Consider the following 144,179-nt stretch of genomic DNA (forward strand, 5'->3'; position numbering starts at 1 on the left):
CGGATATGGGCCTCGTTCGTGAAGAAGAACAGCTCCGGGACACTCTAGTCGCAGGGGTCCGCTCGAGGTACATGAGACAGTGACTGCTCGAGTCAGGTAAGAAAAACCTGGCTTGCCATGTCGAGCTGGCCAAATTGCTGGAACAGGCCAAGCTCGAGAACGACGACCTCAAAGCCAGCGAGTTCGCCCACCCAGGTGAGCCCTTCCAAGGAACGGCTGCTCCCACTACCCCTGCCCTAATCGCTGCCGCTTCCAGAACTAGGAAGTGCTTTTTTTCTGCAGCAAGAATCAGCATCCTCGATTTTGCTGCCCAGCTAAAGACTCAGTGTGTTCCAGCTGTGACAAGAAAGGATATTGGATGAGGGAAAGCCCAGGGAAGTCCACAGCCTGCACTGCTCCCGGATCCGATTCCAGCCCAAAGCTGTCTGTCCTGAATTCACCCAAATCCAGTTGCTGCGCTACACGCCGACAGAGGGTGGCAGTGGCAGTGAGGAAATGGCATGAAAAGGTTAGTGGCCATCTTTCCGCGACCCCAATTCAAATTCAGCGCTATTATCTTTGGAGGAAAAAGGAGGGCAGCAATCTTGCTGCGCCACGAGGTTGAGGCCATTTTACCCACAGAGGGAAACCCAGGATGGTGGGGGCCACTCGAGTGAGGAGTATGGAATCTCCAGGGTCCTGGGCTCGATGGTCTTAGATCAGGACAGACCTCACCAGGTCAGAAACTCCTTAGTGATGGTGAAGGTAAATGGACAATCCACTAAATGCCGAATCAACACAGGCTCTACTGAAAGCTGAGGGATCCACCAGGCGTAATATGAGAAAAAGCCCAGGCATCTCTGCAGGACTGTGCAGGAATACAACCTGAAGATGTATCTTTCCAGTCATTGCATATTTCTCGTGTCTCATTCGTATTCTACGCGTGTTCAACAACATTGTACAGTACACCTGTCATTTGGAGGGTGGCGGGGGGGGGGGGTGGGGGAGTTCTGTAAATTTCACTTGTATATTCTTGATGAATTGTTGTTGGGTCTGGACTTCCTGTGTCACCTTAAAAGCGTGATCTTGGAAGATTCTGTTCCCCTACTCCCTGTAATGGTTTGGAATGGAGGGCCCCTAAAATCAGAACCCACATGCAGCCTCTCCACACTGAATATCAACCCCCCTCCTCTCTTCCCAAATCTCTCCCCAAACTGCAAGCCCATTGCTGCCAAGAGCAGGAGATACAGTGCAGCAGACCGAGATTTCATAAAGTCTGAGACACAACGTCTGCTTGATGAAGGTATCATCGAACCAAGCACCAGCCCGTGGAGAGCGCAAGTGGTTGTGGTGAATGGGGAAAACAAGTCCAGGCCAGTAATTGACTATAGCCAAATTATTAATTGGTACACACTCCTGGCTGCATACCCCATCCCTCGAATTTCGGGCATGGTGAATGATATCGCGTAGCATCAAGGCTATTTGACCATTGACCTGAAAGCTGCCTATCACCAGCTGCCAATCTGTTCTGAGGACCATCCATATACGACATTTGAGGCTAACAGTCCTTTTCAGTATTACTAATGGGGATTCTATCTTCCAGAGGCAGATGGACAGAAGTGGATGAGTATGGGTTGAAGGCTATCTTCTCCTACCTCGATAATATCATCATCAGTGGCCATACCTTGGAAGACCATGACACCAACATCTCTCCATGTGGTGAAAGCCCTGAAACTCACATAACTCTACCAAGAGTGTCTTCAGGACTATATGTCTGGCTGTCCTTGGCAATGTGGTGGAGAATGGCATCATTGGCCCTGACCCCGATAGAATGCACCCCCTTTTAGAGTTCCCCATCCCCAGGAGATGCCTGGGGTTTTTCTCATATTACGCCCAGTGGATCCCTCAACACGCTGATAAGGTTCACCCTCTCTTAAAAACCACTAATTTCCCTCTCTCGGCTGAAGCCCAAACAGCTTTTAACTACCTCCGGAGCCACTTTGCGAAAGCCGTCATGCATGCAGTGGACGAGAATGTACCTTTCCAAGTGGAAAATGACGCTTCGGACATAGCCCTGGCAGCTGCCCTCAACCAGGTGGGCAGGCCGATTGAATTTATTCATGGACATTACAAGGCCACGAGCTCTGGAACCCATTGGTGGAAAAGGAGGCTCAGGCCATCGTAGATACTGGAGGCATTGCCTGGCTGGTAGAAGATTTACACTCCTCATTGACCAGCGCTCGGTCACATTCATGTTCAATAATGCCAAGAGGGATGAAATCAAGAATGACAGGGGGACGTGATGTGATGCCGTAGGATGAAGACGTGGAAAATGCTTCTCCTGGCAGAATTAATTAATACCGAATTTAATTTTTTTTAAACTTAATTGCTTTTAAATCAGCTTCTAAGAGGTGTCAGAAAATGGCTACAAAAGAAATCTAAACCTCAAACTTCAAAAAAATCCCAACTACCACTGAAGTAACTTTGTTGGAGGATCCAGGGCCTACCTTGAAGATTCAGTCTCCGACTTTAGTTCCTCTCCAGCCACGGTCAACGAAGACTTCCTGGATGAGAATCCAAGCTCCTGTGCTGCCCTCCCGGGTAACTGGGGAAAGCAGCGCTGGAGGACGGAAGAAATCTGCTGAGATGGCGGGACTTTGTGCATGCACGGGACTTTGCACATGTGCGCTGTTGAAGCGAATGCTGCGGGGATCGAGAACCCAACCTCAGCGGTGGTGGCTGGACATATGCAGGCTAAACACAAAGCCCGATCAGAATTTGAACCTTTGACAGAGGAAGAAGAAGAATTGGAGGGAGAGGAAGAAAGCTTTGTGCAGCAATCTCAAGGAGAAGAAACTGAAGAAGATGCAGGAGATTAGGATATTCAAGGTAAAATGGGTGCATATTATGTTACCCCAACTCCTCTTTGAAAAATCTTTTGAAAAAATGGATTTAATCAGCCAAAAAATGGATGCTAAATTTGCTGATGTTAAAGCTGACTTAACAAATCAATTGGGATTGATCAAAGAAGAAATAACTGCATTAAAAACAGATGTGGAAAAATGTAATAAATCTGTGGATTAAAGTTAAAATATAAGTTCAGAAAATTGAAGAAGATTTTCATGACTGCCATATAGATGTGGAACAATGCAAGCATATAGTTCATAAGACTTAAAATTATTTTACAGCATGGGAAGTTGAGAAGAAGGGTCTATTGCAAAAAGTTGATATGTTGGAGAATCAAGATTATGTGAAAATTATTAGTTTGCCTGAAGATTTTAAAGGCAAAAATCCAGTGAAATTTTTTTAAAAGTGGCTACCTGAAATATTGAGACCAGAGAAATTTCCAAAATGGCCTGGAACTTGATAGGGCAAATAGAGCTTTAAGGAAAAAACTGTATCCAGGGAAACCACCACGCTCTGTATTGATTAAATGTCTACGTTATCAGGACAGAGAAATAGTTTTAAAACTGGCAGTTCAAAGGGCAAGGGAACAACGAGGCCCTTTGGTAATTCAGAATAATAGAGTATTTTTTAATGCTAATTTGAATAATGAAATTGCTAAAAGAAGAAAAGAATTTAAGCCAGCTAAATCTGTTTTGTGGAACAAGGGTTATAAATATGCATTTCGCTACCCAGCAGTCCTTAAAGTCTTTTATGGACAATATCAATCTCAATTTTTTACTAATGAATTTGAAGCTTTACCTAACATCAAACAAAATAATGGTTCTTCTTCTGTATTTCAAAAAGAAGGAGATCAAAAAAAGATGAGGGAAGAGATTTCATCTGGGGAGCTACCGACTGAGGTTCAAGTTGAAATCGATGAAGATCAAGTTAACTGAGACCTTGAAGAAGCATGCCATACCTGATTGACTAAAGTTTAATTATCATATTCTGTTTGGGGGGAGGGCGGATATCTTTTTATTTCCACTTTTCACTTCTGAGGTTTCGTACCACTAATGGCGAGGGCAACTTCTCGTTAATAAGGGAGTTAGCGCTGACCTAATTACCCCCTCCATAAATCTTCGTCCGCGAAGCCAAGCCAAAGAAAAAAAAAAGAAAAATTGGCACTTCTGTGGTTTTTTTTTAATTATTTGGGGGGTGGGGGGGGGGGGGGTGGTTCTTGCTTTCTTTCTTGGAGATGTTAAGTTTTGAAGTTTGGCTGTGGAATTGGGGTATCCCAGAGTGGAGAGGAGAGTTCTATATTTAAAACATTTTTTTAATATGTCAAAACAAAGTTTGAGTTAGGTAACGTTTAATGTGAATGGGCTCAATTATCTAATTAAAAGGAAGTGAGTTTTGGCCCATATTAAAAGATTGAAAGCAGATATTGCTTTTTTACAAGAAACTCACCTAACAGAGAAAGAGCATCAAAAGTTGAAAAGGTTAGGTTTTAGCTTCATCATTTAATTCTAAATCTCAAGGTGTAGCTATTTTAATTAATAAAAATTTACTGTTTAAATTACGGTCAGTAGTTACTGACTCTTTTGGTAGATTTTTATTAGTGAATTGTCAGATTTATTCAGAATCTTAGGTCTTTATGAATATTTATGCTTCTAATGTTGATTATGAAAAATTTATTTCAGATGCTTTTCTTAATGTGGCACAAACAGATGGAAATATATTAATTGGTGAAGATTTTAATTGCTGTCGAGACCCTATTTTAGATAGATCTACGAAATCTTTGGTTAAGACTAAAATGGCTAAAAAATTATTGATACTGATGGAAGAATTGAATTTGGTTGAATTTGGAGACCATTGAACCCTAGAGAAAGATATTATTCATTTTATTCTTATTGATTTGATTCATATTCTAGAACTGATTTTTTCTTACTTTCGGCTCATTTGCAAGGAAGGATTGAAAATAACAATATAAACCTAGAATTATATCTGTTCATTCACCGTTACTGATGTCATGTTTAAATTTGGATAAAATTGAAGCTGTTTATAGATGGAGATTTAATCCATCTTTGTTAAGAAATGTAGAATTTTGTGATTTTATACAGAATCAAATACAGATATATCTAGAGACTAATCTTAATTCAGTTGACAATAAATTTGTTATATGGGATCCATTAAAAGCTTACTTGAGAGTACTGATAATAAGTTTTTCAACTAAGTATTCACAGGAAGTAGCTAAATTAGAGAAAGAAATTGCAAATTTGGGGAAAAAACTTACAAAAAATACAAAAAAAATCAGAGAAAGAATGGTTTGAATTAAGGAATAAGAAAATGCATTATAACTCAATTCAGACTTATAGGATCGAAAGATTGATTGATAGAACTAAACAAAAATATAATGAGTTGGGAGAAAGGGCACACAAAGTGTTGGTTTGGCAATTGAAAGCAGAGCAAGCATCTAGGATTATCACTGTTGTTAAAATAGACTTGAGAATTACTTATAAATCACAAGATATAAATAATTCTTTCAGAGAATACTATACTGAATTAAATTAATTTGAATCAATGAATAATGAAGATAAGATTGATGATTTCTTGCATAAGCTTCAATTGCCATCTTTGAATTATCAAGTGTGGTAAGATTCCTCATTTATGTTGGAAGAAGTTATTAAAGCTTTGAATTCTATGCAAAATGGGAAATCTCCTGGAGAAGATGGACTTATGTTTGAATTTTATATAAAAAAATTAAAAAATTATTAATGCCTTTATTAATGGAAGTATTGAAACAAGCCACTGTAACATGCTCCTTTCCTGAATCTTTTTTAATAGTGATACCTAAGAAAGATAAAGACTTACTAAAGCTGGAATCTTATAGAGAAACATTATTATTAAATGTTGATTACAAAGTTATAGCTAAAGTTTTGGCAAACCTTAATTGGTTAATTCAGATCAATCTGGATTTATCTAAATCCCAGAGGTACCAGTCTCCTGGCAGGGGCATTTGCTAGGGCTTTAAACTAGTAAGGTTGGGGACAAGGGTTCATGTTAGGGAGGATAGCAAGAACAGAGTCTTTAGGCAAAAATAAAAGGCCTTTTCACACAATCTGGAGGTGAACAGCAGCAGGTAATAAATAGTGGCCATAGTAAGAATTGTAGAGAGGGTGAGAGGCAGAAAGTTAAATGTGGAAGATCTCTGAGATGCATTTACTTAAATGCAAAGAGTGTGGTAAGCCAGGTGGATGAACTAATGGTATGGATTGACACGTGGCGTTATAATGTGATAGCAATTTGTGAGACATGTTTGAAGGAAGGCTGTGACTGGCAGTTAATTATTCCAGGATTTAGCTGCTTTAGACATTACAGAATTGGAGGAGTATGAGGGAGAGGTGTAGTGCTACTTGTCAGGGAAGATATTACAGCGGTGCTGAGGCAAGATAGACTGGAAGATTCATCGCACGAGGCTCTGTGGGATAAACTAAAAAATAAGAAAGGTGAGGCTACAAATATAGGGGTATATTATAGGTCACCAAAAGAGGATAGGGAACTGGAAGAGCAAATCTACAGGGAAATAGTTGAGATGTGCAGTAGAAATAGAGTTGTGATAGTTGGGGATTTCAATTTTCCTAACATTGATTGGGAAACACAATCAGTGAGAGGGTAGGATGGCTTAGACTTTGTACAATGTGTTCAGGATTGTTTTTTACAGCAGTATGTTGAGGTGCCTACTAGAGGGGAGGCAGTGTTAGATCTATTGTTAGGGAACGGAATAGGGCAGGAGACGGAAGTGTGAGTTGGTGAGAACTTTGGATCCAGTGACCATGGGTCCATTAGCTTCAACTTAAATATGGAAAGGGATAGGTTAGGTCCGAGGTTGAAGGTCTTCGAGGGGGGAGGGGGAAGGCCAGATTTTAAGAAATGAGAAGGGATTTGCAGAAAATTGTATAGGCTGATCTTTTTTCTGGAAAGGATGTAGAGGAGATTTGGAAGGTATTTAAAGAAGAGATATTGAGAGAACAGGATCATTACATGCCAATCAGATCAAAAGGCAAGGCTAAAAGTTCAAGGGAACCGTGGTTTTCTTGAAAAATAAGGAAGTTGGTTCGGGATAAGAGGGGACCATATGCTAAATTTAAGAAGCAAAAAATAGATATGATTATTACATGATTGCACAAAAAACCTTAAGAAGGAAATTAGAAAGGCAAAAAGAAGGTTTGAGGTGTTAATAGCTGATAAGGGAAAAGTGAATCCTAATGGTTTTTACAGATATGTGAATAGTAAAAGGAGGGTTAAAGATAGAATAGGACTGCTGGAAAATGGGAGCGGTGAACAGTGTAAGGAACCGTATCAGATGGGAGAGATATTAAACGATTTTTTTTCTCATCTGTGTTCACGAAGGAAAAGGACATTGGACTATGTGAGATAAGTGAGGCAAATGGCTTAGTTATGGAAAAGATAGGAATTAGTGAAGAGAGGATTTTGGAGTTTCTAGGGTCAGTAAAAGTGAATAAGTCTCTTGGTCCTGATGGAATTTTCCCCAGGACATTAAGGGAGGTCAGGGAGTAAATAGTGGAGACACTGTCAGTGATTTTTCAATGATCACTGGAGGAGGGTGTGGTGCCATGGGATTGGAGGGTTGCTAATGTAGTTCCATTGTTTAAAAAAGACGCGAGGTGTCGGCCAAGTAATTATATGTGATTATATTAGATGGTGATCTCCTTTTACTTTCTTTGAAGGTGGGGAAGGAAGGAGGGAGGGTAATAGTAGGGTAGCTGGTGGGTGGGAGGGTTGTTTTTTATATATAAATAACTAATCACACTATATCTTTATCAATATGTAGTAATTAATGTTATGTTATGTGATTTTAAATTTTAAATAAAATATTTTTTTTTAAAATGACAAAATTGCTAATGGAGGATTGAGCTCTCCACCTACAATTATGACATCGTCTATCGGCCAGGAGCCCTTAATGACCCTCCAGATGCCTTATCCAGAGGAAGCTGTGCCTCTGCACACACCAGCCAACTGCGGTCTCTGTATAATGAGCTCTGCCATCCAGGGGTCACCCGTATGGCTCATTTTGTCAAGGCGTGCAATCTGCCCTACTCCATGGAAGATGTCAGGGAAATGACCAGGTCTTGCCAGGTCAGTGCGGAGTCCAAGTCGCACTTGTACAGCCCTGCAAATGCACATCTGATCAATTAATCCAGGCCCTTCAAACGGCTCAGTGTCAATTTTAAGGGACCGTGAACAGGAACACCTTCTTTCTCTCTATCATTGACGAGTACTCCCACTTCCCGTTTATCATTCCATGCCCAGACAAGTCCACCTTGTCAGTTATGAAGGCCCTTGACTCCATTTTCACCCTGTTCTGGTATTCCAGCTATATTCATAGCGACCGGGGCTCATCCTTTATGAGTGATGAGCTACCTCAGTACCTGCTGGCGAGGGGCATAGCTTCCAACAGGACTACTAGCTACAACCCCTGGGGGAAAGGGCAAGTTGAAAGGGAGAATGCCATGGTGTGTAAGGCTGTCAAACTGGCCCGAAAGTCAAAAGGCCTTCCAGACTCACGCTGTCAGAAAGACCTCCGTATGGTGCTCCACTCCTTTCAGTTGCTACTATGTACTGTGACCAATGCTAATCCTCATGAGCTCCTATTCACTTTCCAATGAAGGTCGGCATTGGGAACTACAGTCCAAACCTGGTTCAGTCCTACTTAGGAAGCACGTGAGGAGAAGCAAGACCAATCTCTGGAAGAGAGGGTAAAACTGCTCCATGAAAATCCCACATATGCCTATGTGGAGTAAACGTATGGCAGGGAGGACACCGTCCCCATCAGGGACCTGGCACCACCAGAACAGAGGGTCCGTTGCCTCAGGTGCCCTGTAAGCCATGGAGCTTAATCTTACTGCCCCAAGTCAGGTCCTCGGGGGATCAGGTTCAGGAGGGAAGAGCACCCCACTCCATTGTTGAGCCGGAGACCCAGCCCGCCTCTTCTCCCTCACAAGGGGACCAGGAGACTCAAGGCGTTCCACCAGGATCTCCAAATCTTCGGACCGCTTAAATTTGTAAATCACTGTATTTTTTTTTACCGCTTGTTCTGAACCCATTTTCTCTGTCTTCATTCACACATCCTAAATTCTACAGGAAGGGGAAAATGCAGTGATCTGGGATTCACTGATGTTGTGCTGATGGCTGGTCCCACCTCCCGGCTCCACCTCCATCTGCCCACATATAATCCTAGTTTCCATCCTAAACCCAGAACCCTTCTGAAGACCATTAGTTATAAGCCAATAAAAGTGTTTGTTCTCCCTCCAGTTGTAAGAGCTTTTATTCACGGGTGTCAGGGGTGTTTTTTTTCCCACAGAGAGTGGTGGGTGCCTGGAATCCATTGGTGGGGATGGTGGTGGAGGCTGGTACAATGGGGCATTTAAAAGTCTCTTAGACAGGCACAAGGATGCACGAATGTTGATGTGAGGTAGGGATGGTTTAGAACAGTGGTCTCAACCTTTTTCTTTCCACTCACATATAACTTCAAGTATTCCCTATGTTTGACTGGTTTAATGTGTCTTAGATTTTGTACTTTAAATGAATGGGGGGGGGGATGTAGGGAGGGTGGGATGGGAGGGGGGGGGGAGAAAATGACACTGTATATATTTGAAAAGGAAAATGTATGTATCTTGGTCAGTGTGGTTTATGGTGTGAAAAATAAAAAAAATTTAAAAAAAAGTATTCCCTATGCCATAGATGCTCTGTGATTAGTAAGGGATTGCTTAAGGTGGGATGTGGGAAGAAAGAAAAAGTTTGAAAACCACTGTTTTAATTGTCCCTAATTGACTTGTTATGTGCACAGTTTCATAACTGCAAAGGAAATGGGCCAATGACAATTTTTCTCAAGCAAAATATTTCAGTTATTGGATCTAGAGCAGTGGTTCTTAACCTTCCTTTCCCACTCACATACCACCTTAAGCAATCCCTCAGTAAACACAGAACACCAATGGCATAGGGATTACTTAAAGTGGTATAAGAGTGGAAAGAAAAAGGTTGAGAACCATTAGTTATTGAGTCAGTTTACATAGGAAGGCACAAAATCAAGGGCTGAAGGGCCTGTTTCGTGCTGTAATGTTCTATGTTCTATCTTATTTTGTCTCTATATTGGCCCTTTGGACCAGTCGCTCCCTACGTCTACCATACCTCACATTCCCTTCATCACTTCAGAAGTTCCAGTTCCCTGAACTCACCATCTCATTTTCACCATGGATATCCATTTTCTCTATGCTCCATCCCCTGAACCCAAGACCATAAGACATAGGAGCCACTCAGCCCCACTGCCCGGCCTTCTCCCCATAACCTTTGATGCCCTGGTACATGAAGAACCTAGGTCTTAAATACACCCCAACATCCAGAACCAGGCCTCCACAACCTCAACAAATTCCACAAATTCACCACCTCTGGTTTAAGAAATTTCTTCACATCTCTGTTCTTAGCAGACATCCTTCCATCCTGAATTTCTTCCCTCTTGTCCTAGACTCTCCCACCATGGGAAACAAACTTTCCATATCTACTTTTCAACATTTAAAATATTTCAATAAGACCCTCCCCTCATTCTTCATCAAATGTTCCTCATATGATAACCCTTTCATCCTCATGAATATTCTCTGAACCCTCTCCAACATCAGAATATAGAACACTTAGCACAGTACAGGCCTTCGGCCCTCGATGTTGTACTGACCCATATACTCCATAAAAAAAAGTACTAAACACATCCTTTCTTAAATGAAGAGCCCAAAACTGCTCCCAATATTCCAAGTGAGGTCTCACAAGAGCCTGACAAAGCCTCAACATCACATCCCTGCTCATATATTGCATTTCCCTTCTCCACCACCAACTCAACTTGCAAGTTTACCTTCAGGTTACCCTGCATGAGGACTCCCAGGTCCCCTTTGCATCTGGGAATTTTCAATTTCCCATTTAGAAAATAGTCTGCCTATTTATTTTTTTCTACCAAAGTGCATGACCGTACACATTCAGACGTTGTATTTCATTTCCCACTTCTCTGCTCATTCTCCTAATCTGTCTCAGTCCTACAGCCTCCCTGTTTCCTCACACGACCTGTTCCTCCACCTACCTTCATATCATTCACAAACTTGGCCACAAAGCTATTCATTCCTAATTGAAATAATTGATATTCAAGGTAAAAAGAAGTGGCCCCTAACACTGACCCCTGACAGTGAACACCACCAGCCAACCAGAATATGATCCCTCTATTCCGACTCTGCTTCCTGACAAACAGCCAATACTCTGCCTTCACTGGTATATTTCCTGATATACCAGGGCTCTTATCTTATTAAGTAGCCTTATACATTGCACCTTGTTAAAGGCCTTCTGAAAATCCACATGCTCAACATCCCCTTTATCTAACCTGCTTGTCACTTCCTCATAAACATTCCAATGGCTTTGTCAAGCAAGATTTTCCATTAAAGAAATCATGAGGGTTTTGACCTATCTTGTTATGTGGCTCCAACTCCGTTATCTTATCCTTGACAATCGACTCTAACTTCTTCCTAACCACCGACGTCAGGCTAACCGGTCTCTAATGTTCTTTCCACTGCCTCCCTCCCTCTTTTAATAAAGGAGGCGACATTTTCATTTTTCCAGTCCTCCGGGACCAAGCCAGAATCTATTGGTTCCTGAAAGATCATTACCAATGCCTCCACAAGCTCTACAGTGACTTCTTTCAGGTCCCAAGGGTGCCATCCATCTGATCTGGGAGACTTATCCATCCTTAGAGTTTTCAGCTTCCTCAGCATCTTCTCTCTTGTTTAACCAGTGGTTCTCAACCTTTTTCTTCCCTTTCACACACCATCTTAAGCAATCCCTTATTACTAATTACCGATGGCAGAAACTGATATATGAATGGAAAGAATAGGAATGAGAAACGCTGGCAGCGCGGTAACAGGCCCTTCTGGACCACGGACCAGAAATACCTAAATTAACCTACAACCCCACGTGCACTTTGAACGATGGGAGGAAACCAGAATATATGGAGGAATCCCACACAGATGTGGAGAGAATGTAGAAACTCCTTACAGAGAGTGCCGGATTGAAACGCTGTAACAGCGTTGAACTAATGATTACACTAACTGTGCCACCCTCTACACTAACTGTGCCACCCTCTACACTAACTGTGCCACACTCTACAGTAACTGTGCCACACTCTACAGTAACTGTGCCACCCTCTACACTGTGTCACCCTCTACAGTAACTGGGCCAAACTACAGTAACTGTGCCACCCTCTACACTAACTGTGCCACCCTCTACACTGTGCCACCCTCTACACTAACTGTGTCACCCTCTACACCAACTGTGTCACACTCTACAGTAACTGTGCCACCCTCTACACCAACTGTGTCACACTCTACAGTAACTGTGTCACACTCTACACTAACTGTGTCACCCTCTACGCTAACTGTGTCACCCGCTACAGTAAATGTGCCACCCTCTACACCAACTGTGCCACCCTCTACACTAACTGTGCCACCCTCTACAGTAACTGTGCCACCCTCTACACCAACTGTGTCACACTCTACAGTAACTGTGTCACACTCTACACTAACTGTGTCACCCTCTACGCTAACTGTGTCACCCGCTACAGTAAATGTGCCACCCTCTACACCAACTGTGCCACCCTCTACACTAACTGTGCCACCCTCTACAGTAACTGTGCCATCCTCTACACTGTGTCACCCTCTACAGTAACTGTGCCACCCTCTACACCAACTGTGTCACACTCTACAGTAACTGTGTCACACTCTACACCAACTGTGCCACCCTCTACACTAACTGTGCCACACTCTACAGTAACTGTGCCATCCTCTACACTGTGTCAACCTCTATACTAACTGTGTCACACTCTACAGTAACATTGGCCATCTTCTACAGTAACTGTACCAAATTACAGTAACTGTGCCACCCTCTACACTGTGTCACTCTCTACAGTAACTGGGCCAAACTACAGTAACTGGGCCAAACTACAGTAACTGTGCCACCCTCTACAGTAACTGGGCCACCCTCTACACTGTGCCACCCTCTACACTAACTGTGTCACCCTCTACACCAACTGTGTCACACTCTACAGTAACTGTGCCACCCTCTACACTAACTGTGCCACCCTCTACAGTAACTGTGCCATCCTCTACACTGTGTCACCCTCTACAGTAACTGTGCCACCCTCTACACCAACTGTGTCACACTCCACAGTAACTGTGTCACACTCTACACTAACTGTGTCACCCTCTACGCTAACTGTGTCACCCGCTACAGTAAATGTGCCACCCTCTACACCAACTGTGCCACCCTCTACACTAACTGTGCCACCCTCTACAGTAACTGTGCCATCCTCTACACTGTGTCACCCTCTACAGTAACTGTGCCACCCTCTACACCAACTGTGTCACACTCTACAGTAACTGTGTCACACTCTACACCAACTGTGCCACCCTCTACACTAACTGTGCCACACTCTACAGTAACTGTGCCATCCTCTACACTGTGTCAACCTCTATACTAACTGTGTCACACTCTACAGTAACATTGGCCATCTTCTACAGTAACTGTACCAAATTACAGTAACTGTGCCACCCTCTACACTGTGTCACCCTCTACAGTAACTGGGCCAAACTACAGTAACTGGGCCAAACTACAGTAACTGTGCCACCCTCTACAGTAACTGTGCCACCCTCTACACTGTGCCACCCTCTACACTAACTGTGCCACCCTCTACAATGACTGAACTCACTGCCCTTCCCTGATACCCTTCTCTTTCACAGAGATGCGAAATAATTATTCCTTCCTCGGCCATCTGATTGCCTCCCATTATTATTTCTCCAGCGTCGATATCTCGTCCTTTATCTACCTTCACCTTTCCTCTTTTCTATTTGAAGAAGCTTTTTTTGTGTGCGTGTCTGTCTGATAGCCCTTCCTTTCTTTCTGAGCAGATTCCAGATCCAGTTCACCCCGAGTCGCCGTCCGCCTGTGGGAGGGTCCGGCGCGGAGGTGCAGTACAACTCCAGACTTGCAGCCAAGTAAAATGCGCTCAAGTCAATGGGCTCGCAGGAAACCCCCCGCCCACAAAGGAGGCTTGTGATATCGGCAGGTCACAGGCGCAACGCCACACAGCGAAGCGGATGCTCCGGGAGGAGTAGCGAGGACACGGGGCTGGGCGCATCGGACGGCGGGCAAACATGAAGCGCTGGAGGGAGTATTGCTGGCTGCTCCTCTTGCTGCTAGTCGTTGGGGGAGTGGTGATGGTGATATTCCTGACGCGGAGAGCGCCCTGTACCGGTCCGGCTTTCTACAAGCATGGCGCTGTGGCCGCCGATTCCCAGAAGTGCTCCGAGATCGGCAGGTAAGCGGTGGCACGAGGAAATGAGGGTTTACCGGGGGGTGATGGGTGGACCGGAGCGGCGGGGGAGAGGGGGGAGAGTGCAAGCGGTGATCGGGGTGGGCGCCGCTGGGAAGCACGATCCCACGCTCACTAACGAGCACAGAGCAAGAAAACACATTCACTTCATTCATAGCGCGATCCCCGACTCACCCACTCGCACTGATCGCGATCCCCGACTCACCCACTCGCACTGATCGCGAACCCCGACTCACCCACTCGCACTGATCGCGATCCCCGACTCACCCACTCGCACTGATCGCGAACCCCGACTCACCCACTCGCACTGATCGCGAACCCCGACTCACCCACTCGCACTGATCGCGAACCCCGACTCACCCACTCGCACTGATCGCGATCCCCGACTCACCCACACGCACTGATCGCGAACCCCGACTCACCCACTCGCACTGATCGCGAACCCCGACTCACCCACACGCACTGATCGCGATCCCCGACTCACCCACTCGCACTGATCGCGAACCCCGACTCACCCACTCGCACTGATCGCGAACCCCGACTCACCCACTCGCACTGATCGCGAACCCCGACTCACCCACTCGCACTGATCGCGAACCCCGACTCACCCACTCGCACTGATCGCGAACCCCGACTCACCCACTCGCACTGATCGCGAACCCCGACTCACCCACTCGCACTGATCGCGAACCCCGACTCACCCACTCGCACTGATCGCGAACCCCGACTCACCCACTCGCACTGATCGCGAACCCCGACTCACCCACTCGCACTGATCGCGAACCCCGACTCACCCACTCGCACTGATCGCGAACCCCGACTCACCCACTCGCACTGATCGCGAACCCCGACTCACCCACTCGCACTGATCGCGAACCCCGACTCACCCACTCGCACTGATCGCGAACCCCGACTCACCCACTCGCACTGATCGCGAACCCCGACTCACCCACTCGCACTGATCGCGAACCCCGACTCACCCACTCGCACTGATCGCGAACCCCGACTCACCCACTCGCACTGATCGCGAACCCCGACTCACCCACTCGCACTGATCGCGAACCCCGACTCACCCACTCGCACTGATCGCGAACCCCGACTCACCCACTCGCACTGATCGCGAACCCCGACTCACCCACTCGCACTGATCGCGAACCCCGACTCACCCACTCGCACTGATCGCGAACCCCGACTCACCCACTCGCACTGATCGCGAACCCCGACTCACCCACTCGCACTGATCGCGAACCCCGACTCACCCACTCGCACTGATCGCGAACCCCGACTCACCCACTCGCACTGATCGCGAACCCCGACTCACCCACTCGCACTGATCGCGAACCCCGACTCACCCACTCGCACTGATCGCGAACCCCGACTCACCCACTCGCACTGATCGCGAACCCCGACTCACCCACTCGCACTGATCGCGAACCCCGACTCACCCACTCGCACTGATCGCGAACCCCGACTCACCCACTCGCACTGATCGCGAACCCCGACTCACCCACTCGCACTGATCGCGAACCCCGACTCACCCACTCGCACTGATCGCGAACCCCGACTCACCCACTCGCACTGATCGCGAACCCCGACTCACCCACTCGCACTGATCGCGAACCCCGACTCACCCACTCGCACTGATCGCGAACCCCGACTCACCCACTCGCACTGATCGCGAACCCCGACTCACCCACTCGCACTGATCGCGAACCCCGACTCACCCACTCGCACTGATCGCGAACCCCGACTCACCCACTCGCACTGATCGCGAACCCCGACTCACCCACTCGCACTGATCGCGAACCCCGACTCACCCACTCGCACTGATCGCGAACCCCGACTCACCCACTCGCACTGATCGCGAACCCCGACTCACCCACTCGCACTGATCGCGAACCCCGACTCACCCACTCGCACTGATCGCGAACCCCGACTCACCCACTCGCACTGATCGCGAACCCCGACTCACCCACTCGCACTGATCGCGAACCCCGACTCACCCACTCGCACTGATCGCGAACCCCGACTCACCCACTCGCACTGATCGCGAACCCCGACTCACCCACTCGCACTGATCGCGAACCCCGACTCACCCACTCGCACTGATCGCGAACCCCGACTCACCCACTCGCACTGATCGCGAACCCCGACTCACCCACTCGCACTGATCGCGAACCCCGACTCACCCACTCGCACTGATCGCGAACCCCGACTCACCCACTCGCACTGATCGCGAACCCCGACTCACCCACTCGCACTGATCGCGAACCCCGACTCACCCACTCGCACTGATCGCGAACCCCGACTCACCCACTCGCACTGATCGCGAACCCCGACTCACCCACTCGCACTGATCGCGAACCCCGACTCACCCACTCGCACTGATCGCGAACCCCGACTCACCCACTCGCACTGATCGCGAACCCCGACTCACCCACTCGCACTGATCGCGAACCCCGACTCACCCACTCGCACTGATCGCGAACCCCGACTCACCCACTCGCACTGATCGCGAACCCCGACTCACCCACTCGCACTGATCGCGAACCCCGACTCACCGACTCGCACTGATCGCGAACCCCGACTCACCGACACGCACTGATCGCGAACCCCGACTCACCCACTCGCACTGATCGCGAACCCCGACTCACCCACTCGCACTGATCGCGAACCCCGACTCACCCACTCGCACTGATCGCGAACCCCGACTCACCCACTCGCACTGATCGCGAACCCCGACTCACCCACACGCACTGATCGCGAACCCCGACTCACCCACTCGCACTGATCGCGATCCCCGACTCACCCACTCGCACTGATCGCGAACCCCGACTCACCCACACGCACTGATCGCGAACCCCGACTCACCCACTCACACTGATCGCGAACCCCGACTCACCCACTCGCACAGAGCGCGATCCCCGACTCACCTACTCGCACTGATCGCGATCCGCGACTCACCCACTCCTGCAGAGCGCGACCCCAGACTCACCCACTCCTGCAGAGCAAGATCCCCTACTCAGTAACTAGTACAGAGCACCACGATCCACACCCAGTAGAACTCCCTCAGCAAAAACATACACTTGACATATTTCCTAAATTTCCTCCCCTCACTTTGTACAGATGTTCTCTGGTGTTTGTAATTTTCACCCTGGGGAAAAAGGCACTGATTGTCAACTCTATCCATGCTTTTCACAATCGTGTAGACCTCCAGTTAGTCACCACTCATCCTTCTCTCCCAAAAGAACAGCCCCAGTTCTGCTAACCTTGCCTCATTAGACTTATTTTACAATCCAGGCAACATGCTGGTAAATCTCCTCTGCACCCTCTCCATAAGCTGCCGCATATTTCCACTAGTGAGGCAACCAGAACTGAACACAATATTCAATGTGTGGTCTAACCAGAGATCTGTTGAGCTGCAACATTACCTGATGACTCTTGATCTTAATCCCCTGTTAATGAAGGTCAGCATATCATAAGCTTTCTTAATTGTCCTACCAACCTACACAGCAACCTTGAGAGATCTATGGACTTGTTCCCCAAGTTCATTCTTTTCCTCCACACTGTTAGGAATCCAGTCATTAACCATTCACCTTCCAAAATGCATCACTTCACACTGATCTGGATTGAATTCCATCTGCCACTTCTCTGCCTAAACAAGGCACTAGAACATTGCTCACTATAACACACCAGGATACTGCAATCTTGATCACTATTACACACCAGGACATTGAAATATTTCTCACTATTACTCACCAGGACACTGGAAGCTTGCTTCATCACTATTTCATACTAGGCCACCAGAACATTGATCACGATTACATACCAAGATACTGGAACTTTGCTCACGATTACACACCAGGATACTGGAATCTTGCTCACGATTGCACACCAGAATACAGGAATCATACTCACTATCACACACACAGCAACACTGGAATCTTGTTCTCTATTTCACATCAGAACACTGGAACCCTCCTCACTATTGCACACCAGAACACTACTCACTATTATGAATGAAAATGCTGAAACATTGCTTATTATTACACACAAGAGCACTGGAATATTGCTCACTATTACAAATCAGAACACTGGAAGTTTGGCTCTCAATTACATACCAAGACACTGGAAAATTGCTCACTATTACACAACAGAACACTGGATCTCGCTCATGCTTACATACCAGAACACTGGAACCATGCTCACTATTATGTGCCAGAACATGGGAACGTTGCTCACTATTACACACCAGAAGACTGGAACTTTGCTCACAATGACATACTGCAATCCTGGAATGTTGCTCACTATTACATACCAAAAAACTGGAATTTTGCTCACGATTCCACTCCAGAACACTGCAACCTTGCTCACCATTACACACTTGAACACTAGAACCTTGCTCACTATTACACTCTAGAACCTTACTCACTATTATACCCAAGGATAACTTATCTAAAAATTCTTCCATTAAAATTGAATCCTTAAGGGATTCTGATTTATAAAGGTTGGAATAAAACTCTCAAAAGGCTTCATTCATCTCTACATGTAGTAATAACCCCATAATCTTAATGAATTTAGCAGTATAATCTTTCAATTGGCTAGGAGCTTTCCTGCTTTATCACTGTGGATGTACGGTGAATGGTTGGGCCCTGAGGAGTGCAGTAGAACAGCAGGATCTGGGAAAATAGATACATAATTTCTTGAACATGGTGTCGCAGGTGGATAGCTTTGAAGTTATACTGATCTTCATAAATCAAAGTATAGAGTACAGGAGTTGGGATGGTATGTTCAAGTTGTATAAGACATTGATGAAGCCAAATTTAGAGCATTGCGTGCCATTTTGTTGTCATTTAACTGCAGGAAAGATATCAATAAGATTGAAAGAGTGCAGATAAGATTTACTAGGATGTTGCCGGGACTTCAGGAACTGAGTTACAGGGGAAGCTTCAACAGGTTAGGACATTATTCCGTGGAGCGTAGAAAAATTAGAGGAGATTTGATGGAGGTATTTAAAATTGAGGGGGATAGACAGAGTAAATGTAAATAGGCTTTATCTAGTGAGGGAAGGTGAGAAACAAATCAGAGGGTGAAACGGGCAACTTCACCACACAGAGAATGGTGGGAGTGTGGAACGAGCTTCCAGCTGAAGTGATAAATGCAGGCTCAATTTTAACATTTAAGAAGAATTTGGACAGGGCCATGGATGGGAGAGGTGTATGGAGGGATGTGGGCTGGATGCAGGTCAGACGGACAAAGAAAAAAAATGGTTCAGCCCAGACTAGAGGGCCCAAGGTGGCCTGTTTCTCTGCTGTAATGTTCTATACTTCTATGATACAGAGGTGGGTGAAGCAGCAGGTAGTGTTGAAGAAACTGGTGGCACGGTTAGTGCAATGCTGTAACAGCGCCAGCGAATTGGACCAGGGTTCAAATCCCACACTGGCTGTAAGGAGTTTGTACTTTCTCCTCGTGCCTGCGTGGGTTTTCCCCAGGGGCTCCAGTTTCCTCACATGATAGGCCTTTCACATCCTGTAGGTCAATCGAATGTAATTGGGTGGCATGGGTTGAAAAGGCCTGTTACTGTGCTGCATGTCTAAATTTTTTTTAAAACGGGGAGGCTTCAGAAGGACTGAGACAGATAAGGAGAATGGGGAGAGAAGTGGCAAATGATATACAGTGTTGGAAAGTGCACGGTCATTATTAGAAATAATAAACAGCAGACTATTTTCTAAATGGGGAGAAAGTTGAAAATACCCAGATGCAAAGGGGACCTGGGAGTCCTTGTGCAGGATACACTGAAGGGTAACTTGCAGGTTGAATCGGTGGTGAAGAAGGCAAATGTTGAGGCACTGGTGAGGCCTCGCTTGGAGATTGTGAGCAGTTTTAGGCTCATCATTTAAGAAAGGGAGTGCTGCTGTTTGAGAGGGTCCAGAGGAGGTTCACAAGGGGGATTTCATTAATGAAAGGCTTATCATATGAGGAATTTTTGACAGCACTTGGCCTGTATTCGTTGGATTTTAAGATAATGAAGGGTGATGTCATTGAAACATTTTGAATGTTGAAAGATGTGTGCAGATATAGAAAGATTGTTTCCCATGGTGGGGGAGTCTTGGTTAAGAAGCCACACTTCAGGATTGAAGGGTTTTTGGTTAGAACAGAGATGTGGAGGAAAATCTTTAGCCAGGTGGTGGTGAATTTATGGAATTTGTTGACACAGGTGGTTTGGAACCCAAATCATTGCATGTATTTAAGGCAGAGATTAATAGGTTATTGATTAGCCAGGGCATTAAAGGTTATGGGGAGAATGTCGAGCAGTGGGGCTGTGGAAAAATGGATCAGCTCACGATTGAATGGTAGGGCGGACCCAATGGGCTGAATAGCTTATTTCTGCTCCTGTCTTATGGTCTGGTGACCTTAACACCCATACAATGTCACCTGAACACCCACATGATCCAGTGCCCTACCATGCAAACATGAGCAAGGTTCAAACCTCACTTCCACTGTCATACAATATCATCGTGAGCAATGTGGGGGGAGGGGAGTCGATCTGCTCATTTAGTGCAGTGGGGATGAGGGGAGGAGAGGAGGGGGGATGGGATGGGAAGAGGGAGGGGAGGGGAGGGAGGAAGGAGGGGAGTTGATCTTCTCATTTATGGTACAGTGGAGAGGAGGGGGAAGATGCAGGAAACCGGGGCGCTGGAGCTGGAGTGGAAATGAGAATGAACGTGGAGGGTATGTGGTCAGGAGCGTTGAAAAGGGTCTTTGCAGTGACCAGGGCAGAGCAGGCAGTGGTGGAGGTCATGTTGGGAGGTGGCAAACAATGGATGCCACAACAGTATAGATAAGTTGACTTCCTTTGATTTCTTCTGAAGGGCAATCAGTTCTCTCTGAATCTTTTACCGTTAGGAAATTAACTGCTAACTTTTAATGAAGCCTCAAATTTCACGTATTTCCATTTACTATGGATGTCCTTCCAAAATGAAACACCTCACAGTTCTCTGTATTAAACGCCATCCGCCAACTTGGCCTTCATTCCATTCGCCAAATCATTACTATATGCAACACAAAGAGCACTGGCCCCAGCCCAGACCCGGGGGAACACCACCAGCCACTGGCAGCCAACATGAATATGGTCCCTGTATTGTGACTCTCTGCCTGCTGCCAGTGCTCTACCCATGCCATTATGTTGATGTGTAAGATGATGGGAGGTGTGGATAGGGTAGATAGCCAGCACCTTTTACCCAGGGTGACAGTGACAAACACCAGAGGACCTCTGCTTTGATGGGCTATAGGGCCTGAACCCAGTGTACACAAGGGTGTATGTGGCCCGAGTAAGGAGCTCACCTGTCCAAAGCATGCCGGCTGCTTGTAAACGGATTGGTTCCGCTATACTGGAGAGAGCTCGGTATCGTCTGCTGTTGGATCACCACAGGTCTCTGCTGTTTGCCTTGCAGAGATATCCTGCAGCAGGGAGGCACCGCAGTGGATGCTGCGATTGCCGCACTGCTCTGCAGCTCCATGATCAACCCCCAGAGCATGGGCATCGGTGGAGGGGCCATCTTCACCATTTACCAGGCGAAGACAGGTGAGTTGCCCCAGCTCCATCCCAGCACGGGCTCCTGGGGGGGGGGGCCTTAGTCACCCTCACTTCCCCTCAGGTTGTCGGGGTGGACCTGCTGCCAATGCATCTGCCTTGACTGGTGCATTCCCAAAGGGGTAACTGCCAGGGGGAGGGGGTGAAGGTGTGGGTTTGTCCTTGCTCTGTGCTGGTCCAGACTCGATGGGCAGAGTGGCCAGCCCAATGTTCAGTAAACAGTGCTCTTCCTCCTCACTGTACAGCCCTCCCCTGTACAGTAAAGATTGTCCACTGTATAATGAACACCACCCTCCCCACTGTGCAGTGAATACAGCCCTCCCCACTGTACAGTGAATACTCCCCTCCCTGCTGTACAGCAAACAGTGACCACCACCCTCCCTCATTGTACAGTGAACATGGCCCTCCCCACTGCACAGTGTACACTGCCCTCCCCACTATACAGTGAACACAGCTATCCCCATTGAACAGTGAACATGGCTATCCCTGCTGTACAGTGAATACAGCCCTCCTCACTGTACAGTGAACACAGCCCTCCCCACTATACAGTGAATAAGCCCCTCCCCACTGTACAGAGAATATTGCTCAATATATAATGAACACTGCCTTCCTATTGTACAGTGAATATGGCTCTCCCACTGTACAATGAACATTAACCACTGTACAATGAACATGGCACTCCCCGCTGTACAGTGAACACTCTCTGTGTGGTGTCGATTTCTCCTGTGTTACCCTCTCCATCTCCCTCCAGGCAACGTTACAGTAATTAATGCAAGAGAGGTCACCCCGAAGCGTCTGCCGAATGGTTTTTTCTCCCACTGCTCCAATTTTCAGAACAGAAGTAAGTTCACTCTTTGACTGGGAGATTGGGCGGGTGGGCAAGTAGGAGCGAGGTGGAGCCAGTGGGAGGGGAGGACAGGAGAGGAGAGGAGGGCGGGGGAGGGAGGTGGTTTGTGGAGTTGGGGAAGCAGTGATGCTGTGGCAGGGGGAGTGAGGGTGTCTCGGAGGGATGGGAGGAGGCGAGTGAGTCTAGGTTTCGATCTAGGCTGAAGGGGAGGAGGGTCAGAGAAAAAGCGAAGTGACCGATCTCATGAGGTAACCTCTCCTGCAAATGGCGGGGGGTGTGGGCTGGAAAACTTGATTAACAAGAGATGGGTGACTGAGCGATGGCAGCAAGTGGGAGAGGTGTGGGTGGGGGAGAGTTGAGCTGCTCATTTGCAGTGCAGTGGGGAGGAGGGAGGGGAGGGGAGTCGATCTGCTCATTTACGGGGCAGTGGGGAGGATGAGGGGAGGAGAGGAGGGGGGACGGGATGGGAAGAGGGAGGGGAGGGGAGGGAGGAAGGAGGGGAGTTGATCTTCTCATTTATGGTGCAGTGGAGAGGAGGGGGAGGGGAGTCGATCTGCTCATTTATGGTGTAGTGGGGAGGGGGAGGAAGGTGCAGGAAACCGGGGCGCTGGAGCTGGAGTGGAAATGAGAATGAACGTGGAGGGTATGTGGTCAGGAGCGTTGAAAAGGGTTTCTGCAGTGACCAGGGCAGAGCAGGCAGTGGTGGAGGTCATGTTGGGAGGTGGCAAACAATGGATGCCACAACAGTATAGATTTCATCTGCACCCAGACTGGCATTCAAGGTGAGGGTATCATGGAGGGCTACTGGAATTTAATTCAGAGATACTGCATGGTAATCAGCCCTTCTCAATGGAGGCCCTACGACCACACCACCCGGAGACCATGGCACGTTTAAGGTGGGCCACGGACTGAAATCATATTTTTTTAATGCATTCAGTAATAGAGAAGTATGGAAGAAACCGACTAAACTTGACTGCTTCACAGGGAAGGGGGTCTGTCAATTTTGAGCAGAGTCCTAAGGGGAACCATAGCCAAAAAAAATAAGTTGAGAGTGGCTGCTGTATTAAGACCCTTCCGCCCCACGAGCCCACACTGCCCAAATACACCATGAGACCAATCAAGCTCCAACCCCTGCACACCTTTGGAACGATGGGTGGGAGCGGAGGGCCCATAGGAAATCCCATGCAGACACGGGGAGGGCGGGCAAACTCCTTATGGACAGGGCCGGATTGAACCCCGGTTGCTAGTGCTGTGATGGTGTGCCACCCTGAAAGGTGCCTTATCAGTGGTGGCGTGGCATTAATTCAGGACCTCATCAGGAAGCCCTCCGGAGCCAGTGGAGATCACCTGGCGAGTGAACCTTTCCCTCTGTTAAGATCCGGTCGTGTTTCAAACGTGAACAAGGGCAATTGAAAATGAAACGCAGATGCTGAGATTGTAGTAAAAGCACAGATGCTGGAGGAACTCAGCAGATCTCGCAGTTTCTCGAGGAGGTAGAGATCTATACCTGACATTCTGGGCCTGAGCCATTCTTCAGGGTATGAGTAGAAAGCAGAAAGGTGGACGAGGGAAGAATGGGCAGGGGGTGGAGTCCAGACCAACAGGCAGAAGGCTTTAATTGTGTATGAATGGGAGGGAGGTAGAGAAGGACAATGAGAATTGACTGGAGCTTGAGTAGAGGAGACAGAAGGAAAAGGGGAGGGATGGTAGAGCGATTGAGGAAATGAGACGTAAGGAAAGATTGGGGGAAGGACCAATGGAAACCAGAGGTTGATGTTAATGCCATCAGGTTGGAGGGTGCCCAGACGGATTATGTGTTGCCTCTCCGATTTCCGGGTGGTCTCAGTCTGGTAGAGCATGAGACCACGGACAGACATGTCGGCAAGGGAATGGGGCGGGGAATTGAAATTGCTGGCCATGGGGAGATCCACGCTATTGCAGCAGACAGAGCCGAGCTGCTCAACGAAGCGATCTTCTAGTCCAATGTAGAGGAGGCCACAGCGGGTGCACTGGATGCAGTAGATGATCCTTGCAGGTTCACAAGTAAAGTGTTGCTTCACCTGGCAGTATGGTAGTGAGGGAAAAGGTGTGGGAGCAAGTGGAAAATTGCCTGCAGTCACAGGGGTTAGTGCCAAGGGGATGATTGGTGAAAAAAGCAGTGGACAAGGGAGTCACAGAGGGAGCGGTCCTTGCAGAGAGGGGAGGAGATGAAGTCTAGTAGTGGGATCACTTAGGAGGTGGTGGAAATGGCGAAGGAGATGTGTTGGTCATGGAGGCTGGTGGAGTAGTAGGTGAAGACAAGGGGAACCCTGTCCTTGTTGCACCTGGGGGGGTGGAGGGGGCTAGGGCAGATGCATGGGAGGTAGATGATATGCGGGTGAGGGTCAAATTGATGGTGGTAGAGGGGGAGCCATGGTTTTTGAAGAAGGGGGACATCTCGGGTGATTCGGCCTTGAAGACCTCATCCTGGGTGTGGATGTGATGGAGACAGAGGAACTGAGAGAAAGGAATGGAATCCTCACAGGGGACAGGGTGGGAAGAGGTGTAGTCGAGGTCACTGGGGGAGCTGGTGGGTTTGTAGTGGTGGAATGGCAGCACTACAACTCCCAGAAGGCATCAAACTGGCCATGTGATGTCAGTGCGTGATGATGTCAGTGCGTGATTCTGGCTTTGAAAAGGTTGCGCGGGTGATGAAGAGTAAATCCGTTTGATTCACTCTAGAAATGCCTTGTGTGATTCTGCAATTCCAGTGGCCACAGGCTTAAAGAAGACGTCTGTTGCCAGTTTGTCTCCTGTGATGGAGACAGAGAAATCGAGGAAAGGGAAAGTGCTGCTGGAGAGGCCAAGGTGCAAAAGTGGCTAAAGTTGATGAGCTCATTGCAGGAGCATGAGGCAGCACAAAAGTCGTTATCGACTGTGTGTGGGGTGGAAGGGGTCCTCAATGCCTTCCTGGCGAGTGAGGAGATGTTGAGTGTCCATGATAGGTCACTAGTTAAATGAACTCCAAGGAACTTGGTGCTCTCCACTCTCTCCACCACAGAGTTGTTTCTGTGTAGTAGAGGGTGGTCGTCCCTGGTCCTCCTGAAGTCCCCGATCATCTCCCTCATCTTGTCCATGTTGTTACGCTCGCACCACATCACAAGACTTTCCACCTTTTCTCTGCAGGGCAACTCATCATTGTTGTTGATGAGGCATCTGCAAACTGTTGGTGCTGGATCTGGTGATTCAGACGTGGGTCAGGAGTGGGCTGAGCACATGGAACATTACAGTTCCTTCAGCTAACAATGTTGTGCTTCCTTATGTAAACCCATTCCACAATCTACCTTAACACCCATAACCCTCTATTTTCCTTACATCCCTGTGCCTGTCTAAGACTCTTTTAAATGTCCCCATGTACCAGCCTCCACCACCAATACCTTCCAGGCATCCACCACTCTAACATCTGACATCTTCACTTACTTTAACCTGATGTCCTCTGCTTTTTGTAAAAACAAAATGGCGGTGCAGACCCAGGGAGAGTGTGGAGCAGAGAAACAGCGCTCTCTGATGGGTTCCACTGCCCAGTCTGATTACCGATGTACACCAGCCTGTTATAGGAGTTGGATGCAAAATCCTGCAACCTGAGTCTGTACAAAAGATGGTTGCACCTGTGCTCGGCAGTGGCCGCGAGGAGGGGGTTTCAGACTGGGGGGAGGAGTGGACTGGCACAGGTCAAGAGGAGAATAACACCCCACTAAGAAGGAGAAGCAGAGGGGACGACCCAAGGATGGATAACAACGGTGGCGGACCAGCGAGGGGCTCTGCGGCTAAAGGACCCACACAGGCGGCCAACTGCTGGCAACTTGTGGGAAGGAAACCACGCAGGCTGCGGGCCATTGATGTACCTGAAAGTGCTTTAAGACAGCCAGCTGCACCTCTGTTGTCATTCGGATCAGGTCCCAGCCATGGGGACTGGTGGTACGTTCTCTCCCTCCGCAGCAGTGAGGACAAATGAGGTCTCCGCTCACGTTGTCTCCCTCCCTCACAGCACCATGGGAGACCACCACCCATCAGGGGCTGCCATGCTATGGGAAACCAGCTGCCCACCATCCTCTAACGGGCCTTGGCGGAAGGGTTAGTGAAACACTGACTCGATCTGCAAAGCCACGTCCCTTGATTGAGCCAAAAATACCCCATCAGGCAACGGGTCAGAGAGTGGATGGCGTGGGAAGAATGAAGGAAGGGGGCATTAGTTCGGAATGTCAAACTGGGAAGCAGAACTTCTCTGGCTATATTTATGTGGCATTGGTGCCGGGATGCGAGAGGACACTGGAAGCTTCCAGATTCTGTCAGTGGGGTGCATTTGGAGCTGATGGCTTGGACTGAAGGCTGTGTGGCTGCCAAGGCTGCGGGAGCACCGCAGGTGAAGCCATGGACTCTCTTGAGAGGGACTCTTTTTTACTTCTATTTCTCTGACAGTAATGGGCACTGGGCAATTTCTGCTGAGAGCAAATCTTCACCTGCCTTGCAGTCAAGTGAAGGAAATTCTGTGCATTTTCTGTTTTATGTCATGACAATAAAAGTAATCTTGAAAGATTTACATATTTTGGCGGCATGATTAACTCAATGCTACTACAGCGCCAGTGATCCAGGTTTGAATCTGGTGGTGGCTGTAAGGAGTTTGTACGTTCTTCCCTTCCCGTGTCTGCATGGGGTTCCTTTGGGGAATCTGGTTTCCTCCCAAACTCCAAAATGCACGGGAGTTGTCGGTCAATTGTGTTATTTGTGCTGTATGTGTAAATTTTAAAAATCGTACTTTTTACCTCGATGTCTATGTGATTATCATGTGCTGCATGTTGCACATGTGTGCACATGGTTCGGAGATATGCCATTTCTTCTGGTTGTGTCTGTGGAGTCGGATAAAAGTAAACCTGAGCTTATGTTGGAGCTGAGGTGAATGGTTACCAACACCCAGGGGGCGAGGGAGGTTGTGGGCACATTCAGCGCACTAACCATCTGTCAATCCTGTCTCCTGCGCTCGAGGATGGGTCCAGGATCTGATGCTTGTTTTGGGTCTTCTCAATGACTCCAGGGGCTCAGTGGATTGGTGTCCCAGGGGAAATTCAAGGTTACTGGACAGCACACCAGAGGTTCGGGAGATTACCCTGGAGGTCCCTGTTTGAACCATCAATAAAGCTGGCGAGAGAAGGATTCAAACTCCCGACTGTTTTAGAGATGTTTCTCACCCACACCTCCATCAAAAAAATGATGATTAACTCTTCACTGCGGTAAGTGAAATCTGTCGGTGAGCACGTCCAACTCACAAGATCTCAAGAAAAAGGAACAGAAGCAGACCATTCAGCCCATCGAGTCTGCTTCGTAAATCCACCCTGAGCTGAACTGTTTTCACATCTAGTTCCAAATTCTGGCCTTTTCCCCGGATCCCTTGATACCCTGACTAATAAGATACCTATTAAAACTCCTCCTTAAACTCCCCCAATGATCAGGCCTCTAGAGATGTATGTGGCAATTAATTTCACAAAACCACGATCCTCTGGCTAAAAAAATTTCTCCTCATCTCTGTTTTAAATGGATACTTTCAGATTCTAAGACCGTGCCCTCTAGTCCTGGATTCAGTCATCAAGGGAAACATCCAATTCACATGTACTCTGTACAATCCTTTCAGCATTCAAAATGTTTCTATAAGATCCCCCTCATTCTTCTACACTCCAATGAAAGCAGTCCAAGAGCCACTAAGTGTTACTTGAGGATTATTTGAGGATATAATGGGTGCGGTGGATAGAGGGGAACAGGTTAATGTTGTATATTTGGATTTCCAGAAAGTGTTTGATAAGGTGCTGCGCAAGAGACTTCTCAGTAAGTTACAGGAAAGTGGAGTCCGGGGAAGTATATTGGCCTGGATTGAAAATTGGTTGTCTGACAGGAGGCAGAGAGTCGGGATAAGTGGGAGTTTTTCAGGTTGGCAGAGAGTGGTAAGTGGGGTGCTGCAGGGGTCAGTGTTAGGCCCACAACTGTTCATCATTTACATTGATGACTTGGAGGAGGGGACAAAATGTGGTGTAGCCAAGTTTGCGGATGACACCAAATTGAATGGAAGATCAAATTGTAATAAGGATGTGGAGAGTCTGCAGAGGGATATAGTTAAGCTGGATGAGTGGGCAAAGGTCTGGCAGATGGAGTACAATGTTAGTAAGTGTGAGGTTATCCACTTTGGCAAGAAAAATAAAAGAGCTGAATATTATTTAAAGGGTGAAAAACTACAGCATGCTGTAGTGCAGAGGGACTTGGGAGTGCTTGTGCATGAATCGCAAAAAGTTAGGTTGCAGGTGCAGCAGGTTATTAAGAAGCCAAATGGAATGTTGGCCATCATCGCTAGAGGAATTGAATTCAGGAGTAGGGAGGTAATGTTGCAACTGTATAAGGTACTGGTGAGACCGTACCTGGAGTACTGTGTCCAGTTCTGGTCTCCATATTTGAGGAAGGATATACTGGCTTTGGAGACGGTCCAGAGGAGGTTTACTAGGTTGATCCCTGGGATGAAGGGGTTAACTTGTGATGAAAGATTAAATCATCTAGGATTGTATTCGCTCGAGTTCAGAAGAATGAGAGGAGATCTTATAGAAACATATAGGATTATGAAGGGTATGGATAGGATAGATGTAGGAAGGTTTTTTGAGCTGGCCGGGGAAACTAAAACGAGAGGACACAGTCTCAAGATTCGGGGGAGTAGATTTGGGACAGAGATGAGGAAAAATAGTTTTTCCCAGAGATTAATGAATGCTTGGAATTCTCTAACCAGGGAAGTGGTTGAGGCTGCCTCATTAAACATATTTAAAATTCGGTTAGATAAATTTTTACATGATAGAGGAATTAGGGGATATGGGGAGAAGGCAGGTAGGTGGAGTTAGGTCATAAATTAGATCAGCCATAATCATATTGAATGGTGGAGCTGGCTCGATGGGCCATTTTTGGCCTACTCCTGTTCCTACTTCCTACTTTCCTATGTAAATATCACAATTGGTTCATGAGACATACCAAGATATACATCAAAATTCTGCAGGGCAAATATTATAGACAACAGTTATTTTTATATAGTGGAATGGTTCCTATGATGAACATTGAATCTTTTGAAAATGAGGCATCTGGATTTCATTAAGTTTTTGTAATAAAACTGCACCTGCTGCTCCCTCACTGGCATCCACTGCAAAAGAAAATGCTCTGTCAAAATCAGGAGATTTTAATACAGGGCAATGGCATAGCATCTCCTTTAAATTTTCCAAAGCTGTCTGACATACTTTAGTCCACACAAATTTTTCCCCTTTCTTCAAAAGATTGGTTAAAGGAAGAGCAAGCTCAGCAAAATGTCTGCAAACTTTCCTGTAGTATCCTGCCATTCCTAAAATCCTTCTCACTGCTTCTTGCCATTGGGAGTAGGAAATTCAGAAATTGCATTCACCTTAGCTTGAATAGGTACAACTTTGGCCTGACCAATTACATGACCTATGTATGTTACAGTAACATTTGAAAATTGACTTTTTGCTAAATTAACAATTAAGTTTGCTTTGGATAATCTTGCAAACAATATGTCCAATTCCCTTAAATGTTCTTCCCATGTGTCATTTTTTTGTGACCAAGTCATCAATATAAGCATTTGTATGTGTCAACCCTTGGATTATGGAATTAATCATCCTTTGGAATGTTACAAGGGCAATTTTCATGCCAAAAGGCAACACATTATACTCATATAAACCAGATGGAGTTACAAAATCCAAAATATTCTTGCCTTTCAGTTAGAGGCACATTCCATTAACCCTTCAACAAATCCAAATTAGTAAGAAATTTAGCTTTGCCAATTTTATCAATACAGTACAGTCATGTATTCTCAGAATAGGATAAGCATCTGTTTTAGTAACTGAATTAACCTTCCTGTAATCTATACAGAACTTAACAGTTACATCTGGTTTCAGTACCAAAATACAAGGAGAGATCCAATCTGAGTTTGAAGGTCTAATAATATCATTTTTCAACATATATTCCACCTTCTGATCCATGATTTTATTCTTCTGAATGTTTATTCTATATGGGTGCTGTTTTATGGGACTTGCTTCTCCCATGTCCACATCGTGATAAATCACTGATGTCCTTTTTGGCACAAGAGGAAACAAATTTGTATATTTCAAAATGAATTCTTTCAACTGCATCTGTTCTTGTGACTTAAGATGGGCTAACATTTTGTCAAAATTTTCCAAACTTGCTGAATTAGACAGGTGCACAAGAACCATGATTTGTTTAAGGTTACCCTCACAAGATTCTGTTTCCATAATCTTATGATCCTTAACTTCCTCAACCCTGTGAACAACTAGCACCTCTGATACAGATTGTTCTTCCCTACCCTTATCCTCATAATAAGGTTTCAACATTCAGTTTTGATTTAACTATGTACCGTTCAGAAAATTTAGCTCTCATCATATTCTCAGACTGAAACCTTGTTATAGCAAATGCAGGATATATCCCACAATCCTCCTCAACATCATCCTTACTAGGCTGATTTTTTAATCTCAAAGCTGACCCAACTTTATTCTCTGCCAAATCATTACCTAATAAAAATGAGGCTCCTTACATGGATAACTTTTAAATAACTCCTACTACAACAGGCCCTTTAACTAATTCTGAATTCAGCGCTATGTTGTGAAGAAATATTGACTCTACCTCATCTCCAACACCTCTAATCAAAATTGTCTCCCCTGTGTCAGTCTTTTGATCAAGATTTAAAACACCTTCCAACAACAGTGACTGTGCATCTCCAGTGCCTCTAAGAATTTTAACGGGAATCTGTGATTCTCTCTCCTTTACTGAAATCAAGCCTTCTGACACAAAACGTTTGAAAACATCCATGACACCCTTACCAGGTTTGGAACATCTGCTCTCCTTAAATTCAACTGTCTGAATACATGCTTCTGTTAAAACCTCCTATTCTCATCTCTTTTTCAATACAAGGCAATTCACAATAGTATGACCAAATTTCTTACAAAAATGACATACAAATCCTGAAGTTCTGTCCTTTCCCATCTTACCTTCATCTTTTCTCTTAACATTCTCCCCAGACAATTTCAAGCTTACAAGTCTGCTCCACATTAACCATCTGAAAATGCTTTCTATTCTGAATTGCATTTCTGTGAATCAGGGCAAATTCATCCGCTAATTGAGCCGTTTGCTACCACGTTCACATGTCTCTCTCATCTAGGTGTAATTTAACCTCATTTGGAACACACCTTTTAAATTTCTCAATTAACATCAAATCTCTCAATCTGTCAAAATCATTATTTATTCTTTTTGAGGTGCACCAGTGGTCAAAACATACAGATTTTCCCAGAGCAAAATCCATATAAGATTGATTCCATGTTTTCACCAAACTCCTAAATTTTTGTCTATATGTTTCTGGAACCAACTCATAAGCTTTAAATACTGCTTGCTTAACAGTGTCATAATTTACCACTTGCTCTGTAGTCAAACTGGAGTATGTAATTTGTGCTTTTCCCTTCAATACACTTTGGAGCATAAGAGGCCACTTTTCTTTTGGCCATATCTGAAAATATGTAACTATATCTCCCTCACCAAAAGGAGACACTAGGTTTACCTCTTTACTAGCTAAAAACCTCTCTCCAGGAGTTATAGCCTCATTCTCTAACCTCCCTCCATAACAATTTTTAACTTCTCGAATTGAAACTGTCTGTCCCTTTCAATCTTTTCAAACTCATATTTCCTCCATTTTTCAGCTTCCTCTCCCTCATATTGTCTCTGTTTCTCAGCCTCCAACACCCTCCATTTCTCTCTTTCTCTTCCACCCTCAGTTTCTCCAACTCCAATTGCAACTCAACGGATCTGTCCTCTGGAAAATCATCTGTCTTTTTCAATAAATATTCCCTCACCTATATAATATTTCACTGTATTTGTATTTTACTCATCCAATGCTTGACTTCAATCAGCTTTAATGCCTTAGAAATAACCATCAGTTCCTCTTTTCTCTTGCTCTGCAGCTCTGCAGGTGATGGTTGTGACAAAAATGTATCCATTGCTACTGTTTTTCCACACACAAGCTTTAAATTAGCTTTAAAAAAATAATTAACTAATAAATCACAAAAACTCCAATTTTCAATCCAAAAGGATGAGCCCCCATAAAATGTTATGAGCCCAGAGGACCCAGCAGCAACATTAGGCAGCCAGTCCTCTCTTCTGCCATGAACCACAAGGGCTTTGGCCAGGCTTAACTAAGCAGTCACAGCCATTCTTCCAAATGGGGGTTTTCCACAAGCTTCTCAGCTTGTCCTGTTCTAGTCCCAGCTGCTGCTGTAAAACTGTAGAACTTAATTCTCTCTCTCTCTCTCTCTCTCACAGAAAGAAAGCCTGTTTTTCTCTCTCTGCTTGTAAAACCATATGACCCTCTTAGAACAGACATCCTGTGGCTCCAACACATTCTTTCATCTATTGCTTTTTTGTAAACAACAATCCATTAGTGAAATCTCTTGGGCACTCTCCAAAGCTTTTGCAAAGTCTCTTGGAGCTGGCCTGTCTTGCATGAGCAGAACAATAGTATTTTGAATAAGATCTGTTTTAAAGTGTTTGTATGTGACCTACACTAAAAAAACCTGTCCAAATTTATCTCTAATCTAAATCATCAATATGCATTGTAAAAAGAAACATCCCCAACACCGACCCCTGCAGAACACCACTAGTAACCGGCAACCAACCAGAACAGGATCTCTTTATTCCCACCCTTTGCTTTCTGTATCAGCCAATGCTCCACCCAGTCTAATACATTTCCTGTAATTCTATGGGCGCTCATCTTATTAAAGCAGCTTCTTATGTGGCACCTTATACATGACATCCACACCCTCTCCCTTGTCCATCCTATTTGAGATTTCTTCAAAAAATTCTAATAGGTTGGTCAGGCAGGATCTTCCCTTCATGAAGCCATGCTGGTGTGGACCTATCATGCCATGCACCTAGAGGTATTTCATAACCTCATCTCTGAGGATTGACTCCAATAAATTTCCAACTACTGACATCAGACTAATAGACCTATAATTTCTTTTTACCTGCCTCCCTCCTTTCTTCAACAGCGGAACTACATTTGTGATTTTTTAGTCCTCCGGAACCATGCCAGAGTCTATTGAATTTTGGAAAATTCTTTCCAATGCCATCACTATCTCCAAAGCCACCTCCTTCAGAACCCATGGGTGCACCTCATCCGGTCCGGGAGACTTATCTATCTTCAGTCCATTCAGCATAATCTCTCTAGTAATCCCAACTTTACTTACTTCCATTCCCCTAGACCTCTGACTATCAGGTATGCTGCTATTGTCTTCTTCAGTGAAGACTGATGCAAAATATTCAATTAGTTCCTCTGCCAACTCTTTGATACCCAATATAATTTATCCAGCATCATTTTCAATCGGTCTTATATGTACCCATCTCTCTTTTACTCTTATATGTTTAAAAAACTTTTAGTATCCTTTTGTATGTTATTTGCTAACTTCTTTTCATAATTAATCTTTTCCTTCCTAACAACATTCTTTGTCCCTTTCTGTAAATTTTTTAATGTTTCCCAAACCTGTTTTCCCATTAATTTTTGCTTCCTTGTCTGCCCTCCTTTTTGCTTTTATTTTAACCTCGACCTCTCTTACCCATGTTTGTGCCATTTTTACATTCATCATTTTCCTTTTTCTTGGAATAGATCTATCCTGGGCTTTCTTTATTTCTTGTAGAAATATCATCCAATTTTGCTCTGCCATCCCTCCACCTAGCTTACTTTTCCAATCAACTTGGGCCAGTTCCTCTCTCACACCACTGTGATTCCCTTTGTTCCACTGAAATATTGACACTCCTGATATCTTTCAATTTGAAACTGAACTCCATTGTGCTGCGATCACTGCTTCCCAAGGGTTCCATTACCTTTAATCACCTCAGGTTCATTATACATCACCCCATCCAAAACTGTCGATTCCCTGATGGGCTTATTGACAAGTTGCTCCAAAAAGCCATCCTGTGGGCATTCTATAAACTCTCTCCTGAGATCCAGTACCTTGCCAATCTCCTTTCACGTTAAAGCCCCCATAATTATTTAGACATTCTCCTTCTGACATATTTTTTCTATCTCCAGCTGTAGCTCATAGACCACTTCCCGGCTGCTATTTGGGGGCCTGTTTGGGTCCTTTTACACTTGCCATTTCTTAACTCAACCCATAAGGATTCTACCCCATCTGACCCTAAGTCCCTTCTGGTTAGTGATTTAATATCATTGCTTACCATCAGGGCCACACCACCCCCTCTACCTACCTACCTGCCTGCCTATCTTTCTTACCCTGGGGCATTCAATTCCCAATCACATCCATCATTAAGCCATGTCTCATGTTTGGGACAAGCTTTGTGGCAGGAGCTTTACTTCAATAGCAGTGCAGGTCTGAGGTGTACTGTCACCCTCAGGGAAGTATGTGGTGTAGCCTGTGGCTATACAAAGCCCCCTCAGCCCTTAATATCCCTTTGTTTGCATCTTCTGCATGCCTGAGCTGCCCTCTGTGTGGGATCAGGCCAAACATTTCAGCTGAGTCCAAGTAAAATGCTGTGCTGGGTTGGTGTCAGTATTGGTGGTGAAACACAGGAGCTCGACCGGTCTCGCAGCATCCATAGAAGGTAAAGATATATTGCCGATGTTTCGGGCCTGAGCCCTTCTTCAAGGTAGAGTGAAAAAGACCGGTTGGGGAGAGAAAGAGGGAAGAATGAGTGGGGGAGGAGTACAGACCAGCAAGCAAAAAGTGTCAATTGGATATAAGTGGAAGGGTAAACATTGATTTTGGCTCTGTTAAAGGAGACAGAGGGAAAAGGAAAGAGAGAGACAATGAGAAGAAAGAAGACTGGGGAGAAAGGGGGGGGGGGAGATAGGGTTTAACGGAAACCAGAGAAGTCAATATTAAAGCTATCCAGTTGGAGAATGCCCAGATGGAAGATGAGATGATGATCCTCCAATTTGTGGGCATTTCAGCAAGGGAATGGGATGGGGAATTGAAAGGGGTGGCCACTGGGAGGAGGTGTGGGCGTATGTGGAGCATCTCCTGCCGCCACAGGGGTGGGTGCAAAGGGGAGGATTGGTGGGAAGGGAGGAATGAATAAAGAAGTCCCAAAGGGGGTTGTCCCTGTGGAAGATGGGGAGGAGATGAGAAGGGGATATATGTCAGGTGGTGGGATCACGTGGTAGGTGGCGGAAATGGCAGAGAACGACATGTTGGATGTGGAGGCTGGTGTAGGGTGACAGGTGAGGACAAGCAGAAATTCTGTGATCTCCTCAGTACCAGTGACAAGGGCCTCTGGGGAGAACCTGCCATTCTCGTGGCCACAGCCCACCTTGTTCATGGACCCCCTCCAAGGAGTGCCTGCCATCATCATAATCCCCGTTTCCACCAGGTTTGGAAATGTTCTTGGGAGATCTTGCCATCCCAATGACCCCGACTCACCTGGATTATGGGCCCTTGGGGAAGATATTCTGCATCTTGGTGATCATCTCTCAATCTGGCTGACATATGACAACTTCCCCCCACCCCCTGTGACTGACTTGCAAATCCCTCCTCAGATCAGGGCTATGTAGGGAAGCCAAAGAACTTTGTCACAGATGTCCACACCCTGACAATGAATAACTTCCTCAAAGGGCTGTGAGTGTCTCATCACAATACAAACTTTTGGCCCTATATCAATCTGCGCCACAACCATCAAACCCTTCCCTACCTCACACCGAAAGCTCTCTCTTTTTCTGGCTAAACAAACCCACATATTACCTTTCCCTGGCCCTCTCCGGATGTCTACTAGACACGGCCTGATGACATCTCCCTGTCCCTCTGGTGGATGCCAATGCCGCATAAACACAGAAGCTCAGCAGACATCTCCCACAATTATCCAAAGTGTACCATAAGAACATAAGACATGGGAGCAGAAACAGGTCATTCAGCCCATTGAGTCTGTCTTACCATTTAATCATGAACTGATCCATTCTCCCTCTCAGCTCCACTGCCCTGCCTTCTCCCCATAAACTTTGATGTCCTGGCTAATCAAGAATCTACCAATCTCTGTCTTAAATACACCCAGTGACCTGACCTCTACCACTGCCTATGGCAACAAATTCCACAGATTTAACACCCTCTGGCTGAAGAAATTCCTCCTCATCTCTGTTCTAAGCAGATATTCTTCAATCCTGAAGTTGTGCGAGACTCTCCCACCATGGGAAACAACTTTCGACATCTACTCTGTCCTCAACTTTCAACATTCAAAATGTTTGAATGAGTTTATGAAATCAGGTGGGGAGTAGATAGGGGGAATGCAGGCTTTCTCTTCTGAGCTTAGGTGAGCCAAGGACATGGGTTAAGGGTGAAAGGTGAAAATGTTTAAAGAGAACATAAGGGGGAACTTCTTCACGCAGAGAGTGGCGAGTCTGTGGAACATGCTGCCAGCTGAATTTTGAAAGGGGGCTCGATTTTGACGTTTAAGAACAATTGGGACAGGCCCATGATTGGGAGGGTAATGGAGAGATGTAATCTGGGTGCAGATCACAGGGACAAGACAGAATAAAGGTTTAGCACAGACCAGATGGGCCGATGGGCCTGTTTCAGTCCTGCCAGGTTCTCTGGTTCCCTCCTCTCCAACACCAAGCCTGAACCTCAGAGCTTCTCTGACTTCCCTCAGGAACCCTCGAGGTTCTTTACACCTCCAGCATCCTCCTCCCTACTGCTGTCAGACTCAATCACGCGACAATTGGAGCTGTCAGTCTCTGCTGGTGGAAGGTGGGTTAACTGTGGCTCACGTTTGATCAATAAATCTTTTCCCTGCAGTACTTTGTTCTACAACAGTGATAATCAGCCTATAAAGATGGTCCACTACCCTCAACTTGCAGAAACACTGGAGATCATTGCCCAGGAAGGCCCCGAGGCCTTCTATAATGGGCAGATCACAAGGGACCTCATCAAGGATATTCGCAATGCATCTGAAGGTACCTGTCTTTCCTCCTCACCCCTGCAGCTTCCAGAATCACACAACTCAGGCAGGCTTCACTGCTTCCAGGCTTATACAGAACAAGGCACAGTACAGGCCCTTCAGCCCATGAGATTGTGCTGACCCATATAAACCTACTGCACACAACTAACCTTTCTATCCCTCACACCCATTCTTTTACTTTTTCTTGCATCCAGATGTCTACCTCCTAAGAGTCTTTTAAATGACCCCAATGTACTGAACTCCCCCGGCAATAATTTCTGGGCACCCACCGCTCTTATGTTTAAAACAAAAATTTACCTCTGATGCCCTCAATAAACTTGACTCCACTCATTTTAAATTGAGCAGGAAATTCACTGCTTATGTTCCAGTTGACAGTCATGGGGGGACTGATTTTTCCAGGAGATTACCCAGTCAGGGGTTTCCCCACTCATGGTTTGAATGACATGAGTTTGTGTGTGTGTGTGTGTGTGTGTGTGTGTGTGTGTGTGTGTGTGTGTGTGTGTGTGTGTGTGTGTGTGTGTGTGTGTGTGTGTGTGTGTGTGTGTGTGTATACAAGTATAAGCGCTCATGGTGGATGGCCCCAGGGTAGAGGGGTGGTAGCAGGGGTGGGTATGGGGGGTGGCCACGTGGTTGTGTGGGGTGGGCGCATGGTGTGGTTGCGGTCAATGGGTACATGGGGTGGTCATAAGTGGTGGGTGCATGGGGTGGTTGCGAGCAGTGGGCGTGTGGGGTGGGCACGAGCAATGGGCGCGTGGGGGGTCGCGCATGGAGGGCGAGTATGCACACATGATGCAGGGATGGAACGATGCACACAGACTCTGCTCACAATTTAACCAGACAACCATGAGTGATGGGTGTGCTTTCCACAGGAGGCAGCAACAGCCTCACAGAGGAGGACTTCAGGCAATACAAAGCATTGGTGGTGCAGCCCCTGAGAGTCACCTTGGGGGAGTACACCATGTACACCCCACCTGCGCCCTCACGGGGGGCTATCATCAGCTTCATGCTCAAGGTACTACAAGGTATGTAAACTATCCCTTATCTACCTCCCACTAGGAATGGTCCCTGCCCCCATCCCCTACCATTCTAAAGAGCTGGGGAGGTTCACCCTACACTACATCCCTCTGATGCCAAGCACAGACGTCCATCCTCTGTGCTCTCTAATGTGAAACCGCTCAGTGCTCACACCCTCCAGTCCTGGCTTAATGCCGTAACACTGGAAGGCAGCCCACATCCCTCACTGTAACACTGCAGCCACAGAGATATGCAAGCTCTCTTCGGTGACACAGTTAGTGTTGCGGTTTACTCAATGTTATTACGGCGCGAGCGACACGGGTCCGAATCCTGCACTGTCTGTAAGGAGTTTATACGTTCTCCCCGTGCCTGCATGGGTTTTTCCCAGTTTCTTTCCACTGTTCAAAATTTATTTGGGGGGGAGGGTTTGCATCTTAATTCTTGAATGTGGGGGGCATGGCTTGTGGGCCGATGGACCTTAAAAAGAGATACACTAAGTACAAAACTGTAAATGACCACAAATGCAGGATGGAAATATCGAGAAAAATCTCTTCAGAGGTATTTGATAAGGTCCCAAGTAGTTGGCTTCTCTGGAAGGTCAGATCGCGAGGGATCTATAGTGAGAGAGAGGGATGGATAGAAGATTGGCCTCATGGTAGAAAGCAGAGGATGATGGTGGAAGTTAAACAGGAAAGTCTGCACACGCTGGGGTCGAGTGCTGGAAAAAGCTCACACAACACCCACAGGAAGTAATGTTTGGGGCCTGGGCCTTTTGTCAAGGTACGAGCAAAATGCTGGCAGGTGCCTGAATCGCAAGGTCAGGGGAAGAGAGGAGACGAGGCTAACAGGTAAGAAGCCATAGGTGGTTATATGTATCAGGGTAGGGATAAATAGCTGAGAAGTGATTGGGAGAAGAGGGAAGAGGCGGAGGCTGGAGGAAAGAAGACAGAGGGATGGGGAAAGAGAGACTCTGGGAAGTGTTTAATGGAAACTGGAAAAGTTGATGTTAATTCTGTCTGATTTGAGAGTGCCCAGACAGAATATGAGGTGTGGTCCCTTCAATAGGTGGGGGTGGGGGGGGGCGGTGGTAGGGCATCAGTGTGGTAGTGGACAAGGCCATGGACAGAAAGGTCATTGTGGGAGCGGGGCCACTAGCAATAATGGAAAAGTAAGAGAATGCACTCAGATGGCAATTCAATACTACATTGTGTAAAAGAACGGATTTCTGCGAATTTACGAAGATTCAGGAATGTTTTGTGAAACAAATCTGCTGTCTACTAATAATAGTTTTCTGATATGGGACACGCTTAAAACATATTTAAGGGGACAAATTATATACTATACGAAGAATCTTAAGTGGGAACAAATGACAGAAGTAAACAGCTTGCAGAAGGATATTAAAGAATTAGAAAAAAGATCGAAGAACAGGACTACAAGAAGAATACAAATTACTGGAGAATAAAAAGCTAAGATATAATACAATAAAAACATAGGACAGGAACGGCTATATTAAAGACAACAACAATACTATGAGTTGGGTGAACTGGTGCACAAAGTTTTATTTGGCAGATTAAAACAGAGGAGTCATCAAGAATGATAAATGCTATAAAAAACAGAAACACTCTAGTATATAAGCAAAAAGAAATTAACATTTTTAGACAATATAAGACAAAACAAATCAGAATGTCTAGGAGATGAGCACGAAATGGAAGAATATTTGCTGAATGTCGAACTTCCAAGGCTGGAAGAGATAGAAAGGATAGAATTAGATATTCCCTTCACAAAGGAAGAAATTGATAAGGGCCTGGGCACCATACAGGCTAATAAATCATTGGGTGAAAATGGATTTCCACCTGAGTTTTATAGACAATTCAAATAATTATTAGTGCCCCTTTTAATGGATGTACTGGACTAAGCTGTGAAAACACAGACCCTCCCAGAATCATTCTCAACTGCAATTATTACAGTGAAACCAAAAAAAGAATTGGGATCCACAAAAAACTTTGTCATAGAGACCAATATCCCTGTTAAATGCTGATTATTTGATACTAGCGAGAGTATTGGCTAATAGGTTAGGACAATTCTTGCCAAACTGATACATATGGACCAAGCAGGATTTGTTAAAGGAAGGCATTCCTCAAATAGTCTAGGAAGATTTTATTTAATATAATACACATAGCTAAACCTCAGTGAAATCCAAGTATTACAATCTCCCTAGATGTGGAAAAAGCATTCGACTGTTTGGAAAGGCCCTTTTTATTTAAAACACTGGAAAACTGTGGTATGGGCAAAACATTTATAAATTGGATAAAACCTTTATACAAGCTAAAATATAACAAGTAATCAGGTGTTGGCAGTGTTCCTCTTGAGTAGATCGAGTAGACAGGGATGCCTCCTGTCCCCAGAGCTTTTTATTTTAGCAATTAAGCTGCTGGTGGATTTAATAAGAAGGGATCAGGGCATTAAAGGGTTTCAAAGTTGGGTAAAAAGAGCACAAAATCGCCAATGATGTGCTATTGTATCGATCAGAACCAGCTATGTCTTTGGAAAAAATACAAGGAACATGGAAGAATATCAAGTTACAAAATAAATATGGATAAAGTGAGATAATGCCATTAAAAAATTTTGAATATGAAAGACACCAAACAGGAAGTAAGTTTAAATGGAAGACAGATGGAATAAAATATCTTGGAATAGCAACTGACAATAACTTACAAAATCTGTTCAAACGAAATTATCTTCCTCTTCATGGGAGGATAGAAAGAGGCCTACAGAAATGGAGAGACTTACTGATTACTTTGGTAGGAAGGGTAACTGTGTCAAAATGAAAGTGATGCCAAGACTGCAAAACCTTTTTCCAATCGCTGCCTATTCCATTAACTAAAAACTTTTTAAAGCTACTAAACAACCACATTAGACAGTTCCAATGAAATAATAAGGTACCAAGCATTGGAAAAACTGACATGGGACTACAGACTGGAAGAACTTAGACTTCCACATTTCATAAAATATTACCTAGCTGCACAGGCTAGATTTTTTGCTGTCTTCTTCACTGAAGACGACCTCCCATCTTGGGTTCAAATTGGAATGTGCTCAATGGAGGAGGGGGAAGCAATGGATTGTAGTGTGGGCTACTGCTAAGAAAAACACAGCCACCATGTTGGAGGTTGTTAATGACAAACTCAAGCTAGCATGCTGGAACATCAGAACCATGCTAGACAAGGCTGACAGCCACCGACCTGAACGTCGGTCTGCCCTCATCGCACATGAACTCCTCAGACTTGACATCGACATAGCCGCTCTCAGTGAAGTCTGCCTTGCAGATGTAGGCAGCCTCCAAGAACGCGGCGCGGGCTACACACTCTACTGGTCTGGCAAGCCTATGGATGAATGACGCCTATCTGGTGTAGGCTTCATGGTCAAGAACTCCATTGCCTCCAAACTCGAAAACCTCCCGACAGGCCACTCGGACATGTCCATGCGACTCCCCTTCAAAACAAGCGTCGCATCACCCTCATCAGTGTCTATGCTCCAACCCTCCAGGCAGAACCAGCAGAAAAGGACAAGTTCTACACTGATCTGCGCAACCTCATTCAACGCACCCCTACAGCCGACAAGGTTGTCATCCTTGGTGACTTCAACCCTCGCATCGGCAAAGACTCAGAAACCTGGCCAGGAATCCTGGGCAAGCATGGCGTCGGCAAGTGCAACGACAACGGGCGCCTCCTGTTGGAGCTCTGCGCAGAACAGCGGCTTGTCATTACAAACACCCTTTTTCAGCAGAGGGACAACCTGAAGACCACCTGGATGCATCCCCGATCCAAACACTGGCACCTCCTGGACTACGTCCTGATGCGAGAAAGAGACAAACGAGATGTGCTCCACACCAGGGTCATGTCCAGCGCGGAATGCCACACTGACCACCGGCTGGTTCGCTGCAAGCTCAACCTTCACCAAGCCAAAGTCCAGGAACAGTAAAGCCCCCAGAAAGAGGTTCAATGTTGGAAACTTGCAGTCAGACGAAGTGAGAGGAAACTTCCAGGCAAACCTCAAAAAAAAGCTTGAGGATGCAATCCGCCTCACAGACTCGTCCCCTGAAACCCTCTGGGATCAGCTGAAGACTGCCATACTGCAATTCACTGAAGAGGTATTGGGCTTCTTCTCCAGGAAAAGCAAGGACTGGTTCGACGAAAACAACCAGGAAATCCAGGAGCTGCTGGCAAAGAAGCGAGCTGCCCACCAGGCTCACGTTGCAAAGCCGTCCTGGCCAAAGAAGAAACGAGCCTTCCGTCGCGCATGCAGCCATCTTCAGCACAAACTCCGGGAGATCCAAAATGCGTGGAGGACTAGCCTCGCCAAACAAACCCAGCTCAGCGCAGACATTGGCGGCTTCAAGGGTTTTTACGAGGCTCGAAAGGCTGTGTACGGCCCCTCACACCAAGTCCAAATCCCGCTGCGCAGCTCAGACGGCAAAGTCCTCCTCAGCGACAAGATCTCCATCCTCAACCGATGGACAGAACACTTCCAATCTCTTTTCAGTGCCAACCGCTCAGGCCAAGAATCCGCCCTGCTCCGGCTCCCTCAACAGCCCTTAAGGCTAGAGCTGGATGAGGTCCTCACCCGGGAAGAGACATATAAGGCAATTGAACAACTGAAAAGTGGCAAAGCAGCAGGTATGGATGGAATCCCCCCAGAGGTCTGGAAGGCTGGCGGCAAAACTCTGCATGCCAAACTGCATGAGTTTTTCAAGCTCTGCTGGGACCAAGGGAAGCTGCCTCAGGACCTTCGTGATGCCATCATCATCACCCTGTACAAAAACAAAGGCGAAAAATCAGACTGCTCAAACTACAGGGGAATCACGCTGCTCTCCATTGCAGGCAAAATCTTCGCTAAGATTCTCCTAAATAGAATAATTCCTAGTGTCGCTGAAAATGTTCTCCCAGAATCACAGTGCGGCTTTCGTGCAAACAGAGGAACTACTGACATGGTCTTTGCCCTCAGACAGCTCCAAGAAAAGTGCAGAGAACAAAACAAAGGACTCTACATCACCTTTGTTGACCTCACCAAAGCCTTCGACACCTGAGTAGGAAAGGGCTTTGGCAAATACTAGAGCGCCTCGGATGCCCCCCAAAGTTCCTCAACATGGTTATCCAACTGCACGAAAACCAACAAGGTCGGGTCAGAGACAGCAATGAGCTCTCTGAACCCTTCTCCATTAACAATGGTGTGAAGCAAGGCTGCGTTCTCGCACCAACCCTCTTTTAATCTTCTTCAGCATGATGCTGAAACAAGCCATGAAAGACCTCAACAATGAAGACACTGTTTACATCCGGTACTGCACGGATGGCAGTCTCTTCAATCTGAGGCGCCTGCAAGCTCACACCAAGACACAAGAGCAACTTGTCCGTGAACTACTCTTTGCAGATGATGCCGCTTTAGTTGCCCATTCAGAGCCAGCTCTTCTGTGCTTGACGTCCTGTTTTGCGGAAACTGCCGAAATGTTTGGCCTGGAAGTCAGCCTGAAGAAAACTGAGGTCCTCCATCAGCCAGCTCCCCACCATGACTACCAGCCCCCCACATCTCCATCGGGCACACAAAACTCAAATCGGTCAACCAGTTTACCTATCTCAGCTGCACCATTTCATCGGATGCAAGGATCGATAATGAGATAGACAACCGGCTCGCCAAGGCAAATAGCGCCTTTGGAAGACTACACAAAAGAGTCTGGGAAAACAACCAACTGAAAAACCTCACAAAGATTAGTGTATTCAGAGCCGTTGTCATACCCACACTCCTGTTCGGCTCCGAATCATGGGTCCTTTACCGGCATCACCTACGGCTCCTAGAACGCTTCCACCAGCGTTGTCTCTGCTCCATCCTCAATATTCATTGGAGCGACTTCATCTCCAACATCAAAGTACTCGAGATGGCAGAGGCCGACAGCATCGAATCCATGCTGCTGAAGATCCAACTGCGCTGGGTGGGTCACGTCTCCAGAATGGAGGATCATCGCCTTCTCAAGATCGTGTTATATGGCGAGCTCTCCACTGGCCACTGAGACAGAGGTCCACCAAAGAAGAGGTACAAGGACTGCCTAAAGAAAGCTCTAGGTGCCTGCCACATTGACCATCGCCAGTGGATTGATATTGCCTCAAACTGTGCATCTTGGCACCTCACAGTTTGGCGGGCAGCAACCTCCTTTGAAGAAGACCGCAGAGCCCACCTCACTGTCAAAAGACAAAGGAGGAAAAACCCAACACCCAACCCCAACCAACCAATTTTCCCTTGCAACCGCTGCAACCATGTCTGCCTGTCCCGCATCAGACTTGTCAGCCACAAACGAGCCTGCAGCTGACGTGGAGATTACCCCTCCATAAGTCTTCGTTCGCGAAGCCAAGCCAAAGAAAGAAGAATTCAAATCTAGCGCGCGCCCCTTTAAGGGCAGCGTGTGCTCAGAGATCGCATGCACAATGATGTTATAACTGCTGCCCCAGGCGCGCGCTGGGCTGGAGACGCGATGGAGGGGGAAACCCTCGTTGGCACCCTCTTCTCATTGCTGCCCCGCCATGTGGCATTACAAGCGGGGCTGGTTCACCACAAGAGATTGCGCTGCCACACAACCCACCCTCCCCCTCCCCAGAACCAGCTACTCGTCCAGCCGCTTGGGTGGGTGGCCCCAGCGTTTGGGCACGGCCGTTTGGAATGGCCGTGATTGGTCTAAATGTGCCACCTTAAGGAGGACTACAGTGAAAAGTTCGCTTTCCCTCTCTATGACCAAAGTAAAAGTTTTGCCAGACTGCTGGATGACCTTGTACGGGGACTGCAACGGTGCTGTGTGCGGTCCGCACCGAAGAAACACGAACTCCGACATGTCCAGCTCTTTGGGAAGATGGGTCGAACAAGTGCCGTGATGAGTGGGTGGCGGGGGCGCTAGCGAGGAGTGTTTGCTATGGAGGTCTGCCCAAAGGTTCATGTGCTCGATGTGGTATTGGAATCTAGGCCGAAAAACTCTCTGGGCAATGAGAGAGGTGCACCGTACACCAGTTCTGCTGAAGATGCCTATAGGTCCTCCTTGGATGCTGTTCTGATGCCGAGGAGGACCCAGGGCAGTTTTTCTGTCCAATCGGGGCTTGTGAGGCGAGCCATGAGAGCCGATTTCAGGTGGCAATGGAATCTCTCCACCAGACCATTTGCCTGTGGGTGGTAGGTTGGGGTTTAGTGGAGTTTAACACCCAGAAGGCTTGCCAGTTGTGACCAGAGAGTGGAGGTGAACTGGGCGCCTCTGTCGCTCGTGATATGTGCCAGGACTCCAAATCTGGCTATCCAGTGACTGATTAAAGTCCTGGCGCACGTCTCTGCAGAGGCCTCTCTGATGGGAATGGCTTCTGGCCATCTCGTGGTGCGGTCGATGACTGTGAGCAGGTAGTGTGCCTCCTTGGACACTGGCAGGGGGCCTATGATATCGACATGGATATGCTGGAACCTCCACATTGCTGGGTCGAACCGCTGGATCAGGGCCTGTGTATGCCAGTGAACCTTGGAGGCCTGGCACTTGGTACAGCTCCTTGCCATCTTGGCCACCTTTTTGAGCCCATGCTATAGGAATCGCTCTGCCACCATACGCACTGATGTCTTCACTGAGGGATGGGCTAGGTCGTGGACCAGGCTGAAGGCTCTCGACCTCCACTGCGGTGGGACTACTGGGTGCAGTGAACCGGTGGAGATGTCACAGAGCAGCGTGTCTGGGCTGTTGGGCAACTGAATGCCTTGGAGGTCCAGGCCGGAGATGGCAGTCCGGAGGGCCTGTGTCTCTGCGTCCTCCTTCTGCGCTTGTGCCAGCTGGGTGTAATCGAGGCTGGGGCAAGGGTGTTGATTGTCGGGCGGAAGATTGCATCTGTAGGAGAGGTGGCGTTGCTGGCGAGCCGACCACGGGTCCTTGGCCATTGTGAGCGCCTGTGTGAGGGGTTTGTGGTCCGTGATCACCGAGAATGGCCTGCCCTCCAGGAAACACAGGTATTGTCGGATGGCCAGGTACAGCGCCAGGAGCTCCCAGTCGAAAGCGCAGTACTTGAGCTCCGGCGGAAGAAGCTGTTTGCTCAAAAAGGCCAGTGGGCGCTACGGTCCATTAAACCATTGTTCAAGTACACCCCCTACGGCAGTGGCTGAGGCGTCCACCGAGAGTGCAGTGTATGTCTCTGGGCGCGGGTGAACCAATAGGGTGGCGTTGGCTAGGGCGTTTTTCGTTGCTGTAAAAGTGCTCTCTGCCTCCTCCTACCAGGCTTATACTTTGCGACAATCAAAGCAAACAGCGGCCGCATGATGTGGGCGGTGCCTGGGATGAACCGATGATAAAAGTTTACCATCCCTTTGAATTCCTGCAGACCCTTGAGGGTGGTGGGTTTGGGGAACTGCTGGATGGCCATGACCTTTTCTGGTGCTGGGGCAGCCCCTGCTGCTGAGATGGTGTGGCCTAGGAACTGCAGTGTCTGCTTGCTGAACTGGCACTTGGCCACATTGACCTAATTCTACAGGCGGGCAAACAGGGTGTGGAGGTGGGCCTTGTGTTCCTCGTGGTCACAGCTGGTGATAAGGATATCATTAAGGTAAATAAACACAAAGTCCAAGTCGCTACCCACTGTGTCCATGAGGTGCTGAAAAGTCTGAGTCACATTCTTGAGCCCGAAGGGCTCGCGCAGGAATTCAAAAAGGCTGAAGGGGGTGATGATCGCCATCTTACCAATGTTCTTGGGGTGGACTGGAATCTGATGATAGCCCCTCACCAGGACGACTTTGGAGAAGACTTGGGCGCTGTGGAGATTGGCCGTAAAGTCTTGGATGTGGGAAAACGGGATCCTGTCCGGTGTGGTCGTGTCGTTCAAGTGGCCAGCGCCCAGAGGATTTGGGGACCATGTGGAAGGGGAATGCCCAGTGCTGTCCAGATCGTTTCCCTGGTAGGTACACAGTTGCCTGCACTTACGAGCTTGTGCCCCCCACCGCTGATGGTAAAAGCACCAGGTAGTATGGTGCTCCACTGATGTTCTTGGAGGGGGGGTGGCTGCGGCTGGCTGGTTCCTGGATGAGTGACCTGACTGTGGACAGCTTCATTCTCCTTGGTGCACCAGAGGGTGTCTGCTCGAGCTGCGACTCTGCGTGTGTCCATGAAGTCCTCATCCGCCAGAAGGAGCTAAATGTCCTCAGGCATTTGCTCCAGGAAGATCTGGCGGAACAAGAAGCAGGCTTGTGATCCTCCCCCAGTGCCAGCATCTCATCCATGAGGGCCGATGGTGTGCGGTCCCACAGCCTGTCCAGGTGTAGGAGTCCGGAGGCACGTTGTTGAGGGGAGAGACCGAAGGTGCCCAGGAGAAGGTTCTTGAGGGCAGGATATTTACCCTCAGCTGGTGGGTGGTGGATGAGATCGTCCACTCTGGCTGCTGTTTCCTCATCCAGAATGTTCACGACGTGAAAAAACATCGTGGTGTCTGCAGAGATGTATTTGAGGCGAACTGCGCTTCTGCCTGCCCAAACCACGTACGTGGGCGATGGGTCCAGAAGGGTGGCAGTTTGATAGCCACAGCCTTGACCTCAGCGGGATCCATGCTCAGAAAGATGTCTGGCTTGTCGGGGTCACCAATGTAGCGTGGGCTACAGGGGGGCAAACAGGGTGTGGAGCCACACAGCCACCACGTTGGATGTCGTTAATGACTGTTTAATTCAAATCTAGTGTGCATGATGATGTCATAACTGCTGCCCCAGGCATGCGTTGGGCTGGAAACATGATAGAGGGGGAAACCCCCGACGGTGCCCTCTTCTCATGGCTGCCCCACCACGTGGCATTACAAGCAGTGCTGGTTCGCCACGAGAGAGTACGCTGCCACACAACTTTATCTATAAATGGAGTTCCAAATCACTAAGGAAAAAGACAGATAACCCCACTCTCATACATATGATTAGAGCGCAGCAAGAAATTAATGAATGTATTGGAAAAAAAGTAGGGATATCAATAAAAGCACCATTGTGTAAAAATGTTTAATTGCCTGTGAACATGAGCAATAGAATATTAATTTGTGGTATGACAAATATATAAGATATAGGAAGGAATGTGCCAGTGGTTCTCAACCTTTTTCTTTCCACTGACATCCCACTTTAATTATTCCCCATTCCATCGGTCTTCTGTAACAGATTACTTAAGGTGGTATATGAGTGGAAAGGAAGGTTGAGAATCACTGCACTTGACCCAATTGTTACTGAAATATTTTGCTTGAGAAAGATTGTCATTGGCCCATTTCTTTTGGAGTTATGAAACCATGCACATAACGAGTCAATTACGGACTTTTTCTTTCCGCCCACATACCATCTTAAGCAATCCCTTACTAATCATGGAATGGGGAATACTTAAAGTGGTATGTGAGTGGGGAAAGAAAAAGGTTGAGAACCATTGTGTTACACAAATACAGAGTGACCAATGGGACCTTCTTCTGTTTTCTCCAGCTTAGATCATTTTTAAGAGAAAGATGGGGACTGATGTTGACCCCATCTGAAATTAGTGCAACTGGATGAACAGTTGGGATGGGGAAATACACCCAAATTTTTAACAAAAATATACTCTGGTCTCCAGAGCAAAAGAGAAAAACTGGGGATTCAGAGCTCAAGGGAAAGATGGGAGTGGACTTGGGTGTGGTTATTCCAGAATGAAGCTGGTCAGATTGGTGTAAGGATAGCATGGCATCAATTATAAATACAAGATATGAACTGGTTCAGTATAATATTTTAACACCAATTATATCTTACCCCACATGCCATGTGGTCATGCATGAAAATAAGGGCATTTCGGCACGAAATGACGGAAGAATTAACCAGGATAACGGGAATGGCCTTCAAGGGCAACCCAAACCTATATCTATTAGGTAATATCATGGAAATAAGACCAAATATCAAATCTCATTTATAAAAACAGCACTGGCAGTAGGGAAAAAATGTATTGCAATCACTTGGAAGTCTGACTCCCACCTACTTTTAGCATGAAGGACTGCGGAAATGAACAGCTGTATCGCTATGGAAAAAAAAATCACGTGTAACTTAAAGAATAAATATGACACTTTTGTCAAGGTCTGACAGTCACACCTGCGCCATAGAGGGGCCCAGATACAGTAATAAAAAGGAATAAAAGTAACTATTATATATACAAAAATTTAGTTTCCCCAACTGGACTCTATGTATTTAAAATATATGTAAGCGAGGAGGAAGGAGGGACTTTTTTTTTGTTGTGTTTGTGAGAAAAAAGTCTAATATATTGAATATTTAAAATGTCACTATGTAATTTTGAAAAAATTACCAAAAATAAAGTATTCCAAAAAAAGTGACAATTATAGGACGAAAGGATTTATATTTAAGTGCACGCAGCATAAGAAAAAATTGGATGACCCTGGAGCACAGTTACAGAATGGCAGGTATGATCCTGTGGCCGTCACAGAGTCGTGGCTGAAGGACGGATGTCATTGAGAGCTAAATGTCAAAGGATACACAGTGTATTGAAAGGATAGGCAAGTAAGGAGAGGGAGTTGTGTGGCTCTGTTGATAAGGAATAACAATAATCTTTAGAAAGTGGTGACATAGGATCAGAAAATATTGAATCATTGAGAGTTGAGTTGGTTATGCTTGTTCTTTCAATAAGAACGACTTTATGTGTGTTTGACATGCAACCAAGCTTATTTTCCTTGAGCTGCTTTCAGTGACTTCCAGCGATAATGCCTGCGACTGCCATTATATACCACTTACAGTTTCTGCCCAACCATGCACATTGCATGCTGGGAAATATCATTCTTATTTACACACATAACAGCACATCTTTTGCCTTTAAAATCTTTGCAATTTCATCCAAATATATATTTCACTCTCTTATTTTCCTGCTTTGCCAGTAGCAATTTGACCTTGGGCTTCAACCTATCCATGATACAACTCTGTGAGCATCATTCCAGGCTTCGCAATCTTGGGCACAGCCGCTGTAGTTGGCGACACAGCTGCCATTTCCTCTTCTGATAGTGTGGCAGCTCCTTTGAGGTTTGTACTTGAAAGAAGATGGTTTGCATTTTCTAATTTATTGTCATGAAGAGACTCTTCAAGTTGTTTGCTTGAGTTCAGATTCTTGCATCGATATATTACTATCCTCTAATGTAGCCATTCTTTCTTTACATTCTGTTGAAGTCGCTCATTAGACTGACAAACAATCTCCCCACTCTGTCTAACAGTTAATTATTGTGTTCTTCTATGCTGCCATGTTGCTTTTCAGCCTTTGTCACAGCTGCAATTCACTGGGCATATTCATTTTATATTTCTGGTAACATTTTTGCCTGCTTCATTGTTTGCTGCAGTTTCTGTTGAGCCAGTTCCAGACATTCCTGTAACTCTCTGTTTTTGTCTTCTAGCTGCCTTAACTCATTTTCCAGTTTGTCATTCAAGTCATGTAATGAGGTTGATTCTCTCTGTATGTTAAGGTATCGCTTTTCTAATGTAGTTATCCCTTCTTCCATGAGTGTTGTGCCCTTATCTTTGGTCTCTGAAGCCATTATGAAAAGTCTTTTCACCGGGTCAAGCTCTTCACCTGCACGCAGACCTAATATGGGCTGGACTTTCTACAATCAGTAGCTGTGACCTAAGATGCCGCCCTTTGAGTTTGAAGGTCACCATTTTACTGGAACGTTCTCTCCAGTCTAGCCTGTGTTATGGAGTCCAGAGGACCCCAAAAACCAACAGCAATAGATATGCACCACAACACAGGGTTACTTAAACAAAAGTAGTTTAAAATTATATTTGAACAAGAAAACAGAATTAAACTTTAAATTTTTACTACCTACTTAATTCCCCCCTCTAATACTGAGTGCAGGTGTGTGTAATGTATATTTAAGATTAGAAAAGTTCTTTCGATCACAGTCCAATCTCACTGGTTTCAGGCAATTCTTGTACTGTGCACAGAAGTTAGCATTAACCAAGTTCACCAGTCTTTGGTGTTTAACAGGCTAATGGTTACCACTCAGGAAGGTTCTTGCTGGCTTTCAGAGAGAGATTCCTTTTGTTCCAGGACATCCACACATGATCCCTTTCCAATCAATCTTACTGACGAAACTTGCCCCCTTCAGGGTTCTCCAGATTATCATCTTTCTTTCAGGTCAGCTTTCAGACTGCCAGTCTTCTCCATTGACCAGGCAGCCTTCCAAAGTTTCCCAGCTTGTCCCTCTGGAACTGATTTCTGTGACTCCTTCTCTCTGTTTCACACTCTCCCTCTCTGAGAGCAAAACTCTTCTGGCCTGCCTGCAAAAATCACATGCTCTCCCAGGCAAGCTGCTGAATGTTGCTGCTTTGTCTCTCCGCTACAAAAAGAATTCTGCAAAAGTCATGCAAAGTTTCTGTGTTTTAAAATGTGTGTGTGCAAGCTGCTCTAGCAATTCCTCCCAAACCACCTCTAAATACTCTGTCACACCTGTCACTTTTAATTTCACATGATAAATATTGCTCTTTACGGTGAGTGTCTTGTAATTGCCCATAGATATCAGATTCACCTGGGCTCCGGAGTTGAGCTTAAATGGAATTACTGTCTCATTCGCAGTCACTGGAACGGGCCATTCCATTTTACCAGCAGCAGCAGTCTGCAGTGAATCCACGAAGGATCCCTCCATTTCTTCAAAACTTAGCTTCTTGGTGTCTTCCTCCTCTGCAAATTCAAAACCAATACCACGGATCACACATCTATGTGGAGGGTTTTTGTAAGCTGAGCAGTATCATGGACTCTCTACTCAGGTCTTCATCATCTTCACTGAGGACAGCTAGATTGAGGGATATCTTCTCTTCAAGTTTTGCTCGCAGGAGACTTTTCATAAGGCCTCCCGTTTTCAGGATCCCAAATGTGGGAGAACTTCAGCTGAAACCTCTCAGCAAAAGATGATTCCAGTTGATTGAGTTTTACTTTCATTTCAATTCCTGCCCCTTCTTCATTGTTTACTTCCTCTCATCAAGGTGCCTGACTTCCTGATCCAACTGTAAAAATACACTGTTAACTGTTATATACAGAAAATAGAAAAGGCGTGTCAGAAGGGCAACGTTATGGTAGTCATGCGGGATTTTAACATGCAAGTGGACTGGGAAAGCCAGGTTAGGTCTGGATCTCAAGAGAGTGAATTTGTAGGAAGTCTATAAGATGGCTTTTTAGAGCAGCCTATTGTTGAGCCCATTAGGAGATCGGCTGTACTGGATTGGATGAGAGCTAAGAATTAAGGAACCTGTAATGGGCAGTGATCACAATATGTTGAAGTTGAATTTGAGATTTAACAAAGAGAAGTGTTGGTATTTCAGTGGAGTGAAGGGAATTATAGTGGCGTGAGAGAAGAATTGGCCAAAGTGGATCAGACAGCAGAGCAGCAATGGATGGAGTTTCTGTGAGAAATGAGGAAGATGCACCCTCATTTCCCAGAGCATAAAAAATCTCAGCATTTCATGTGATGCCATTATGTACCCTGACAATAAATCTGAAATCTGAACTGGAAAAATCACAAATGTCACCCCCGCTATTCAAGAAAGGAATGAAACAGCAGAAAGGAAATTAGAGACCGATTCAACCTTTTTCTTTCCACTCACATCTCATTTTAAGTAATCCCTTTGCCATCGGTGGTCTGTGATTAGTGAGGGATTTCTTTTTTTTTAAACTTTATTTATTCGTTCAAAAAACAAATAATATATGACATATGCAGCAATTAAACATGTACATGAACTTTTTTTTAATATATCGAAAAAAAGAAACCCCCCCACTTCAGCCAACTCTCCTAAGGAGAGCCATAAAAAGAAAGAAAAAAGAAAGAATATTAAAGAGAAAGTTAAATATACATATTAAAATCTAATCAATATAAATTGAAATGTAAATATTCGGAGTATAACAGCCACTTATTAATAAAAAATTATAATTATCACGTGAAACATGCTTAATTTTTTCCATTATTAAACAATGTTTCATCTCATTATGCCATCTATTAATATCAATCATATTTGTATCTTTCCACGTACTAGCAATACATTTTTTCGCTACGGATAAAGCTAAATATACAAAAGCAAGCTGGAACTTATCTAATCCCAAACCTTCCAGAGGTTGCAAACTACCCAATAAAAATACTGTTGGATCTAAAACTATTTTAATCTTATACAGGCATTCTAAAAACGATTGAATTTTCTTCCAAAAAGATTGTATATGTATACATAACCAAACAGCATGAAAAAATGTTCCAACCGTATCACCACATCTAAAACACAAATCTGATTCATGAAAACCATATTTTTAAAAATTTTCAGGTGTCAAATATAATTGATGTAAAAAACTGTAATTAATCATTGCATAATGTGCATTTATCAATGTAGTTACACTATCATAACAGATATCTAACCAATCATCTTCTAGAAAGAAAAATAGATTACTTGGAGAATCAAAGCAAAAGGAATAATGTGAAGATTGTTGGTTTGCCACAAGGTATAGAAGGACAAGATCCTCTTTGTTTCTTTAAAGACTAGACCCCGCAAATATTAGGGCAAGAATTTTTCTCTGGGGGATTGGTACTGGAAAGAGCCCATAGAGCTTTAAGAAGAACACCCTCAGCTGGTCAACCCCCAAGACAGGTAATAATTCGATGTTTGAGTTATTTGGACAGAGAAGCAATACTTCGACTAGCAGTGCAAAATGCGAGACAACGACAAACTCCATTATTGATTCAGAATAGCAGAGTCTTTTTTTATCCTGATTTGAGTCAAGAGGTTATTCAACGTTGACGTCAATTCAATCCAGCTAAAGAAGTTTTGTGGCGTAAAGGTTATAAATCTACTTTTCACTACCCTGCAGTGTTGAAGGTGTTTTATGGAGACTATCAATTTCGGTTTTTTGAAAATGATCGTGAAGCAATGATTTTTGCTGATTCATTGCCAGATGTAAGAGGACAAAGACGTAGTCCACCATTATCTCCTAAAGAAAAATCTGGTTGTTCTGGAAATGGAAGAAATGGCAGAAATGGGAAAAATGGGAATGGAAAGAGTCTACTTCCTTCTGAAATGGGATCTCTGAGATTGGGAGCTTTTGGATGAAAAGAAGAATTGTCTTATTCTTTTTTTTTGTTATTATGACTTTTTGATGGTATTGATGGTTTGGATGGGGAGGGAGAGATTTGCACTAAGTTCTTTACTAGTCATCAGCCACTTGTAGGTGACACACACCCAATTTTTGTTTAGGGGATTACTACCTTTTGGTAGTTTTTTTGGGGGGGATTTTTTTTTTTCTTTATTGTTTTTTAATTTTTATTTTAGTTAGTTTTTAATTTGTGATTCTATTTCTATTGGAGGGCCTATATACGTTGATTTGAGTTTTTATATAAAGATATTATTGGTATTTAGTAATAATAGTAGATATGTCAATGTTGAGGTTTGCTACTTTTAATGTTCGAGGATTAAATAGTATGATTAAGCGTAAGCGAGATTTGGCGTATATTAAGAAAATGAAAATTGGTATCGTTTTTTTACAAGAAACACATTTGAATGTGAAGGAAAGCATGACATTAAAAAGGGACTGGGTTGGGCATGTATATTTTTCTTCATTTAATTCTAGAGCAAAAGGTGTAGCAATTTTGATGCATAAACATTTATCTTTTGAATTATAATCAATGGAGGAAAAGGCAGGATGTATTTTTAAATCGAATTGTAAGATTTTTAGTGAATTTTGGACTTTACTTAATATTTATGCCTCAGATGATGAAATATTTATTTCAGATGCATTTTTATGTTTGGTTCAGGCCATTGATAATATTTTAGTTGGTGGTGATTTTAATTGTGTTTTGGAACCTTTATTAGATAAATCTCGGAAGAAAGTTAAAAAATCCAAGATGGCAATTCAAGTCCAAGCGTTGATGAAAGATCTTAATTTAGTATATATTTGGAGACATCTTAATTTGACAGAGAAAGATTTTTCCTTTTATTCATTTAGACATGAATTGTTTCCAAGGATTGACTTTTTTTTAGTATCGGCACATTTACAAGGGAAAATACAACAAGCGGAATATAAAAGTAGGGTGATTTCAGATCACTCTTTGTTATATTTTACATATGTAACTTCTGAGAAAATTCAAATGGAGATTTAATACAATGTTGTTAAAAAAATATGGAATTTATTGATTTTTTGTAAAAAACGAATTAATTTTTTTTGAAAGAAAATTCTAATTCTGTTCAAAGTAAGTTTGTATTATGGGATGTTATGAAAGCCTATTTGAGAGGACAAATAATTAGTTATACTTCTAAAATTAAAAAAAATCGATTAAATCAGTCTTGAATTAGAGAAACAAATCGATGAGTTAGAAAAGGAATTTCAGAAAGATGTTACAGAAGATCAGAAAATAGAATTATCTAGGTTGAAATTGGAATATAATACTTTGCAAACTTATCAATTTGAATGTGCGATTAATAGGACTAAACAACGGTATTACGAATGGAGAGAGAAAGCACATAAGGTATTGGTGTGGCAATTAAAGAAAGAACAAATTTTGAGGACTATTAATGCTGTTCGATGGAATTCTCTTATTACTTATAAACCTTGTGAGATTAATGATGAATTTTATTCATTTTATAAAAAAGTTATATACATGTGAAAGAAAACAAGAAACTAGTGAGGGATTTATTAAGGTGAGATGTGAGTGGTAATGGAAGGTGGAGAATCACTGCTCAAGACCTAATTGTTAATGAAATATTTTGCTTGAGAAAAATTGGCCCATTTCCTTTGGAGTTGTGAAACCACGCGCATAATGAGTTAATTAGGTTTGATTAAAACAGTGGGTTTCAACCTTTTTCTCTCCACCCACATCCCACCTTAAGCAATCCCGATGGCATTGGGAATACTTCAAGTGGGATGTGAGTGGAAAGAAAAAGCTTGAAACCATTGGGTTAACCTGACGTTAGTGTTTAGGAAGATGTTGTGAGTCGATTGTCAAGCATGAAGTTGCAGAGTACTTGGAGGCAAATGACAGGATAGGCCAAAGCCAGCATGGTTTCCTTAAGGGAAAATCTTGCTTGAGAAACCTATTAGAATTTTTTGCAGAAGTGGAATACAAGGTTAATATTCTGATTGGCTGCCAGGCGTTAGTGGTGTTCCACCAGGGTTGGTGATGGGGGTGATTTCTTTTCATGCTGCATACTAATGATTTAGATTGTGGAATGAATGGCCAGGTTTGAGGATGATACAAGGCAAGTGGAAGATTTAAGACAGGGATTGATATGTCTTTGATGAGCCAGGGCATCTAAGGTTATGGGGAGAAGGCCAGGCAGTGGTGGTGGTAAAATGGGCAGATTCGCTGGCTGAATAGCCTATTTTTGCTCCAATGGGCTGTTGTGAGTTGTGTCTCCCGAGTAAATGGAGACAGAGAGATCGAGAAAAGGGAGAGTGTTGCTAGAGATGGACCAAGTGAATTTCCGGTTGGGGTGAAAGTTGGCAGCAAAGTGGATAAAGTAGGGGTGCATGTGGCAGCATTAATGTAGCCATCGATGCAGCAAAGGAGGAGTTGAGGGGACTTGCCTGTGGAGGCTTGGAGCCATGTAGAATGGCACCACGTGGCTAACAAACAGGCAGACACGGCTGCAGAGTCGTCTTCAGAACAAATCTAATTGGGGGGGCACTAGGGGGAGGGGGCACCAACTGCCCTTCGGGCGTCAGTTTCATGCGCTGCTCCTGCAGTTCGTGTTCAGATGGGGCAGCACAATAACTCTAACATAGTAAATCTTCTCTGAATTCTCCCCATCTTATTGATGTCCTTCCTGTAGTTAGGCGACCAAAACTGCACACAATACTCCAAAACTGGCCTGACCAATGTCTTACATGACTTTACCATAACATCGCAACTCCTGTACTCAATACCATTGAAGGCCAATGTGCCAAAAGCTCTCTTTACAACCTTATCCACCTGTGTCAGCACTTTCAGGGAGTTATGTATCTGTTTTTCCAGATCCCTCTGTTCTACCACACTCCTCATTGCCCTACCATTCACCATGTGTGTCCTGGGGCACTCAAACCTGTCTGGGTTGTGGAAGTTGCAGCAAATTCCACATATTTCACTCATCACTATTTTCCCATGGGAAACAGTTTCTTTCTGCTTCCATCATTTGTGATACAGCTGTGATATAGGGCAGGTGGTTACTCACACCTGACCATGAATTCCAATGCTGGGAGCAGCCAGTGATTCAAGATTCTTTTATTGTTATGTAATAAAACAGAAAATGTAATATTGCACAAAATTCCTGTACGGCAGACAAAGAGTCACTGCCAGTGTTGTCCGGTGCCCCTTACAGAACGAGAGAAAGAGAAGCAAGAGAGAGTCCTTTCAGAGCCACTGAGTGTCCGTGGATTCACCTCCAGCCCTCCTGTAGCCTCTGCAGCCACATAGACGCATCGGCAACCTGAGCTCCAGCTCCAAACCCCCGACACACTCAGGAAGCCTTTAGCATCTGAGGCCCTTCGGGAGCCCTTCTTGCCCTCAGCACCCTCCTGAATCTCAGCTCCGTTTCCTGGTTTTCCCTGAGTCAGTCTCCAGCAGCCTGCAACATGGTTCCTCTGACAGCAAGTCACCCGCAGCCTGTGTGGGTCCCTCAAGTCCCTCAGCCCCAAGTTGGTCTGCTGCCACTGTCACCTTCCCTGCAAGGTCTTCTTCTCTGCTTTTTTTCTACCCGAGGGGTGGGGGGGTGTGTGGGTTCTCCCCGTTTCTGGTGACAAGGGCCGTCCACTACTCCCCCGGAGTCTGCAACTTCTTGTGCTAGATCGCTGTGCGCAGGTGCCGCCATCTTGGGCACAGACCCCATGGTTGCGGGATTTTAAATCAAAACACCGTCAGCACCTCTAACAGCCCATTTGAAGACCGTATGGAGCTGTTGTCATTAGTGTCGAGCAGAGGGACTTTGTGGAGGAGCGCTGTGTCTGCGGCCCTACTCTCCCCAGCTCTGCATCAGCGACAGCGCTGCCCTTACATCAGTTTAACTGCCATCAGTCTATTTTGCATCCTCCTTCCCCTCATTAATAGAATTTCATCCAAGGGCTCATGTTGGCCTCCAAACCTATAACGATCCTTTTTCTCATGTACCTCAGGGTTTAATTTTACCCCTCAGTCCATGAAGCAAAATCAGAGGGTGTACACGTACCATCGGATATTGGAGGCCATGAAGTTTGCAAATGGGCAGCTGAACAACATCAATGCTAGCAACGTGAGTCATTTTAATCAAATATTACCCAGATTATGGCAGTGCTTGGATGAATATTTTTGGGTATACTTTGGCTGCTATTCTCCTTTCCACTCCAGCCTGACTGTCTCCATTAGCCTGTTGACAGGAGAGTTGTTTCAGCAGGGGACAGATATGTGGGGAGGAGCAGTTCCAGGGAAGAATGTTACACTTCAATGTTACAATCTGATACACCTGGTGTCACCCACACTCTGCCTGTCACAGTGACACCCATACTCTGCATGCCACAGTTACATCCATACTCTGCCTGTCATGGTGACACCCACAGTCTCCATGTCACAGTGTCACCCACACTCTACCTGTCACAGTGACACCCACAATCTATCTGTCATGGTGTCATCTGCACTCTGCTTGTCCCTGTGTCACCCACACTCTGCATGTGACGGTGACACCCACACTCTGGAGTCCCCAGATTACCCGCCCTCTGCCAATCATGGTGTCACCCACACTCTACTTGTCAATGTGACACCCATACTCTGCTTGTCCCCATGTCACCCACACTTGCCTGTCATGGTGTCACCCACACCTTGTCTGTCCCCATGTCATTCACACTCTGTCCATCTCGGTGACACTCACACTCTGCGAGACGGTGTAACATGCTGTACTGCCTCACTGCCCACCCTACTGCGCCACTGACTACGTTTTCCCAGTCTGAATCCCTTGCTCCAGGGTCGCTCTGTCGTGCTCCCCGTCACCCCTCTCCTGCCTTTCTACAGGTGCCTTTGATCCTGTCGGATGGATTTGCCCAGAGAATCCGCAGGCTGATCAACAACAGGACTCACGAGCCGGCATACTACAGTATCAAGCATCACATTCGTGAGACCTATGGCACCAGTCATGTGTCCGTGGTAGATAGGCAGGCCAATGCTGTCTCCGTCACCAGCTCCATCAACTACCCGTGAGTCACTCCCCACTGCCATCACCCCCACTGCCGTCCGTCAACGCTATCACGGATGGGCCGCAATCTGGTTCACCGTTGACCAGGAAATGGTGGAGGGACCTGTTATGATGAGGAAATCAAGACTGCCCAACAGGATCTGGGTAGATCGAGTGATTGGATGGAAACCTGAGAGTGGAGTTGATATGGGCAAGTTTAGGGTCGTTCATTTTGCAAAGTACAAGAGATAAATGGGCAGAATGGCAGTGTTAACTCGATGGTGTACTAACTGGCCTACTTCTGCTCCTAAATCTTAGGGTTTTATTCAAACACATCGGATCCCCAGGAGGTTGGCAGGGGTAGACATAATCTTCTCACTCGTGGGAGTGTTTTGAATGAGGGGATGGGGTTTCAGTATTAGTGGCTGAAGCTTCAAAGCCAAGGTGAGTAGGGGTGGTGAACCTCATTCTCTGTCCCACAGGCTTGGATCACTGCATCACATTAAATTGGAGATGGAAGCATTTTTGAAATACCAAGGGCTGCCAGGAACTGATACGGCTGAGTCTAGCAGAGATCAGCCACAATCAGAGCGAGCGGTGGGGTAGGACCGAGGGGCTGACTTTGTGTTTTCTTCTTGCCGGAGACAGTGGGTGCAAATGGAGCAGGGCTGGTCAGGTGGAAGAGGGATTCAATTCCTGCATACAGTCGAATAACCCACATTTTGTCTCAATAGATTTGGTTCCCTGGTGTGGTCACCAAGCACTGGGATTATCCTCAACAACCAGCTGGTTGACTTCTGTATCCACTCTTCTGACACCGTACCTCTAAACACCTTTGAAGGCAAGTCTGCCCAAGCACATCTCAGAGAGTCACGAAGAAACAAATAAAGGGTTATGGGTATCAGATAGGAAAGGGTGAGATTGTTGTGGAGTAGAATGCAACAGTTCAGCACAACAGCATGGGCTGAAGGGCCTGTTGTGTGTTGGGGCTGTTCTCTGTTCCACAATCACCACCCACAATGCAAACAACGCCAGTCTAAGTTGGAACAGAAACTGAGAGACACAGTTAAAAAAGTGAGGGGAGGCGGAGAGGAGAGAGGGAGGAAAGGGTGGGGGAGGTGGAGAGGAAAGGGGGAAGGTGGGGTGGTGGAGAGAGGGGGGAGAAAAGGTTGGGAGGGAGGTGGAGAGAAGAGGCAGAGGAAAGGGTTGGGGAGGTGGTGAGGAGAATGGAGGAAAGAATGGGGAGGTGGAGAGGAGAGGGGGAGAAAAGGGTGGGTGGAGGTGGAGAGCGGAGAGGGAAATTCTGGGGGGAGGTGGAGAGGAGAGGGGTGGGGGAGGTGGAGAGGAGATGGAGCAAAGGGTCGGGGGAGGGGAGAGGGGAATGAAAGGATGGGAGAGGTGAGAGGAGGAATGGATGGCTGGAGGTGGTGAGGAGAGGGGGAGGAAAGGGTGGGGGAGGTGGAGGAGAGGCGGTTAGAAAGGGTGGGCGGAGGCTCACAGCCTAACAGATTAGTTCTCGAGGTTATTCCGCAACCTGTTTCTCCCTTATCAGCCCAAATTCACGTATATCTTCTCACAATGCTCTTCAGTACATTCCCAACCACAGAATTTGGGGCTACGATGCATCATGAATAACTTCAAAGACTAGAAGTTAAAGAGAAACTGATAACGGACTGGAGGAACGTCCATGCCGATCGACTGTCCTGGGTGGGGACTGTGGCACAGTCACCTTTATTCAGTAGTGTCTGGGAGGAGCCTCAGGCAGAGTCATCAAGGGGTGAATCCTCTAACACAATCCAAACCTATATACCGTGGTTTACCACATCACCCGCGCTTTAGAAAGAGTCCAGCAGGGTGAAGTGAATTAAATGTTCTTACAAATTAAATCTTTCGGGGGGTCTGGTCTGCTGCTGTGATCATTGTAGTCCTGGCTGTGGCACGGGCGTTGAAATTTGGTTGGTCTGGAACACCTGTCTGCAACCTCGACTGCCTTCTGCAAATTGAGCTCACGCTGCCCCAGTGGTCCCTGCCGGATTTAGCTGGTGAAGTCCTCTGTCACGGGTTTACAGTCGCAGGCTCATCCGAGAGCTCGCAGGGCCCGAAGGTACCAGGTGCTCTATTCTCCCAGGTCGCTGTTTTCGGCTAGCTTCTCCCAGGTCGCTGTTTTCGGCTAGCCAGGAGTTGCATAGTGAAGACCTTGTTTATCTTCCTCCAGTACCAGCCTTTCAGTATGTCCTTCACCGCTGGGTAGGACTCGACGTCCGTGATCATTGAGTACACCAGGGGCCCTGACCCATGAATACAATACTTGCAGCCTGTCATCCTCTGATCAGACGGTAGCAGAGGTGGCGTGCAGTAAGGCTCCGAAGCCACACAGCCAGAGTTCAAAGCTGTTGGATTTGTCGGGGCGATTGTGGGTCGAGGTCCAGCTTTTCTGGGTTCAGCATCTGCTCCATTATCAAAAAACTGTTCTGCATATAATTGATGCACCATCAATAACTTCAACGACGAGTTGTAGAGAAACTGATAGGCTTTTATTCACAATAGAATGGAGGTGTGTCCATGTTGGTCGACTGCCCTGGACTGAGGAGGGGGCTGTGACACAGTCGCTTTCATTCAAGGGTCAGTGGGGAAGCCAAGGGGCATGTCCCAGTACATCCGTACATGTATACAGTGGTTTACCACAGGCTCACTGGCCTGTCGTTCAGCCAGGGCCCCTGCAATCTCCTGAGAGCATGGATCATGCTCCACTGCTTACTGACACGACAATCCACCCTCACGAGCACTTCTATTTACACAGAGAAATGAACAAGTGGTAACACAAATTATGATTATTATTATGAAACTGTAGCAAATGACATGCAGATCCTGGGCAGCGATGGGACAGGGAGGGGGTGGGACGTGGGAGAGGTGGGACACAGGGAGAGCAGGTGGGACATGGCGGGTGGGTGAGACACGGGGAGGGACTGGTGCTGACTGGTTGCCCTCTCCTGTCCTCCCAGCCACTGGCCAGCAGCCTCCTTCCTCTATGTCTCCCAGCATTCTGGTATCCAAGGACAAAGAGTCGGTGATGGTGGTCGGAGCAGCCGGTGGGACCATGATTCTCAGCGCCATGGCTGAGGTGAGTGGAGACTTCAGACGGGATGGAGTGGGGAAGGGGGCTGGATCTGTCACCAGCTGCTTCCGACTCAGCCATGGGGCTGGGCCTGCCTCAGAGCCAGCATGGGGCAAAGCCCGGCTCTATCCAGCCACGGTCAGGGCTTGGCCTGGACCCAGCCAGGGAACAGGGTCTGATGGAATCAGCTGTGGAACAGGGCCCAGTTCGGACTCAGCCATGGGAAAAGGCCCAGCGATGGGTCAGGGCCCGGCTCAGACCCAGCGGAGGGACTGGCCCAGCCACGGGTCTGGTTCAAGGTCATACCCATGCCTGGGGTCCAGGGAAGATTTGGGAGTAGTGCCACACTCTGTGCTGGGGATAGCAAATCCTTCAGCCATTCTAGGCCACACCATGCAGCATTGGCCTTCTGCATGGCCATCACGTCGGCTAGGCTGGACTGGACCAGGTCAAACCAGGCCAGACCAGACCAGGACAAACCAGACCAGGTCAAAACAGGCCAGATCAAACCAGACCGAACAAAGTGTCGGTCCCACGGCTGAGATACGAGCAGGGTGCAGGTCCCATGATAGTGACATTGACTGGTGGGCACATTGTTGTGAAGTCACGCCCCGTGCCACAAGCAATAAAGGGTTTGGAGCCACTATTCCGGTGTGGGCGACAGCTACCATTGTGAGTGTTTGGGACGTAACTGGTTATTATCTGAGGCACTGGGATCAGTGCGGCCTCTCCAACACAAGTATGGAGTTTTAAATCACAGCCTATCTGAGGTGTTGGACATGTTCACCAGATGCTTTAGATTCAAATTAAAAACCCAGAAGGTCAGTGGAAGGAGAACCAGAGAAGATGCTCCATGCTGAAGCCCCTTTGTCCCAGTGGGGCTTGTTCTTCATGTGTGTCACACTCTGGCCCCCTGTGCAGATGGTCCTGACCTTTGCCCTCTCACCCACAGGTCATTATGAACAAGCTGTGGTTCGGGTTGAGCATGGAAGATGCTATCAATCAATCCAGGGTTCTTATGCTGACCAACAATTCCATGGTATTTGAGAACAACTTCAACACAGTAAGTTCCAGGCATCAGCAAAACAGTGCCTTCCCATCCCCATATCTCCTGGGAACTGGGTGTGGAACTGGCACCTGGAGCAAGGTTTTGAGGATCAGGGTTTTTCTTGGGCCTAGGGTTGGTGCAGGCCAGGCCCTGAGGTTGGTACTGGGCTAGGGGCTGGGGCTGAGCCTGGTGCTGGTGCTGGGCCTGGGGCTGGTGCTGGGCCTGGGGCTGGTTCTGGGCCTGAGGTTGGAACTGATCCTGGGCCAGGGGCTGGGCTGGGAGTTGGTGCTGAACCTGGAGCTGGTGCTGGGCCTGGGATTACTGGGCTGGGGCCTGAGGTTGGTGCTGGTCCTGCGGTTGGTGTCAGGCCTGAGGCTGAGGTTGGTGCAGGGCCAGCATCTGATATTGATGATGGACCTGAGGCTGGTTTTGGGACTTGGTCTAGGTTTGGTGTCGTGCCTGGGGCTGAGGTTGGTGCTGGGTCTGGCCTTCGTGCTGCATTTAAGGCTGGGATTGTTGCTGGGCCTGGATTTGAGGATAGGCCTAGGCCTGAGGGTGAGGTTGGTGAGGGGCTGGGGACTGAGGTTGGTGTTGGCCATGAATCTGGTGTGGGTTCTCGGCCTGGGCTTGGTGTTAGACCTGGATCTTGGACTGAAGCTGCTGTCATCTCCCATGTGCCCAGAGCCTGCCTCCTTCTCAACCCAATCCTATACCACCGCGCCCCTCCCCCCAGCACCTGGACCACAACTTCAGCCCTTAGTTCTGGTTTCAGACTCAGCTCATTCAAATCTCTTGGCCCACCAGAACAGAACCTGTACCTGGGCCTGGCAACCATCCAAAGTCCCAGAGTGACATGGAGGCTGACCCTGCAGACTGGGCTAAGGAGTAGAATCCCTCACAGCTGGGAAGTAGAGACCCTCACTGCTGGGAGGGTCAGGAAATGTGTGGCTTGGGAGGGAAGTTTGGGGTTGAGGAGCCAGGTATGAAGGGATAGAGAAGGGGCAGGCTGCAGAGCCCCACATCCACTCATTCCCCACAGGTTCACCTTTCAAAGTGTCGTCCTGCCACCGACCATTCTCTCCAGTAGATTGGGTGATAAAGAAGGTACAGTAAAACCCCTAGTATCCAGCAGCTATGGGGATCACGGAATCCGGATACGCAAATTTTCCATATGCATGAAACTCACTGTAACAATGCCTCACTAATACACATGCATTAATAGTCTAAAAAACTAAAGACAGCTCAAAATTTAAAGTAATTTGAAAAAAAAAAATCACTATTGTTGTCCTTAATTGAGTAAAGTTCACTCTAATCAGGTAATTTCCATTACTTACAACATTTAAATTTGAACCCTGGTCACTGGTGATGTAATAGCATTGCATTAACTGCTACGCTAACCTTGCCGCTGTCATAATTAACCTGCCTCTCCCCGCCTCCAAGTTTACAGATAAAACCTTACTAATATACCTAATGCTAATAAAGACTTTTACTAGACAGGGGATAGGGAGAGTCACCCCAGCAGCGAGCAGCTCTTCATCCTGGATGCCACCATTTTATTCAAACACAACTTTATTGAAACTTTATTCAAACAGCTGCTGGGGGTAGGGCACGACCGGGGCACTCCGCTGTCCCAACTCTGCCGAGGGCTTATATGTTGCTTTGGAGAACATTTACTTTTACAATTTTAAACCTTTATTTACATTTTTATTTATTTTATATTTTTTAAATTGTATTTTCTTGATTTAAAAAAATTTTTTTTTGCCATTGGCTTCGAGTTGCCAGTTGCTCGAAGTCCGGATACTGGGGATTTTACTGAATGTGGCCTGCTTGGGTGGGGTACTGAGTAAAAGTAAGGAGATCATGTTGCAAATATATGACAGGGGCAGTGCGGACAATGCATTAAAGTGTCAGCATCCTAGGTTCGAATCCGGTGCTGCCTCTCAGACATTTGTACGTCCTTCTTGTGTCCGCATGGGTTTCCTCTCGGTGCCCTGGTTCCCTCCCACGTTTCAATGATGTACAACATTAATAGGATAATTGGGTGTATTTGGGCTTGTGGGCTAGAATGGCCTGTTCCGCCCAGTGGTATCTCAAAACTAAACATTGGAAAAAGTTTACATGGAGACATTGGTCGGGCAGCACTTGGAAGGCTCTGTGCAGTTCTGGTCACCCGATTGCAGGAGGGATGTGGAGACCTTGGAAAGAGGATAGAAGAAGAGGTTTAGAGGGGATGAGCTATGGGGAGAGGCTGGACGAACTTGGGGAGTTTTCTCCAGTGTGTCGGAGGCTGAGGGGACACCTGGACTATAAAACCATAGGACTGATAATGTGGACGGTCCAAATCTTATCCCCAGGGTAAGGTGCTGAATAGGATGATAGTGTTGTTAAGAAGGCATCTAGTGCATTGGCCTTCACTAACCATCAGATCGAGTTCAAGAGATGCAAGGAATGTTGCAGTGATTGGAGAGCTTGGTGATAACCATAGATCATGACAGAACAGAAACAGGCCTCCTCGGCCCTGCTGCTCTGTGCTGAACCATCTTTTCTGCCTCGTCCCACGAGTGGGTTGGACCAACTTGGAATATTGTGTTCAGTTCTGGTCATCTTACTACAGGAAAGATGGGGGTGCTATAGAGAGGAGGCAGGGGAAACTTGCAAGGATGCTGCCTGAATTGGAGGGCACGCCTCGTGAGGGCATAAATGAACTCTTCTCCTTGGAGTGACGGAGGGGTAACCTGACAGAGGTGGACAAGATGGTGAGTGGCCAGAGGTTTTCTCCCAGGGCTGAAATGGCGAACACGAGAGGGCATGGTGATAAGGTGCTTGGGTGTAAGTGCAGGGGGACATAAGAGGTAAGTGATTCACACAGAGAGTGGTGGGTGTGTGGAATGTGCTGCCGGCAATGGTGGTGGAGGCTGGTACAACTGTGCAGTATGTCTTTGTGTTCATGTTCAAAGGTGTCATACACTGGAGGATGTGGGTTTAATGTCAGGGGAAGGAGGTTTAAGGGAGATGCGAGGGGGGAATACTTTACTCAGAGAGTGCTGGGTGCCTGGAACGGACTATCAGTGGTAGTGGTAGTGATACAAAGGTAGCATTTGGGAGACTTCTAGACAGACCCACGAGAACAAAGGAGATGGAAGGATATCCGACGTGGAACATTCCAGGACAGAATAGGCCCTTCGACCCACATGTAAATCTATTCAATGACCTTTTCTACTTCACACTCATAACCCTCTATTTTTTCAACATCCAGGTGTCTGTCTGAGAGTCTTCTAAATGTCCCCATTGTACCAGCCTCCACCACCACCCCTGGCAATGCATGCCAGGCACCCACCACTCTCTGTGTTAAAAAACCCACCCCTGTCGTCTCCCCTAAACTTTCCTCCTCTTATACCTATGCCTTCTGGTATTTGCTACTGACACCCCAGGCAGGCTATCCACTTTCTCTATGCCCTTCGTGATCTTCTTATACCTCTATTAAGCCACCTCTCATCTTTCATCACTCCAGAGCGAAAAGCCCCAGCTCTGTCAACCTTGCCTCATAAGACAATGTTCTCCAATCCAGGCACCATCTTGGTGAATTTCCTCTGCACCCTCTCCAAAACATCTCCCTCTAATTTGATTTGGGGGTTGTGTTCAGCACAGACATGTGGGCTGAAGGGCCTTTCCCTGTGCTGTGCTGTGCTGTGCTGTTCCTCGTGGCTGGTGATCTGTAGACTGGCCACATGCACTGACCCTGAATCTGGTTGCTCCCCAACAGGAGGTGAAGGAGGCGATGAGGAGGAAAGGCCACCACCTGGTTCAGATCAAGAGACCACCGTCGGTGGTGCAGGGGATCTTCCGTGTCCACGGCTGCATTGAGGCCATGTCAGACAGGAGAAAGTTCAGCAAAGCTGCCGGCTACTAGCCCGGGGGTCAGGCTGGGATCAAAGAGGGTGTCCGTCTATTCCTCCAGCCCGCCACAAGGGCTGCCCATCTCGTCCGACTTGTTGGAGAACTAAGACCCCTTATTTGTCCCCCACAACCCCAGCTGGATGGGGACGACCGCTTGTGTGTCCATCCTCACCCAGGAAGGGGTGACTGTGGAGCACCAGCGAGCTCCGTGACCCCTGCCAAGGGGTGGGGGGGTCACGTCTGGAGACCCAGTGTGACCTGGTGAACGTGTGACTCTACCCTTCCGCCCCTCCTCACAAGAATCTCCCTCCCCCAGACAGATTCCCCCCCCCCCCTCACACCCCACCAGAATGCCGTGGGTGGTCTCAGCTCGGCCTCCTCGAGGCCGGTATTAACGTCACCCGCGCTGTCCCCTGCATTGGCTCTACACTACTGTGGGATGTGAGAGCCACCTCATGCCCACCGAGGTGAGAAGATTTCAGAGGTATCCTCAAGAAAGAGCAATGACTGGGCCCAGCCTTGAGAGTGTAATGTCTGGGCTGTGGGGCAGACCAGAGGCTGGAGCCTTGCCTCAGCTGGATACAAGGACTGGGCATCCCCCCCCCCCCCCCCCCCAATACTTCATCCATGCACGACCTGGGATGAAGTAATTTGTCCATCATCGCCAATGAGGACCTCGGCACCGTTCGTCACTTTAAAATTGGATGTGGTGTTTCCGAAGATGACTGGTCAAGCCAATTTGGGCACATGTTGGTCAGACATGTGTAGGCACTGCAGTTGTTGCGCTGATGGCTCAAGAGTGATGATGTACTGAATATACAGAAATGCTGAAGGAACTCAGTCCATAAGAGATAAAGATACATAATCGACGTTGAGGTCCTGAGCCCTTCTTCGTGGTATGAGTGAACATATCCAGCTAACACCTGTTACCTGTGCTCCTACCCCCGCCATTCCTTCCCATCTCCCCCAGCCATTTCATGCAGGTGCCTGTCTGACTTTTACTCACACCCTGAGCAAGGCCTGAAGCCCGAAATGTCAGTAATATACTCTTTCCCCCTTGATGCACCAGGCGAGATCTGCTGAGTTCCTCCAGTATCTCTGAAACAAAAGGCTGGGGGCGGGAAAGTGTGGGGGAGAGGGAAGAAAGGACAAGGTGCAGGCCGACTGGCTAGAGATGGAGAGGACGAGAGAGAAGGTGAGAAATGATCGGGGGTGGGGGGGGAGAGAAGGCGGGGTGGTGGCTGTATGAGTGCAAATCTGGAGGAAAGGCGAGAGAGGGAATAGGAATGGGAGGGTGGGGGTTAGGTGAAAGTGGGGAAGCCAATGTTAATGCCATCCAGTTGGATGGTGTCCAGATGGAATAGGAGGTGTTGTTCTTCCAGTTTGTTTCCTTTTAGTCTGGTAGTGTGGTCATGTATTTAGTTGTTTGGATCAGTGAATGTCGAAGTGCCATGCCCTGAATGTATTCACAGTATCGATATTGTGAATAAGACATATATTTTTTTGAAAAAACTGTGCTGACTGCCCAACTCCTTTACAATGTGAACACACCCATACAGTCGGTGACAAACTTCCAACATTGGAGAAAGTAGAATTATCACTTGTGGCTCAGTTCTCCCTCTCCCCCTAGTTCTCCCTCTCCCCCTAGTTCTCCCTCTCCCCCTAGTTCTCCCCTCCCCTAGTTCTCCCCTCTCCCCCTAGTTCCTCGCCCCACTTCTCCCTCTCCCCAGTTCCCCCTTCCCTAGTTCTCCCTCTCCCCTAGTTCTTCTCCCTCTCCCTTAGTTCCTCCTCTCCCCTAGTTCCCCCCTCCTCTAGTTCTCCCTCTCCCCCTAGTTCTCCCTCACCCCCTAGTTCTCCCCTTCCCCAGTTACCCTTCTCCTCCAGTTCCCCCTCTCCCCCAGGTCATCCAGTTCTCCCTCTCCCCCAGTTCCCCCTCTCCCCTAGTTCCCCCTCTCCCCCAGTTCGCCCAGTTCTCCCTCTCTCTTCCCCCTTTTCCCTCTGTCTCCTTTCTCAGACCCAAAGCCAATTCTCACCTTTCCTCTTATAGTATCCAGTTAACACCCTTTATTTGTTAGTCTGGACTCCTCCCCCTTCCATTCTTCCCCCTGTAGTGACTACCCAGTAGAGCTACTAAATCAACACACATACACAAGGTCAGTCAGCCAAAGACTTTATTTGAGTTTGCATCCTTCTTTTATATCCCTCCCATCCAGGGCTCAACAAGACGTAGTGGGGTGATGTCATTAACTGCTTGCTGCCAATCTGCGGGGTTGGTGTGTTGAAACATGGTGGGAGCCCTGCACCCTCTAGAAAGAGGCATAGCAACCCAGTGTGGCGCTACTCAGCACATAGTACCGCGTGTACGTAGCCCAGCCTGCAGCTCCACATGTCCGCTGGTGAGCCGCACCGGTGAAGGTGCGCCCGCCCAGCCTGCTTCACGGCCGTTACAACCCACCCTTTCATTCAGATGCCTGTCTTACCCGAAGAAGGCCTCAGGCCTGAAATGGTAAAATATCTTGACCTCCTATGGACTCTGTGAAAGCGGCCAGCATTTCTGTGTTTCAACTACAGTTTCAGGCACCTGTGTGTTTCATGCCTGTAAGTTCACTGGGTCTTGTGGTTATGACTTCATCTGGACAGTACAGGGTGGCTGAAACCAGCTGCAAGTGTCCTCGCGTGTTGGCTAGTGCTGGGACGTGTCCACTTTAAATGGGGCACCTTGGTTTGGCAACATTGCTTTGTATCAGAAGTTTATATTTGTACTGACAGATGGTGAGAGTTTTGATGCCATTTCTGTGAAACAGTTTTTAAACTCTGTAAATTTGATCATTACTTGGAATTTTGATATTAAACTCATTATTTACAAATGCCTCACTGAGGTGTGTCAGTCTCGTGAGTTGATTAGCTTTGCCACAGTTAACAGTAGGTGCTCCTGATAACCCTCTGCCAGTAACTGAGCAGCGCTCTGTTGAGGCAGCAGGCCAATGGGAATTCGGCAGAGAGTGAGATTGACTAACAGGTGAACCAGGAGTGACTGACTAACCAGGAAGTGACCTGAGAGTGACTGACCAGTGACCAGGGAGTGACCCACCAGTGACTGGGGAGTGACCAACAGTGACTGGGGAGTGACTGACCAGTGAGTGACTGATGGCTGACCAGAGAGAGACCGGCAGGTGACCAGGGAGTAACCAATCGGTGACTGGGAAATGACTAATTGGTGTCCACAGAGTGACTATGGAGTGACTGAATGGTGACCCAGTAGTGACCAACTGGTGACCAGGAAGTGACTGATCAGTGACCAGTTAGTGTCTGGGGAGTGACCAACCAGTGACCAGGAGTAATCAAATTGTGACTGGGGAGTGACTGACCAGTGGGTGAGAGTGACTAAACTGTGACCAAGGAGTAACTGACCAGTGACCCAGGAGTGACTGACCATTGACCAGAGAGTGACCACCTGGTGACTGGAGAGCGACCGACCAGTGACTGGGGAGTGACCAATTGGTAAATGGTGAGTAACTGACTGGTGTTCAGGGAGTGAATGACCAATTAACAGAGTGACTGTGGAGTGACTGATCGATGACCCATTAGTGACCGACTAGCATCTAGGGAATGACCGAGCAGTGACTAAGAGCAAACAAACTCTGACCTGGGAGTGACTAACCAGTGTCCAGGGAGTGACTGACCAGTGACCTTGGAGTGACTGACCAGTGACCGGAGAGCACAAAAGTGCCAAGGAATCCAGATGGTAGTAAACATAACCAGATCCCTCAGAGGCTCCAACCTTCTATCTCTGTGAGTGGCTGCCTCAAATAGGCCACCAACATCAGAAAGGATCCCTTTCATGCTGGACACAACTTCTCACTGCTACCTTCTGCCAGAAGGTAGAGAAGCCTAAAGACCCTCATCTCTTAAGTTCAAGAGCAGTTTCTTTCACTCTTGTCGCAATTAATATTGAACCCAGAGACATTCCCATAATCCTCCAGGGTAGAGTGAAGCTTGGTCAATGAACCTGCAGGGTCTGTCAGATATATCAGCGCAGCATGTGCAAATAGGTTGATTTTGTGTTCTTTCTGGCCCCCTTGCTGTCTGGATCCTGTTGTATGGTTTCACCCAGTGGTTCTAGAGCCAAAATGAATAGATCTGGAGACAATGGACATCCCTGTCAACTAGATCTCAATAGTGAGAAGGCTGGAGATATTTGCCCATTGGTCATAACTTTTGCCTTGGGCACATGATACAGCACCCTAATCCAATTTATAAAAGTTGGCCCTAGCCACAATTTCTATAGTACCTTCAACAGGAAGTCCCACTTTAGGCTATCAAACACCTCTGCATCAAGGGCATAGCTATACGTGGGTCATCCTTTAACTGTGCCAGATGTATGATACTCAACAGTCTGCTTATGTTATCCACAGCTTTCCTCTTTTGTCCAAAGCCCACTTGGACTACATTTGTTAGCTTTGAAAAATGCTTGGCTAATCTATTTTCCAAAGCCTTTTAAAGTAACTTACAGTCTGTATTCAGCATTGAAATAGGTCTATAAGAGGACAGTTTCAGAGGGTCCCTTTCATTTTTATGAATCGCCATAATAATTTCTGTTGAAAAAGGTTCTAGGAGTGTGTGGGTTTCAACTACCTAATCCACCACCTCCAAGATGGGCATCAGGAGATCTTTGAATTCCCTATAAAACTCAGGTGGGAACCCATCCTCTCCCGGAAACTTATCAAATTGTAACAGATTGAATGCTTTTACTATTCTTCTGTGAAGGGAGCATTCAATCCCTCCTGATCTTCCTGACCTAAATTTGGTAACTCCACTTTTGACAGGAATTCATCTATTTTCTCAGACTTGCCCAATGATTCTGTCATTCAATTTTTCATATAATTGTCTGAAGGTTTCATTTATCTCCTTTGCCTTGTATGAGTTCCCGTCATCCCCTATTAGACCATCAAGAGTCTCACCATTCAACAAAAAACAACAAACCCCAACCCATTTCCCAGTTCTCTTCTCCTAACCCCCCATCCTGCACCCTCTGGCGAGCGCATCTCCCATGCTGTTACTATTTCCCTCTATGTAATGGAAGATTTAAACTGTATTTTACTTCTGCAGCTGCAAGGCTGAGAACCTGTTTGTTTTTTAGAATCAGAAGACATTATCTAATTTGCACTATGGGGCCCAAGGATGCATATGAATCCATAGACATTATCCAACTTCCACCATGAAGCCCAGAGATGCAGTTGTCTTTTGTTGGTCACAGACTGTCAGGAGACCTTGAAGAATTAAATCATTTGTTCAAAGAGATAAGATCTGAAGTAAATAACTTTTGGGTAATGTAAGCCATGGTCCCACTGCTGAAGTTTGAGACTCTCCAAGAGGTGGCAAAATCTCTCAGCAAGAAGAAGAACTTCAAGAGTCCAGCTAACGTCCCGGTCGAGGGAGGTAGAGAAGCTGCTACCGGCGCCCCGACAACCTATACAAGTGTGCAGTTGTCGCTTCGCTTCGGCAGTTGGGACCTGTCCAGGCATTGATAAGTATAATTGGGAAGGGCTTGCATATTTTAGTGTGAATTCAGCTTTAGATTTAGTAATAAAGCCTTGTATAAACTGAACTGCTCTCGGTGTGTGTGTGTCTATTTTCTTTCGGTAGCTCAAACACTGACCAATCTAAAATGAACAAAATGAGAGGCATAGGTTTACCGAAGACACTCTATCATTTGGTCTGTGTAGTCTACAATTCTACCTTTCATCTTTCTCCTCAATCCTCACCCCAGAGTCCTCCCCAATCCCTTCCCATTTCCAATACATTTTCATAAACCCAATATTTACATCATTTTACATTTTGTAGCAGTTTATTACGGTGACAAACATTAATCCATGGTTTTATTTTTATTTTTTACCCCAAGTGCTGACAATTCTTTAGCATATTGCTGTGCCTTTCCCAGGTCCACAAAGAACCTCCTTTCTATTCTCCCCCTCCCCTCGGCAGTACCACTTTCAGAGTGGCCGGGCGCCCAAGGACATACATGTATCCCTTCTGTTTCACCAGTCATTTCATTGGTTCAAATTCTTTTCTGCACTTAAAAAGTGCTTAACTGATATCAGGCTAGAAAAATACTTTATACCCCTCTATTTCAATCAACACTCCCCTTTCCCACACTGGCCACCATTGCCCCCAAATTTCTTTCCATCTTGGTGATACAGTAGCTGTAGCTTCACCAGGACTGAACGTGGTTTCTTCCCGAAGCCCAGTTTTTGAAGGGGTGTGGTGAATGTCTGCCAAGCTGCCTGTCTCCCCTCTGGTGAGCCTTGCTGTACTAACTTTGGCTCTGCATTATATCTACAGTTAAGGACACTCCGCTTGGCTATAACTGTGTATGCACCTATTGTCTTTAATTATTGTACCATGAATTTCTGCTAATAAAAGCCATGATTATTGTTTGACTACATCGTCTTTATCCACTTCATCAACTGGCACTTTAATTTTATTAGCGGAAATGGATGCAGCACTCAAGCCAGGATAATCGACCAGTCTGCCCCGAGGGTTAGAGAAATCTTCAATCACTGGATTGCTTGTTTCGATTACTACATGGCTGGAAACAACGTGGTCAATTAGGTGATACAGTGGGGCCACCTGAACTCTCTGCTGGGTGAGGTCCCTTTCGCCATAACGCAAGGAGCTACCAGTCTGGCTATAGTAGGGTAACGCCTGACCGCTTATTATGCAGTGCCATGGAATGTGATGCTTGCTTGACACCAGTTGCTGACTAGACACCAGAAACCCAGGGAAAGTGATGCTGCCTATGCACTGGCTCTTGACTCACTGGCAAACAAATGTCAGGGCAGTCAATGTGCAACAACACAATGCCTTGAAGCTGGATGCTTTTGTCAATGGGATTGACTCCAATTACAACCAACAGAGGCTGCTGGAGACGGAGCCTGTAACCTACGACCAGGCAGTCACTCTAGCCAAAACACTGAGAAGTGCCATGTGGGCCAGTGAAATGCTAGAAACTGAAAAGGAAACATCCAGGAGTGCTGGAACCCCGAAGGAAAAAAAAGGGTGAACTCCTGAAAAATGCTACTTCTGTGATAAGAGCTGGCACCCCAGACACAAGGGCCCTGCTCGATTTGCTACCTGCAGCTATTGTGGGAAACTCGGCCACTTCGGTAAAGCATGTAAGGCGAAAAGTACTCCCACTGATAAGAAGAAGAAGAGAAGCACCAATAAAATGCATCCTGGAGCTGCAGGAATGGGAGACAACTGTGAAAAGTGGGAATCTTCAGACGAGCAGGCTGAATCGACTTCAAGTGACGGCGAGGTGAGATCCCCTGTGACAGCTCAATTGACTCCAAAGCTTGGGGATGTTACGGTCTGGAACGGTCGTCTATGAAGGGGAAGGTGAATGGTGAGACTCTTGATAGTCTAATAGACTCGGGGAGTACTGGCAGCTACATCCACGAGAGAGTTGCCAGAGCCTTAAATTTGTGGAGATATCCAGCGAACAAAAAATATCGATGGCTTGCAGTGAACTTACAAAAACTAAAAGGGACAAGTGTAAAGTTACTTTAAATTTGCAGGGACATTGCCTGGCTGATGTGAGGCTCTTTATTATGCCAGAGCTCTGTGCCCTTGTGCTACTGGGGTTAGATTTCAATCTCAGATGAACAGTGCAGAGTTAAATTTCAGTGGGCACTACCCACTCTTACAATCCCCGCGCTAGTTACTGCAGTCTGTCCGCATTAAAGATCAAAACTCCGTCCCTTCTAGTGATTTATCCCGAGTGTCAGCCGATTGCCACTAAGAGCCGTTCTTTCAGCAAAGAGGATCGTGAGTTTATCAAAGCGGAGACCCAGGGACTGCTTAAAGAGGGAGTAATTGAACCTAGTAAGAGTCCGTGGCGGGCCCAAGTGGTAGTCATGAAAAATCACACTAAGAGATGACTGGCTATTGACTACAGCCAGACAATCAATCGTTACATGAATCTGGATGCTTACCCCCTGACATGCATCAATGAAATGATTAATCAGATAGCACAGAACAAAGTATTCTCCACTATCGACCTCAAAGCAGCTTATCACCAGATCCCTATTAAGAAAAAGGAACGGCCCTATACAGCTTTTGAGGTTGATGGGGGGCTATACCAGTTTGAAAGGGTACCTTTGGAGTCACTAATGCTGTGTCTGTGTTTCAGAGGGAAATGGATAAGATTGTTAGGACGTATGAGTTACAGGGTATGTTTCCCTATCTGGATAATGTCACTATCTGTGGGGAAAACACAGGCTGAGCACGACAACAAAGAAATATTTAGCAACAGCCCCCCTTAAGAAGTTACCATCCCCAAACTCAGCAAAAGCCCTTAAAATGTTTATGGGATTCTTTTCCTACTATTGCAAATGGGTTCGGGACTACGCCACGAAGGCACACCCTTGTTTGACACTAAATTTTTCCTCTCTCTCCAATGGCCTTGAAGGCTTTCGAGAGAATTAAAGTTGATATTGCCAAAGCTGCACTCTTGTCCATTGACAAGAATGTCCCATTCCAAGTGGAAACTGATGCCTCAGATTGTGCCTTGGCAGGAACCCTTAATCAAAAGGGCAGACCTGTGGTATTCTTCTCCCGCACGTTACGCGGATCTGAACTTAAACATCCTGCCATTGAAAAAGAAGCCCAGGCCATTATTGAAGGTGTTCGTTACTGGAGATACTTTCTAGCCAGCAGAAAATTAACTCTTGTCACTGATCAGAAATCTGTAGCCTACATGTTCAGTCCTAAACACAAAACTAAAATCAAGAATGATAAGATGGCATGCTGGTGAATAGAACTCTCAACTTATAATTATGAGATCCAGTACAGACCGGGCAGGTTAAATGATCCCTCTGACGCATTGTCACGATCTGCTGCTGGTGCTCAGCTGGAAGGTCTAAAAGAGATCAATAGCAGACTGTGCCACCCAGGAGTCACGTGGTTCTTCCACTACATAAGGGCTAACAACCTTCCTTACCACCCAATGTACAGGAAACTGACTAAAAGCTGTCCTGTTTGCGCACAATGCAAACCAAGATACTTCAAAGCTCCAGAGGCCACTCTCATCAAGGTAACCCGACCTTTTGAGAGGATTAGCTTAGATTTTAAAGGACCGTTACTTTCCAACATCAAAAATGTGTATTTCCTTACTGTAATTGACAAATATTCCAGGTTTCCCTTTGCAATGCCCTGACATCTCGTCAGCATCTGTCATTAAGTAATTTGACAGAATTTTCAGCATTTTTGGTTTTCCCAATTACATTCATATGATAGGGGCTCAGCATTCATGAGCGCTGAAATGCGGAAAGCCCTGCTACAGAAGGGGATTGCCAACAGCTGTACCATGAGCATCAACCTGCAGGGCAATGGGCAGGTCGAAAGGGCTAATTCTACAGTCTGGAAGACTGTTAATCTTGCTTTAAAAACACATGGTTACCCTGTTACCCGGTAGCAGGAGGTGCTACCTGAGGCGCTACATTCTATTCTGTCATTATTGTGTACTGCAACAAATCAAACACCTCATGAACGTATGTTTGCCTTTCCTAGGAAATCAGGAACTGTGATGGACTGGCCAGTCTGTTTATCTGAGCCTGGAACCGTGCTGCTGAAGAGCCATGCTCGGGCGCGTAAAACAGACCCCCCAAGACCAACCAGTTCAGCTACAGCATATCAACCCCAACTACGCTCATGTTAAATTCCCAGACGGGAGTACTGACACTGTACCCCTAAGAGATCTGGCCTCGCCTGGTTTGCCCATTCCTCACACCCCTACTCAGAGTGAGCCTGAGAGATTGGGCTCATCTCCCCAGCCTGTGACCCCGAGTAAGCTTTCAGATGGCCATGCTGAGGCTCCACTGCCTCCCGCTGGCGATTCTGGAGCAGGTCCAAAAGTCAGTCCTTCCCACACTACAGACCCAGGAACTATACCAGTTCCCAAGGTTGCAAAGGAGCCATCTGTTTTGAGAAGAAGCACCAGAATTCAGAAACAACCTGATAGGCTGACATATTCATAAAACATCTCATTATATTTTGATTGATTACTAGATACTGGCGCATTTTGATTGTTAGAGTATTCTCAATGCCAAACATGGTATCCATGTATTGCTTACTTCAATCTTTCCTAGCAGTTGTCCTTTGGATTTTAACCCTTCTTCTGCTGGGGGAGACTGTGGTGAATGTCTGCCAAGCTGCCTGTCTCCCCTCTGGTGAGTCTTGCTGTACTAACATTGGCTGTGCATTATCTCTACTGTTAAGGACACTCCCCTTGGGTATAACTGTGTATGCATTATATTTCTGCTAATAAAAGCCATGATTATTGTTTGACCATCTTTGTCTACTTCATCAACTGCACTTCAAGCGGTGACTTGTGTACCCTCTCCACCTCCACCCTCTCTTCCAATATATCTCTGCCCAGAACTTAGTGGATCGCACCCTGGAAAAACTCACAGGATTCTTCCCCTTGATTCCCCCATCAACCCCACTATTTTTATTAATTATTTGGGAAAAAATTTGCAGGGCATCTAGTTTATCCCAGACATGTTCTCTCTCCCTCACCAATGCGTAGAATTCATCTTTCACCCTACTCCAGCTGGCCCCACCATTTTCCCTGGCATCAGAGCCAATTCTTTGGTGTTTTTGCTGGTTGTCTTGTTTTTCTTTGGCATCCTCTTACTTTTGCCATATTCCAACAGCCATGGGGAGTATTTTAATAACTCTTTATGAGATATTTGTAGGTTTTACTTTCCTTTGGATCTGGGACTTACTGGTTTTCACTTTTTCTCCCTCTCCTCACATCACGCAATCGGCAATAGGTTTTTTTCAGCAATGGATTATGGAGGACCAGGGACCCAATTAAATTCAAAATTTGTTTTGAAATTGAAAGGACACATAGTGCCTTGAGACCACGACCTCTTCCCAATCTGAAGCCAAGGTCTATACTTATAAAATGTCTCTGACATCAAGATAAAGCGAAAATATGGGCTCTAGCAGCACAAGGTGCTAAAGATCAACAAGGTCATGGAATGAAGATATTTTTCCATCCTGATGTGTGTTTGTAGTTGAAGAGAAGGAAAGAATTTAACATAGTGAAATATACCCTGTGGCAAGGGGTTACTGGTTTATTCTGCGCCATCCTGCTACTTTGAAGATTTTCCTGCTAGGCGGACAGAACAAATTGGGTGGAAGAATTTGTTGAAACTCTACCAGTTAGACAGCAAGAGGAAGTTGGAAAATATTTTGATTAATATAAAACAGTTTTAAAATTTTTATTTTTTGCATAGATGAGATTAATAATGGTAAACATTTGTGGTAAGGGGAAAACGGTTAGAGGTTTTATGGACTGACTGCTACCGACATGTGTGTATTCATGGCAAGTGCCACAACCTATAAAATGGAGGGAGTGGGGGTTATGTTGTATATTATTTAAACCACATTAAATGAGAGGAATTTTTTTCTTGTTTTGTTCTTTTAATTTTGAATATTTTAACCATTAGAAAGTTAAATTGTTTATGTACGATTCTCTTTTTCTTTTTCTACCTGGATTGCCGAGGAGGATGACATTGAACACAGTATTCAATGCATATTTGGATGACCATGGAGGTGCAGGTAGAGTGGTGAAGGGGGAAGGTCATTGGATTTGGACTAAAATAACCATTAACGAGTAATTTATTGAGCCTTCATAGCTTTAACTTTTAACAGGATGAATAGACATGCAAACATATTAAACAAATGAACATAGACTTTTTTTTAATAAGAGACATATTTAACTGAAATAGAACATCAAAAATCAAAAAGAGACTGGGTGGGATATGTTACAACCTCTTTGTTTAATTTAAAGGCAAGGGGAGTAGCAATTTTAATAAATACGACTCTTCCAGTTATGAAACACAATGTAGTGACTGGTCATGTAGGAAGATAGGATATAGTAGATTATCAATTATTTTCAGAATGTGGATTATTTTCAGACTCTTGAATGTGGATGATGAAAAAAAATTATACAAGAAACATTTCTTAAATTGGCAGGAGCATGTCACAATATTTTAATAGCTGGGGATGTTAATTTTAGTCTCAATCCAATTTTTGATAGATCATCTAGGACAATAACAAGACAAAAGGCAGTGAAAAACCACATTACTATTAATGAAAAATTCAAATTTAGCAGATATATGGTGAAAAATTCATCCGAGAGAACAATTACTCTTTTTATTGAAACAGACATATTCATATTCTATTTAGATCTATTTTTAATGTCAGCACATGTTCAAGCTAGATTCAACCAAGTTGACTATAAAGAATTGTATCTGATCATTCACCTTTATTAATGACATTTACAATGTAAAAGAACAATTCATGACAGATGGAGATTTAATTCAATGTTATTAAAAAAGATCAGATTTTTTGTGACTTTGTTAGAAGGTAAATTTATATTTTCCTTCAGACTAATTCTAATTCAGTTAATGATAAATTTATTTTATGGGATTTGATGAAAGCGTATTTAAGGGGAGGTCCTTGGGTCGTAGGTTTTATATCGGAGTGGCCTTCTCCTATGCAGGTTTCTTACCCGGGCTGGAGGGGTCTGCCTCCCCTCCTAGGTCGGTCCATACTGCCCGGACCGGGGCCGAGGCCGCCGCAGCTCTCCCTGTGCCCGGACCGGGGCCGAGGCCGCCGCAGCTCTCCCTGTGCCCGGACTGGGGCCGCCGCCTCCAACTCTCTGCCCAGACTGGGGCCGCCGTCTCCCCCTTGCTCCTGCCCGGATCGGGGCCGCCGCCGTCCACCCTTCGCCCGGACCGGGGCCGGGGCCGCTGCTGCTCTCCCTGTGCCCGGACTGGGGCCGCCCCCTCCAACTCTCTGCCCGGATCGGGGCCTCCGCCTGCCTCACTTGACCGAGGCCAGGGCCGCCGTCTCCCCCTTGCTCCTGCCCGGATCGGGGCCGCCGCCGTCTACCCTTCGCCCGGAACGGGGCCGGGGCCGCTGCTGCTCTCCCTGTGCCCGGACTGGGGCCGCCGCCTCCAGAGGAAACTATATAGACATGTACACACATAAAAACACACAACTATATACATACACATATATATATATATATATATATATATATATATATACATATATAGAAACACACATATATAATCATACATGCATACATATACATAGATATATATACTGTATGTATACACACACACACACACACACACACACACAAAGCATACAATGTAGCGGCTTGCGGCGATGGCCACAGGCCGACACAGAAGACGCCTCCTCAGCGACAAGATCTCCATCCTCAACCGATGGTCAGAACACTTCCAATCTCTTTTCAGTGCCAACCGCTCAGTCCAAGATTCCGCCCTGCTCCAGCTCCCTCAACAGCCCCTAAGGCTAGAGCTGGATGAGGTTCCCACCCTGGATGAGACATATAAGGCAATCGAACAACTGAAAAGTGGCAAAGCAGCAGGTATGGATGGAATCCCCCCAGAGGTCTGGAAGGCTGGCGGCAAAACTCTGCATGCCAAACTGCATGAGTTTTTCAAGCTTTGTTGGGACCAAGGAAAACTGCCTCAGGATCTTCATGATGCCACCATCATCACCCTGTACAAAAACAAAGGCGAGAAATCAGACTGCTCAAACTACAGGGGAATCACGTTGCTTTCCATTGCAGGCAAAATCTTCGCTAGGATTCTACTAAATAGAATAATACCTAGTGTCGCCGAGAATATTCTCCCAGAATCACAGTGCGGCTTTCGCGCAAACAGAGGAACTACTGACATGGTCTTTGCCCTCAGACAGCTCCAAGAAAAGTGCAGAGAACAAAACAAAGGACTCTACATCACCTTTGTTGACCTCACCAAAGCCTTCAACACCGTGAGCAGGAAAGGGCTTTGGCAAATACTAGAGCGCATCGGATGTCCCCCAAAGTTCCTCAACATGATTATCCAACTGCACGAAAACCAACAAGGTCGGGTCAGATACAGCAATGAGCTCTCTGAACCCTTCTCCATTAACAATGGCATGAAGCAAGGCTGTGTTCTCGCACCAACCCTCTTTTCAATCTTCTTCAGCATGATGCTGAACCAAGCCATGAAAGACCCCAACAATGAAGACGCTGTTTACATCCGGTACCGCACGGATGGCAGTCTCTTCAATCTGAGGCGCCTGCAAGCTCACACCAAGACACAAGAGAAACTTATCCGTGAACTACTCTTTGCAGACGATGCCGCTTTAGTTGCCCATTCAGAGCCAGCTCTTCAGCGCTTGACGTCCTGCTTTGCGGAAACTGCCAAAATGTTTGGCCTGGAAGTCAGCCTGAAGAAAACTGAGGTCCTCCATCAGCCAGCTCCCCACCATGACTACCAGACCCCCCCACATCTCCATTGGGCACACAAAACTCAAAATGGTCAACCAGTTTACCTATCTCGGCTGCACCATTTCATCAGATGCAAGGATCGACAATGAGATAGACAACAGACTCGCCAAGGCAAATAGTGCCTTTGGAAGACTACACAAAAGAGTCTGGAAAAACAACCAACTGAAAAACCTCACAAAGATAAGCATATACAGAGCCGTTGTCATACTCACACTCCTGTTCGGCTCCGAATCATGGGTCCTCTACCGGCATCACCTACGGCTCCTAGAACGCTTCCACCAGCATTGTCTCCGCTCCATCCTCAACATCCATTGGAGCGCTTTCATCCCTAACGTCGAAGTACTCGAGATGGCAGAGGTCGACAGCATCGAGTCCACGCTGCTGAAGATCCAGCTGCGCTGGATGGGTCACGTCTCCAGAATGGAGGACCATCGCCTTCCCAAGATTGTGTTATATGGCGAGCTCTCCACTGGCCACCGTGATAGAGGTGCACCAAAGAAGAGGTACAAGAACTGCCTAAAGAAATCTCTTGGTGCCTGCCACATTGACCACCGCCAGTGGGCTGATATCGCCTCAAACCGTGCATCTTGGCGCCTCACAGTTTGGTGGGCAGCAACCTCCTTTGAAGAAGACCGCAGAGCCCACCTCACTGACAAAAGGCAAAGGAGGAAAAACCCAACACCCAACCCCAACCAACCAATTTTCCCCTGCAGCCGTTGCAACCGTGTCTGCCTGTCCCGCATCGGACTTGTCAGCCACAAACGAGCCTGCAGCTGACGTGGACTTTTACCCCCTCCATAAATCTTCGTCCGTGAAGCCAAGCCAAAGAAAGAAGATTTAAGGGAACAAATTAAAAGTAATATCTTGAAAATTAAGAAGGGCTACATGAAAGAAATGGATGAATTGGAAAAAGAGATAACATGTTTAGAAAAGGACTTACAAAGACCGGTTCTGAGAAGAACCGTAGAAGAATTATAAATATGACAATTCAGTATAATATATTACATACATATAGAATAGAGAAAACAATAATAAGAACTAATCAGATAAAATATGAGCTAGGTAAAAGTGCTCAGGAGGTTCTTGTTTTGCAATTGAAAACAGAACAAGGTTAAATAACTATTAGTGCAATTGAAACAGAGTCAAATGATACCCAACTTTAGAATTTATTACTGGGCAATTAATATTAGTTACTTAAGGTATTGGTTGAATTATTCAGAATTATCTCTAAATCCCCATTGGGTAAATTTAGAAATTAAACCGATACAAAATTTTTCAATTAGCTCTATTTTGGGAGCTGCTCTCCCTTTTACTCTTACTAAATTATATAAACAAATTGATAATCCAATAGCTAAACATACACTACGTATATGGTTTCAATTCCGGAGATTTTTTGGCCTAAGTCATTTTATCTTGGAAACTCCTATTGTACTAAATTTCCTTTTTCATCCCTCTCTAATTGATCAAGCTTATTTACTCTGGAAAGTTAAAGGTATAACATGCTTTTCGGATTTATTCTTGGATAACTCTTTCATGTCATTTGAACAATTATCCATGAAATATGATTTACCTCGATCTCATTTCTTTCGATATTTGCAGATTAGGAGTTTCTTAGTTTCGACTTTACCCTCTTTTCCCAATCGGGAGACTACGACTGTTTTAGAAGGTATACTATATTCAAAATTCCCTCCAAAAGGTGTGATATCTAAATTATATAATATAATTACAAAAATAAATTCTGGGACTTTTGAAAAGTTTAAAAATGATTGGGAAAGAGAACTCAACCTTCATATTTCTAATGAAAATTGGAATAAAATTCTGCGACTGGTAAACTCTTCTTCTCTATGTGCAAAACATTCACTAATACAGTTTAAAGTTGTTCATAGAGCTCATATGTCTAAAGATAAACTCCATCGCTTTTATTCTCATATCGATCCTATATGTGATAAATGTCAATTGGAAATAGCTTCCCTTACATATATGTTTTGGTCCTGTCCCTCTTTACAGAATTATTGGAAGGAAATTTTTTCCATTATATCTACTGTTTTGAATATTGATTTACAACCACATCCCATTACTGCAATTTTTGGATTACCTATGATAGATTTGACTTATTTATCTCTTCCTGCGGATCGTATGATTGCTTTTCTTACACTAATGGCTAGAAGATCTATACTATTAAATTGGAAAGAGGTAAATCCTCCCACTGTTTTTCAATGGTTTACCCAAACCATACTATGTTTAAATTTAGAGAAAATTAGAAACTCTGTCTATGAATCCCCTTCTAAGTTTGAGTTAACCTGGCGACCATTTATTCAATATTTTCATTTGTGGTGAGTTGATCTGGCTCTGTTTTCTTTCTATGATTATGTATGATAATTGGGCTGTAAGATGAGATCGGAGTGATCGGCGTGGTTTAGCTATATCTGTAGGTTTTTTTTAAAGATTTTTTTAAAAGTTTTTTTTAAATTCAGATTTGTTTTTTCTTCTTTTTTGGGGTTTTTTATTCTCTTTTTTCATATATTGTTATTAATTATATCTTTTTTTTTAGAGATAGTTCACACCCTAAACTGATCAAAATTTTTTTTTATGATATATTTTTATTCTGTAATATTATTGTTTAATATCTCTGTATTAATTCATTACTTACTATGTATTTTTTTATATCTCTTTGAACTGTATGTGTTTATAAATTATAATAATAAAAAGATTGAAAAAGAAAGAAACAGAGTCAAATGTGATCACTTATAAACCCTATGAAATTAATGAAACTTTTAAACAATTTTTTGTCACAAATAAGGTTATTGATGTTAACCTCACAAGAGCAAAGTGATTTGGATGGCCCTTTCACATCATGGGAGATGGTGGAAGCATTGAGATCATTATAAAGTAATAAATCTCCAGGATAGGATGGTTTCCTGTCTGAATTTTACAAAGAATTTAATGGCTTCTTGATTTCTCCTTTTATGGATGCATTAGGACAGGTGCTGATAACACATACGCTCCCAGAAACTTTCTCTACTGTGATAATAATGGTAATACCAAAATAAATACAAATATCCATTAAAACCATCATCCTATAGACCAATTTCCTTGCTAAACATAGACTATAAGATAATTGCAAAAATCTTAGCTAATAGATTAACGGTTTTTACAAAAATTGATAAATATTGATCAGACAGGATTTGTGAAAAAGAGAAAATGTGCAGATAATGCAACTAGATTGCATAGTATAATACATTTATCACAAAATGGGGATGATTTAGCATGGCAGTGGCTTTGGATGATAAATATTGTTGAATTTTTTGAAGAAGTAACTAGAAAGATTGATGAAGGTAGAGAAGTTAACGTGGTCTATTTGGATTTCAGTAAGGCTTTTGATAAGGTTCCGCATTACAGGTTAGTGAGGAAAGTTCAGTCTTGTGAAAAATGATTGAAAGTGATTAAACTTGCACTATTCTGTGAAAAGTAATGGAATGCAAAGTATGTAGATAAAAAGCTTGAGAGTAGACAGTACTGGCAAGTGGGCCCCTTCTTATCAGGAATACCAAGGATTCAAGGATCTGGTTCAGACTGGTACAGTGACCTAAGGTAGTTTATTGCTAGTACTGTCTTGCTTTGAGACTTGAATATTAACTTAGATGTCCCTCAGAAGGGAATGAACTAAATAACATAACATGCGATGTATGAAGAAGGAGGAACTGAGTGATACTTGGATTGATGGAAGGGAGAAGAAGAATATTGTAATGTACTAAGATTCTGATTGGAAGAAAGGAAATGAAGGTGGGGTGATATTGAGCCTGGGACTGTAAAAAAGAGTGAAGATACTGAACCTCCAGTGTGTCTCCAGTCGAGGGGCACCCGACTCTGCAGACTTGAAATAAAGCTGAACCTGTTCTCCAAGACTTTGTCTCCAGAGTAGTGATTGTGAACACTTTATATTTCACATTTTTAGGGATTAATATAGAGGTAGTCAGATGCGTTCAAAGGTGGCTGGAAGATAGGCACCAGAGAGTCATGGTGGACAACTGTCTGTCAGGATAGAGGCCGGTGATGAGCAGTGTGGCTCAGGAATCAGTGTTGAGCCCTTTGTTGTTCGTCATTTATATTAATGAGTTCGATTACTGGGTGGTAAATTGGGTGAGTAAATATGCGGACAATACAAAAATAGGGGGAATTGTGGCTAGTGAGCAGGGATTTCATGGACTACAGAAGAATTTGGAATGTTTGGAAAGGTGGGCTGAAAGGTGGCAGATGAAGTTTAATGTAGTTAAGTGTGAGGTGCTTCATTTTGGGAAGAATAACCAAAATAGGACATATGCAGTGAATGGGAGGGCATTGAGGAATGCTGAGGAACAGAGGGATCTTCAAATAACCATTCAGTGTTCCTTGTAGGTGGACTCCCATGTACATTGGGTGGTGAGAAGGCTTTTGGTATGCTGGCCTTTATAAATCGCATAGAATATAGAAGCTGGGAAGTGGTGTTGAGATTGTTTAAGGCATTGGTGAGGCCAAGTTTGGAGTATTGTGTGCAGTTCTGGTCTCCAAATTATAGGAATGATATAAATAAGGTAGAGAGGATGCAAAGAAGTTTTACAAAAATGTTGGCTGGATTGCAGTATCTTGAATTTGGAGAAAGATTGAGTAGGCTGGGTCTTTATTCATTGGAGTATAGAAGGTTGAGGGGGGATTTGATAGAGGTTTTTTAAAATTATGAAGGGAATAGATAGAGTAGATGTGAATGGGATCTTTCCCCTGAGGGTAGGGGAGATTGAAACAAGGGGCCATAAGTTAAGGGTCAGGGGGCAAAACTTTAGGAGTAATATAAGCGGATGCTTCTTTACTCAGAGAGTCATGGCTGAGTGGAATGATCTACTGGAAGAAGTAGCTGCAGCAGGGTCAATTCTGTCATTTAAGAGGCGGTTAGATGACTACATGGATGTGAGTGGGCTGGAGGGTTATGAGCAAGGGAACGGGTAGGTGGAACTAGTGGAGATTCACATACATTGCTGTGGACTAGAAAGGCCGATATGGGCTGTTCCGTATTGTAAATTGTTATATGGTTATATGTTATATGATAGATTAGAATGGGATTTTTTGTTAAGGTGTTTGAGAGATTTGGGATGGGACTGTATTTATAAATTGGGTTAAAGCTTTATATAATAATCCTAAGGCTAACATTGTTGTGAATGGGCAGGTTTCAACATTATTTCCATTAATCAGATCTGGTAGGCAATAATGTCCTTTATGGTCTTGTCCTAATTTAAGACCTTTTTGGGTGAAGTTACAGAATATTTTGGAATAAGTGACAGGAGTTGCTTTTCTGCAAAATCTGTACTTAATTTTATTGCAAAATATTGAAGGTACAAGGCCTAAGTTAAAACTATCAATATATCAATTGAAATTTATAAAATAATGTTAGCAATGCCGAGGGAAATATATTGCATTTACTTCAAAAACTGATATTTGTAGATATGCCAAGAGGGCATGCAGAAATTTGATGCTGCATTCCTTTAGAAAAAAAATTACATATAGCTTGAGAAATAAATATGCAATATTTTAGCAAATTTGGTGCTCATACACCCAAATATTAGGCTTAAATTTGTAATAATGTCCTTTCTATGTTCCAGACCTGCGAGATTCTCCTCTGCGTTATATTGAAGAACTTTTATATACATGTGTTAGATGATATCTCTCTGTGCAATCCTGAAAAAAATTCTTTCTTCTTCATTCATTCCACATTTATATAGCTATGTTATATCTTTTATATTTACTATTTTATGGGAGGAGAGTTTGGGAGGGGGTGAATTCTATCATGAATGCAACTTTTGATTTGTTTCTTTTGGAATCTATTATTACATTAATTCTGATTATTGCATGTATGGAGAAGATTTCAAATAAAATATTCAAAAATGCCCTTTTTCACCTGCTTTACTTATCTAAGCAATTGAACTTCTTGCAGAATTAATTCATCCTGATTCAGATATTAAAGGGTTTAAGGTTAATCAAGAAGAATATAAAATTAATTTATTTGCTGATGATCTTTTGATTTATTTGATGGAAACAATAGGTTTTCTATGCAAATTATATTTAAGATTGAAGGAATGTGGCAAGGTTTTGGGGTATAAAGTAAATTGGAAATTATGCCCCTTACTCTGAGGGATTACACTCAGTGTCAACAAATTACCCAATTTAAATGGCTGATGAAGGGAATAATATATTTAGACATATAGGTAGATAATAAGTTAGACAATGTATATAAATTGAATTATGTTCCTTTACATAAGAAAATTAGGGAAGATTTGAATAAGTTGAAGATGTGGTCAATTACATTATTGGGTAGGGTCAATTGTGTTAAAATGAATATATTTCCTAGAGTACAATATTTATTTCAAACATTGCCAATAATAAGGATTTGGACGGCTTAGTAGAATGAGCTGAAAGATGGCAGATGGAGTTTAATACCAATAAGTGTGAAGTGTTTCATTTTGAGAAGAATAATCAAAACATAACTTATGCAACGAAGGGGAGGGCATTGAGGAATGCAGAGGAACAGAGAGATTTTGGAATAATAGTTCATTATTCTTTGTAAGTGGAACCTCATGTGGATAAGAGTGGTAAAGAAGGCTTTTGGTATGCTGGCCTGTAAAAATCAAAGCTTAGAATATAGGTGTCATGAAGTTATGTTAAGACTATTTAAGGCATTAGTGAGGCCAAATGTGTGCAGTTCGGGTCCCCAAATTAGAGGAAGGATATCAATAAGGTAGAGAGGGTGTAGTGAAGATTTACTAAAATATTGCCTGGATTGCAGTATCTAGAATACAAAGAAAGATTAAATAGACTGGATCTTTATTCATTGGAGCAAAGAAGGTTGAGGGGGATTTGATAGAGGTATTTAAAATTTTGAGGGGGATAGATAGAGTAGATGTGAATAGGCTCTTCCCTTGAGGGTAGGTGGGACATGAATGAGGGATCATCATTTATGGTCAAGGGGAAAAAGTTTAGAAGTAACATGAGAGGGAGCTTCTTCACCCAGAGAGTGGTGGTTGAGTGGAATAACCTACCGGAAGAGGTCATTACAGCAAGGCAATTTTATTTAAGAAAAAGTTGGATAGGTGCATTGATGTGAGGGGATTGGAGAGTTATGGGCAGGGTGCATATAAGTGGGACTAGAGGAGATCACTTAAATCGGTGCAGAGTAGAGGGGCTGAGATGGCACCTGTTTCCATACTGTAATTGTTATATGGTTATATCTATAAGTCAGACTTTGTTCAGTCTTTGTTCAGTCCAGCTCTCTGAGTTTCCACATATTTCTGAAACAAATATTGATTTACTTTTTGACTTACAATTTTCTCTTACAGGCTCAATATTAATTATTTATAGTGAATTGACAGATTTGAGAATAGCTTCTCTAATTCAGATTGAGAGTGATTGGGTGCAAGGCTTGGAATCATCCTTTCCACACGAGGACTGGGACATTGTTCTAAATCTGATTAATGAATCCTCAATTTGTGTGTGATATTGTTTCAAGGGCACTGTCTGATCTCCGAGTGTATAAAGAAACAGTGGGGTTGAAGCCATGGGGAGAAACAAAGAGGTAGGGCCAAGCACAATGTGTTTGTGCGTAACAACCATTTTATATTATGAGTTTGCAAACATTGGACATATTGCAATTGCACTGTATGTTTTCTTGTTGTGCAATTTTCAAAAATGCACTTTTCTTACATCAGTGTAATAATTAGCTAAATGCATTAAGTTACATGGGAAGGCACAGACTACAACGGAAGAGGGTGAGCAAACAAAAGACACCAACGAGATTATTTAAGATCTAGAATTTCAGAAGGTTGCTGATGTTCATTTTCACAGAAAACTGCTGTTTGAGTTTGTTGGAGTTTAGGATATGAGAAAAGTCAGAGGACATGTCATTTTGGTCTGCAGTTCTGTGAGAAATAGGTGAACCACAATTGTACTTCACAACACGTTCATTGACAAGTTAGGACAGATCGTCTGCCAACACACTGCTTATTGCCAGACGTGTCACCTTCAATGCATTACAACTCTATATGTTGTTGCTTTTCTGGTATCTCACAAATCAGGTGTTTATTTCATAACTTTGGCCATTCAGGAGCAAGGACTTGGAGTACCACACTCTGAAGGCTTGGTCAACACGCCGAGTGCAAAAGGTTTACTTGAGATCGATCATACTTCAACTAGGACTCAATGAAGCTGGTCCTCCCAGTTGAAATAATATCACTCATTACTTTGCCCAGGCCTGCTTACTTTTTCGCCTCCTCAGACACATACAAACATGCAAAAGACTGATTATCTGATTTTCCTTCTCAACAGGAAGGGGGCTGATGTTTTGAATATAAAGTGATAGCTGATAAATAATTGGTTTTTGCTGGTTATCATAGGCTACAGCACCTGCTGTTGATCATTAAATCTTTGGCAAGTATTGAATTTTGAAATAATTTGTATCTTGGAGCATTCTTCAATTGCTATGCAGCAACAAAGTGGAGAAGAAACTTTATTTCAGCAGTTATATTTGCTAGTTAATCTGCATGACTTCACTTGAAAAATCAACCTGTTGAAAAGAATCCTATTTGTTTCCTCTTCTCCTGATTGGTTACAGATGAATAATGTTTTACCTGTTTGAATTTGATGATAGGGCAATCAATAGCCCCTTTCACACTTGCAAGTGACCCCAGGAATTATCCATCGATCAGCCTTTAAAGTGCCAAGTGTGAAAGCAAAATCAGGCATCAGATGCCGTCATCTCACAGCCGGGGATTGACGGCCTCGACAATGTCTACAGTCGCCGGAGTTGCAATCAGGCAACTGTGAAAGAGGCAATTGCATCGTGGGATTAAAATGACCCAAGTTTTTCCATGTGCAAGAACATGAAGGAAGAAAAGATTAAAATGAAGGTATAAACTTTGTCATGGGAAAGTCTCAGCGGGGGGGGGGGGGAAGAGAGAGAGAGAGAGAGAGAGAGAGAGAGAGAGGGGGAAATGAATGGCAATAAATAGCAATAGAGGACAATTTTGAAACAGCGTAGGAAAGTTGGTAGCACTATCGTGCACAATTTATAAAGACTGTGGGAGAAAAGCAATGGCGATCTGACTTCCCAGAATGCCATGTGGCAGAGAAACCCCTCCATGAATGCTCCGCTGCTGTAGCCGGACACACAGCCCTTTCTCTGCCGCATGAAATTCTGGTTGGGCAGGTCCTCCATTGCTTTCTCCCCACAGTATTTCTAAATTGTAAGATCGAGCTACCAACTTTCCCACATTATGTTCTTCTTTGGCTTGGCTTCGCGGACGAAGATTTATGGAGGGGGTAAAAAGTCCACGTCAGCTGCAGGCTCGTTTGTGGCTGACAAGTCCGATGCGGGACAGGCAGACACGGTTGCAGCGGTTGCAGGGGAAAATTGGTTGGTTGGGGTTGGGTATTGGGTTTTTCCTCCTTTGCCTTTTGTCAGTGAAGTGGGCTCTGCGGTCTTCTTCAAAGGAGGTTGCTGCCCGCCAAACTGTGAGGCGCCAAGATGCACGGTTTGAGGTGTTATCAGCCCACTGGCGGTGGTCAATGTGGCAGGCACCAAGAGATTTCTTTAGGCAGTCCTTGTACCTTTTCTTTGGTGCACCTCTGTCACGATGGCCAGTGGAGAGCTCGCCATATAACACGATCTTGGGAAGGCGATGGTCCTCCATTCTGGAGACGTGACCCATCCAGCGCAGCTGGATCTTCAGCAGCGTGGACTCGATGCTGTCGACCTCTGCCATCTCGAGTACTTCGACGTTAGGGATGAAAGCGCTCCAATGGATGTTGAGGATGGAGCGGAGACAACGCTGGTGGAAGCGTTCTAGGAGCCGTAGGTGGTGCCGGTAGAGGACCCATGATTCGGAGCCGAACAGGAGTGTGGGTATGACAACGGCTCTGTATACGCTAATCTTTGTGAGGTTTTTCAGTTGGTTGTTTTTCCAGACTCTTTTGTGTAGTCTTCCAAAGGCGCTATTTGCCTTGGCGAGTCTGTTGTCTATCTCGTTGTCGATCCTTGCATCCGATGAAATGGTGCAGCCGAGATAGGTAAACTGGTTGACCGTTTTGAGTTTTGTGTGCACGATGGAGATGTGGGGGGTCTGGTAGTCATGGTGGGGAGCTGGCTGATGGAGGACATATAGCACTACCAACTTTCCCACACTATATAAATTGTTCGAGATAGCGCTAAAAACTTTCCATCACTGTTTAAAATTGTCCGCTATTGCTATTCATTGCTACCACTTCGGCAATATCCCTTATAAAGGTTCATATAGGTCGGCACAACAACAACAGGGGCTGAATGGCTCATACTGTGCTGTACATAAAGCTTAATTATGTTATAATTAGACATGATTAATTTTGTTCAAATATAAGTTCATAATACATTGATCAGGATTTAGGGCAGGTCCACGATGCGTCCTGATGTCACCGGTAAAAGGTAGAACAGTCCTAACTCCGGGGATCGCTCCTTGCAAGTGTGAACGCGTTCATGGAGACGGGAGTAATACGGAGAAATGAACGTGGAAAATAAATGTCAGCTGCATGCCTCGTCAGAGCATTGGAGATAACAACCAGGAGATCGGCCACAAGGCAGTCGGTAACGCACTTGGAGAGTCAGCACTTTCCTCGGGACGTGGTCACTAAATTCGCGGCAAGAGAGAGAGAGAATGGAAGGAGATAAACTCCTGACCAGACGGGGAGCAAAAGTGAGAGAATGGCGGATGCATTGATGTATCTACAGTTTTCCTGCATCGATCGGTCGAAATGGAGTCAGTGACCGTGGAAAAGCCGAGTGAAGGGACAGGTGAACAAGGAGGCTGCAGAAGAACACTGCACAAAAGGGCTTGACAGTGGAAATCAACAGGGGCTGGAAATTCCCGCCTCAGTCTTTTTCCCGGCATTAGCCACGCACGGGTTTGCTGAGCCGCTGAAAGTGGGCCGGCTGCGGGTCAGGTCTCTCGGCTGCTGATTCGTACGTTGAAGAGACCGGCGACCACCACGCGTGAACCAGAGGCGAAGGAGGATTTGGCGACTTCACCGGCGCCGTCGTGAATGAAATAAATAAACACTCGCTGGATGGCGCTTTGGTCGAGCAACTTCCCTCTGCACCCTGACATCGAGAGAGTGACAGGAAGTTAGTTACAGAGAGGAGCTGTGCGTTCAGACACAACCCGGCATTCGATCAACTGTTGGACGTGATCGGTGAAGCGTGTTTCTCTTCCTCCAGAGGAAGCGACCTGTTGATAATTTCCAGCATTTTATCGCCTTGAAATCATTTTCCAGAATCCCAGTCATTTTAAAAGTTCACTCACAATACGATATTTGCACAAAACCCGAGGCATCGCAGAGGAACCGAAGATTCGGCAACACGCCATGAGTCAGTGATCCGGGGCGTTGTCCGCTGCATTAATGACATGCCTGCCTTTATCGGTCAGCGCCGAGAGCAAAGGGAGCGAGACGTTCTGTCAATATGCTGCAGGAACTCAGCGGGGCGAGCAGCATCAGTGGGTGGGTGGGGAGAATGAATGAAGAAAGGGTTTAGTTCCGAACATTGATAATTCTTGTTTCAGCCGCTTCTTTTGCTCACCCACTTTGTTCCTCGGCGGGATGGTTTTTGTCCGTACACCGTTTCCTCGGGAATTGGAAGGATGTCATCTTAATTTGGGAACGTGGAAGGAAAGATTCAGCAGAACCTTAGGTCAACTTATGATCATGTGCAACCAGTCAAAGCAGCCAGACCACGGTGCGCTCACATTCCACAAGATTTAACAATAATACACAACCATCTGACGCTATTTGGCAAACATTCACTCACTTTCCAAGATATTGTCCAACAATCTTGCAGCCTGCGGGAAGAGCCTATGGTCTGATGCTGTTGTACTTCCTTCTGAGTGGTAGTAGGTGGATGGAAAAGATCCTCAATAATCCTGCCACTGGCGGGGTCGGGTTACTAGATCAGCTAGCATGTTCCTTGCTGCCCGAGTCTGAGGAAGGACGGTATAAGTGTTCATGGAATAAAGAGGGACGTTGATCAGCAAATAATAATGTTCGTTCACCGGTGGAGGTGAAGCTGAAATCAGAGATCATGGTTTTCGGGTGAAAGATTGAAAATGGACCCGATGATTTTATTTTTCCCAGAGTTGGAACCAGTTGCCACAGTACGTGCCTTCCTTTGAACCCATTAAATAAAAGTTTGAAAGACATTAAGGCTGGCTGACATAACGGCCTCCTTGAGATGGATATGGGGAAAACGCGGGAACGGATTAACAGGTTAGGTAGACATCCTGACTGGCATTCAAATCGAAGGCGCTGTGCAATACCGGCCTAGTGAAAGTGAGATCCACCCATTAATCCATCTACCTCAGCTGCAGACTGGGGCCGGGAAGATTTCATTGTCTTCTCCGTAAACTGTTACAAATTAAATGTGAGCATTCGCATCAATTTAAACAACGAAAGGAGAACTTAGGTCCAAAACATGAAACATTTCACGTGGCGTTGGTGTCAGGACCAGCAGACGTACAATTCCTTCGAATTAATACATGGGGCAATTACCGACTATCATCACTGAGCAGAAATCCTCAGCTCTGTTTAAAGAAAATCATTGCACACGTCGCGCGCAGAGACACCTCTCATTTCCTTGTTTAAATTGATGCGGTCAGGCAGGTGGCGGCGGCAGAAACTGCTTCAGGCGATAGAATTAAATGTTAATTTCCGCCAACGGATGCACAAACAACGCCTTTCCGAGATTACACAGGTTGCAAGCCAGGTTAAAGAATATCTCATTTCGGTGAGAAGCTGTGATATCCATTGTCCTGGAAGTCCCCGTTTACCCCGTTGCATCGTCTGTTATTCATTTAAACCAGTGGTTTTCAAACGTTTTCTTTCCTCTCACATACCCATTTTAAGTAATCCCTATGACATAGGTCTGCAAAGAGTAGTTCAGTTGTCCGTGAACTCCTCTTTTGAGACGATGCCGCTTTAGTTGCCCATTCAGAGCCAGCTCTTCAGCGCTTGACGTCCTGTTTTGCGGAAACTGCCAAAATGTTTGGCCTGGAAGTCAGCCTGAAGAAAACGGAGGTCCTCCATCAGCCAGCTCCCCACCATGACTACCAGCCCCCCCCCCCCCCCACATTTCCATCGGGCACACAGAACTCAAAATGGTCAAACTATCTCAGCTGCACCATTTCATCGGATGCAAGGATGGACAACGAGATAGACAACAGACTAGCCAAGGCAAATAGCGCCTTTGGAAGACTACACAAAGGAGTCTGGGAAAACAACCAACTGAAAAACCTCACAAAGATTAGTATATACAGAGCCATTGTCATACCCACACTCCTGTTCGGCTCCGAATCATGGGTCCTTTACCGGCATCACCTACTGCTCCTAGAAAGCTTCCACCAGCGTTGTCTCCACTCCATCCTCAACATTCATTGGAGCGACTTCATCTCCAGCATTGAAGTACTCGAGAAGGCAGAGGCCGACAGGATCGAATCCATGCTGCTGAAGATCCAACTGCGCTGGGTAGGTCACGTCTCCAGAATGGAGGACCATCGCCTTCCCAAGATCGTGTTATATGGCGAGTTCTCCACTGGCCACTGAGACAGAGGTGCACCAAAGAAGAGGTACAAGAACTGCCTAAAGAAATCTCTTGGTGCCTGCCACATTGACCACCGCCAGTGGGCTGATATCGCCTCAAACCGTGCATCTTGACGCCTCACAGTTCGGCGGGCAGCAACCTCCTTTGAAGAAGACCACAGAGCCCACCTCACTGTCAAAAGACAAAGGAGGAAAAGCCCAACACCAACCAACCAATTTTCCCTTGCAACCACTGCAACCGTGTCTACCTGTCGCGCATCGGACTTGTCAGCCACAAACGAGCCTGCAGCTGACGTGGACTTTACCCCTCCATAAATCTTCATCCGCGAAGCCAACCCAAAGAAAGAAAGATTACATAGGTACACTGTGACTAGTAAGGAATTGCTTAAGATGGTGTGTGAGTAGGAAGGGAAGTTTGAGAATCACTGCTCTAGACCCAATTATTTCCGAAATATTTTGTTTGAGAAAAATTGTTGTTGTTCCATTTCCTTTGGAGCTATGAAACCATGCACATAACAAGTCAATTAGGTACGATAAAAACAGTGGTTTTCAAACTTTTTCTTTCCACCCACATACCACTTTAAGTAATCCTTTACTAATCACAGAGCACCTATGGCATAGGGAATACTTAAAGTGGGACGTGAGTGGAAATAAAAAGATTGAAAACCACTAGTTTAAATGGTATGGACCTGACTGTTTATATTATCTTCTGACAATTTACCACAGATACCATATAGTCAAAGACATTACCTCAGCTGGATTTTTGTTGGTCAGAAGAACACCATTACTGACTACATTCACAATTTGTTTCACAAATCTGTGTTGCCAGCCGATTAATGGACAAATGGATTTGATTTCTCGCGGCAAACGTATAACTGTCCCGATTGATCTGTCCAATGATTTATTAGTTCCAGCAAATTCAGAGAATGGCAAGAGATCGAAAGACCTATTTTGTATCCACCACTTCTTGCTCTGCCATCAGCCCTCGTTTAATGTCTGTTAATAGTATTTGTGGAGGTACAATCCGTGGCTAATACGTTCCCTGCTGGTTTTCTGATGCACTACACAGTTTCTGTTTGTAATCGCCATCTTTATCATGTGCAAATATATTTACATCCGCATTTGGGCACTTTCCATTGTGCAAAGACATTTTCGGCTTGACTGAATGGCAGTGCTTCTTGCTGTAATGGAGTTCCCATGCTTTACAAATTTTCACCAAACCACACCCAAACTCTCTTTACTTCTTTTCAAAAATATCGAGTGAGCTATTTATAGAAATTTACACAAGCCAGACCTCAAGGCACAAGACAAGTCTCGTGAGCACGTTCTGTGTGCCCCTGCCTTCTTTTGCACCTTCTCTCCTCAGTCCATTGGCTGCACAAGTACAATTTTGGAAATTAATGCTATCCATATTATTCCAGCCCTTCTTTATTTCTGTCAACAGTAAATCTCATCTCTCTTCTCGCAATCGCCAGAATGCCAACTCTGTGGTGTGGTGACCAGAACTGCTCATGTGAGTTGCCCTGCAACTCTAGCCTGCCGTCCCAAGGCATACTTACAGCCAAAGGCTTATGAAGACAAGCATGTCAAATGTATTCTTCACTACATTGTTCATCAGTGCAAGATTGCAAGTTTTAAAATACTGACGGGAAAGCAGAAGATGTCTACATTCCATTATTTCTTATTATCTGCTGATAGGAACGTCCATTTTGGTAAGGTCAGGGACACCTGTATAATGATCTGTTGTAACTGTGCCCAAAATGTTTGTGTGAGCGCTGCTGTGCGAATGATTCTGATGCAAAGTCTGATGCAATAGACTTTAATTAGCTTCATCTTTGTACACAAATCTTAGTATCTTCGCTGGCTCCATATCTGACTGTCTCCCGAAGGTGGGAGCTGAAGTCATTATACCGGCTGGTGATTGACAGCTGGCAGGTGGGGCGAGCTTCCCAAATTGCCTACCTGCAGGTACAGTGGTTGCCCCTCTGAAGTAGGCTGGCAGGAGTGCCGTCAGTGTAGTGGTTGTATCACCACATTCACCCTCTTCGTAAAATAAGTCCTCGGGGATGGGGAGGTGGATGGTGGGGGCAGTGCCCTCGGTGCCGGTAGTATCTACAAGTTCAGGCAATCCAGCAGTCAGCTATGCCTCTGTGACCAGCACAGGACAGGATCCTGGTCAATGGTTGGTAGGTGCAGGGCTGCCTGAAGGTCGGCTGTGTCTGGCGTGGCCCGGGCGGTTGGCAGTGCGGGTAAGATGGTGTCCGGCAGAGTGGGGGTCTAAGTGTGGGGCGGGTCCGCTGGGAGTGGGGCCCTCTGGGGAGGCAGAGAGAGGGTGTCAGCTTCCGGGGGATCCTGGATGGGCACAGCCAGCATTCCATTGTAAATCTTCCAACATCGCAGAAAACCCAGCACCTCAGCCAGGCACGACACGACAAATATGAAATGGCTTTACTGAACAATCTCAACATCAGAGAGACCAGTTGCAGATTGGGAGATAGCTTCGCTCAGCACCTCCTCTCCAACCGCAACACAGAGACCTCCCAGTCGCTAATCATTTCAATTCTGAGTCACCTTCCCAGACTCACAGGTCTGTCTATGGCCTCATGTCCTATCCCAGATTGGAGGAACAACGCCTTATTTTCCGTTTGTGCTCTCTCCAGACAGATGGCATTAACAATGACGTCTCTGCTTTCTGCTAAACTTGCTCGCCATTTCTTTCCCCTCCCCTTTCATGTTTTACCAGGTCTCCCCTCCCTTTCCCCTTTTCCACCCAGCCATCCCCCCTGCCCCTCATTGCTGCTGTCGCCTCCCTCTTTTCTCCACCTATCACTTCTGCTACCTCCTCCCCTTCCTTACCTTTTTGTTTCGACGCGGCAGGAATTCTCTCAAACCTTGATGAAGGGCTCAAGCCCGAAACGTCAGTTATGTATTTTTACCTTTACTATATAAAGGATGCCCTTTGACCTGATGAGCTTCTCTTGCATTTTGTGTTTTTACTTCAACCACAGCATCTGCTTATTTTCATGATTTAGCTCTGAGAATGTTGCCAGGCTGGTGTAGAACATCAAACAGCATGTCAATAATTTAAATAGAAGCTGGACTGACATGATTGTTAGAGTGATCCTATCCGTTTGGAACACATTGGTTGTAATACAAGGATTTATCTTTCTATGAGTTATTCTTCTTCCAATGTGATACAGCGAACGTGAAATGATCTTTTAGTTCAGATGGAAGTTGTTTATCATGATCCCCAATTGTTTTTCAGGAAGCAAGCATTTTGAAAAAAAATGTTTTGCTGAGTATTACCAAGAGTGATTCATCTCCAGTGAGACCACCACTCGGTCCGGCCGCTCTTTCCCCTCCGATAAATCTGCCGGGTGCTCAAGTAGCTTTCAAATCTGTGTTGTCTTTCCTTCAGGGAATATTCTGACGGCTGCAATCCTGTACAGGGGAAAGTGCGGTCCCTCGAGGGGAATACATGGTGGGGATGCCCATCTCGGTATAATGCTCATCTCTCACGTGTTGCTCCGAGAAATCTACCTTTACTATTCCCCGACCTCCTTCCTGTCTCACAGCAGAGTGTGCCCTTCGTATGTCTACCTGCGGTCTCTTACTCTGGACTACTCCGTCTGGTTAACCGTGTCTTTCACCTTCGATCGGTTTGTAAGTATTTGCTGTCCCAAGCTGAGACTCACCTATTGCACGGATCGAACGCCGGTCGTGGTTATTATGTTTTCTTTCGCGCAGAGCGGCTTAAAGTTAATTCCCTTTCACTTCATGTACGAGCCGCGCTTCACGGTGGGTAACGTGAAATGGGGGTGCCGGCCCAGATCGGCCTACTTCACCTCCATCTGGTGGGTGCTTTTCTCATGGATCACTCTCCTTATTACCCTTCTTTCTCATATTACTTCTGAACGGGCTTACATTAGAAACATTGGGGCGGCCAGCAAGGTCCGCCGCCGCCCGAAGAGAGGAAGGCAAGGACAGCGAGATGGAGAATCCGCGCAAGTCCATCGTCTTACTCTTCACCGTCTCCGCCACTTCCATACTACTCTGGATGACGGCAACCGTGACCTACATCTGCACTCGAGTCACAGTCAACTTCGCGGCCGTAGCTCTCAGGAGCCCCTTCTCCATGGCGAATGAGTTGGAAATCTTGCTCATTCGCGTCAGCTCCTGCGCCAACACGACAATCTACGCAATGACCCAACGCAAATTCAGACAGGAAATGGCGGACGGGATTAAATGCCTGAATCGCATTATTAAACTGCGGAAACTAATGCACCAGTGACCATAGAACTGGGTTCTCAATATAACACCACCGTTCTTTTTGATCCCTCACCAAACTGAATCAATCCATGCTCTCAGTTCAGGTCAGATTATTGAACGGGGTACTATTTCAGTTTTATCCCTGAAAGTCCGCTTTTTCCTCCAATTCGATTACCGACTTATCTCCTCACAAATCCTGCTTCTTTCCCATTTCCCGAGGCACTTCTCACTGCCACCGCAGTAATGCAACCCTTGTTTCTATATCGACTTCCTCGCTGTTAGTACAGTTGCTTTAAGTGATGCACCAACCGGTTGTAAACGCCGTTGGGGGGCGATTTCAATGGCTTTGATCCCCGAAGCAATTTTTCTAATGAAACGAAACAAAACCTAACCAATTTCCAGACCCTTTTTTTAAAGGGACCAGTCCCGCATCGGACTTGTCAGCCACAAACGAGCCTGCAGCTGACGTGGACATTTTACCCCCTCCATAAATCTTCGTCCGCGAAGCCAAGCCAAAGAAGAAAGAAGAAGAGGAGCAGCAGGAAGTCAGTAGTTCAGTCAGAACTCTTCCGACATTCAACATGCTCATGGCTGAACAAAGATGGATTCGATCCCTTGTTTTGCTAGGTCCTCACAGTGCCAAATTCTCCGATATTTAAAAAAATGTACCTAACTCCATCTTAAATACTTCTGATGATCGAGCCACACTCTGTCCCGAAATGGATTGTCCTTGAAACGCTATTCCTATCGGCAGGACTGCAATTGTTGAAGCTCAAGAAACTAGAACACACTTTGAACCGGGCGGAAAATCTTCCTGCTCATGCATCGGAGCCGGACATGCTAACGTCCTGGAAATCCTTCTTGAGATCTAAGGCGCATTTCATGGGTCGGACGAAGGTAGATTTAGACGATCCGAGATGCTGAACTTTCCCCTGCCGCTGACCCTGCGTAGATGATATGATAGAGAAGCATGGGCATTGGGTCCGTCAATATAAACGCCTGACTGAAGCTAACACAGGTGAAATGCCAAAGTTCATTTGCAGATATATTATCAGAGTACATACATGACTACACATACAGCACGGAGATTCCTTCTCCCTGCCGTCATCACAGAGATTGGGGTGGAAAACAATTAAAACGTTCAGGCGAGAAACAGTTGTCGGGGTGAAGAGAGCACGCAGCCAAAGGCTCCAAATGATCTCGTATCGGTAGAGAGAGAGGGGGAGGGGGGAGGGAAACAGTAAGAGAACATAAACGCATTAGATATAGGAGCAAGAGTAGGTCACACGGTCAGTTGAGTCTACTCCGCGATTCATCAAGGCTGATCTGATAATAGGCTCATCTTTTCCCGCCTTTCCCTCATATCTCTTAATTCACCTACTTCATAAAATAAGATGTCCAATCTATATTTGCTGGGGTAGCCTCCATTATTTCAACAGGCATCGAATTCCATAGATTTACCACCCTCTGGGAAAATGAGTTGCTCATCATCTTCACCCTAAATCCACTACCCAGAATCCTGAAGCTATGTCGCCTTGTTCTAGTGTTCCCCACCAATGAGATCAAATTACCTTCCTCTCTCTAATCTCTGCATTTCATAATTTTATACACTTCATAATTTCATACCTTCTTAATTCCTAATAGTACATGGCCAGACAACTCAATCTCTCCTCATAGGCAAATCCCCTCATCTCTCAAATCAACGGGGGAATCTCATCAGGGCGGGCTCCAAAGCCAGTCCATTCTTCCGCAAGTATGGAGATTAGAACTGCACGCAGTGGCAGTAGAACTTCCTTGCTCTGAAATTGCATCCTTCCTGCAGTGAAGACCAACATTCCATTTGCATTCTCGATAAACTGCTGCACCTGTAAACCAACCTTTTACGGTCCACGCACAAACACGCCCAAGTTCTTCTGCAGGGAAACATGCTGCAATCACTTGCCACTTAAATAATAATCGGATCTTCCATTTTCCTCCTTCAAAGTAGATAACCTCACCTTACAGATATTGTACTCCATCTGCCAAACCCTTCCCGACTCATTAACTCATCTGTATTTCCTCTCAACTCTTTAATTATCCTCCGCATAATTTGCTTTTCCTCTCAATTTAGTGTCACCTGCAAACATAGATGCACCCCACTCTGTCAGATCATTAATGTATATCGTGAACTGCGCCACCCTCTCACCACAGAATGCCAATCAGAAATACACCACTGTATCCCAACTCTGTTTCTATGGACCGACCAATCCTACATCCCTGCTAATACATGACCTCTCCAGCTCTATACATACCTATTTTAGTACAGGTATGTCTTTTATGCGGCATCTTACCGAATGCCTTCTCGAAATCCAGGTTAACAACGACCTGAGCCCTAGCTTTGGCAGCCCTCTCCACGGCTGCTGACTGGAACACCGACCAGGCCGCCTACCTCCCGGAGCTCTTAATGCCTTGGCTGACCATCTGAGCGTTACCTTCAGACGCCCAGCCGGTGGAGCTTCCAACTTCATGGCCTCTCACCGGCACACTGACCTTTGCCACGGATCCCACGGACCTCCCCACGCCACGGTCGCCCACTCTCACCCAGGCCCCGGCCGCAGACCCCACAGAATCCCAACGCCACGGCCGTTCACCGCAACATCAACGTCGGCCGCTGACCCCACGAAGCAACATTTCACTTGTACATCCAGAGGATTTATTTACTGCATCCAGTGCACCCTTTTGTGGTATTCATTACATAGGAGGGACGGCTTGTACTCTGGGAGATCGCTTCGCTCAGCACCTCCGCTCACGCTTACATGCCTGTCCATGGCCCTATGTACTGTGCCATCATGACCACCCGCAGATTGGAGGAACAGCACATTATTTCCCGTTCGGTCACCCTCAGCATGAACATTGACTTATCTGCTTTCCACTAAACCTTATTGTTTTTTCTTCCCCTACCCCATTTCTTGCCTTTCCAGTTTTTTCACCCACACAGCCCTGCCTCCCCCTTTCAGTGCTCCTGTCCCTTCCATCCCTTCTCCACCTATCATCTCCTGTCATGCCAACTCCCCAACCACGCTTTTATTCAGACACTCGCTGTATTTTCTCATGCTTTGATGAAAAACTCAAGCTCCATATGGGACACTGTTGGACTTGCTGAATTTCTCCAGCATTTTAGCGTTTTTTTACTTCAACCACAGTGTCCAAAGAATTTCGAGCTTTACTTCAGGTTAACAATGTGCATCTGCTTCCCTCCATCTATCGCTCTCCTTATATCCTCGAATAACACTAGCATGCTTGTCAAACGGGACCTGTCTTTGCTGAATCCATGCTGTGACTGCAATTTTGGTTCAGATGCCTCACTATTTATTCTTTAGTGATAGCTTCAAGCATTTCCCCAACTAAACTAACTGGCCTATGGTTACCTGCCTTTTGCCTATATCCTTTTTTGAATAGTGATGTGACATTTACTGTCTTCCATTCCGCCGGGAAGTACCCAGAGTCCAAAGAAATTTGGCAAATGATCAACAAAGCCTCTACTATTACTTCTGTCTTTTCGGGGGATGCATGCATCAGAACTGGGCACTTATCTAGACCCATAAGGGTGCTCAGTACTATCTCTTTAGATTTACATGTTTTGCCAGAGTACATACATGACATTATATACAAATCTGAGTTTTCTTTTCACTGCGGGAAAATCACAGTAACCACTTTTTGTTAGTGCTCATAAAAACTTTTCTCAATGTACAGAAATAAAGAAAAGTAACCATATTGGCAATAAAAAGATGAAAACATTCAGTAACGTGAAAAAATAAGAGCCCTTGAATGAGTCCTTGATTGAGTTTGTGTTGTGGTTTTTTGAGGTCCAAAATGAGTCAGGCTATGTGGAAAATCCTTTTTTTAAAGTTAAAATCTTGACCTTGCTTCATCAAATCCCTTATCTTAGCTGCATAGACATCCTTATCCTGCCATCATTATTGCTTGTTCATTTATCTTCTCTTCTTCTTCTTGGCTTGGCTTCCTGGATGAAGATTTATGGAGGGGTATGTCCACATCTGCTGCAGGCTCGTTGGTGACTGACAAGTCCGATGCGGGACAGGCAGGCACGTTTGCAGCGGTTGCAAGGGAAAATTAGTTGGTTGGGGGTTGGGTGTTGGGTTTTTCCTCCTTTGTCTTTTTTTAGTGAGGTGGGCTCTGCAGTCTTCTTCAAAGGAGGTTGCTGCCCGCTGAAATGTGAGGCGCCAAGATGCATGGTTGGAGGTGAAATCAGCCCACTGATGGTGGTCAATGTGGCAGGCACCAAGAGATTTCTTTAGGCAGTCCTTGTACCTCTTCTTTGGTGCACCTCTGTCTCGGTGGCCAGTGGAGAGCTCGCCATATAACACGATCTTGGGAAGGCGATGGTCCTCCATTCTGGAGGCGTGACCCACCCAGTGCAGTTGGGTCTTCAGCATCATGGATTCGATGCTGCCGGACTCTGCTCGCTCGAGTACTTCGATGTTGGTGTTGGATGGTAAAAAAAAGCTTTTGATAGAGCAGAATGTTTTTTTTTAAATTTAAAGTATTGGAAACATTTCAGTTCAGAACAATGTTCATTATGTGAAATATGGTTGAAGATGATTAAACTCGCACTAAACTTGGACCATTCTGTGACAAGGGATGGAATGCAAAGAATGTAGATGTGAGATTGAAAAGAGACAATACTTTGTTTTGAATTTCTGCCAAGTTGCCTGTTTCCCCTCTGGTGAGCCTTGCTGTCCTAACATTGGCTGTACATTATCTCTACTGTTAAGGACACTCCCCTTGGATATAACTGTATAAGCATCTACTGTCATTATTGTACCATGAGTTTCTGCTAATAAAAGCCATGATTATTGTTTGACCAAATCGTCTTTGTCCACTTCATCAACTGGCATTTCAATTTTATTCACAGAAATGGATGAGGCAATCAAGCCAGACGGCTGATAATCGACCAGTCTGCCCCGAGGACCAGAGAAATTTTCAACCACTGGATTGCTTGTTTCGATTACTACATGGCTGGAAACAACGTGGTCGATGAAGAGATACAGTGGGGCCACCTGAACTCTCTGCTGGGTGAGGTCCCTTTCGCCATAACGCAAAGAGCTACCATTCTGTTTGTAGCCTGGGAACATCTGACTGCTTACTACGCAGCGCCAAGGAATGTGGTGCTTGCTCGACACCAGTTGCGAACTAGACGCAAGAAACCTTGGGTAAGTGATGCTGCCTATGCACTGTCTCTCGGCTCACTGGCAAATTAATGTGATGTCAAGGTAGTCAATGTGCAACAACACCACAATGCCTTGAAGCTGGATGCTTTAGTCAACGGGATTGACTCCAGTTACATCTGACAGAGGCTGCTGGAGACGGAGCCCTTACCTACGAGTGGGCAGTCACTCTAGCCAAAACACTGAGAAGTGCCACGTGGGCCAGTGAAATGCTGGAAACCGAAAAGGAAACATCCAGGAGTACTGGAACTACGAAGGGAAGAAAAAGGGGAATTCCAGAAAAATGCTACTTCTGTAATAAGAGCTGCCACCCCAGAGAGAAATGCCCAGCTCAATTTGCTACCTATAGCTATTGTGGGAAACTTGGCCACTTTGCTTAAGTGTGTCAGGTGAAAAGTACTCCCACTGATAAGAAAAAGAAGAGAAGCACCAATAAAATGCATCCTGGAGCTGCAGGAATGGAGGACAAGTGTGAAAAAGGTGAATCTTCAGATGAGCAGGCTGAATCGACTTCAAGTGACGGCGAGGTGAGATCCCCTGTTATAGCTCAATTGACTCCAAAGCTTGCGGGATGTTATGGACTGGAATGGTAGATTATGAAGGGGGAAGTGAATGGTGAGACTCTTGATTGTCTAATAGACTCATGGAGTGCTGACAGCTACATCCGTGAGAGAGCTGCCGGAGCCTTCAATTTGTGGAGATATCCAGCGAACCGAAAGATATCGATGGCTTGTAGTGAACTTAAAAAAAACTGTACGGGACAAGTGTAAAGTAACTTTAAATTTGCGGGGACATTGCCTGCCTGATGTGTGGCTCCTTATTAATGCGGGAGCTCTGCACCCCTGTGGTACTGGGGTTAGGTATTCAATCTCAGATGAACAGTGTAGTGTTAAATTTCAGTGGGCCACTACCCACACTTACCATTCCCCATGATAGTTACTGCAGTCTGTCCACATTTTTAAAATAATGTTTTATTTTTCACACTGTGAAACATATCAACCAAAATATATACGAACATTTCCCTCTTAAATATACACAGTGGCATTTTCTCCTCTTTTCTCCCCCTTAACTTCCCTCCTCCCTCCCACCCCCTCCAAACACAATAAACATTCAACATATACAATAAAATAAACCATTAAACAAAGTCAATCACACAATGAAAAATAAACAAGAAAAATGTATCATCTAATTTTACACACTGGATCAAGTCATTTTGCTTTCTTATCATTTTAGGGGCTTGTCATTTTGCCTTCTTATCATTTTAGGGGGTTGAGGTCCGAGGTAAGCCCTCTCTGTTATGTTCCATGTACGGTTCCCAAATTTGTTCAAATAATGTGACTTTCTTTTTTTAATTATATGTTATGTTTTCAAAGGGAATACATTTATTCATTTCCATGTGCTATTGCTATATTCTCAGTCTCTCTTCCGATTTCCAAGTTGACAGTTTACATTTTTTTTGCTACATCTAAGGCTATCATAATAAATCCTTTTTGCACTTCATCCAGTTAGAGGCCTAATTTCTTACTTATATTACTTAGAATAAATATCTCTGGATTGTTTTGTATGTTTTTTTTGTGATTCTATTTAATACCTGATTTAGATCTTCCCAAAACATTTTCACTTTCTCACATGCCAAAATTGCATGTACTGTTGTTCCCATTTCCTTCTTACAGTGAAAACATCTATCTGATAATGTTAGATCCATTTTATTTAACTTTTGGGGAGAGATATATAACTTGTGTAACGAATTATACTGTAACATGTGTAACCTTCGGTTTATTATATTCTTCATAGTTCCAGAACATAACATTTTCCATGTTTCATTTTTTATCTTTATGTTTAAATATTTTTCCCACTTTTGTTTTGGTTTATAGCTTCATTCATCATTTTCAGCTTGATGAACATGTTCATTAGAAATCTTTTAATTATCATTGTGTCTGTAATCACATATTCAAACCTGCTTCCTTCTGGCAACCTCAGTCTGTTTCCCAATTTATCCTTTAAGTAGGCTTTCAGTTGATGGTATGCAAACATTGTACCATGAGTTATTCCATATTTGTACTTCATTTGTTCAAATGTTAATAAAGTATTTCCCAAAAACAATTTTCTATTCTTTTAATTCATTTTCTCTCCTATTCTCTAAAGAAAGGTTATCTATTGGAAAAGGGATTAGCTGATTTTGCGTGAATAATAATTTTGGTATTTGGTAATTTGTTTTTCCTTTCTCAATGAATCTTATTCCATATATTGAGTAAATGATGCAATACTGGTGAGCTTTTATATCGTACCAGCCTTTCATCCCACTTTTCAAGTATATGTTCCTGTACCTCCGCCCCTATTTTATCTAGCTCTATCTTAGTCCAATCTGGTTTTTCCCTTGTCCGATAAAAATCTGATAAATACCTTAATTGAGCTGCTCCATAATAATTTTTAAAGTTTGATAACTGCAAACCACCTTGGTTGTACCTCTCTGTTAATTTATTTAACGCTATCCTCGGTTTACCCTCTTTCCATAAAAAAATCCTTATTATTCTTTTTAGTTCATTAAAGAATTTCTCTGTTAAGGAAATTGGTAACGATTGAAATAAGAATTGTATCCTTGGGAAGACATTCATTTTAATGCAATTTACCTTCCCTATCAACATTAGCGGTAATTCTTTCCAATGTTCTAAGTCTTCCTGTAATTTCTTTATTAGTGGCTGATAATTTAATTTGTACAAGTGGTATCGGAGTGCTTGTGTTTGCCATTTAAATGGTGATTCTTTTTTAAATTCTGTATAATCCGCATTACTCATTGGCATCACTTCACTTTTATTTGCGTTGATCTTTTACCCCGATATTTCTTCAATTTCTTATGTAGTTCTTTTATTGCTATTTCTGGTTCTGTTAAGTATATTATGATGACATCTGCAAATAAACTGATTTTATACTCCTTCTCCTTTATTTTTATCCCTTTTATTTTATTTTATTTTCTGTTCTTATCAGTTCTGCCAATGGTTCTATTGCTAAAGCAAACAGTGAGGGAGATAATGGACATTCCTGCCTAGTTGACCTACTTAATTTAAATTAGTTCAATACATATCCATTTACTGTTACATTCTCCAATGGTCCATTATATAATGCTTTGTATAAAGCATTATAATGCTTTCTGGTAGTTTGAACCTCTTTAATACTTTGTATAAATAATTCCATTCTACCCTGTCAAAGGCTTTCTCTGTGTCTAAAGCAACAGTTACTATTGGCTTCTTTTTTCCTTGAACTGCATGAATTAGATTAATACATTTACAGACATTTCCACTGTTCGTCTTTTCTTAATAAATCCAGTTTGATCTTGTGTTACAATTTTTTGTACACAGTCGGCCAATCTGTTTGCTAATAATTTTGCTATTATATTATAATCTGAATTAAGTAGAGATATTGGTCTATATGATGCTGGTGCTAGTGGATCCTTCCCCGTCTTTGGTATTACTGTAATTATTGCTGTCTTACATGAATCTGGCAAGTTTTGGGTTTCTTCTATCTGGTTCATTACTTCCAGGGGAGGAGGAATTAATAACTCTTTAAATTTTCTATAGAATTCTATTGGGAATCCATCCTCTCCAGGCGTTTTATTGTTTGGCAGATTTTTTAATATATATGGTTTTATCAACTTGTTTTGTTCCTCTTCTTGCATTTTCAGCAGTTCAATTTTAGCTAAAATCTCTTCTATTTAATCATCTTTCCCCTCTTTCTCAGTTTGGTATAATTTTTCATAAAATTCCTTAAACTTCTCATTAATCTCCATTGGATATTATGTAATTTGTTTGTCCTTTTTCCTTGATGCCAATACAGTTCTTTTAAATTGTTCTGTTTTAAGTTGCCAGGCTAATATTTTGTGTATTTTTTTTATCCTAGTTCATAATACTTTTGCTGTATTTTCATTATATTCTTCTTCCACCTTACACATGTGTAATGTTTCGTATATTTTTTTGGTCCACCAATTCTCTTCTTTTTGTTATATCATCCCTTGTTGCTAGTTCCTTTTCTGTACTTACTATCTCCCTTTCCAACTGCTCTATTTCCCATTTGTAGTCCTTTTTCATCTTAGTTACATATCGTATTATCTGCCCTCTAATGAAGGCTTTCATTGCATCCCATAATATAAATATGTATTTCACTGATTCTGTATTTTTTCAAAGTACATTTTAATTTGGCATTCAATAAACTCTCTAAATTCCTGCCTTTTACGTAGCATGGAGTTTAATCTCCATCTTTATGTTCTTGGTGGGATGTTATCCAGTTCTATTGCTAATAACAGGGGTGAATGATCAGATCGTAATCTAGCTTTATATTCAGTTTTCCTAACTCTCCCTTAAATATGGGCCAACAACACAAACATATTGATCCTTGAGTATGTTTTATGCCTACTCGAATAATATGAATGTTCCTTCTCCCTTGGGTTCTGCCTCCTCCATAAGTTTCATTTCCTGCATTGATTTAACCATAAATCTGGCCACTTGATTCTGTTTGGTTGTGTTTTGTCCAGTTTTATCCAACATTGGATCCAAATTAAGGTTAAAATCCCCACCTATTAATATATTCCCTTGAGTTTCTACAATCTTCAAAAAAAAAATATCTTGAATAAACTTTTGATCCTTTTCATTAGATGCATATATATTGAGCAAATTCTAAAATTCTGAATATATTTGACACTCATCAATACATACCTCCCTGCTGCATCTATTATTTCCTCCCCTATTTTAATTGGTACATTTTTATTAATTAATATAGCTACATCTCTAGCCTTTGAATTATATGATGCTGCCGCCTCGTGCCCTACCCAGTCTCTCTTTAATTTATTTTGTTCCACTTCAGTTAGATGCGGATCTGTCCACATTAAAGGTCAAAGCTCCCTCCCTTTTCAGTGATTTATCCCGAGTGTTGACCGATTGCCACTAAGAGCCGTTCTTACAGCAAAGAGGATTGTGAGTTTGTCAAAGCTGAGACCCAGAGATTGCTTAAAGAGGGAGTAATTGAACCCTGTACGAGTTGGTGGCGAGCCCAGGTGGTAGTTGTGAAATATCACACAAAGAAACGACTGGCTATTGACTACAGCCAGACAATCAACCTTTACACTAACCTGGATGCCCACTCCCTGCCTCGCATCAATGAAATGATTAATCAGATAGCGCAGTACAAAGTGTACTCCACTATCGACCTCAAAGCAGCTTACCACCAAATCCCCATTAAAAAACGGAACAACCTTATACAACCTTTGAGGCTGATATGGTGTTATACCAGTTTAAAAGTGTACCTTTTGGAGTCACTAATGGTGTGTCAGTGTTTCATTGGGAAATGGATAAGGTTGTTAAGACGAATGAGTTGCATGGTACGTTTGCCTATCTGGATAATGTCACTATCTGTGGGAAAACACAGGCTGAGTACGACAACAACTTAAAGAAATTTTTTTGCAACAGCTAAAAAACACAACCTTACATTTAACAAGGGTAAATGTGTGTTCAACTTGAGAGAGCTACCCATTCTGGGCTACATTGTCTGCAAGGGCGAAATCCGCCCCGACCCGGAATGAATGGTCTCCTTAAGAAGTTACCACCTCAAACTCAGCAATAGCCCTTAAAAGGTGTATGGGATTCTTTTCCTACTACTGCAAATGTGTTCGGGACTATGCCACGAAGGCACGCCCTCTTTGTGACACTAAATTGTATCCTCTCTCTACAATGGCCTTGAAGGCTTTCGAGAGAATTAAAGCTGATATTGCCAAAGCTGCACTCACGTCCATTGATGAGAATGTCCCATTCCAAGTCGAAACTGATGCCTCAGATTGTGCCTTGGCAGGAACACTTAATCAAAAGTGCAGACCTGTGGAATTCTTCTCCCGCACGTTACGCTGACCTGAACTGAAACATCCTGCCATTGTAAAAGATGCCCAGGCCATTATTGAAGCAGTTGACTACTGGAGACACTTTTGAGGAGGCAGAAAATTAACTCTTGTCACTAATCAGAAATCTGTAACCTACATGTTCAGTATTAATCACAAATGTAAAACAAGAACAATAAGATAGCATGCTGGTGAATGGAACTCTCAAATTATAATTATGAGATCTAGTACAGACCGGAGAGGTTAAATGATCCCTCTGACGTATTGTTACGATCTACTGCTGGTGCTCAGCTGGAGGGGCTAAAAGAGATCCATAGCAGACTGTGCCACCCAGGAGTCATGAGATTCTTCCACTAAATAAGGGCTAACTACCTTCCTTACTCTCTGGAAGGTCAGGAAACTGGCTAAAAGCAGTCCTGTTTGCGCAGAATGCAAACCGGAATATTTCAAAGCTCCAGAGGCCACTCTCATCAATGTAACCCGACCTTTTGAGAGGATTAGGCTAGATTTTAAAGGGTTGTTAACTTTTAACAACAAAAATATATATTTCCTTACTATAATTGAAGAATATTCCAGGTTTTCCTTTGCGATACCCTGCCATGACGTTTCGACAGCATCCGTCATTTAGCCACTTGACAGAATTTTCACCAGTTTTGGTTTTCCCAATTTCATTCATACCGATAGTGGCTCAGCATTCATGAGCAGTGAACTGTGGTGAGCCCTGCAACGAAAGAGGATTGCCACCAGCCGTACCACGAGCTGCAACCCGCAGGGCAATGCGCAGGTCGAAAGGGCTGTTGCTGCAGTCTGGAAGACTGTTAGTCTTGATTTAAAAACACATGGTTACCTTGTTACCAGGTGGCAGGAGGTGCTGCCTGAGGCACCACATTCTATTAGGTCTTTATTGTGTACCGCAACGGATCAAACACCTCATGAACGTATGTTTGCATTTCCTAGGAAATCAAGAACTGTGATACTATGATGTACTGGCCAGCCTATTTATCTGAGCCAGGAAACGTGCTGCTGAAGAGTCATACTTGCGCATAAAGCAGACCCCTTAGTCCAACCATTTCAGCTACTGCATACTAACCCCAACTATGCTCATGTTAAATTCCCAGATGGGAGTACTGACACTGTACCCCTAAGAGATCTGGCCTCGCCTGTTTTGCCCCTTCCTCGCACCCTTACTCAGAGTGAGCCTGAGACATTGGACACACCCTCCAGCCTGCGACCCCTAGTAAGCTTTCAGATGGTAATGCTGAGGCTCCACTGCCTCATGCCAGCGATTCTGGAGTGGATCCAGAAGCCAGTCCTTCCCACACTACAGACCCAGGACCAGTTCCAGTTCCCAAATTTGCAAAGGAGCTATTTGTTTGAGACGAAGCACCAGAATTCAGAAACAACCTGATAGGCTGACATATTCATAAAGCATTTAATTATATTTCAATTGCTTGCTTGATACTGGCGTATTTTGATTGTTAGAGTACCTCAAGGCCAAACATGGTATCCATGTATTGCTTGCTTCAGTCTTTCCTAGCAGCTGTCCTTTTGATTTTAACCCTTCTTGTGGTGAATGTCTTCCAAGCTGCCTGTCTCCCCTCTGGTGAGCCTTGCTGTACTAACATTAGCTGTGCATTATCTTTACTGTTAAGGACATTCCCCTTGGATATAACTGTATATGAATCTATTGTCTTTAATTATTGTACCATGAGTTTCTGCTAATAAAAGCCGTGAATATTGTTTGACCACATCGTCCTTGTCTACTTCATCAACTGGCACCACGCTTACTACCTTAATTTTTACTTATAAATATCAGTGTTTTGCATGTTGAACCGAAAAATTCTTTTATCTCTCTATGTACTAATGACGCTAAGAACCAAAATCAAACAGATTGTTGGGTATGTGCGAAAATACCACACCATGGCAAGTCAGGAGTCCCCTTAGTTGCAGTCCCTCTCTCCCTACATGAATTATTTGATATTTATACCTTGCCCAGCCACAGTGATCCAACCACTGAAGATAAATGCAATGGGTTGTCTATACGACCAAAACCAACAAAGTCAACAACTACTCAGTTTGGAGTGTTGCTTCCTTTTGAGGAAGGAATTAAGAATACAGCTTGCCTCTGTAATATAAATTGATCTGTCTTATACCAACTAGGAGTTTCCAAATGCATGCAGAATTGGACCGTCACATGACTGCAAATTCCACAGCCTATAAATGGCACATATCGGGTGTGTGGACGTAAAATTTATTCATGGTTACCCGGGGAAAAGGAATGTTGGAATCGGACAAAAGGGTTTAAGTTGACAAATGGTTGGAGTGCATGTTGTCACCTGGCCCACTTAATTCCCCAAGCCCGTGTTCTTTACCAGTTCTAATTGGCTCTGAACGTTCCACATACATCCCTGATGAATCAGCTAATATCTCGGATTTGGCCGTCCATATTAAAAAGTGTAGAGAAAAAAACTTGGAGGCTGGAGACAAATATACAAAAGGAGGTGCATGGGGTGATTGGACATGGCGAGATTGAAATTTCGGAGGTTGGGGGCCATGGTTAAGGCACCTTCAAATATATGGTTTAATGATTATAGTGGGTTTATTTATTGGATTGTTTTGTAACTTGGTTACATATTGAATTGAAGAGAATTAGAGAGAACAGAAAGGAAAATTGCATTTATAAATGGAAAAGTAAAACTATTAGTAGTCATAAATTGGCAGATTTATTTCATTTGATAAATATGTAGGAATAGGTTAGTAAAACTATAGGACTTTCTGATGGATTGTCTAGATATACCACTTTGATTAAGAATAAAAGTCTACCCTTTACGATTAACAACAATGTCCTTAAAATTTGGAACGAGAAAGGAATTAGAACGATAAATGACTATTTTGAGGTGAGTCATTTTGTAACATTTGAAAGGTTAAAGGAAAAATACCAAATCTATAATAATACTCTTTTCTGTCACTATCAACTTAAATCAATGTTGCATAACTGCTTAGGGAGATATCTGTATTTACCAAATGAATTGACATTTGAAGCATTGATCCGAGATGGAGGAAAGAAGGGGCTCATTTCGGAAATGTATAAATTGTTGTAACAAAAATTGTCTAAGATTGTATTGCATAAATCGAGACTTCAATGGGTGAATGTTCTGGGAGTTCAATTTGTAATGGATTGTTGGAGGAGGATTAATAGAGACACTATGACAAAGGTAGTCAATATTAGGTATAGATTAGTGAATTATAATTTTATACATTAACTATATTTAACCCCAGGGCGTTTGCAAAGGTATAAATTGCGTACTACAGGTTTGTGTTTTTGATGTAACCAGCAAAAAGGTACACTTTTGCATTTAGTTTTGTCTTGCGAGAAAGTTAAGGGGTTTTGGACTAGATTAAGAGAGTGTTTGCAATATATTTTTAAAATACATTTTTGTCTAGATCCAAAGATCTTTTTAATTGGGGAAATTCGTGAAATGGCCTTGATTTATAAATTTTCTTTGGCTTGGCTTCCGGAGGAAGATTTATGGAGGGGTAAATGTCCAGTCAGCTGCAGGCTCGTTTGTGGCTGACAAGTCCATGAGGGACAGGCGGACACCTTGCAGCGGTTGCAGGGGAAAATTGGTTGGTTGAGGTTGGGTGTTGGGTTTTTCCTCCTTTGTCTTTTGTCAGTGAGGTGGGCTCTGCGGTCTTCTTCAAAGAAGGTTGATGCCCGCCGAACTGTGAGGCACCAAGATGCACGGTTTGAGGCGATATAAATGTCAAATGGCATTGTTGAAATTAGCTTTGGCAGGAGTAATTAAATGTTTCGCTGTTACGTGGAAAGATCAAATAGAGCTTAATTTACAAAGATGGCATTCGGAAATGAGGTTTTGTATACCAATGGAGAAGATTACATATCCAATAAATTATGTAATTAACATTTTTTGAAGCCCATATATGGATTATTTTAATTCGAAAATTTGATGTTTGTGTCGAATGCCCTGGATCTCCTTATCAGATAGTAAATGAATGAGTTATGCGATTATCCATTTCTTTCTTAGCTCTTATTTCTCTTTTGGGGGAGTAGATAGATTAGAATTAAGTTAAACGGACGGATAATGTTGGGGGGGGGGGGCGGGGAGATTAGGGTTTTTTTCGGATTTCTTGTAGTTTCGTTTAGGTTTTTTTTCGGATTTCTTGTAGTTTCGTTTAGGTTTTTTTTCGGATTTCTTGTAGTTTCATTTAGGTTTTTTCTCTGTAACCACGAATGATTATGATAATTGCTTAATATTTTTATTATGCAATTATGGTTATTATCAATTTTTCTAATTAATAAAATATTTTTACAATGTTATATCATACGACCAGAGTCCAACTATCTCACTCGGGGCTCCTAAAGTTGAAATCGTGTGCACACCCGAGAAGAATTGTTCCGCAATCCCCACTGCCCATTCTATTGTCTTTCTACAATGAATTTACTGGGGATTATGATCCCGTCCCGGAGAAAGTGCGGCCTTTCCACTTGCACTTGCTCCTCATCGTCACTGAGGTATTTCGGAGTCGGCTGAAATATCATTTCTTTCCAGGGTCTTTCCTCAACATCATTTCGGTCTTCAGTGCTTTCCTTGCGCTGCGAAGCGCCGCCACCGATTGTTCTGTCTGGTTCACCGTCACGTTCACCTTTGATCGATTTGTTCCAGAAGCTGAAAACCAAATATTGCACTGGGAAAACTGTTGCTGTGGTTCTGGCCACAACTGGCGTTCTGCTCTGTCTGAAAAACGTACCCATGTACTTCATTTATGAGAAGTGAGAAATTATCGACAATGTTTCCTGATGGTGCGTTGTCAAACCAAGTTATTTCACAGAACCAGGATGAGTGGAATTTTATTCTTTCGATGTGGCTTTGACTCCTTCTCTCGCTTTCATTGTTATCCTGCTCTGTAATGCTCTAACAGTCAGATATATTTTAGTCGCTAGTCGGGTACGCCAGGGGCTGACAGGTCAGAGTAATGTGGCACACCGCCCTGACCCAGAGACGAAGAGCAGGAGGAGGTCTGTGATTTTAGTACTCGCTCTTTCCTGCAGCCTGATAATCCTGTGGATGACAAATGTCGTGGACATCTTCTATTATCAGTAAGGAAACAGACTCGAAGTCACTGATTTTGATCTTGCTTTCAACAACGTTGGTTATTTATTGAGGACTGTCAGCTGCTGCACTAAAACCTTTATTTACTTGGCGACTCAGTCCAGGTTCAGAGAGCAGATGAAGAGCGTGGTAAAATATCCAGTCATCTCCCTGCTTCGATTTATCCATTAAGCCAAACGAAGATGTCAACATTTTCTACACACGCTGGGTAATAATCAGAATCATAATTATCCTCGCATTATCGGGAATGCCAATCAGTGAGGCCAGTTTAGCTGCAATTGGCACTCATTCAGGTAAAACCCTCGCTATACCCCGTCTCGACCCAACACGGGATCTGGGACGTGCAACTGCTGACAGAATCCGCTCCAACCGCACAGATATTATGAGCGGCCACACTCAGAATATGTTGAGCAGTGTTCGACACGCTATTATTTTTGAATATTTAATTTTTGATTTTCAATGTCTCTTTCAGATATTAGTAGTTTCTTTCTAAACTTGCATATAACGCAGAGTCAGTTTTTCCCTCCTTACCCCCAACCCCAAAACAATGTAAGTAAAGTTATATAAATTATACAAACACATAAAGCACAAATGCGGGTAACGTCAACGACCCTTGCGATAAACTGAAGAAATACTGAAAAAAAACCCACATAAAATTAAAACGGTTAAGGGACAGATAAAGAAGAACGTCATCTGCGCCACTTCCCATTTCTTTGAGCCGAATTGTTTCCCTGCTGGGAAACGGATTATTTCATTTCCTTTGTTCCAAAAATAATTAGAAGTGATAAAGAAATTAAGGGATATGAGATCATGAATAAAGAGCATAAAATTAGTTTGTTTGCGGATGATGTTATAGTATATTTAACAAGACCAGAAATATCGTTGAATATATGATGAATAGAAAATAGATTCGTATCGGGTTATAACATTAATGTTGATAAAAGTGAGGTGATATGGATTATTCACAGTATAAGGTGTTATAGATAGAGAATTTAGGTTAAAAAGGGCTTAAGTTAAAATGTGATGATTAATCATAAAAGGGGAAGCCAGAATAGACAGGGAGCTTACCATAAAAGTTCAGCTAGACAATGTTATAACAAACAGAGATTTTCATGGTCACAGAGAGACATGTAGGAGCCAAAGATTGATAAAAAGAGTGAGAAACAGAATTTAGTGTGTGTAGAGTTCGTAGTGTACGTAACAAACATGATAATTACAAATGCAAGTGTACTTAGGATGATTTTACAAAAACTAACCAATTAAAACAGTGTTAAAAAGAAGGGGAAGGACAAACAAAAAAGGTATAAAAATCAATGCACTGTATGTATCGGGGCTTGACTTGGCGAGAAGCCAGTTGAGTCCAACTCTGCAGTCTTGTAAATAAAGCTTGTCGTGTCATCAATTTTAAAGAGACTCATGTGTGAGAATTTGTATTTCTGACAATTGGGGACTCGTCCAGGATCTACACTCCAGCCGTGGGAGGAGGCGAGAAAGAGGGACATCGGAGGTGGTGCACCCTGCTGAGTTCAGCGGCTCCTAGTCCCTTGCTCATCGCCTCGGGCGGCTTGAGCGAGTGGTATCCGGACAAGGTAACACAACAAGACGAAAAGGAGAGGGGTGACGGTTCAATCCCCAGGAAGACACCGGTAAGTGACGACTTATGATTGTGGTGTGGGGATTGACGGATGAGACCTCCCAGGTAACGGTCATGATGGGATAAAAAAACTATAAAACGATAAATCAGGTGTAGAGCCTTTGTCGTGGCGTGAGGACCCTGTCGTGGGACCCTAGGATAGACCCCAGGGAAACCCCGGCGGGAACCGGCGGAGGGATAGTACCTCCGACGAGGCGTCCGAGAAGAAAGGGAGTAGGGTCCCGAACGGGAGGGTCCTCAGCAACGATAAACGGATCTAGGTGGGAAAAATGGGAGGTTCAAAATCTAAGGGCTCCTCTGAAAGATCAGGACATTTCCCGGGAGTTCCCCTTGACAGCCCTTTGGGGAGAATGTTTGAAAATTGGGATAGTAAATGATATCGAGACAAAAACAAGAAAAAGATGGTTCAATATTGTCTTCTTTGATCGAAACAGCCTATCAAAGGTTCCTCGGTCTGGTGGCCGAAATTTGGATCTGATGAGGATTGGGTTAGACAAGCATTAAACATATATGTAAATTCGAGACCAAAGGTGAATCAAGAAGAGTCAGCATATGCATTTTGTTGGGTTCCCTGGCCAGGATCCTTAACAAAATGTTTTAAATTGAGGGTAGCGGGAGAAAAGAAGTGGGAACCTCTGGACAACCTCCCCCCTCCTTATGTTCCCCCGGTGCCCACTGCGCCCGAGGGAAGCTCTCTGCTGGAGGGGAAAGGTGATGAATCTGATTGCCCCGGAAGGGGCCGGGAACAAAGGGATGAATGAAGGGAGTCGGACCCTAAACTTCCACCGGTAAACCGACCCTGGACCAGATCCCAGACTGGTCCAGGACCATCGAAGTCTTCAGTAAGTCTAAATCCCCTGAGGGAAGTTCCAATGGGAGGACCAGGAGGGGGAACGGGATATGTAAACGTTCCCTCAACTAGTACGGAGGTGCGGGGATTTAAGAAGGAAATGAAAAATCTATTGGAAGATCCCATGGGACTGGCCGAACAGTTCGACCAGTTCCTGGGACCAAACACATATACCTGGGAAGAGATGCACGCAATAATGGGAACATTATTCTCACCCCAGGAGAGGCAGATGATTCGACAGGCTGCCCTCCTCATGTGGGAACGTGAACAACCTGGGGACCCCAGACCCCATGAACAAAAATATCCCTTGAATGAACCCAGGTGGGACAAACGAACACCCGAGGGATTGGCAAGTATGAGACAATATAGAGAGTGGATGATTAAAGGGATACGGGAGGCTGTGCCAAATGGTCACAATTTCACCAAGGCATTTGGGAACCACCAGGGGAAAGATGAGTCCCCTACTGATTTCTTGGAGAGGGTGAGAAAGAATGTCCAACAGTATGCGGGTGTGGACCCTAGTACACCAATGGGCGAACAGCTTATTCGAATTGAATTTGTTTCCAAATCGTGGCAGGACATTAGAAAGAAACTAGAAAAGGAGGAGGGCTGGAATGAAAAACCCTGAGCGACCTGTTGAAAAAGGCGCAAAGAGTATATGTGCAGAGGGAAGAGGAAGGTCAAAAGAGGGCAGCGAAGATTATGGTACAGACTATCCGACAGATAAATGCCGAGTCCAGAGGGGAAAGGAAACAAAACCTTCCTCTAAGCAACCCAAGATATCCAAGAGAGGGGAGACCCCGGAGACCCGTTAAGTGCTATTACTGCAACGAGGAAGGACACTTCAAGAGGGAATGCCCCCAATATAAGAGGGAAGTGCATACCCTCGAACTCATGGAAGAAGATTAGGGGGGTCAGGGGTTCCGAATGTTGGGGACCAGGTATAAGAGGGAACCCATGGTAAAACTAAAAATTGGTCCCCAGGGAGAAGAGGTGGTGTTTATGGTGGACACGGGAGCGGAACGAAGTAGTGTAATAACTGTGCCGATCGGGACCGAGCCTGTAAAAAGCAATTTGAAAATTTCTGGGATAGAAGGGGCTCCCAGAATGGTATCGATAATTCCCCAAGTGACAGTGAAGCTGGAAGGGAGAGAAGGGGTACAGGACCTCTTGTTGTTACCGTCGGCCAGATTTAACCTCCTAGGAAGAGATTTACAGGCTCTCCTAGGTTTGGGTGCTCTCCCCGTGGACGGAGAATTGCGAGTCCACCTCTGTGCTCTGAAGGAGGAGGATGAACGGCAGATTGACGAGAGAGTCTGGTATAAGAAGGGAAATCGAGGAAGTCTGGACATCCCACCTTTACATGTCACATTAATACCAGGTCATCAGCCGGTAAGGAAACGTCAGTATCCTATTTCTTTGGAAGGGAGGAAGGGGCTACAGCCGGTAATTGAGACCCTAATACGAGACGGACTATTGGAGGAATGCATGTCACCCTATAACACCCCTATACTCCCAGTGAAAAAGTCAGATGGATCCTATCGTCTAGTTCAGGATCTAAGAAGTTTGAATGCTATTGTTCAGACCCGCCACCCAGTGGTGCCTAATCCCTATACTATTATGAGTCGGATTCCCCCAGACCATGAGTGGTTTAGTGTTATCGACCTGAAGGACGCCTTCTGGACGTGTCCACTAGAAGAGGGAAGTAGAGATATGTTCGCGTTTGAATGGGAGAATCCATGGACAGGTAGACGGAGGCAGCTTCGGTGGACTGTATTGCCCCAAGGGTTCACTGAATCTCCGAACCTGTTTGGACAAATGTTAGAACAAATCCTGGCGGACTATCTACGATCCGATGATTCCCAACTGATGCAGTATGTGGACGATTTACTGTTATCAGGACCCAAAGAACAGGAAATGAGGGGAGATACAATTAGACTCTTGAATTATCTGGGGAAAAAGGGTCTGCGAGTGTGTAGGAACAAGTTACAGTTCGTTGAGAGGACTGTGGTATATCTGGGACACCAGATAAGTAAAGGACAGAGACGGATTACCCCTGAACGGATTGCGGGAATCACTAGAATGCCGTTACCCTGTAATAAAAAGGAAATAAGACAATTCCTGGGACTCTTAAGTTACTGTAGGTTATGGATAGAGGACTACTCAGCGTTGGTGAAGTTTATGTATGAAAAGCTGACAAATGAAGATGAATATCCATTGAAATGGACCCAGGAGGAGAAGGGATGGTTTGAGGACTTGAAGCATTGCCTGACGCGAGCCCCGGTACTCACTCTGCCCTCTTTAAAACAACCCTTCCAGCTATTTGTCACTCATAACCAAGGAACAGCTGTGGGAGTTTTAATGCAGGAAAAAGGCGGTCAGCGACACCCAGTGGCTTTCCTATCCAAAATGATGGACCCAGTGTCTCGCGGATGGCCGACGTGTATCCAGGGAGTAGCGGCTGCTGCTCTGTTGGTGGAGGAGGCACATAAACTTACTTTTGGAGGAAGGATGACTGTGTACACCTCCCATTCTGTGAGTGTTCTATTAACACAAACCGCCCATCGATGGCTGACTGATTCCCGCATATTAAAGTACGAGACCATTTTAATGGTCGGAGAAGATCTACAGTTTGCTAAGAATAATAGTTGCAACCCAGCTCAGTTTTTATACGGCAGTGAAACAGGGGAAGAAGTGGAGCACGACTGTGTCGAGTTGACGGATCTTCAGACCAAGACCCGAGAGGACCTTTGCGATAATCCTCTGGGAGAGGGATATGAATTCTACATTGACGGCTCCGCCAGATGTGTTGACGGAATGAGGAGAAGCGGGTATGCCATAATAGAAGGAAATGCTTGGAAAGTGGTAGAATCCGCGAGGCTACCCGGAAGCTGGTCGGCACAGTCCTGTGAACTATATGCCTTGCAGAGAGCCCTCAGAGTACTGGCAGAGAAAACTGGAACAATTTACACTGACTCCAAATACGCATACGGGGTAGTGCATACCTTTGGTAAGATCTGGAAGGAGCGCGGTCTGATTACATCAAGAGGAAAGGAATTGGCACACGAACAGATGATTACTCTGACTTTGGAAGCCCTGACATTACCCTGGGAAATAGCAGTGGTCTACATACCAGGCCATCAGAGGGGAGATACCCCGACCGCAATTGGGAACAGACTGGCTGATGAAGAGGCCAAAAGGGCAGCCATGCAACAAGAAGTCTGTTTGCTGACCTTAATCCCAATAAGACAAGGTATAAAAAAGGCTCCCATTTTCACTGCTAAGGAAGAAAAGGACATGGTTCAGCTGGGCGCAAGCCAGCTGCCTGATGGAACATGGAAGACACCGGATGGAAGAAGGGTTCTAAATAAGGAAATAACTCGCAATATTTTAAAACACCTGCATCATCAGAGCCACTGGGGCACCCAGGCCTTGTGCGACACAGTGCTTCGAGAATATGTGTGTAAGGGGATCTACACCTTGGCCCAACAGGAGGTGCAGAACTGCCACATCTGCACAAGAATTAATAAGAAGGTAATGAGGACGAGTACCATGGGAGGTCAACCGTTGGCCATACGCCCCTTCCAAAGAATCTAGATTGACTTCACAGAGTTACCTCAAGTCCAAAGATGGAAGTATCTGTTGGTGGTGATAGATCATTTTACCCGATGGGTGGAAGCCTTCCCAACAGTAAATGCTACAGCCTCTACAGTAGCTCGCCTCCTCCTAGAGCAGGTGATCCCCAGATATGGTATAATGGATTCTATAGACTCAGACAGGGGTCCACATTTTTGCTCCAAAGTCCAGCAATTGATTTGTGATGCATTGCAGGTCTCTTGGAAATTGCATACCCCTTGGCATCCACAAAGCTCAGGGAGGGTTGAGCGTATGAATGGAACCCTAAAAACGCAATTGACAAAATTAATGGTGGAGACTAAAATGCCTTGGATAAAGTGTCTGCCCCTGGCCTTATTGAGAATTCGTACTGCCCCACGCAGGGATGTGGGGTTGTCCCCTTATGAGATGATGTTTGGGCTTCCCTTCTGGAGTACAGTTGAGGGGTGTCCCACCTTGGGGGAAGGGGATATTTTTGTTAGGAACTATTTACAGGCACTGTCACGCTCTCTTACAGATTTACGAAAGAGGGGACTATTGGCACAAACACCGCCTCTAGACTTTTCTTTACACAAGGTGGAACCGGGAGACTGGATTCTCATCAAGACCTGGAAAACTGAAAAACTCCAGCCACAGTGGGAAGGTCCATTCCAAGTTCTCTTGACTACAGAGGCTGCAGTACGAACAAGAGAGAAGTGGTGGACGCACGCATCCAGATTTAAGGGACCTGTAGAGGCGCCTCAGGACCCTGATACGGACTCAGATTGGACTTGTGTTCCTGGAGACAAACCTCTTACTTTGCAATTTCGCAGAAAAACTTGATTGACAATGTTATTGTTAAATGCTTTGATTTTTCTTGGTTTGCCTATGTCTTTGTCAGGTCTGAAGTGTAAGAAGTGCAGAGACACAGTAGTCCTTTTTCAGGACTGCACTTGGGAAAGAAAGGAGGGTAATTTCATTTCCCATACCTCAGTTCCTAAGAAATGCTGGGCAGAAAATACCACCCAACATCCATATACCCCTTGTATGGAGAAAGAGGGAAGTAATGTGGGTCATTATATACAGATTCCTAATAGTACTCCTTTCCCTCTTAATGGTTGGCCCTGGGAGGGTGAGTCAGGCCCACCATGCCCTGATGGACTCTGGTTTTGCATACACCAGCGTACTGTTCCGGTAGAGAGTCCCACTCCACACTCGAGAGTGCCTGCCCCTTTGGGGCAGCCGGACTTGGTTCGGGTCCATCCAAATGGCCATGAAAGTTTCGGCCACGCAGTTGGGGGAGATAACCTTTTTGTTGATCTTGCAACTAGAATTGCAGGAACTTTTAATGTAACCAATTGTTGGGTCTGCGGAGGTCCACGGATGTTAGAGCAATGGCCTTGGTGGGGGGAGTCCCTCGACTCATGGACCATGATCTCCCGAGTTTGGACCACTAACCGAACAAGGTCAAGGGAGACTTGGTCTCTTTCCAACGTCCCCTCCGGTTTTTATTGCCTCTCACGAGCCGGCAAGTACCCGGTAGGAAAAAGTCCCTGCAAGGCTGTAGGGATCCGCATTTCGCCTGGTAATTTCATTTGGTTTCCTAAACCCCTGACTTGGTTCTTATCCACTGTTTTTAAGACTGATTGCCTACCCCTGTCTAATAGCAGTTTTCAGCTTTGGAATTGTAGCAGCTCCACTATCACAGGACCATACCAATCAAAGCCCATTCTTAAAAGGGTTTGGGAACGGGGATATGGAGTATCCCCAAATGGATTATTCTGGGTGTGTGGTGATAAAGCGTATACCCGCCTCCCCTTACAGTGGAGTGGAACTTGTTTCCTGGGAATAATCCGCCCAGAATTTTTCCTCCTACCCCACGATCATGGTCATAAATTGGGAGTAAAGGTTTTTGATACATTACACCGTCAGCCCCGCTCTAGCACGGTGCATTTGGGACAATGGGGAGATGATTGGCCTCCAGAATGAATAATTAAATATTATGGTCCCTCTACATGGGCTCAAGATGGATCCTGGGGTTACCGTACTCCTATTTATATGTTAAATCGCATTATTCGCTTGCAGGCAGTCCTTGAGATTGTTACAAACCAAACAGCTCTAGCCCTGCAATTACTTGCATCCCAGTAGGGTCAGATGCGCTCTGCTATCTATCAGAACCGTCTAGCCCTGGACTATTTGCTGGCCACAGAAGGGGGTCTATGTGGAAAGCTTAATTTGACGAACTGCTGCTTAAAGATTGATGATAATGGCCAAGCCGTTCGCAAAATCGCTGATAATATTCGCACTTTGTCCCATGTACCAGTCCAGACCTGGCATCCTTTCGCAAAATTAAATTGGTTGGACAAATGGTTTGGAGGAACCTGGTGGCGCACCTTATTGTGGGTCATCGGGGGTGTTTTGTTCCTCCTGCTTGTTTTGCCCTGTTTTATTCCCTGTCTGCGCAGCCTAGTGATTTCGATGGTCCAGCAGACCATGCAACCAGGGGGCCTGGGAGACCCAGTTAGAATTTTACTTCAGCACGAAATTGATTTATCAGAAGATGGTTCTCTTCCCTGGGTTAAGGTCCCCATTCAGAAATAATACACACATTTTAAAGAAAGAAAGGGGTGGATTGTTATAGATAGAGAATTTAGGTTAAAAAGGGCTTAAGTTAAAATGTGATGATTAATCATAAAAGGGGAAGCCAGAATAGACAGGGAGCTTACCATAAAAGTTCAGCTAGACAATGTTATAACAAACAGAGATTTTCATGGTCACAGAGAGACATGTAGGAGCCAAAGATTGATAAAAAGAGTGAGAAACAGAATTTAGTGTGTGTAGAGTTCGTAGTGTACGTAACAAACATGATAATTACAAATGCAAGTGTACTTAGGATGATTTTACAAAAACTAACCAATTAAAACAGTGTTAAAAAGAAGGGGAAGGACAAACAAAAAAGGTATAAAAATCAATGCACTGTGTATCGGGGCTTGACTTGGCGAGAAGCCAGTTGAGTCCAACTCTGCAGACTTGTAAATAAAGCTTGTCGTGTCATCAATTTTAAAGAGACTCATGTGTGAGAATTTGTATTTCTGACATAAGGGATGGACAAAACTGAAGTGGCAAAAAAAAGCTATTAAACATTTCACTATGAAAATTGGTACAAATATAAATAAATTATTGAAATTAATTGTTCACTGCAATTACAAAAATAAGGAAAAATTTACCAATAACGTTAACTGGACGGGTGAATTGTATTAAGAAGAATATTTTGCCATGAATTCAATATTTATTTCAATCTTTACCCATTCATGTGCCAGAAACTTTTTTTTCCAGAGTTTGTATGAAATTATTTATTTGGAATGTTAAAACGACAAGAATTGTTATTGAAAGGTTAACATGGAAATTTGATCAAGGAGGGCAAAATTTACTGAATTAAAAAAGTTATTATAAAGCAACTCAAATAAGATTTTTGCCTTTCTGTTATCAAATGGGTGAGAAAACACCTTGGGTTCAGATTGAAATGAATAAAATTGGAGAAACTATCCTGGAACAAATTTTGTATAAATATAATAGTGAACTGTTTAAAGGAAAAATTGAAGAACCAATTTTAAAACACATATTGAAAATTTAGACTGCGATTCATATGGAGAGAAAGATTGAAACTATTATCTACCTAGAATGTTGTTAAACAAAATCAACATTCCTTTCACTTTTAATAATTTTAATTGGTATAGTTAAAGGATATAGAGGATAAAATATTTTTTTCTTGTATTTTGTTTAACTTTTGAAAAATTAAATATAAAAAAAATATACAAAATAATACATTTTTTGCATATTTTGAATTAAAATCTATTTTAAAAAGAAATTAGGAACATATTTGTGACTCTGAGAACAAATTCAATTTGAAGGTATAATAAATATTATTAATAAATTTATAACCAATATGTATATAAAATTGCAGGAAACTAAAAGAAAGAAAGATTAAAAGAAATCAAAATTATGATGGGAGAATGATTTAAATATACAAATTCAAGAGGAAATATCGTCAAAATTGTGCCAAGAGTGTTACAAATGCAGTTAATGCTAGATATTAAATGGTCCAATATAATTTTCTTAATCAGTTATATTACACTCCACATAAATTGAATGGACATAATTCTAATTATCCAAATGTGTTCCAATGTAACAAGGAAATAGGGACCTTTTTAAATGTTACATTAATTAACTGTACACATATATTCCACTTGAGATTGTAAAATTGATAGATCCTTCTCTCACTAACACTTAGTTTTATATGTCTAGTTTAATCAACTTCTCTTACAATGGACAATAGACAATAGGTGCTGGAGTAGGCCAATTGGCCCTCAGAGCCAGCACCGCCATTTATCGGACCATGACTGATATTTCCCTTTAAATAACCAATCCCGGAGGAAGTCACGTGATGGAGTAGTGACCAGTAAGAAAATACCAGCCCTCTCCAGAAAAGTAAAAGAAGAGTAAAGAAAAAGCAAAGTCACAAACACAGAAACAATAACAAATTAAAAATAAAAGTGTGGAGAAAATGGCAGCAAAGAAAGAAAAACCAAAAACAACGGGAAGAAAAGAAGAAGGAAAGAAGTCGGAAGAGAAAGTTGAAGGCCTTACCTGTACGAAGAGGCCCGCCGTGGAGAGAGAAGCCCGCTCCCTGAGGTCAGTGGAAACCCCGAAATCAGGACTACAAAGATGGCTCACAGAGCCAAACAAAAATGCATAACCACGCATGCGCGATGCACAAGACAAATACAACACCAATGGGAGGGGGGACCAGCTGAGGAGTAAATCTCCACAGCTGAAACAGACAAGAATAACATGATGGCAAGACTCCCAACAGGAAAACATAGAAAATAACGGGAACAAGAAGGAAGAGAATAAAAATAGGATATCAGAGAAACAACAGATAACCAACCCAAAGGAAGAAGACCAACACCAAGACACCTTTAATAAAAATAAGAAGAACAAAAATACCCAACAAAATAAAATAAACAACTCAACAAGAAAACCAGAAGAGACAGAGGTAAAGGACACAGATCCTGGAGTGGACTCAGAAGAAGAGGAGGGAGAACATCAAACTCTACACAGAGAAATGGAAGATGAAGGGAAGGGACAGTACATGGATAACAATATTTTAAAGAATATATGGAAACATTAAAAGAATGGCTGACACAAGAATTCAGTGAAAGAAAAAGAAGAATAAAAGGTGCAGAAGAAAAAGTGAATAGATTAGAGATGATCATGACAGAAATAGGAAAAAGAGTAGACAAGGTGGAAGAACGAGAAACAGCCATAGAAATGGAGGTAGATGACTTAAAAAAGAAATTAGAAGAATCTGATAAAAATGTTAAAGAAACACAAGAGCTGTTAGCTCAGAAGATAGATATAATGAAAACTATAATAGAAGAAACAATATAAAGATAGTGGGCTTTAAGGAAGATGAAGAAGGCAAAAATATGAAAGAATTTATAAAAGAATGGATCCCCAGGGTCCTAGGAAGACCAGAATTACAGGAAGAAATGGAAATAGAAAGGGCACACAGAACATTAGCCCCTAAACCACAACCACAACAAAAACCAAGATCCATTCTAGTAAAATTCCTAAGATATACAACAAGAGAAAATATATTGGAGAAGGCAATGAAAAAAATAAGAGAAGACAAAAAACCACTGGAATACAAGGGTCAAAAAATTTTTTTCTATCCAGATATAAGTTTTGAACTCCTGAAGAAGAGGAAGGAGTTCAATGCAACAAAAATGACCCTATGGAAAAAAAGGTTATAAATTAATGTTAAAATATTCAGTGGTGCTTAAAATAGTTATCCCGGGGCAGCAAAACAAACTGTTCTTGGATCCAGAAAAAGCACGAAAATTTGCAGAACACCTACAAAACAGACAGAGATGAAGAGATATAACAAGAACAAAAATGACAACATATATATAAAGAAGAAGAATAAAGTATAAGTAAGAACTAAGAAGAGAAAGAAAGGGAAGAAAGGAAGTAAGGAGGGAATTAAGAGAGTGAGCTTTGTTATATATGAAGATTAAAATATTTTCTGGGGGGGCTGGGTGGGAAAGAATAACAGTCATGAGAAATCAGTTGACGCTTGCGAGCGGGTTTGCAAATCCAAATGAAGAGGGGAGATGTGGTTGCCCGACAAGGGACAAAGGGCAACTCAGAGAGGGGAGGGACTATTGGGGTTAAAGGAATTTTAGATATGGGAATAGTGGAAATATTTTATGTTTTAGAAATATTGATTTACAATGTGTTCAAAAAAAGAAAACAGAAATGGATAAGAAGGGAAAGTGGTGATGAGGAAATGTAAAGGAAAGATAAACAAAGTATGAAATGGCCATGTTGAACTATATGACTTTAAATATTAATGGAATACATAACCAAATCAAAAGGAAGAAACTGTTAAATTTACTGAAGAAAGAAAAAATTGATATATGCAAGATTGATTCGTGCAAGAAACATATCTAACTGAAGTGGAACACAAGAAATTAAAGAGAGATTGGATAGGACATGTAACAGCAGCATCATATAATTCAAAAGTCAGAGGAGCAGCTATATTAATCAATAAAAATGTACCAATCAAAATAGAAGAGGAAATAACAGATCCAGCAGGGAGGTATGTAATGATAAAATGTCAGATATATTCAGAATTTTGGAATTTACTCAATGTATACGCACCTAATGAAGAAGATCAAAAATTTATGCAAGATATCTTTTTGAAAATCGCATACACAAGGGAATATACTAATAGGAGGAGATTTTAACCTTATTGTGGACTTAAACATGGATAAAACTGGAAAAAAGACTAACAGAAAGAACCAAATTTATAATTAAATCGATGCAGGAAATGCAACTTTTGGATATATGGAGGAAACAACACCCAAAGGAAAATGAATTATTCGTGCAGACATAAAACATACTGAAGGATAGACCTATTCCTGTTATCAGCCCACATTCAAGGGCTGATAAGAAATGAAATATAATGCTAGATTGTTATCAGATCACTCATCCCTGTTACTGGCAATAGAGCTGGAGGACATCCCACCAAGAATATATAGATGGAGATTAAAATCCATGCTACTTAAAAGACAGGATTTTAGATAATTTATTGAGCGACAAATTAAAATGTACTTTGAAATAAATATGGAATCAGTGAAAAATACATTTATACTATGGGATAAAATGGAAGCATTCATCAGAGGACAGATTATAAGTTATGTAACTAAGATGAAGAAGGACTACAATTGAGAAATAGAACAGTTAGAAAGGGAAATAACAGATACATAAAAAGAATTAGCAATAAAGGTAGATACAACTAAAAGAAAAGAATTGACAGACAAGAAAATAAAATATGAAACACTACAAACATATATGGTGGAGAAGAACATAATGAAGACAAAACAGAAATATTATGAGCTAGGAGAAAAAATGCACAAAATACTAGCGTGACAGCTTAAGGCAGAACAAACTAAAAGAACGGTATTGGCATCAAGGACAAAGGACAAACAAATTACATATAACCCAATGGAGATCAACAAAAACTTCAGAGAATTCTACGAACAACTATATCAAACTGAAAACGAAGGGAAAGAAGACAAAATAGATGAATTTCTAACTAAAATTGAACTACCAAAATTACAAACAGAGGACCAAAATAAATTAATAAAACCATTTGAAATAGAAGAAAAACAGGAGATATTAAAAAAAACTACCGAACAATAAAACATCGGGAGAGGATGGACTCCCAATAGAATTCTATAAAACATTTAAAGACTTATTAATTCCTCCTCTCCTGGAAGTAATGAACCAGATTGAAAAAACACAAAACATACCAGATTCATGCAAAATAGCAATAATTACAGTAATACCAAAGACGGGGAAAGATCCACTAACACCAGCATTGTATAGACCAATATCTCTACTTAACACAGATTATAAGATAATAGCTAAACTATTAGCAAACAGATTGGCCAAATGTGTACCAAAAATAGTAAAACTAGACCAAACTGGATTTATTAAAAAAAGACAAACGGACAATATCTGTAAATCCATGTAGTACAAGGAAACAGAACTCCAACAGTAACGGTTACTTTAGACGCAGAGAAAGCCTTTGACAGAGTAGAATGGAATTATTTATTCAAAGTACTACAAAAATTCAACCTACAAGAGAAATATATTAATCGGATTAAAGCATTATATAAGGGACCATTGGCGAAAGTGACAGTAAATGGATATATATCAAACCAATTTAAATTAAGCAGATCAACAACGCAGTGATGTCCACTATCTCAATCACTGTTCGCGTTAGCTATATAACCACTAGAAGAACTGATAAGAACAGAAAATAAAATGAGGGATAAAAATAAAAGAGAAGGAATATAAAATCAGTCTATTTGCAGATGACGTTATAATATACTTAACAGAACCAGAAATATCAATAAAAGAATTACATAAGAAATTGAAGGAATCTGGAGAAGTATCGGGGTACAAGATCAACGCAAATAAAAGTGAAGCAATGCCAATGAATAATGCGGATTTCACAAAGTTTAAGAAAGAATTACCATTTAGATGGCAAACACAAGCAATTCGATACCGATGTATACAACTAGATAATAATCTTGGCCTTCTATATAAACTAAATTATCAGCCATTAATGAAAAAATTACAAGACAACTTAGAGCACTGGAAAGACTTACCACTAACACTGATAAGAAGGATAACTGTATTAAAATGAACATCTTCCCAAGGATATAATACCTATTTCAATCATTACCATTTCACCTAACAGAGAAATTCTTCAAGGAGCTAAAGAAAGTAACAAGGAAATTCTTATGGAAAGGGGGGAAACCGAGGATAGCACTAGATAAATTAACAGAATGGTACAAACAAGGAGGCTTACAACTACAAAACTTTAAGAATTATTATAGAGAAGCACAATTAAGATACCTATCAGATTTTTATCAAACAAGGGAAAAACCAGATTGGACCAGATTAGAGCTAGATAAAATAGGGGAGAAGATACCTGAACATATACTATATAAGTGGGATGAAAAATTGGTGCAATGTAGGAATTCACCAGTATTGCACCATCTGCTCAACATTTGGAATAAGATTGATGTAGAAAGGAATAAAATAAATTATCAACTACCAAAATTAATATTGACACAAAATCAACTAATCCCTTTCACAATAGATAACCTTTCCTTTAGAGAATGGGAGAGAAAAAAGATCAAAAGGATAGAAAATTGTTTTTCTGGAAATAAATTATTATCTTCTGAACAAATGAAGGACAAATATAATATAACTCACGATACAAGGTTTGCATGCCACCAAATGAAAACCTACTTGAAGGACAAATTGGGAAACAGTCTGAGGTGACAAGAAGGAAGCAATTTTGAATATGTGATCACAGACACAATGAAAATTAAAAAAAATTATAACAAACATGTGCATCAAACTCCAAGAAAAGGAGAACGAGGAAACAAATTGTAAACCTAAACAAAAATGGGAACAAGATCTAAACATAAAGATAAAGAATGAAACATGGGAAAAGCTATGCTCTTAAACTATGAGAAATACAATAAACATGAGGTTACAAATGATACAATATAATTGGTTACACAGGCTATCAATCACACCCCAAAAGTTAAATAAATGGGACCCAACAGTATCAGACAGATGTTTTCACTGTAAAAAGGAAACAGGAACAACAATACATGCAATTTGGACATGTGAGAAAGTGAAAATATAAGAAATAAAGAATTTGGACTCGATTTGGATGGAGCACAAAAAAGATTTATGATGATACCCTTAGCTGTAGCAAAAAATGTATTATGTCAACCTGGAAATTAGAAGAGAACTTGAGAATACAACAATGGTACATAGAAATAAATCAATTTATTCCATTAGAAAAAATAACATATAATTTAAGAAATAACATCACAATATTCAAACAAATATGGGAACCATACATGAAATACAATAGAGAAATCCTACCATGGACCTTCACCACGTAAAAGGACAGGAGAAGACAACAAAATGAACTGACAAAAATTTCTTATTTATTTTTATTTTTATTAAGTGATGACATTTTTAATGGGTTTAATGTATCTTATAGATTGAACTTTGAATAAATGGGAAGGGGGAGAGGGAGGGAGGGAGGGTAGGGGGGAAAAGGGGAGAAAATTACACTGTATATATTCAAGAGGAAAATGTCTGTAAATATTTTGGTCAGTATGGTTTATAGTGTGAAAATAAATAAATTAATAAATAGATTTATTACCAATCCCAGCCTTATCCCCATAACCCTTAACTCCCATGCCCACGAGAGCCTTATCCATGTTTCTCTTAAGTTTATCCAACGAATCTGACCCCACTACCCTCTGGGCCAATGCATGTCACAGACCCGCAACTCTCGGGGTAAAAAAATTCTCCTAATTTCTTTGTTAAATGGCATTCCCTGTATACTTAAACTATGCCCTCTAGTTCTTGTCTACCCCATCATTGGGAGCTTGTACTCTGATTTCACCCTATCAAGCCCTTTAATAATCCTAATCATGTCTCCCCTCATCCTTCTAAACTCCACTGAATATAATCCAAGTCTTCCAAACCTATTGACGTATGACAATCCTGCTATCCCGGGAGCTAACCTTATAAACCTGGACTTCACTCCCTTTATAGCAAGTTTGTCATTTCTTAAATATGAGGACCAGAAATGGATGCAATATTCCAGATGAGGTCTCACCAGGGCCCTGTACAACTGTGGGAGGGATTCTCTAAAGCTACAACCAAAACCCCTCTTTATGAAAGTCTAAATACCTTTCGCATTCTTCACTGCTTGCTGAACCTCCACGCTAGTCTTCAATGAATGGTGAACAAGTACGCCCAGATCCATTTGCATTACCCCACTCCCTAGTTTAACACCATTTAAATAATATTCTGCTCGCTTGTTACTGCCTCCAAAATGAATAACCTCGCATTTACTCACATTAAACTTAATCTCCCACATTTTTGCTCATTCTCCTAACCTGTCCAAGTCGCCTTGCAGTTTCCTGGCATCTTCCTCACTCTTTACACTACCACCCAGTTTAGTATCATCTGCAAATTTGCATATATAGTTATTAAATCCCTCATCCAAATCATTCCCATACATGATAAACAATTGAGGACCAATCACCGACTCCTGTGGGACCCCACTTGTCACATTCTGCCATCCAGAAATGACCTGTTTTCCCAAACTTTTGTTTCCTATTTCCAAACGAATTATGTACACATGACAGCACCGCACCCCCGATACCACGCTCCTTGATTTTGCAAACTAGCCTCATTTGTGGGACTTTATCGAAGGCTTTCTGAAAGTAGAGGTACCCACTGACTCTCCCGTGTCCACCCTCATTGTTACATTCTCGAATAATCCCAGGAGATTAGTCAAGCAAGATTTTCCTTTAAGGAACCCATGCTATCTTGCACTTATACTAATATTCTTTCATACGTGTTCTGCTATTTCTCCTTTAATGATGGATTCCAATATCTTCCCAACCACCGACATCAGGTTGACTGGTCTATAATTTCCCAAATTCTCTCTCCCTCCCTTCTTAAAAAGTGGTAAAACATCAGCTACACTTTAGTTTGCAGGCACCTCCCCAAAATCTCAATAACTTTGGAAAATGTTAATCAGTGCTTCCACAATTTAGAGAGCAACCTCTTAACCACACTGGGATGCCACCCATCAGGCCCAGGGGACTTATCAGGCATCATTTCTAACAATTTACTCACAACCACCTGCTTCAGGATCTGAATATCCATCATATTCTGTTTCCTTCTGTAATTTCACCAAGTCCCAAGATACTGCATGACCCCCTACCTCTTATCTGATCATAACCTATATACTTCTTGGTCAAAATAGATGCAAATTATATGTTAAATTCCTGAGCCATTTCCATGTTCCCATTGACAATTTCACCTTTCTCCGTTTTCAAAGATCAATTTTGGCCTAACCCATTTCTTCCTTTTAACATATCTTTTTTTTTAAAATTATTATAATTTTTTATTTTTCACACCATAAGTCACATTAACCATGATACACATTTTTTCCTTTTCACACATATACAATGTCATTTTCTCCCCCCCCTCCCTCCTCCCCTCCCACCCTCCCCACCACCCACCTCCCGTCCATTTAAGGTATAAATCTAGGATACATTAAACCAGTCAGACAATGTTGTCATTCAATAAAAATACACCAGAAATTCTACTGAGTCCATTCTTTTGATTTCCTTTTCCTTCTGTTAACTTAGGTAGTGATTGTCCCCGGTAGGTTTTCGCTATTGTGTTTAATGTAAGGCTCCCATATTTGTTCGAATATTTCAATATTATTTCTTAAACTATATGTTATGTTTTCTAATGGAATACATTTATTCATTTCTATATACCATTGTTGTATTTTCAAATTATCTTCCAATTTCCAGGTTGAAATAATACATTTTTTTGCTATAGCTAGAGCTATCTTAACAAATCTTTTTTGTGCATCCTCCAAATCAATTCCAAATTCTTTGTTTTTTATGTTACTTAGGAGAAAGATCTCTGGATTCTTTGGTATATTGTTTTCTGTTATTTTATTTAATATCTGATTGAGATCTTCCCAAAATATTTCTACTTTCTCACATGTCCAGATTGCATGAATTGTTGTTCCCATTTCTTTTTTACATCGAAAACATCTATCAGATACTGTTGGGTCCCATTTATTTAACTTTTGAGGTGTAATGTATAGCCTGTGTATCCAGTTATATTGTATCATACGTAACCTCGTATTTATTGTATTTCTCATCATTCCGGAGCATAATTTCTCCCATGTTTCCTTTTTTATCTTTATATTTAAATCCTGTTCCCATTTTTGTTTAGTTTTACCATTTGTTTCCTCATTCTCCTTTTCTTGCAGTTTAATATACATATTTGTTATAAATCTTTTGATTATCATTGTATCTGTAATCACATATTCAAAGTTACTTCCCTCTGGCAAACTCAAACTGCTTCCTAATTTATCCTTCAAGTAGGATCTCAATTGGTAATATGCCAGCGCTGTATCTTGAGTTATATTGTATTTATCTTTCATTTGTTCAAAGGATAATAATCTATTTCCTGAAAAACAATTTTCTATTCTTTTAATCCCTTTTTTCTCCCATTCTCTAAAGGAAAGGTTATCTATTGTAAAAGGGAGTAACTTGTTTTGCATCAATATTAGTTTTGGTAATTGATAATTTGTTTTATTTCTTTCTACATGAATCTTCTTCCAAATATTGAGGAGATGATGTAATACTGGAGAACTTCTATGTTGTACCAATTTTTCATCCCATTTATATAATATGTGTTCAGGTGTCTTTTCCCCTATTTTATCTAATTCTAATCTAGTCCAATCTGGCTTTTCCCTTGTTTGATAAAAATCTGATAGGTATCTTAATTGTGCGGCTCTATAATAATTTTTAAAGTTTGGCAGTTGTAAGCCTCCTTGTTTATACCATTCTGTTAATTTATTTAGTGCTATCCTCGGTTTCCCCCCTTTCCATAAAAATTTCCTTATTATTTTCTTTAACTCCTTGAAGAATTTCTCTGTCAGTTGTATTGGCAATGCCTGAAATAGGTATAATATCCTTGGAAAAATGTTCATTTTAATACAGTTTATCCTTCCTATTAGTGTTAATGGTAAATCTTTCCAATGCTCTAAATCGTCCTGTAATTTTTTCATTAGTGGATAATAATTGAGTTTATATAATTGGCCGAGATTTTTGTTTATTTGTACACCTAGGTATCTTATTGCTTGCATTTGCCATCTAAATGGTGATTCCTTCTTAAATTTTGAGAAATCCGCATCATTCATAGGCATTGCTTCACTTTTATTTACGTTGATCTTGTAACCCGACACTTCTCCATATTCCTTCAATTTCTTATATAATTCTTTTATTGATAGTTCTGGTTCTGTTAAGTATACTATAACATCATCTGCAAATAAACTGATTTTATATTCCTTGTCTTTTATTTTTATCCCTTTTATATTATTTTCTGTTCTTATCAATTCTGCTAGTGGTTCTATAGCTAACGCAAACAATAAAGGTGATAGTGGGCATCCCTGTCATGTTGACCTGCTTAAGTTAAATTGCTTTGATACATGTCCATTTACTGTCACTTTCGCTAATGGTCCCTTATATAATGCTTTAATCCAATTAATATACTTCTCCGGTAAACTGAATTTTTGCAATACTTTGAACAAATAATTCCATTCTACTCTGTCAAAGGCCTTCTCTGTGTCTAAAGCAACTGCTACTGTAGGTGCTTTATTCCCTTCTACTGCATGAATTAAGTTAATAAATTTACAAATATTATCTGTTGTGCGACTTTTTTTGATAAATCCAGTTTGGTCTAGATTTACCATTTTCGGTACATACTCTGCTAATCTGTTTGCTAATAATTTAGCTATTATCTTATAATCTGTGTTATGTAAAGATATTGGTCTATATGACGCTGGTATGAGTGGATCTTTCCCTTGCTTTAGTATTACTGTAATTATTGCTGTTTTACATGAATCTGGTAAGCTTTGCGTTTTATCAATCTGGTTGATTACTTCCAGGAGGGGCGGAATTAATAAGTCTTTAAATGTTTTATAGAATTCTATTGGGAATCCATCCTCTCCTGGTGTCTTATTATTTGGTAATTTTTTTATTATCTCTTGTATTTCTACTATTCCAAATGGCTCTGTTAATTTATTTTGTTCCTCTATTTGTAGTTTTGGTAGTTCAATTTTAGTTAGAAATTCATCTATTCTCCCTTCTTTCCCTTCGTTTTCAGTTTGGTATAATTGTTCATAGAATTCTTTAAAGTTTTCCTTAATTTCTTTTGGATTATATGTAATTTGTTTGTCCTTTTTCCTTGATGCCAATACCATTTTCTTAGCTTGTTCTGTCTTAAGCTGCCATGCTAGGATTTTGTGCGTTTTTTCACCTAGTTCATAATATTTCTGTTTTGTCTTCATTATATTTTTCTCCACCTTATATGTTTGTAGTGTTTCATATTTTATTTTTTTATCCGCCAATTCTCTTCTTTTAGTTATATCTTCCTTCATTACTAATTCTTTTTCTATATTTACTATTTCATTTTCCAACTGCTCTGTTTCCTGATTATAGTCCTTCTTCATCTTGGTTACATAACTTATTATTTGCCCTCTAATGAATGCTTTCATTGCATCCCATAGTATAAACTTATCTTCCACTGATTCCGTATTTATTTCAAAATACATTTTAATTTGTTTTTCAATAAATTCTCTAAAATCCTGCCTTTTAAGTAACATGGGGTTTAATCTCCATCAATACATTCTTGGAGGGATGTCCTCTAACTTTATTGTTAATATTAAGGGTGAATGGTCCGATAGTATTCTAGCTTTATATTCTGTTTTTTTCACTCTATCTTGCATATGAGCTGATAACAAAAATAGATCTATTCTTGAGTATGTTTTATGTCTAGCCGAGTAATATGAATATTCCTTTTCCTTTGGGTGTTGTTTCCTCCATATATCCAAAAGTTGCATTTCTTCCATCGATTTAATTATAAATTTAGTTACTTTGTTCTTTCTGTTAATTTTTTTCCCAGTTTTGTCCATATTTGAATCCAAATTCAGGTTGAAATCCCCTCCTATTAATATATTCCCTTGCGTATCTGCTATCTTCAAAAAGATATCTTGCATAAACTTTTGATCTTCTTCGTTAGGTGAATATACATTGAGTAGATTCCAAAACTCCGCATATATCTGACATTTTATCATTACATATCTCCCTGCTGGATCTATTATTTCCTCTTCTATTTTAAATGGCACATCTTTACTAATTAATATAGCTACTCCTCTTGCTTTTGAATTATACGATGCTGCTGTTACGTGTCCTACCCAATCTCTCTTTAATTTCTTATGCTCCAATTCAGTTAAATGTGTTTCTTGCACAAATGCTATATCAATTTTTTCTTTTTTCAGTAAATTTAGCAGTTTCTTCCTTTTAATTTGGTTATGTATTCCATTAATATTTAAAGTCATATAGCTCAACGTAGCCATTTTATACTTTGTTTATCTTCCCTTTCTGTTTCTCCATCATTACCTTTCCTTCTTATCCATTTCTGTTTCCTTGTTTTGAATCCTTTATAAGACAACATTCCTAAAACATCAAACATTTTCCTTATTCTCCTATTTAAAACTTCTTTAGCCCCGATCCCCCCTTCCCCTCCTGAGTTGTCCTTTATCCCTTGTCGGACAACCACATCTCCCCTCTCCATTTGGATTTGCGAATTCACTCGCAAGCATCAGCTGATTTTGCAGTGACCGTAACTCCCCCCCACCCAGCCCCCCCAGAAAAGATTTCACTTTTCATATGTAACAAAGGTCACTCTTTTAATTCCCTCCTTATTCCCTCTATTCCTTTTCCTTCCCTTATTAATTCTTGTCTATACTATCTATATTTTCCTCTAAATACAGATACATTCATGTATGCACATTATACATATACACACATATACCTCTTTACCCACATACATATAAATCACGGTCATTTTTACTCTTATTACATGTCTTCATCTCTCTGTTTGTTTTGTAGTTGTTCTGCAAATTTCCTTGCTTCCTCTGGATCCGAGAATCATTTTTTTTCCCCATAAGATCGTTTTCGATGTTTTGAACTCCTTCCTCTTCTTCAGGAGCTCAAAACTTATGTCTTTTTAGTTCGGAGTCTTTTGTACTCTTGTTACACGTCTTCATCTCTCAGTCTATTTTGTAATTGTTCTGCAAATTTTCGTGCTTCCTCTGGATCCGAGAATAGTCTGTTTTGCTGTCCTGGAATAAATATTTTCAATACCGCTGGATGCTTTAGTATAAATTTATACCCTTTCTTCCATAAAATCGCCTTTGCTGTATTGAACTCCTTTCTCTTCTTCAGGAGTTCAAAACTTATATCTGGATAAATGAAGATTTTTTGCCCTTTGTACTCCAGTGGCTTATTGTCCTCTCTTACTTTTTCCATTGTTTTCTCCAGTACCTTTTCTCTTGTAGTATATCTTAGGAATTTTACTAAAACAGATCTTGGCTTTTGTTGTGATTGTGGTTTAAAGGCCAATGCTCTATGTGCCCTTTCTATTTCCATTTCTTGCTGTAGTTCTGGACATCCTAGGATCCTAGGGATCCAATCTTTTATAAACTCTCTCATATTCTTGCCTTCTTCATCTTCCTTAAGGCCCACTATCTTTATGTTATTTCTTCTGTTATAATTTTCCATTATATCTATTTTCTGAGCTAACTTTTTTATTAGATTCCTCTAATTTCTTTTTTAAGTCCTCTACCTCCATTTCTACTGCTGCTTCTCGTTCTTGCACCTTGTCCATTCTTTTTCCCATTTCTGATAAGGTCATATCTATTTTATTCATTTTCTCTTCTGTATTGTTTATTCTTCTTAAATCATTAAATTCTTGCGCTTGCCATTCTTTAAATGACTCCATGTACTCTTTAATAAGAGAAAGTATATCCTTTATCTTGCCTTTCCCTTCTTCTTCTATTTCACTGTACTCTTCCTCTTCCTCTTCTTCTTCCTCTGGGTTGGCCATCTGTTGTTTCTTTGTTGCCCTTTTCTTCTCTTCTTTCTTGTTTCCATTGTCTTCTGTGTTCTCTTCTTGCTGCAGGTGTTCTGCAGCTGTCATTGCCGGCTGTGGAGATTGACTCCCCAGCTGGTCACCCCTCCCGTCGGTGTGTTTTTATCATGCGCATCGCGCATGCGCGAGGAGTCGCGCATGCGCGGTTGCGCACTTTTACTTTTGTAGTCCACATTCTACCGACCTGAGGGAGCGGGTTTCTCTCTCCACCGCGGGCCTCTTCGAACAGGTAAGGCCTTTTCCTTCATCTTCCGTTGTCTTCTCTTCCTCTCTTTTGACTTTTCTTTTTTCGTCGCCATCTTATTTCCACCTTTATATTCACTTTACTTTGATTTTTATTTTTGTGCCTTTGTGTTTTGCTTTGTTTTTTCTCACTTTCCTGGAGAGGGCTGGAGTTCACCGTCCGGCCACTACTCCATCACGTGACTCCTCCCTTTTAACATATCTGAAGAAGCTTTTGCTATCCCATTTTATCTTACTTGCCAATTTACTCTTGTATTTAATTCCCCCCCCCGAATGACTTTCTTAGTTTCTTTCTGTTGCTTTTTAAAGGCATCCCAATCCTCTAACCCCCCCACTCTCCTTTTCCATCATGTACTTATTTCTTTTAGGCCTGATACTGCATTTGATCTCCTTTGTTAGCCACACCTTCCATTTGCTCTTTATAGAGTCTTTCCTCCTATTTGGCATGAATATATTCTGAATTCTGTGAAAAATGCCTAGAAATACTTGCCAATTTTGCCCAGTTGTCCTCCCAGCTAGAATGTACTTCCATTTTATTTTGGCTAGCTCCTTACTCTTAGCTGTATTGTCACCCTTATTTAGCTATAGAACTAATGATTCTGACTTCCTTATCTTCCCCATTTCAATTTGCAGATTAAAAGTAATCATATTATGGTCACTATTAACTAATGGCATCCGTATCTCAAGTTCCCTTATTAACTCCACATCGTTTCATATTATCAAGTCCAGAATCGACTTCCCCTTGGTAGGTTCCGTCAGCATCTGCTCCAAGGATGTCTCTTGGAGACATTCAATCAGCTCATTCTCTATCTTTCCCACACCTACTTGATTTTCCCTCTCCACTTGCAAGTTGAAGTCACCCATGAGTACTGTATCACTACCACTCTGACATGCCATTTTAAATTCTTTATTCATGCTGATTCCCACATCAGAGCCACTCTTCAGACGTATGTATATAACCCCCATGATAGTTCCTTTGATTTCACAATTTCACATTTCTATCCAAACACACCCTACTCCACCTGATTCAATGTCTTTCCTTTCCATCGCTTGAATTTCATTCTTCTCCAATAGAGCCAACCAGTCCTCTAACTAACTTTCTGTATTTTCTATAAGATGTATAATCCTCGAACATTAATTTCCAAATGCTGTCACTCCTCCAGCCATGTCTCCGTAATTCTGATAACATCATATGTCCATTTGCATCTCAAGCTCATCCATTTAATTCCGTGCACTCATATACAATACCTTGAAACCTAATCACCCTGCTCACTTCAATTTGCTACCTGACACCTTCTCTGAAATTCTCCTATCCCTCTTTGCTCCCTCCGGCTTTGAGAGTTCACAGTCTATTGGAACTACCCCTTTGTTCTCCTTCCAATCCATTTCCCTATCAGTCTGGTTCCCATCTCCCTGCCAATTCAGTTTAAAACATATCCAACAGCATTATTAAATTTTGTTGCAAGTATATTTCCACCTTTGGATTTAAGTGAAACCCATAATTCCTGTTGAGGTCATGTCTCTCCAACACGGGATCCCAATGATGCAAGAACCCAAAACTTTGCACCCTGCACCAATCCTCCAGCAATACATTTAACATCCTAATTTTTTTCTTTTTTGCCCCTTCCTGCATCCAGCACCTGTAGCAACCTTGAGATTATGACCCTGGATATCCTGCTTTTCAATCTCCGTCCAAATCACAGTACACACTCTTCAGGATCTCCTCTCTTAATTTGTCAATGTCATTGCTACCCACTTGTATAAGGACATCTGGCTGCTTACACATTTCTCTCAGAATACCATGAACCCTGTCTGAGATATCCCACGGTCTGGCTCATGGAAGGCACCATACCATGCAGGAATATTTGTCAGATGCGCAGAACTTTCTGTCTGTTCCCCTGATGATGGAGTCCCCAATGACTACCTTGTCCCTCTTCCTTCCACTCTGCACCACTGTCTCACTTGATCCAATCTCAGACTGGCCATCTTCCCAACATCATCCAAAACAATATATTTGTTGCTCAGAGGAGTAGCCACTGGCGTGCTCTCACTAAGTGATCACCCTTCCCCCCACCTTTGATATTAGTCCACTTACCTGACTCCCTCAATCTCCGGGTAACAACCTGCTTGAAAGTCATGTCAATAACTTCCTCACTTTCCCTAATAAGCCTCAGATCATCACGTTGTAACTTCAGTTCCTTAATTTTATCTTTAACAGATGTGTCCCGGTACACCCTTACACACATGCATGCTTGGAAGGGTAAAGGACCTCTAACTTGCCTCCTCAATTTCCCTGATGAGCAATGCGTCCTCAGGATGGATGTGCAGATCACAAACCTGGTTTCTAAGGAACTTCACCTCATTGCACCTGGCACAGACGTAGCCACTAGGAAGGGAGGAACTCCTCCAAGGTTCCCACAACTGGCATCTTGAACAGAGTACTAACCCCCATGGAAAACATACATATGAAGGGTAAATAAGAAAGCTAACATTTCACCTCGCCTGCTTTTGACAAAGCCTGATGAGCTGAAACTTTGAAGTCAACTCCTTCGCTGCGCCACTCACTTGCCTGAGCCACTCTCTCAATGGCTGCTCCATATGCCTCCCCTCTTATTTATTGGTTCACTAACCAATTGACCTATTAACCAATTAACAATTAATTAATTAATTAAACCTAGCCCTGTAAATACCCTTAGAATAATATCTCTAACCTGTTCACCTCTTCCTTTCTCTGTCCCATCGAGTGTTTGAACAGGCCCCGGTCAGAGCTGTTTTATAGGCCTTACCTTCCCAACAGCCTATCCTCCACCCTCCTCTAACTGTAGCCTCCGACTCTCTCCCCTCCTGACTCAATCAACAGGTCCCTTAGTAAGTGCCTTACAAAAGACTGCTTATCTTCCTTTCTCTTTACTCTTTACACTCTACTTATTTCCTCTCCTGACTTTAATTTAGGCCCAGTAAAAATATTTAGAATAATATCTCTTACCTGTTCACTTCTTCCTTCCTCTGCTCCCTCGAATGTTTGAACAGGCTGCAATGAGAACCTGTATGCATCTCAGAAATAAACCTTTTTTTAACACTACCAACAAATAAAATCTCAAATTTAGTTTAGTTAGCCTGGGTAATACCAAATCATATCAAAGGTTTTCCATTAATAACGCACATAGTTTGGGGCATGGCAAGATGGCGTAGAATCTAGACATGCAATCTTGACCTCTCTGGCCAGACTTTTAAATACCTGTTTTTTAACCCTTTGTCTCCAAGTTTAAACTTTTTTAAATTTTAGTTTAAAGTATTAAGGAATTATTATGGCCACTAATGGTAAAAAGACTAAATCTCAAGTTCAAAAGAAGATACATTTTCGAAGTGCTGAAGATCTGGGGCCTAGACGACTTGAAACAGCCCCAGGCTCAATTTGGTCATTGCCTACATCCCAGATATCACCTGTGGAGGCTCAAAAAAAAGCTTATTACTCACCAAATGAAGGATGGTGCTAGAATTACCCGTTCTCTGGAAGAAGGTGCATGTTCCCAAGAAGTGGGCCCCGATTTGGAAAGCCTTTCGATTTCAATGGGGGGAG

The 144,179-nt window shown here is 43.7% G+C and overlaps 1 protein-coding gene across 1 annotated transcript; it reads left to right on the forward strand.

Moving 5' to 3' along the window:
• The first annotated feature begins 13,920 nt into the window (after nt 1–13,920).
• LOC138761441 (glutathione hydrolase 5 proenzyme-like) lies at nt 13,921–70,888 on the forward strand. The gene is made up of 12 exons (XM_069933581.1): nt 13,921–14,287; nt 21,757–21,887; nt 22,648–22,737; nt 27,815–28,010; nt 37,617–37,774; nt 38,649–38,801; nt 58,934–59,049; nt 59,802–59,983; nt 60,696–60,802; nt 62,964–63,082; nt 64,029–64,139; nt 67,888–70,888. Exons 1-12 carry the CDS (start codon nt 14,124–14,126, stop codon nt 68,032–68,034), a joined length of 1,674 nt encoding a protein of 557 aa, XP_069789682.1. The 5' UTR covers nt 13,921–14,123; the 3' UTR covers nt 68,035–70,888.
• Nucleotides 70,889–144,179: the final 73,291 nt, after the last annotated feature.

This window comes from Narcine bancroftii, chromosome 4 (assembly GCF_036971445.1).
Source record: "Narcine bancroftii isolate sNarBan1 chromosome 4, sNarBan1.hap1, whole genome shotgun sequence".
NCBI classification, from domain to species: Eukaryota; Metazoa; Chordata; class Chondrichthyes; order Torpediniformes; family Narcinidae; genus Narcine; species Narcine bancroftii.

Coding starts and splice junctions, on each gene's coding strand:
- LOC138761441 (XM_069933581.1), top strand. CDS start 14,124: ATGAAGCGCTGGAGGGAGTATTGCTGGCTGCTCCTCTTGCTGCTAGTC. Junction 14,288..21,756: donor AAGTGCTCCGAGATCGGCAG/GTAAGCGGTGGC, acceptor TTTGCCTTGCAG/AGATATCCTGCAGCAGGGAG. Junction 37,775..38,648: donor TATTCGCAATGCATCTGAAG/GTACCTGTCTTT, acceptor TGCTTTCCACAG/GAGGCAGCAACAGCCTCACA.